This window comes from Pseudopodoces humilis, chromosome 8, assembly GCF_049639895.1.
Source record: "Pseudopodoces humilis isolate 2021_Gansu_Grassland_sample_001 chromosome 8, ASM4963989v1, whole genome shotgun sequence".
Lineage (NCBI taxonomy): Eukaryota > Metazoa > Chordata > Aves > Passeriformes > Paridae > Pseudopodoces > Pseudopodoces humilis.
Genome location: NC_142207.1, coordinates 37,844,154 through 37,980,758, shown reverse-complemented (window position 1 = coordinate 37,980,758; position 136,605 = coordinate 37,844,154). Strand labels below are relative to the sequence as shown.

Below are 136,605 nucleotides of genomic sequence, written 5' to 3'. Positions count from 1 at the left end.
TGATCCTTGAGCTATAATTTTGTTTTGAAAAGCGAAAGAAGGATTTTGTGAGGCTATTGCTTTCCAGGAACTCTCCTGCAGCTCTGAATGGGTTGGGATACTCTGGAGTATCTTTAGTGGAGAGGAGGGGTCCAGATTTTGCTGACAGTGATTTACCAGACAGCATCTGAGATGCAAACCATCCACCTGCTAGTAATCCAATGAACATGTCACAATCCCAGCCATTTGTTTTGCCTGCTTTGCTGCTGTGTCCAAGCTCTGTAATGTCCATGGGTACCCATCCATGATACTTCTAATCCATTCAATGCAGCTGTTTCTAGGTGAACCTGCCCCTGCAGAAACTGTTTCTCCAGCAAGAAACCTTACCATATACAACTGGACAACACATCTGTCCCTTGCAGTGCTGGTGAGTGGAAAGGAGCAGAGCACAAACTTACACCTTCACATCTCCCTCTCCCTCTTCCCAGACTGTCTTGTCTTTTCTCTGCAGTTTCTTGAGCAAAGGACCTACATTAAACTTTCTGTGTGTGCTTCTTGAACTTTCTCATGTTAAATCAAAACTTTTCCTTGCAGCTTGACATGACAAAATGTCTTGTTCCTGAAAGGATTCTTATATATTTTACAGCACAGCTCCTTGTTGTACACTTTCCCTTCATAAAAAAGGCAATCTTGGTGTTTCTCCCTGCCTAGATATGTATTTGCATGACATTTGTAGGAATATTGTCATCTTTGCACCACTGTCACAGATGGGTACACCTGGCAAGTTCCTGTCATGTGTTGGGGAAGTCTGACACACACGCACACTGAAGTGGTAGAAAATGGAACAAAATAACCTCAAAACAGCCTGCTGCCTTTTTTTTTTTTTTGGTGGGTTTTTGTTTGTTTGGTTGGTTTTTTGTTTTGTTGTTTTGTTTTTTGGGGGGGTTTTTACATCTTCTTTTAGAACTGATGTTAAAGGCCTGAGCTAGTTTACTGTCACTGAGGGTTTTTTTCTTAAGAATGGGCTGAGGACATAGGAAGCTCTGAAGGCAAATGTACTCTCTTTAGCTCCTTTTCCTAATCCTAAAATAAATTTCATTTCTTTCTTTCTCCTTTCAGAGGAACTGGAGATTTCATGGAAAGATATTTTGCAGAGAATGTACATGGATATGGATTAGTTACTCACTGTCTATGTTTGACTTGGTGATCTCGGGGTTCTTTTCCAGTCTTAATGATTCTGTGATTCTATCTGACCTGCAAATTATTACTACAGCTCACAGAACACATTGTACTGAACAGATACTGAGTATTCCATTACATTTAAAATGGAGGGAGAGGAAATGTAGGAAGATGAAGGGTAGAAAGAAAGACAAGACTTGTTTATCTGCTCTCCTCTACAACTCTATAGAATTGGAAGTAAGGCACAGATGGCTACTATTTCATTTACATCCCCTTGTAAACTGGAATGTGTTTTATGGTTTGTTTAGTTGTTCCATTATAAACTGTGTATCTGCTCTTTTTTTTTTTTTTTTTTTTTTTTTTTACATCTGACTTGTAACCCTCAATAAAATGTGAACTCTTGGTTTTAAACCATGTGTGTACATGTGAAACAGCTTATAGCTTCTCTGGAAAGCAGCTACTGTAGTGCCTTTGTGTTTGTCTGTGATAGCAACCACCCTTCATGCCATTCTGATGTTATGCAGCAGACTCCAAGGGTCTTGTTTTCTAACTGTAAGCAGAGAACCAAAAAATGAGGCCAAGATTGTTAAATGCTTACTGACAACAATGGATGCTGATTTTCAATTCTTTGTAAGCATGCAGTTGATATTCTCAGCATTTTCACTGATGACAAACAGAAGGATGGATTTTACACTCTTTTATAGTTGTCATTTTTGGAAATTCTTGATTCCTGTTCACAGAACCAATCAATGCTTTGGGTTGGAAGAGACTTTAAAGCCCACCCAGTTCCACCCTGGCCTTGGCCAGGGACACTTTCCATTAGATCAGGTCACTCCAAGCCTTGTCCAGCCTGGCCTTGGACAATTCCAAGGTTGTGACTTCCAAGCTCAATTCGTACAGTGTGTTTGAATTCCTGCACCCCAACAGGCAATTCCCTGCTCCTCTGAGGCTCAGGGCTGCAATTCTGCTCTTCCTTGCTGACTTCTCTCACCCCCTGAAGTGCCCCAGTCCCTGCAGACAGGGCTGCCTCCAACCCTTTCATTTTCAGCCAGTTCTTCCCTGTGTTTGTGTAGTGGGTCCAAAAGATCATCTCTCCTGGTTGATTCATTCAGCAGCTCCATCAGGAACCTGCCTTCAAACAATTTCACAAACCTCTTGTGGTGCTTATTCCCACCCTGTGGCTCTAAGGACTTCTCCAAGAGCCTGAAGTACACTTCATCCATGTCTTCTTCATCAGGTCATCTTCAGCAGAATCCTACTATAACATCCCCTGTGCTGGACCATCCTGCCAAAACAGACTTGGCTGACTCCAAGGCATCTCTGGAAGATCTTGTTCAGGAGAAGAGATCTATTAGAGGAACATATATATATATATATATATATATATATATATATATGTGTGTGTGTGTGTGTGTGTGTGTGTGCGCATATATATATATATACATATACACACATATATATATACACAAATATATACGCACACACATACACATACACATGTGCATATATATATATAAGAAAAGAACATAAACTTATTTTTCTGGATTAACCCGGTTTATGCATGGGAACAACAGCTCCCACTGAGCCTGACATTCTCAAGTTGTGGCAAGATGAGGCACAAAGGGGAATCTTTCTGAAGAAAAAAGCAAATATTCATTTGATGCCATATTTTAGCAGCATTTCCTGGAATTTAGGCCAGTAAAGCCAGCTGCTCCAGGATGTTTAGGGAGTACTCATGAAGACACAAGTACTACCTGAGGCTTTTCATACTTTTTCCTATTTTAATATCCCAGTGTTAACTTTTCAGTCTCCTGTGCTCTTGCAGCTCTTATTTACTTAGCACCCAGTTTTTATACACAGCTTTTGTGTGCTTGCAAATTGTTGCTTGCTAATACATAAGGAAGGACTGTTTGGAGTTTCTAGAATTTAATTTTCAACAGCCCCAAGGTTTTGCCAACCTACAGCACTTTTGAAGCTCTGCCAGGCACAGGGCTATATCTGTAGCCTTGTGTTTTTTTACTAGAGCTCAAGATCCTTAGGGGATGAAGATGTCCCAGGTGCAGATACTGTGTGAGAAAGCCTGATTCTTCATGAGTTCTAACAATCTTCCTGAAATGGTTGGTTAGACCCCACTAGTGTGTAGACTTTTGCTCCAATATTTATCTCCTGTCTGCTGATGATTTCCCTTCTCAGAATGGGTTTAAGGACACCAGCTTGAAGAAACAGCAGGGACGCTCCTGTGCACTAGGTGCACTATTTCTTTGGATCTTTGGAGTAATTATGGCCATAAAGATGAACTTGCAAAATACTGTACCTTTAGTTCCTCAGCCCTAGCTTATTGTCTAGAGTCAGCTTTTCCATGGTGGCTCAGCATCTTCTGGAGCAGATCCCTTCTGGAAGGTCAAAGTCCCAGAGTGTTTCTGGATCTGCTCACTATCATGGAGGGGGTGGCAGAGCCATCTCAGGCATTTCAATGCCAGGGAAAGGGAGGGTGCTCAGAGTTCTCCCAGAAGTGCTAGGGCAACACCAACACAAGATCATTACATGAACACAACCAGCAAATTATTTAAGTTTAGGCTGGATATCAGGAAAAGGTTCTTCCCCCAGAGGGTGCTGGGGCACCAGGCTCCCCAGGGAAGCGACCAAAAGGCTGCCAGAGCTTCAGAAGCATTTGGACAACGCTCTCAGGGATGCACAGGGTGGGATTGTTGGGGTGTCCTGTGTGGGGCCAGGAGCTGAACTGGATAATCCCTGTGGGTCCCTTCCTGCTCAGGGGATTCTTTCTATATGAAAAATTGGAGGACAGGGAACAGAGACAGACTGGGGAAAGGACAACCTGAATCCCTTTCTCCCAGAATACTTGCCCTTTTACCAGTTTCCCAATCTGCGCTTTTTGATGCTTTTCTCTCTTGCAGCACATTTTTTTCCAGGCAGCCACATAGGATGGTTGAATCCCAAAACTTGTTGACTCATGGAGAAGAACCTTTGTGAAGCAACTGCATTCCAGCTCCCTGGCAGGGCAGAACCTCAGAGAGATGGCTGATGCCTCTGTGGTCTGGAGCACATGCTGGATAATTCCAAGATATGTCTGTGGAGATTTCAGGCCATCTGCAGTTTTGCAGCACTGGGTAGGGAGGGAAAAGAGTTAAAACACACAGTGTGTGTCAACACAGCCAGAGCAGAACAACCCAGCTGCATTTGTTTTGTTTTCTTGTCACCAGAGAAACAAGAAGGAAAAATTTGCAGTGGTGTTTCTGTGAAATTAAGGGAAAAAAACCCCACATAGTTTATAGAGGAAACCTCATCCTCCTCCCTAGGCTTTTACTGGTGATGGTTCAAAAAAAAAATACATTTTTTAAACTTAGTCACATCCCATCCCACCCCACCCACAGTCCTTAACACCGTGTGCAGACCTATGAAAGAAATTTCATTTTTCTTCCTATCTAAACATTTGCTGGAGCCTGGAGGTGCAGTCTACAGCGCCCCACCCAACCCCCCCCCTCCCCCCCCACCCCCCATCCCATGAAATGACTACTCTGGCTAAAGTTACAAACAAAATAGACTTTCTCTTTTAGATTTCAACTAACTGCATGAATAATATTCCCTCAATACATCCTCATTATACTGAACCATAAATCTATGGGGGACACTTTTGCAATGACTAATGGGTATAAATAGAAAGGAAAGGAATTAATTATTGCCTTATCCTGGGAAAAGAGGGGGCTGAAATGAAGCAGATAGGGAAAAAAAGGTGCTTTTTTCTGAATCTGGGGGTATATTGGTGTGGGCTGCTGCACTGGGAGGGGGCTGGCCCTGGTTTCAGGGACTTCCCTTAGGAGGCGCCTGGTAAGGCCTTCTTGGGAGTCAGTAACTGAGCTGGTTTATTCAAAATGCTTAATAGTGTCTTTAATCCCAGCACTGTCTCTGCAATCATGATATTCTGCCCTCGGGTCTTAAATGAATGTTTCCAGCATTAGCCCTTGTATGGAGCTGAATCCTTGAGGCAGATTATGTCTAATTCCCATTTCAATGTGACTTGTAAAGAGGAATTAGAAAGGAAATGTGAAAAAAAAAACCGAACACTGAAATCAATGAGAGAAGTTTTGCTGGCTTTAGGGGCCTGTTATTCAGATCCTAAAAGAAAATCTGTGACTTCAAGGTTGCAACTTGCTACTAAAGATGTTCATCAAGAGACAGCATTAAACTGAGATTCTTGAAAACCCCTAATCCTCACCTCCCCTCAGGAGGTGGGGGGAGGCTCAGGAATGAGCTCCTGCAGTGGTAGGGAGCTGTGTTTGGTATTCACTTCCGTTCCCCCAAACTCTCTGGAAGACCAGTGCAGTCCTGGAGCAATGGATTCCATTGTTACAACTTTCATGACCTCAGTATGGGGCCAAAGTTTTCAAGGTTAAATTTGCAGTCATAATAATTTGCAAAATATTTGAAACCCCAAAATTTTGCAGCTGATTTGCATCTTGCTAACAGTATATGCCACAGGCACATGCACAGAGGTGCCTCAGAACTAGAGTGACACACCCTGAAATCTGTGTCCACCTCAGCCATCCACTCAGGAAGCAAAATCCTAACTTGTCTCCTTCCTTGGCCTGGCTTTATGTGCTTGAGCCCTTCAGGACTTGCTTCCATCCACTCAGGTGGAGGCTGCAGGAAGCTGCCCACTCTCCAGACATCCCTGTTTGGGGAGGGTGGTGGGCAGCCTCCCAGCTGCTGTTCCTGGGGTTGCTGAGCTTTTCCACTGCTCCATGGCTGCTGCTCCTCACGTATTTGATATGGATCCAGGGAATCCTGTGCAGCCCTCTGGCTCAGCTCCCGGGTCACGTACAGCAGGGTGTTGCTTGTGCTTTTGGCACAACACTTAACATCTCCTTTTCCCTTACACACATGCTGGAATTCTCACTCTAACAAAAAACAAGGCCCTCGTCCCATTTGTGGCTCTCTTTATGTTAAAGAAATTTAGAATTCCATAATGAATTGTCCTCCTGGCCAAACATAACACAGCAATAAAAAAATTCCCTCTCCCATCACGTGAGCTGGGAAGGAAAACAGTATTTGCACCAAATGTCATAAAAGTTTGAACAGGAGTTTCAGGCATGTTAGAAATGTAATATAATTTGATTTGTAACCAGTGTTAAGACAAAGATTCTTATCTGAGCTGTTTTCAAAGGTGTTACTACAAAGTAGCAACAAAAGAAACACAACAAAGAAAACCCCCAACAAAAACCCCAAAACAAGGTTCATTATTAAATTGGTATTCCCCTGAGACAAAACAAGTACTCTTCAGAGTGAGTTAGGAGAGCTATAGTCCATCCTTCCTTGGATTCCTTTCTGATGGTACCTTAAATCAAGCCAAGAGATCAGGGAGACAAGGAAGTTAAATTATTTTTGTCAGAGACGCAACATCCCCTTTTACCAGAGTAACTGAAAGTCTGTGCACTTAATTGGAGCATTAATGCGAGCTTAATCTCCAATGTCAAATGAAATAATTTTGATCACTCACACAATAAATAATATCTAAATAATATCTTATGTTTATACTCACTTTCCTTACGGCTGCCAGTGGAATGCTTATCTACAATCCAAAGAGGCCTGAGATTTTCTAGCTTCAGTGTGTGATAAACAAAATGAAGAGTGAGGAGGGGGAAGTGCAGGCATGTACTCACTGGCTTCTACATACACTTCCTTTACATACAATTTTTTTACAAACATTCCTTCTTTTACCTGGATTTCTTCTTTTTACCTGCAGTTCTTCTGTGGACGTTTCTTCACCCTCCCTTCTGTCCCTTCTCCATCCAGGCTCTGGCAGCCTCTATCTACAAAGATAAAAATGCAAAGAAAGACACAGAAATGAGCAGGAAATAATGCATTACTCATTTTTTAAATAATTGTCTTCCTGGGCATAGAAGTCAGAGTTTCATTTTACATTATTTCCCCTGCATCACTCTAAGGATGATGGACATTACCCACCTTGAGTGCCTCTTCAGACAGCAGCAAAACCACAGTCAATGAATTAAAAATGTGCTATGCCATGAAGTACATAATTTGTGCCTCTCCTAAAACTGTGGTAGTGGTTGTGACAGGTTCACCTGCTCACAGGAGATGCTTCAAGGTTTAACAACTGAATTTGTATGAGCTCAGGCCAATGTGAGTATCCCCAAGAGCAGCCCAGGTTTGCCTCTGCACACCTCACTGCCTCCAGAGCCCATGGCCTGTCTGCTCAGCACCTCTCTGTCAGACACTAAGAGAGAAAAGGTGAGTCTGTGACTGAGATACAATCCAGCAGACCCCACCCTCAGGAAGCATGAGGGCAAGCACAGTGGGAAAGGATGCTGGAGCAGGGAATGGGGAAGGAAGGACTTGCAGGAGCCACTGGAGGCCCTGTGGGGAAATCAGCTTCCCACATCCTGTCTGGGGAATCCAGATAATTGAAGGCTGTAGGAGTATTTAATAGAAAACCCCAGACCAGGGATGATTAAGCTCTCCAGGCTTCTCATCAAGAACACATGGATCCCATTGAGAGACCACAGAGGACAGACACCTCCTTGGAAGAGGATCGAGGACTGGCAGCAGGACACAGCAGCTGGGTTTGGCAAAGCCTCTGTCCCATTTTGCCTCTGGGAACAAACAGCAAGCTTGCCTTCAGCCCAGGGTTTTGCTCTTGAAATCTTTTGGAAGAGGTGTGGGAGCACAGAAGGTGCTAGGTCTTTGCCCCTCAGCAGTTTTGGGGATATATGCTGCAGCCACCAAGAAAATCCATGGCTGTAGCACACCAGAAAAAGATTATAGCCTGGGTTTGCTTCCTCAGAGCTGCCATGAGCAGCTACATGAACCATGAGCAGCCACAGCCCCAAATTCAACAGCATTATGTGACTTAAGGGTCCTTTGCCAGAACTGGGAGTTGCTTTCATGCAGCCTAAAATCCACATTTCAGGAGAAAATGTGTTTAAGAGCTGCCATTCGGATATGTTTGTATCATTCCTTCATGACAAAGTCATTTATCATCATCACACCCTTAAGAGACACGATCCACAGGTGCTACCTTTCCTCATGGACAGTTTGAGTTGGAATCAGTCTCCCTTGCCCTACATAACTCCCTCACCCTACGAAACACCAAAAATTAAGAAGGCATTAGAAGTTTAAGCACACATAGGAGACAATCTCCACTTTGTGTCCCTGTGGAGGTCCTGTAATAACCTCCATGCTCTCCCTGTCCAGAGCAGACATCCCAAAACACATCCACCACTTGAATATTCACCTATTGCAGTCTCCATGGCCTGTCACTCCATGGGGCTGGTCCTTAGAACAGCAGGATTGACCTACAGCTCCACATATCCCTCCACTTGTCCCTCCAAAAGATTTTCTGCCCTGCACAAGACACTCTGTGTCCCAGCAGCCTGTTCTCACGAGCCATCGGCTGCATCCTGCCCAATCCAATGTCCCATCTCCATCATAGCTTCCCAGTTCCCTGTACTAAGTGTTGGGGTTCCCCTCTAGGTGGTGGTGGGGTCACTCTTCTCTCAGGGGCAGTTTCAGTGCTGCCTCTCAACCAGGATTCCCCATTACTGCCCCATAAGCAGCTCCTTGGACCCCCTAAATCTCCAGTTGGACTTTCCATCCCTGACAGGTGAAGGTCCCAGATCCAGGCCAGGAAAGCACTCAGCAGAGGACCCACCCCAGTGATGCTTCTGATCTGGGGAGAGTGCTTTGGAGTCTCAGTCCTTTCTGAACTTCTCTCCTGTTCTTCTCTCTGTTTGGGTGGAGAAAGGACTGGGTAGGACTCAAGATTCTGGGAAAGGGATAACTTGGTTATTAGGGATAAGGGTGAGGGATTCTACACTGTGATGGGATGGTTTTAAGTGGCTTTGATCTTCTTTTCTTGTATTCCTTGCCTTAACAAGAGCTGTAGACAGGATTTCCCACAGCAGGTCCCAGCAATAACACCACATTTGTTCTTCCCACAGTGACTCCCTGTTCAGAAGAGCTGAATGCTTTGATTGTGGAGGAATCAGCTCTGGCAGAGATTAGGCCCTTTTGGCTGGAAAAATTGATGCTCTGTTTGCAGGTTTCTCCAGAATTCCTGTATTTCTACAGAATATCCAGAACCCAGCCAAAGGTTTGAAAGGAAACAATTTAGACACAGTGAGGTTACCTGAAGGAGCATGTCAGGTCAGTGCTCCCATCTTAGCACCCTTTTTGTAAAAAAAGAAGGGCTGGGAGGGGGGTCCCACCCCACCTGCATCCACCTCTTTCATACACTAAATTTCCACAAAAATACATGGAGCAGGAGCAACAAGTACAGGATTTTCAGTGTCTTCCTGGAATCTGGCCTTAAATGAATGATAAATTATTTTTCCAATCTGGTGCCCTGGGTGAGGAAAATTATTTGGGGCTTTTTTTCTCAGCTGTTATCAGGCCACTGATACATGTTCTCCATGTGGGCAGGACATGGGGAATTGGCACAAGACAAGTCACAAGATGGGGTGCAGCATCCCAGTGCCGTTCCCCCATAGGCTGCAACTCTAGGCAAAGCAGTAAGCTCACAGCAGGCACATCCCTTTTCCAGCTTGGGTCATGAATCTGCTTTATCTGCCCTAAAGCTCTTCATAAGCCAGGAATGCTTTTTTCCATTGCATTGATGGAGCAGACTGTAACGTAAACTTGCACATCTGTAATGCCTGGGGGGTACCTGGATCCCACATGTTGAGTCCCTGTGACCAGATCCTCTCTTCCCAGAGTCCAGCAAGGAGCACTCAGGAGCTATTCAGGATGGGCACAGGCCCTCAGGTCTTCAGCATCTGCTCTCATGGCCACCTCTTCTCTTGGGTCCCTGGCAGGACCAGGCACAACACCCAGCTGTGCGCAGGGACAACCAGGTCACATGGCTGCAGCTTTCTCCTTCCAGCTTATCTGAGCCCTGGGCAAGGAAAATATTGACAACCACAATGACATTTGTGCTCCTGTCACCAGACGGGCACAACACCCACTTCTGGCCAAAGCGATCTCTTAAGGAATCCCTGGAGCATCCTGGGTGGCGTGTTCCTGTGAGAGAGGCTTCAAATGTAAGGTATGAGTATACACAGCTGGCTTCTCCTGATGTAAACCCATGGCTTCTCCCTTTTGGAGGCTTTCCAGCTGTGTGGCCATTGGAGGCAAAGGGAAATGAAAAATCCCAGCCATAAATGGAAACGTTTTTAAGGGACGGGGTCAGACCAGCTGCCAAGTCACAGTTATTGCAGGATGACTAAGCAGCAAAGTCGGCACAAGATCCTGCACTTTCAGTAACTGCTGCTCTTTCACACAGACAAAAACTATGCAGATGCATCCTGCCACTCCCCCACTATCCCAGATACAGCTTGGTGACCAGAGACACAAAGACACCAGGAGATCATAAACAAGGGGGTGCCTAGCTCCTGAAGCCTAGTTGTGGGTGCTCTGAAGCAGGGGTGGTCCCAAATCCAGCAGGATTACCTTGAGATAAGAAGTTGGGAACCATTTATAAACTTATAAAGATTAATCCACGCTTTCCAAGTCCTTTCTGAGTCAAAGTGATGCACTCAAGAGGGGAGAAGATCCTTCTATAATATTCCTTTGCCTTGTGTAGTGCCTTGGGACTGCAGAGTGAGAAACCCTCTGAAACCCTGACAAAGCCAGGACTCTGCAGGGATTCTGTTACATCTGGTGACATGGGGTCCACCAGGGTCACAGCTAAATGGTCAAGGCTGGCAGTCACCATCCAGTCCAAAGCCCTGGCTCGAGCAGGGTCAGCCAGAGCAGGATGTCCAGAACAGTGTCCAGGGTTTTGAGCATCTCCACAGATGAGCACATAACATCTCTGAGCAACCAGGTCTAGTGTCTGACCACCCTTACTCGAAAAAAAAAACAGTGTTTCCTAGTGTTCAGGTGGAATTTCCTTGTTTCAGTTAACACCTGTTACCTCTGGTCCTGTTAAAATCACTTGATTATTAAATTTCTCTTAAGGTATCAGTAAAAGCTATCAGGCTCTGATTCATTGAATGATTAACATTTAAGACTACATTTCAAACATTTTAATAGAACTCAAGGGTCTTTTTGGAGGATTTTGATGCAAAATTCCTGGAAAAAATGTGCACTGCAATCTATTATAGATAAAATATTATTAAATATTATATATATTATAATATTATAATTATAATATATAATAATATATATTATTAAATATAAAAATCTATTTTTACTGATGCAGCACATGTGTCCTACCTAGCGTTGAACAAGCAGACATTAACTTTAATGCAACAAAAATAGTGTTTGGGGGGGTCAACTGAGCACTTCAGTTTCAATTTCACAACTGCACAGTGAACATGTGCTTCTAATCTGGCTGTCAAAGTCATAGGACTGAAAACAAGCGGGACAAAATGGTCACATTTTGATTCAACTATGCAAGCTTATGAAAAATAGCATAAAAATCATAGAATCAGAGAATCTCAGAATGGTTTGGGTTGGGAGGGACTTTAAAGTCCATCCCATTCCCACTCCCTTCCATGGGCAGGGACACCTTATCTACTAACCGAGATTGCTCCAAGCTCCATCTAGCCCTGAACACCTCCAGGGATCCAGGGGCAGCCACAGCTTCTCCAGGTACCCTGTGCCACGGCCTCCCCATCCTCTGAGTAAAGAACTTTTTCCTAATATTTCTTCCTAATACATAACACTCTGCAGGAGCGGAAGGGTGGTGTGAACTCTTGGATCCTAAGCTACTATTCACTTCTGAAACAGCCACCAGGGCCCCCTTTACAACTAGTGACTTGTATGGACCAGTTTGTCACCCTCTGACCTGTCTGATAGAGTTGGACAATTTCACTCCAGACACGTTTACTTCTTGGCTCTGCTATTACAGAATCTGTTGCATAAAGGAATCAAAGGAGATAGGTTCTCTTCCCATGTTCCCTGCAGTCTTGGTCTTGGGCAAACTGCTAATTTCTTTGTTTTGCAGCACCCCACCAACAAAATATCTCCCAAAAATATTTTTCCAGCTCTTGTCTTTACCTAACAACCTACCAGACATCACAAGCAAAAAGTATTACTCTTTGTAATTATTATTTAAATATCTTTGTCAACTACCTCATTTAAATATGTGAGACAGGTCCTGGGATGTGTCAATGCCTGGATTATGCCATGGCTGACACACCATTCAGTCATGGAGCATTTACCATCAGTGGTTATTGGTCATGTCTTGCCACATTAATAAGGGGCTTCCCAGGCCCTTCAAAAAAACCATACAATGTGAAATGAGGAACCCTGAATTCACAGGGAATCCCGAATCCCCTTGTGACAATCAGGAGAGGAATCGCTCAGTTTGTGTTTGATAGAATCACAGAGTCACAGAACCACAGAATATCCTGAACTGGAAGAGACCCACAAGGTTCATTGGGTTCGCTGCCTGGCCCTGCACAGACACCCCAACAATCCCATCATGTACCTGAGAGTGTTGTCCAAACACTCCCTGGGGTCTGTCAGCCTTGGGGCTATGACCATTCCCTGGGGAGCCTGGGCAGTGCCCCAGCACCCTCTGAGGGAAGAACCTTTTTCTGATATCCAACTTAAACCTCTGCAACTTAAACCTCAGCTCTAACGGTCCTCTCAGTCCTGTTACTGATCACAGAGATGGGTGTTGCCCCTCCACTGCCCCTCATGAGGAAGCTGCAGATCCCAGCAAGGTGTCCCCTCAGTCTCCTCTTCAGCTGAACAAACCAAGTAACCTCAGGTGCTCCTCAGTCAGCTTCCCCTTCCCCATGTTAGAGTCTCTTCTTTGAACATACCCCAGCAGCTGTGAGGCCCAGGGCTGCTGCAGAGGGTAACCTGTGCAGGGCCAGCCTGTTTCTGCCTAGGAGTAAATGGCACTTCAGCAGGACCCTGTTGTGCCTTGAGGCACATCCCGGGCTGCTGTGGGGATGGCTGGTTTCAAGCACAGAAATCTGCCACATGTTCTCATTTCCCCTGCATGCCAGACCCCTTTTGACACACTTTTCAAAGGAGCTGTGGAGCTCCAGATGTGGCTCATCCAGCCGCCCTCGGCCATGTCCTGTTCAGTACGTGCCCAGTTCTTCTGGCTCTTGGAGCCAGGAAAAACTGCAATGTGCAGCTCATGGCCCAGGATTTATCTGGGACAGGCTTGCTTCAGAAAAACTGGGTTTATAAGCTGCCTTGAAAAATCTCAAGGACTTCAAGCCCCATGGAAAATACTGTGTGTAACTGTGTTCAGCTCTCACATTAACCAAAACATAATGTTGTGTGCAGGGATAATTTTGCCACCAGTGGTGCTATTAGAAATCCAAAGAAATAATCCAGGCCAGATTTCCCACTTATGCTGAAGTAAGCACAACTCAGATGAAAGAGCAAACATGTGGCTCCTGAGGGTTTGGACTCTTTAGGAGTAAGAGAGGGATTTGCAGGGATTTCAGAAGTTATAGACAAGCACTTCCATGTTTATGAAGGTTTGAACTGCTTTCTAAAGCCAAGGCAGGAATTAAACAGCAACCAGGCTCTGGCACATACACCTTCCCCCCTGCTTTTGGAGCACTGCAAACTGGGGACCTAGGTTATTCTTGCTGATTCCTGCCCTGCTTGCTTTCTCTTAAGCCACGTAAAATGCTAATTGAGGGGAATGGTATTTGATTGTGAGGACAGAAGGAAAGAAAGAGAAAAACTGAAGGGGGCAACCTTAGAATCACATTTAAGGATCTTCAGGGTCTCATTACACCAGGTCTGTGCCATGAGGGGAAGCCTGCTTCCAAAATGGTGTGCTCAGGTCCACACTGTCTGCGGCCTGTCCTGCCACTGCCTCAGGCCAGGCCCGGGGCAGTGGCAGCAGAGGACAAGGGAGCTCCTATAGAATGTAAATGTATTTTTACATGCCAGACATGTCTTGAAATCTTGGCTGCCCGCCCTGGCAAAGGCTCTGGCTGCCAGGGCTGGCCTTGAGATGCCTGGATTGCGGCATGAGTCATGCAGGTGGGCTGGTCTGGTTCGGCCTGACTGCAGGAGAGACATTTCTGACATGGCAGAATTCCCCTTCTGGTGTGCACCAGCACCTGAGAGTAATGTGCCAGGAATTAATCCTCGCACTCCTAACACTAGAAAAGCTTGTTTCTGGAAAGCAGAAAGGACATCAAAGAGCATCATCCCTCATGCAAAGGGCGAGGAGAGATTAGCAATGAAACTACCAACTTCTAGTGATTTTTGGCCTGGCAGACAGCAGTGAGCATCCTCAATGAAAGGAAAAAATGAAGCAGATTCAGGGATGGTCCTGAGAAAGGACTAGCTCCAAGGTTTGGATTGGAAGGGACCTTAAAGCTCATCTTGTTCCAACCCCTCGTGACATAAGCAGGGACACCTTCCACTAGACCAGGTTGCTCCAAGCCCTATCCAACCTGTTCCAGGAAGGGCAAATCTGAAGGATGTGGGCACCACGAGGTCTGGCAGGCTGTCTCTTCTCCTCAGCTTGATTCTGCAGAAGGATGCTATTTATTTCCCCTCGTCAAGCCTCTCCCAGGCTTGCCTCTGTGACTGAGAGCTCTCTAATGCTCATATTTTCCAGGATAACGGGTCAGATTTCAGCTTCAAAAATTACTTGCTGCTGGCTGGTGGAAGCTTGAAGATAATTCCAGCTGCATTCTACTGATCCAGATGTAAAACAGAGGTTGCCTTCCTCAAAGGTTGTTTCAAAGCTGCCTGTGCACAGAGAATTTGTGACTTAATCCCTTCCCGGTCTCCAGGACAACTGTGCAAAACAATTTGTCTTGAGGGTTTTCTTGTCAGAAGTCTAGTTTGAGTTTTTTTATCTGCTCCATGGAATGGCTTTGCCATGTCCCAATGCCACCTTTATGACAGGTAGAGGTCTCAATACTAAGGAACAAGCCTTTGAACTTTCTGCCATAGCCTGACCTTGTTGTGCTCCTGCAGGCCTCTGACACCTAAAACAAGAATTGAGTGTCAGGTCATAAGAGAAAAAAGAAAACACAAGTAGGAGACATCAGCTGATAAATAACTCCACAAGGAAAGGAGAAACATGACCTCTGTGTGGGGTAAATCATACCATAAAAGTAGAAAATGGGCTTAATGACCTCCTCATGCCTTATTCTTGGTGACAAAAGAAACCTGAGTTTGATGAGGCAGCATCTTTTATGTGGCCACTAGATTATGGAGAAAAAAAAAAATGTTCTTAGGCAGAGGCTGAAGTCTGTGACTTTACCAAGACTGCTACAGCTTTGTGCAGTCAAATCAGATGACAATGAAATGGTAGATGGCCCTCAAAGTTTCTTGCATGGTTTTTCCCCTCTACGAAACTCATCTCAAGGAACAGTTTATCTCCCAAGACCTTTAGAGGCATCCAGAAAAAAGAAGAAGAGTTATTTACACCCCATCCCTTGAAGTGTTAAAAGACTGGACAGGGCTTGGAGCAACCTGGTTGAGTAGGAGGTGTCCTTGCTCACAGCAGGGGTTTGGAACAAAATAATTTCTAGGATCCTTTCCAACCCAAACTATCCTATGATTCTGTGATTCTATAAAGTGCCTTAACCAAAAGTGAAGGGAAAAATAAAACAACTCTCCAGATGTACGTGGTAAAGGGTAGGAAGGGTCTGCTTTACCTCCAGCTTCTGCTATTTCTTTCCATTTTCCCTTTTTAATATATTGCCATCAAGAAGAGACACCCCAGCTGCATTCTTGTCTGGTTCAGCAGCTTGGATGTTAAACGCCAACATTTTCACAGGAATGACAAAGCTGAGAAATGTTTCCTGCTGGTGTCTGCAGAGATGGATGGGACCAGGAGTGCTGCTGTGCTGAGGCTTTGAGCAGGTAGAAGGGCTGCAGCAATACTTTGGGGGGAATAAGTTATTCCATGCATTCCCAGTCCTCAGTGGAAGGGCTGTGCCACTGCCACAGCATGCTCCTGGGAGCATCTCTGCAGTTTCCATGTGCGACAGGGATGCCCACACATGTAAGAAACTAAAAGAAACAAAAAACAAAAGGAAATCGAAATTAAGCAGTGTCCCTTACTGTACTCAGAAGTACATCTCACCTTCCTGGTGAGGCCCGCCTGCCTGCAGTCCCCCTCCTGCCATACATCCTTCAGCATCTCTGCTCAACAAATATACATTTTCCACGGAAAATCATAGAAAACAGACTCTGTGGATCCAACCTGAACTCTGTATAAACAATGAGGAGAAATTTATGAGGGGCAAGACCCTGGTAGAGCATCTATGTTTGCCTGTAGGCTTAGCTATGGACAACCAGGAAAGGCACTGTCAAGTGCAGATATAAAAAAACTGTCAAATTAAAGCCTTCTCAGCCTCACCAGACCATAACAACCTATTTAGTCCCATTATTACATAGATCCCTAAAATCTAAGTGACCTAATAATGGATGGGAATTTGCAAAAACTAAAATTTTTCCCCCACCAATCTCCCAGAGGTGCACCATGCTTTGGTGATACTCCTTCATCCCATGCAACATTATGGGAGGCCATCAGCTCCCTAAATCCTTTACCTATAGAGAGAGGATGATGATGATGCGTGTGCTGGGGGCAGAGAGGGAATGGTCTTCCTCTGTGGCCTTGAGTTTGCTGAGAATTCTGTGTGTCAACCCCATATTTCTGCATTTCTTAATAGGTTACAGCCTTTCCTCTACTGTTTGTTCATGATTCTTTCTCGGGAAAAGCCATGAAGTTGAACTAAATAATGCATACCTTAAACTAAAGCATGCTTGGGAATATGAGCTAAAGCAAGCCCCAAAGCACAGAGGAGCAGAAGGCATTTGAACGCTCAGTGATTTGGCTGTCACAGCTAGGAGAGGCAAGGCAATGGACCTCTGCTCCTTGGGAAAGCCGTAGGCACAGGAAAGGCCCATAAATACGCAGTTCAAAATCATCCCAGAGCAGCTGGGTATGTCTTTTAGGAGTCCAACCAACCAGTAAAACGGTCTCAGCAATCCTTCCCCAGCCATCACCTTCCCATGAAGGGCTGTGAATCAGTGCTGCCTCAAATGAGGAGCATTCAGTCAGAAGAAAACAGAGAAATGTGGCCCAAATTCTGTTGCTGTTACACAAACCCCCTCACCAAACATCTGGAGAACATCTGAAGTTTAACAAAGCAGGCCCGCAGGCAGAGGCATTTTTGACCTTCCCTGTAATGGAAGCACAAAAATTGTGCCTAAAAAGAGAGGAGTGAATATCACCAGAAATGGAACACAAAGTAAGCCCAGCATATTGGGGCCAGCTTTGTCCCAGACACCTGACAGGGCTTCCACAGTCTTACCTCAGCAGTGCACAAGAATGGCGAAAGACAAGGAAACGGCGCTAAACACAAGGTGCTGGGCACTTCTGAAAAATTCCTGCTTTTCCTGGGAAAGCCGATTGCCACCCAGTTCTGGTTAAAATTGTGTTTCTTCTGGACAAATTGGAATTTAAAGGGAGAATTTAAATTTCTTTCTCTAAATGACATGAGAAATGATGGGGAGATCTGACAAAAACTCCAAAACTGAGGCTCAGAATCTGACATTTTTTGCTGGATTGTGATTTTTTGCTTTCTGCCGAGGGAAAATGCTAAGGGCATGGTTAGGAGTGGAGGGGGGAAATGAACAGAAGCAGGAAAGATCCCTCTTTCCACCTACCCTTTTTAGTAAAAAGCTCTAAACCAGACCCAGGACAGGGAGGTCTTTCCCCGGGTGTTTTTTGCATCCCTGCATTGGATATGGCCCAGGTGGGATGTGAGGGGGAACATACAGCAAGGGGTGGGCAGAAGCCCCTTTTTCCCACCCGTTTCTGCTGGCAGAAGCCCATCCTATGGGGTGGGCATCCCTAGCCACAAATGTGTAGCCCAAGGGCTTGTCCCTATCACGTTCCTCCATGACTGACATGCCAAGGCAAGCCATTAATAGGTACTTCTTCTGCTGTAACAAAAAGCGCCTTTCTTAGGGCAAATGTGAAGGCATTTTTTCCTGACTTTCCATGGAGAGGAGAGCAGAAGATCTGACACAAACAGCTGCCACCCACAGAGAGCTGCACCAGAGCTGCTCCTCAGACTTTCCAGCTGTGAATGAGGTGCCCCCAGTGCCGCAGGGACCCCAACAAGTATCTCCACAGAGATGGAGGCAGCATGACTAAGAGGAGGACAAGAAACAATGTCCTGTTGAATGCCCCCACTGTCTGGGGAACAAGTGACTTTGCATGAATCCACAGTGAAAAGCTGTGACAAGCTCCAGGATTGTCACAGAGGTGTGGGGCCTAGGAGGTTCCCTGAGAACCTTTTAGAGTTCTCTTAGGATGTAAAACTAAGATCTGGGAAGGAGGAAGTCAAGTTGGACAAACACCCAAGGAGAATGTGGAAAACAATTTATTTGACAAAATTCCAAAGTGGACAATTTTAGTAAAACACAGGCATAAAATAAAACTAACTGGTACAATGGGGTTTTGGATACAAAATAAAGAGTTTGGGGTGCCGATACCTGGCAGTCGCTGTTGGTTTCTCTGAAGTGCATGAATTCATAGCAAGAGCACCAATGGAAGCACTGAAACAAAATCTCACCACATTTTCTGTGTGGTCCTGGAAACAACTGTGTAAACACCAAGGGCCCACATCACCCACATAAGTGATAGCACCTTTGTCAATGTATCTGTAGACTGTGAGTCACAGACCCTGGGAGATGATGGAAGCCTTTCCCTTGACTTCACTGGGCTGAGGATGAGGCCTTAATTCAATATATAGTGCAGTTAGTGGGTTTCCCTAGAGCCCAGGTGCCTAACTCCTAGGTGGTCCTGTAGAAACAATACTCCAAGAGAGCTTGTTGGGAATAAGTCAGCTCGGCTTTTTTAAAATTAAAAAAAAATAAAAAATAAAAAAATCCCACTAACTGGGCTCAGAGAGATTTTCCAGAATGGAGCTTGAACCATAAAACAAGTTATCAGGTTATTAATGAGGTTCCTGGTTTCACTGTAGGACCATGAGATCAGTAAGTGAAGGAGTGCAGTTATGTAGCTTCTTTTAGGGTTTTCCCCCTACCCAAAGGCTGCTGCCCATCTTTCCTTTGGTCGGTGTCCAGCCTCCCTGCCCTGAATGGGAGTGTCAGTGCCGAGGGATGCTCCACCACCCATCTCTACCCCAGCCCTGGGAAACAAGTGTCCCATCCCCTGGCCCTGGAGGCCAGAGATGCTTGCACACAAGCTTGGGTAGTGCAGTCTAGCCCTCCCTCCTCCCCAGGCATGGGACATATGAACCAAACTTGACCACTGTGACAACGATCCCCTCTTAAAGCTTGCTGAAGTGTGAATATTTCACTTGAAGCACAGCATTAAGTTAGGATCATTGTAAGCTGGGCAAGTGCACAACTCTGTGTGAAAGAGAGAAGGAAATGAACAACATCAAAAAAAAGTAGCTAAAAAGAGCATAATCAGCCTTAAGAGACCAGGCTAGATCTTAGTGGTACAAAAGTCCTCATCCTGATTCCTTCCTGGCAATAACACAGTAGGATGAGTAGGATGAGGCTGGTATTTGTATTCTGATGGCTTATTGATGGGTGTGCTTGTGTTTTCCTGCTGTGGGGAGGGAGGGCAGTCGTGGGCAGTGAGGGAACTTGAGACTAACAACAGAGACACAGATGACAAAGCAGAAGGAGAAGGGAGGGGACTATGTACAGCCAGGCTGTGGCACTTGGTTATCTGCATAGATGTAAATTCCTCAGGTTGATCAAGAATACCATTAATTTTTTTTTTTTTTTTTTTTTTTGATTTGTTGGTTTTCCTTTTTAGGTGAGACAGAAGCAGCTATGGCTTTGGCAGAAACCCGCCCAGATGCTCAGTCAACAGCTATCTTCCTGGAGACAGTTTGGTAGAAGACACCACGCAGCAGAGAGGTGTAGTCGGGCACACGGAAAAGGTGCCGCTCCCCATAAGCCACGTCGTAATCTGTGCTTTTCCCTGTGACCAGGACACGGATGTTTGGCTCGTTGGCTTGGCTGCCCACTGCTAGAACATATATCTCAATATCAGCCTTCTGTGCATCCTGCACAGCCCTCTCAATGGCCCTGGCAGTGATCCCTTGGGAGTGTCCATCAGAAAACACCAGTACCCTCTTCTTGGCTGCAGCGCGGGCAGAGCGCCGGTACAGCTCTGTGATGAACTGCAGAGCAGAGTTCACGTCTGTGGCATCGTTCATGAATTCCATGTTATCGATGGCCTTGGCAATGACTGTGTAGTTGTACTGGAACTGAGCTTCCACTTTCTGCTGATTCCGGCCGCTGTACTGCACCACCGAGACGCGCACAGAGTCGTCGGTGGGCTTGCTGGCCTCCAGGAACCGCTCCGCCAGCTGCTTCACAAACTTCTTGGTGGTCTCAAAGTTTTTGCTCCCCACGCTGGTGGAGCTGTCCACCAGCAGTGTGATGTCTGCTGGCCCAGTGAAGGTGACTGCAAGGTGAAAGGTCCAGGGCTTGTTACACTTTGGCTCTTCCATGGAAAGCCGATGAAGTCACTGGCTGTCTCACAGGCTTCCTGCCTTGTCAGACTCGGGAAATCTCCACTCATACTAGCTTTCTTTTCCCTGTCCCAGGGCTGTCTTACACTTGTCCTCTCACCCATTCATTCCTTCTTTTATTTAGTTTAGGATAGGCTGTAGGTGTTTATTTGGATGAGATAATCTAGTGACTCTTGTTTAAATACAGTGGCTCTCCTTGCATGTCTGGGGAATCACTTCATCCTCCTCACCTCCCATCTTTTCACGGAAATTCTGAGGACTGAATTTGCCTCTGACTTGGAGGTGTACTCCATTAAAACTCTCCCTGTACTCACTTCTCAAGCACCTTTCTCCAATATCCCTGCCATGGAGCTGATTTTGCTTGTGCTTCTGCTGCTAGATAGTGGAAGTATGTAATGAGGTCAGTTGCTAAAACCTGGGAGGGTCACATTCTTTCACAGTGTCCTCTCTAGGTTTGAGATGCCAGAGAAAAAAACCACCTGAGCTTTTCCCCAGCTGCTTTGGGCTGGTGTATGTGAGAGACCCTGAGAGTGTCTGACACATTTTGCTTACCTCTCCAGCCCAGGAACCTCCCTGTTGCAAGAGGTGCCCAAGCTGTGCATCCCCACAAACACAAACGCCCACTTCCCCCATCACTGCACCCACAGCCCCTCAGCGTGGCATGAGGAGTCAATACTCACTTGGGCAGGTGTAGTCAGGACATTTTTTCTCTGTTAAGAAAACAAGAGAGATTAATGTCACCAGCTCATCCAGGAAAAACAATTGTCCCACAGAACCACAAGAAGGGACAGAAGTTCACCTGCAGAAGATGAACACTCACCTTTGCCACCTGTGCAAAGGCTATAAATGTGCATGAAAAATGGTGTGGACAGACATATCCTGCAACAGGTGAGGATGGGGACCTGACCACAAACTATTCTGAGATATGAGATGCCCTTGTCCCTTATTTAACTAAATTTCATCTCTATTCTTTTCCCTCACACCTGCTTAAGAGTGTGACTGGGGGGACACAAGGGAGGGTATTCTGCATTCCTTGCCACCTTTTCTATTGCCTCCAGCCACCGCCTTTCACCCACCTTGGCAGACGTACGAGGTGATGTTCTGCAAGAAGGTGTCATCCAGGAGCTCAGCATAGTTGTCCCTTTGAATGGACAGTCCCGGCCTGGTTGGTCTGCTTAAACATGCGATGTCATTCAAGTGATCTGGATTTGGAGGGTTCCGGAAAATGTCACCGATCCCAAGGGAAACCACCTGTGGGGAAGTTCAAGTCCATCACTGGATGCATTCATTATCTAATGCATTTATAACTGCGTATGCCTGCCACTTTGTGAAGGTGCTTCTAGCGACACCTGTGTCCTCTGCCCTAGCCTTGCATAGCAAGGACATGGAGATACCCTGAGAGCCTGCACTGATGCACAGCTGCCGCATGGCAGGTCCCCTGTGCCCTTACCGGGGTGACATCGCACAGGGAGTTGAGCGGCGTGGGGTCCCGCAGGGTGTCAGAGCGCCCGTCTGTGATGACGATGGCTACGCGCTTGTCGGATGTGAACCTCTGCAGCAGGTTGTCCTTGGTGAACTGCAGAGCCTCCCCAGTGTAGGTGCCCCCAGCAATCCACTGCAGGTTCTTGACTGCCCTGCAAGGACAGACACCAGTGAGCCTGCCACCCCTGCCCATGGCTACTGGAGGAGCCAGAACATGGCTTGTGACCAGGGAGACACCCCTGCATGGGGATTTGGGTGGAAAACTGGTGAGCTCCTTAGTTTAGCTTCAGCACCACTTATGATGTCACCAGCCACTACCTTCCACTAAAGGACATTTAGATCATTACAGCTGCAGGAGCTGCTGGCCTGGAGATAGAGGATGGGGAGTGAGTAGGTGTCCCTGTGTCAGACCCCACAGACTCACTGCTTGAGCGCCCCGATGTTGTCGATGTTGGCATCCCCCATGGCCACCAGTTCTTGTGTGTTGTCATGGCTGTACTGCACAACGCCCACACGGGACTCCCCAGCTTCAAACTGTGGGACAGAACAGAAACCAATTAGGGGCAGATACTTCAGGGGAGCCCAGAGGCTCAGAATCCTGTTAACGGTTTTTCCTGAATGCCTTCTGATGTTTCTCTTCTGCCTTATTCTAGGCAGGCAGAGCCTTGCCAGGAGTGGAAGCACATTGGGACCAATTTGGCAAGACAGTAAGTGAAAGGAGACCCAAACCTAGATCTCACAGCTCACTGGTCTCAACAGCAGCCACTGGACTCTCAGGTACATGGTGAAATTCTTGGGATTGTCCTGTGGGCAGAGTCAGGAGCTGGACTTGATCCTTGCATTCCTTCCAACTCAGGGGATTCTATGGTTCCATGAGAAGATCTGTTTTCAAGACTTCTGGTTTTCTTCCAACACAGTGATTTTGCTACCCAGCTCTACCCCTTCTGCTTATTACTGGTTCTTTGCCATCCAAAAAGCCCTATGTATGCCCCCCACACAAGTATTCAACAACAGATTATGTGCTTTAGATGTAGTTGGTTATACCTTCAGGAAAGTCTGGATTCCCAACAGCCCTTCAAATCACAGAGGTAAATAAGACATACAGCAGGCTACCATAGAGGAGTGAGGCAGGAGAGCAAGCATTTGTGTCCCTCTTCAGACTGAAAGACTCACAGGGGACAGGATTGCTGGGTTTGGGTTGCAAGGGTCATTTTTAGTAGAGTGCTTAACTGGTGACCTAAATCCAAGTTCTGATGTCCAAGGCTGGACATCAGAAACCTCCAAGGCACTCCAGACACCTGAAATGCTCATCAGGACAAGGGAGAGACTGAGACACTGGTTGAATGCTCAATGAGCCATCTGCTCTGGGATGTGAAGGAAACAGTCTCTTTGCCCCAGAAGAGTGAAACGTCTATTTCTTGACAACAAACTGCTGTCTAACCTCCGTCACTTTATGAATTTGGGAAGACCCACCCCCAGCTTGAAGCCAAGCCTGGTGGAGGCTTTTTGGAGTGGCAGGTCCTCTCCATTTTCCTGCTTGCAGTGAAAAATTAGTGAGTGCACACAAGGATATCACAGGACTCAGTGGAAATCTCACCTTGACTCGCTCATCCTTGCTCAGGCGGTCGATGACTTTGATGATAAAGTCCTTGGCAATCTGGAAGTTCTGCAGGCCAATGCTCTCTGAGCTGTCCAAAACAAACAGGAGGTCGACGGGGCCACAGGTGCACTCTGGAGCAAGGCACAGGAAAGGAGGGACATGTTTTGCAGGGAGGCATTTCCAAGGGAAGCAGCTGATGCCTGCTGCAGACCTGCCCAGCTGGATGCCTATGCTCCATCCACCCCCAAAGCACAGTGTAAGTCAATGCAAAAAAATAGCTGCATAGGAGACTTGAGAGCCAGTTTACAAATTCTTCCAGGTGCATTTGCTCCCCAATAAGACATGGGGCATTTTCAGGCTGTGAGTATCCTTAAACCATGCAGTAATTATTCCATAACCCATTTCCTCATAAGCCTTCTCACTTCTTCCATTCACCCAGCCCAGCAGGACAGAGGTGACATTGGTGGGCTGGAAGAGGCTGACTCAGCTTGCTCTCTTCTTTCTCATAGCTGGAGAACATCATGTGCCCTTGGCTCTCCCTTCAACTTTGCAGTTCCCTTTTTGGACTGCAAACCCAACCTATCACAGCAGCATCAGGGAATAAAGCCCAGCACATTCCTCTGCTGACCAGCACAGGATTTGGAAGGAAGAGGAGAGCTAGATCCATAGTGTGCCCAGAACAGACATCCCAACTGCAACATCCAACTGCAAAAAGGGTGGAAAAAATTCACCCTGCTAGCACAGGGCACCCTGACAACCATTTTCAAATTGCAGGATTCAGCCACATCAGCTTCTAATCTGTGTGGCACCCTCAGGGATTGCTTCCTGCCCTCCTCTGCCTGGCTCATGCCTGGTTGTCCCTTACAGGCATCTAACTACATCTTACTACATCTCCATAGCAGAAGGCAAGGAGCAGGGAAAGGGAGAGGTGCAAGGAAGGAGAAGGACTAGCAAATGTTCACAGAGCAACTTTGCCAAATAATACTCACCACAGCAAGCTAGAGGAAAAAGGAGAGAAAGAGAGAATATTAAAATGCTTGACAAAAGGGCTTTTTACACCCTAAAGTAGACTGCAGGTTTGTGTCTCTACAAACCCACAGACACCTGGTCTGGACAATCCAAGCTCATGGAGGCTTCTCTCCCACTTGAAATATCCAGATTTTCTCCCATTTCAGGTTGTGATGCCCTGAACTGGAGCACCACACAAAGCAGAGATCTGTTTCTGCACATGCTGATGCGTTCTTAAAATCAAAGTTAAGTAAATCACCAGAGTATAGAGCTCAAAGTCAGTTCCCCTGTGTCCTTCCATCACTTCATTACTGGCCGTGGGCCAGAAATCCTCTGTAAAACATACGTGCTGCTTCTCTCCATGGCAGGACACCCTAAACCAGGCCCCCCTTTCCCAGGGGGTAATATTAGACCATGATATTTAGGAAAAAAAAAATATTGCAAAATGGCCACTCAAGGATTTTACACAACTTTGCTCATATTTTTCCTGTACAGAACCACAGACAAACCAGTCTGCATCATGTACAAGTGAGATGCAGTTGTATGAGCTACTCTAGAGATGGAGCTGGAGGTCCCTGGATCAAGGGGACTTAATTGTGGCTCATGAAAGGGGAGAGATGCCCATGGATGGCATTCCCCTGCCTGGGGAGAGGGAAAAGTCAGCTGTCTCTTGTTTAGCAAGGCACTGAGCAGGGTGGGAGGAGAGCTACAGGAATACTCACAGCACATCTTCATGATGATATCCAAGATTTCACATTCCTGAAAACAGAGGAAAATAAATGTCTAATTAACAGCAAAAGCAATGCACAGAGCAGGCCATCAAGCAGCAACCCAATCCTGTCCCACTCACATCTGGTCCTGGAGGCCCCGTGGGTCCTGGTGGTCCCTGTCAGAGAGAAGCACAGAGGAATTACAGGAACAGTCAGTCCTATCTGTGGCATACTCTAATGATACCTTGCCAAGCAATGCAGAGTTGTGAAAAGCCTCTTGGCTTTCACAGTTGCTGGCCCCTACACTGGGCTTGGAGCAGGGACATCTGCTTGTTTACATGATGGCCTGGTGCTGCACGGAGGTGGAAGGAGGTGATCCACTTCCACATGTGCTGTGTACACCCAGGTGGGAAGGCGGCAAGCACACACAATGTGTGTGCATGGCTGGGTGCTGCTCCCAGAGCACCCAGAGCATGAAGGGATGGAGGGACAGATGAAGGGATGCATGCCACTGGGGCCAACCCAGGTCCTTACTTACCGGGGGACCTTCACGTCCCCTGTGGCCCTTTGCTCCTTTGATGCCACTGGGCCCAGGGGTCAGGTTCTGGAATGAAAATGAAACCAAAACTCATAAATCTGTGTGTGTCAGGGGGCGGCACCTTTCCCTCCAGATGTTTGATGAGCCCTGCTTCACCACTAAAGTGTAATCTGAGGTTGCTGTATGAGGACTTGGAAGGGACACTGGGGAAATCTCCTTCCATGGGGCAGTGATAAAGCTCAGATCACAAGTGCCATCATCATCAGTGCCACCTGGAAGCACACACAGCCTTGCGGAGGTGATGCCTACCTCATCTTAACAAATGTGGAGGTTTGCCAGCTGTCAGACACAAAATGAATACCTGGAGGGAGCTCCCCTTGCTATTCATCAGTCACTGCTCAGAGGCAAAAGGCAAAAGATAGTCTGATAGGCTCTGGCCCATCATTGCCCAAGGCTCCTGCACTGTGCTCAGAGGAAAAGAGGATCCAGCATTGCATGGGTTACTCACATCGTTGCCAGGGTCGCCAGCTTCCCCTTCATCACCTTTAGGTCCAACATAGCCTTTTGTTCCCTGAAAAACAGTATGGATGAGACTGCTGTGTGACTGGCTGTTGTTAGTGCGGTGAAGTTGGTGCTGGTGTGTGGTGACCCTGGGAAAGCTGGCTTGGGACAGGGGTGGAGAATAGCACACAGGCTCCCCAGTAGCAGATTTCAGTGCTCTTGGTGAAGAGAACTTCTTATGTGGCTTTCACTGCTACAGAATCACAGAATTGTTTAGGTTGGAAAAAACATCTAAGATTGAATCCAACCATTAACCCAGCACTAAATCAAGCCCCTAGCACAGAGTCATCCAGCTCCCCTTGGTGACACTCCCAACCCCAAACTCTGGCTCTGGGACTGCTTCAGAGAGCACCCAGCCCAAGCTGCTGCCCTTAGGTGCTACAGCCACAGCACTAGAAGCATCCACTGCAGGGAGAGGTGGGAAGAGAGAAAAGAGGATTTTGGAGGACCAGGCTGCTTCAGGGAGCCCATTCCACCATGCAGCTGGCGGAGAAGCTCCAAGTGCCAAACCACCACCAAGGGCAAATCCTGTGTGGAAGAGGAAGCAGCACACTTACGTTAATTATTTAATTCACTTATTATTACATTAATAATTAACTCACATTAATGCCAGGGTTGCCTCTGTCTCCTGGCTGCCCCTGGGGATGGAGAAAAGGAAGTGTGTTAGGTTGGACAAGTAGACGTAATGGTATTATAGTTTGAAGGCAGCACAAAAAACTTACTGGGGCACCTGTGAATCCAATTGTGCCATTCCCAGGAGGACCATCCTCCCCCTGGAAAAGAAGGCAGACATAGATGAGATAAAGAAATGCAGACCCCTCAGATAGCATGGCAGCAGGATGCTGGTCTTCTCAGTGTATCGCCTCAGCAGCACCACTCACCCTTTCTCCCATCAGCCCAGGGTCCCCAGGCAGCCCTGGTGCTCCAGGCAATCCCTTTGGGCCCTGGAAGGGGTAGAAGAAGGAGTCAAGCATTGCACAACATCATCTGAGCTGGGAAAACAATTACTTCTGAGCAACATGAGCCCACCATGGAGGTGTTCTGCTTATACAAGAGCAATGTGAGGATTTAGATTAAATGGCAGAAATAATTTCTTTACTCAGAGGCTGGAGAGGGCGTGGCACAGGTTGCCCAGACAGGCTATGGCTGCCCCATCTCTAGAAGTGCTCCAGGCCAGGTTGGACGGGGCTTGGAGCAACCTGGGACAGTGGCAGGTATTCCTGCCCATGGCAGGGGGTGGAACAGGATGAGCTTTAATGTCTGTCCCAACCCAAACTGTTCTAGGATTTCTATGAAAGCCAACAGCTGGGCTTGACTTCCATTTGCTCCCTTCCCTAGGGATCAAACCTGCTGGCAGATTCAGGTGGCTGCCCTCAGAGAGCATCTTCCCCGTGACAGGAAGTTGTGTGGTTTGTGGTGTGGCTATAACCTGAGAAATGACCTGTGGGGGGTGGGGGAAAAGGCAGCTGTGGCCTTAAGAACCCATGGAAACACCTGGATGTGCCTGCCAGGAAGCCAGTACTGGAGTCTGTAGCGATAGGTTCAATAGGGTTCCAGTATCCACAGGATTTGGGGAATGCCCTAAGGGGCAGCACCTGCTGCTTGTCCCTGCATCCCCTCCCTGCAGAAGGCGATGATGAAGCAGCACTGACCTCACTGCCGGGGGGGCCGTCATCTCCCCTGTAGCCTTTGGGTCCTGGGGGTCCGGGCTCACCCTAGAGAAACACAGAGAGCTCTCTCAAAGGGGTTTTCTCTTGCTGCCGCTGCTGCTCTGAGGGACTGGTCCCTTTGTTTCGTGATTTGATGGGTAGAGCCACCCATCGGTGAGTCAGCTCCACCTTGAACAGCCCCAGAAAGGACCTATAGATGAGGGTTCTTATCTATAGATGACTAGGGGAGGTGCTTCAGAAGCTGTGCCTGCCTCCCCCTTTTCCTCCTTCCACCCTGGTGCCATTTTCTCTGCAGAGCCCACTGAGAGGTAGATCCCGTCTGAACATAACCAAACCCAAAAGTTTTCTGGGCCAAGGTGTGACACCGCAGGTATGGACTGAGCATCATGTGCTTTCAGTAGCAGCCAAGACCCCCAAAGCCATCCCTCTCATTCAGAGCTCCCCTCAGTAACAGAGGACCTAGTGGGAAGAGGACCAGGGAGGATGGTATGATGCTTTCCAGCATCAAAGCACAGCTGTGTGGCACAGTGGCACCTCATCGGCTGTGACAGAGGACAGTCCTTGGTGCAAGCACATCACCCTGAAGGTGACACAAACCTCCCGTGCCTCACAGCTTGGACACATCTTGGTCACAGCCAGGGTGGCTCTGGGGAGTTTCTGTCCTCAAGAGGCTGCAGAGCCCTGTCAGCGTGTGCTGGAACAGACCAAAGCTGTCACGCTTCCACATCTCATCTGGGCAACAGCTGCTCACTCCGCCAGCTGTGGGGCTGGCCAGAGACAGCATGAAACAGGAGAGGGGACAGGAGAAGGGTTCTTTTCTCTGAGAGCTCCACCGACACCCAAGGGAGCCCCTCCACCTTCTGCTCAGTGCCCACAGCCCTTGCAGGGTTTGCTTTCCGGGAGGTGGGATATGGTATTGGACAATGACTGGGTAGACATCAAATGTTCAGGCAGCATTTCGCGTGGAACTAGGTGTGCAGCCAGTCCCCAGGTAATGGAGAGGTCACAGAGGGACGCAGAGAACTGGTGCTGAACACCCGTACATGCTGTATGCACCCTTCTTCCAAGAAAAGGTGTCCTTGTGGGTCCAGAAATCTTAAAATCACACAGTGCAGAGCTCCAAACTGCTCTGAGGCATGTGACCTTATTTCTGCACAAAAGCCCAGAAGAGAGAAATCTTGGAAGGAAGGACAGGAACTTGTGATCCTTCACGCCAGCCAAGGCTGGAGCCACGGCACCCTTGGCTCACACTTGGCTCACTCTCATCTTCACTGCAGCAGCACAGTGGAAATCCCTCATGGCCTCAGAGTAGTTCATGATGGATGACAGAGGATTTTAGGTGAGGAAATCTTGTCCAGTACTTCCCTGGGTGCAACAAGGACCCAACAGAAGGGACAGGCACTATGGCCAGGAATAGAGAAGGGTTACCAGACCTGTCCACGAAACTCAGGGAAAGAGTGTGCTGGCCTTTAGCTTCTCTCAGATAGAAGCAGGATGAAAGGGAGTCATAGATTAGTGGGGGCACGTTCCCCTTGCCAAGAGGAAGCACACTCCAAGGTCCAGAGCTTGCAGATAATATGGCTTGAAAAATACTTGTGTTTGCCAAGGTCCCACTCTTACTCAAACCTAATTATGCATTTATTTTTAATTTGGCCTAACACAAGCATTCTTCTTCAGCTCATAGAAAAATCATACTCACTTTGCAACTGCTTTTCAAATCTCCCTGGAATGGTGGAAGTGCTGGGACAGCCTCTGGCCTAGGGAGGCACCGGAGCTGCTTTTGTAATGCTTCCCTCTCTGACAGGGGTTTGACTCAAGTTCAGTGGTGGGGAAGGAAAACTCATGGCCCACAGGCTCAGTGACAGCAGGGAGAGACCATTCTTTTTCTTTCTCCCCAACAGGAATAGCTGGCTGGAAGCAGGGTCTATCCCAGGCTGGCTCCCTACCATGCTTGCATCAAATTTCTGTCTTCTGCATGGTCTTTTTCCTCCTTTGAACCTGGAATGTGCTTCTATCACACAGAGAGCAGCTCCATCCCCAACCTCTTTGCTGGCACCAGCCTGCAGCACTGATCAGTGGATCATTACACGCACACATCCAAAGAGCTGCCTTCCCACCAGGGCCACCTCCTAAAAAGATACCTGAGCAAGCTGGATGCTGCCAGACTCTCTTTGGTTGCAGCAGGATCTCAGCTCCACTTCAGGATCTGGGCAATATCAGAGCAGTAGGAGCTAGACAATCCTCCTGTGGGGATTTGGTGCTCTTCACTAGCCTAAGGCAGGTTCAAGGGAAGCCCAGCTCCAGGCAAGCACAAGCATGGCCTCTCTCCAGGCTGTGGCACAGTGCAGGTCTCATGTGGGAGTCACCCATGCTGGGGACAATATGAATGCAACAGCCACCACTTCATGGCTGTTCTGCACTCCAGATCTTCTCCAAGGGCTCTTCAACACCTGGCCAAGCAGAAAGGAGTTTAAAAACTGTCTTGTATTTGTCTGCACGCTGGCCTCCATGCTTCACCTCTTATGGGAGTCCTGCTCTGCCAGTGTGGGAGTGTTTATCTTGATATGTTCCTTTATCTTGGGATCCACCAAAACTCCGATGGTGTAAGTAGAGGGGGAGTTGTTCTACAGAGCCCAATCCAAGGGTGATGTCAAAGTGTGATTGCTCAGGTGCAAAGATCCTGTTGGCCATTACAATTAGTGCCATGGCCATGAAGGATTGACCCAGCAACACCTCCAGACCACAAGTTATCAGCTGGGAAGAAGGAGCCTTCAGCTGTGCAGGCAACAGAAGCCTTCTTCAGGCTGGAGGTTGTCACCCTGAAAATTAAACCTTCTGATAATGTTTTCATAGTTTTAGTTACTTTCCCATGAAAGTCCTATAAACATAAGTTGTTTTTCATATTCCTTCTAAGAAACGCACTTTGATGGATGTTTCTCATGACCAGTGTGCTTGGGAAGGTGGCAACTTAATTATCCAATCCCTGGTTATTGTCGAGAATCTATAAATACTGGAATCAGAGAATGAAGGCACAGGTTTTTGTTCTGACACTGGGAGTGTTCGTGTGAATCATTTTGTGTCCTTTAGTGACAGGAGGTGGCCAACCCTGCTCCCCAGCAAGCCTGTGCGGTCCGAGATCTGTTCCTTGAGGCACACAAGGCACAGGCAGACCCCAGAGCAGGAGGGCCATGCCTCACAGTCAGCAGACTTGAGGAACACTGGCTCTGGGAGAGGCTGTCTCTGCAGGATGCCAAAGGTGTTAGGGACACCGCTGGAGGCCATGTCAGGATATCCTCACCAACACAAGATGTCTCACTGACACCCCTGACTGAGGTGAGCAGCTTCTGGACCCAGGCCTGAACATTTTGTGTGTGGTTGCAGCTTGCACTTGCCAGTTTCCAGTTTTGTCAGATGTGTTGACATGTTTCCATGGGACTGGGAAATGGTGTGCAGGTTGTTCTGCCACAGCCCAGCAGCCAAGTCTCCATTATTTTGGCCCTGTTCATACCCTGGGTTCTCATAGAAATCCCCGCCCTTCTTCACCAGCTTTGCTTCCTGGTCTGGAAGATGCTGGGAAGTCAGCCCAAGATGCTGTGGCATCAGTTAAACCCCCTATCCCACTCTCCGTGGTGTGCCAACCACTTCCATCTGGGATCCAGAAAGTTAAACCAAGCTCTTACCTGGTCGCCAGGTGGTCCAAGGGGTCCTTCCCGCCCTTGGTCACCAGGTGGTCCGGGCTCTCCCTGAAATGACACACAGAGGGCATGAGAAGCACAAAGAGGAGCAGGTGTAAGTGCAAAGGAACCTGTGTGCAGTGGGGAGCAGTGATGCAGCACCCACAGTGGGATGGAAATGTAGTCATCCAAACAGGCAGGGGTTTGAGGCAGATTCAGGAATTGAGTAGGGAACTGTCAGAGGTGGAGTGAGATAAAGACAGGCTAGTGTGGCCACCTTTAATCCAAGACAGCCCTTTTCCTTTTAGGAAGGCTTTGTGAAGCTTGCATCCAGGTGACATTTTCCAGCCCGTTTTGTGCCAGAAAAGCAAAAGTGTGGAGAGATTCATCTGCAGATACGCAGACCTGGCCCAGGAGCCAAACCAGTCACACTGCACCTATGGCTGCTCTTCTAGAGCAGCTCCTGCCCTGGGAAGTCTGCATGGAGAGGAGCACAACTTCCTGGATAGCTGCATCCTTCCTCCAGCCTGCCATCCTTATGGAGCTAAGGGGATTTCCATGGGAATGAGCCACAAATGAAGAGAGAGACACCCTCACCTCTCACTGGCAATGTTCTCCCCTCTCCTTTGCTAAAACTTTGCTAACCCTGAACCAGGGCTGTTTGCAGAGAACTGACAGCCCGGAAGGCTACAGAAAACAAACCTAAGTCTCAGTAGTTTTGCACCCCAAGAGTTCCAGTAGAAGGAAATATCCCACAGACATGGCTCAATTCCCTTTCCCTGAACAACCTTCCACCAATCCAGCATTTGCATCCCAATAGGGCAGTGTGCCTACCAAACTCAGGCTTGCTCTGCAGCACCCTCCCCATCCAGACCCATAGCCAGGAATGAGCAAGTCAGGGAGGCAGAGAAGAGGGGAATTTGAGGGAAGTGGATGAGAGGTTGGTGACCTAATGCTGTTGTTTGCAACCTAGAAGTGTCCAGATGCATAAGCCAAAAAGCAGATATAAAGCACAACTTCCAAATGGCCCCGAGACGTTCCTGGCGAGATTACACAGCCTCATTCTTGGACTCTTTGGAAGGAAGCAGCCCATTGTCTGCTGAACAATTTAACTTCAGGATACTGGCATGCTTCCATCTCCCGCACATCTGCCCCGCACACCCCATGTGGCAGCTCTGACACTCCCTGAGCAGTAAACAGGAAATGGGAGGTTGCCATAAGCCCCCTGCCAGAGCTGCCCCCTCCCCAGTGCAGACCTCTGCCCCCCTCCAAGCTGGTGCTGGGCTCTGGCTGTTCTCACTGCAGGGACAGGGGATGAGTGGTGCAACGGTGGATGGGGATATGGGATGCTGCTCTGGAATGGCCTGGCTCTCACCACCCCCACCCCGCACAGAGCACCCACTGCCCCTCCCTGTGATGTGTGACATGGCTGTCACTTGCCACATGTTTGTCCTGATCTGCTGAGAGTTCCTGCCTGTCCCTCCCATGCTCATGCTTGATGACTCACCCCAGCAGGCTGGAAACATACTTTCCTAGTGACTCCCACTCAAAAGGGGAGGGAAGAGTGTTCCCACTTCCATCCACACCCACTCATGCTGCCCTGTTGTTGATTGTACCTGTGCCCTCCTGCCTGAGCCACTGGTAGCCCACGCAGCCCCTGAGCACCCAGAGGAGGACACCTTGATTCTTTCTTCTCCATTAACTAGTTTTCCAGCTGTGAGGAAGGAATTGACAGCTGTTCACCTGCTCTTGGCTTGCTGGGCATGCTCTCCTCTGGATTTTGGCTGTTTGGTGATTACCTGCCAGCATAAAGGGGCAATTTCTGGGGAACAGCAGCAGGTCCCTCTCAAACTGGCAGGTCAAGGCACTGAGCTTGCCTGCTGGCTCACAGGCTGGTGGAGTTAGCCACCAGACACCTATTCCCAGCCCCTGGCTTCCAAGCATCACCCCACTTGCAAGCAGATGCTGAAGGCTGCCCTGTGGGTGCAGTTACCAGCTCTCCTCTTGGCCCGCGATCACCCGGTGAGCCTGGGGGTCCTCTCTCTCCATTGCTGCCCTGCAAAGAGAGGGTAGCATCACAAAGTCAGGGCCTGCTCCCTGCAGGGCAAACCCCTCCCTCACTGCCCACCTCTGAGTAGGCTCAGCCCCAGGCCCCATCCTCCTCTGCCAGAGGGTACTAGCCCCTGCCCTGGGCAGAGGCATTCTCACTTACCCGTTCTCCAGGAGGACCATCCTCACCTAGAGCACCCTGTGGAGAAATGAGAGGGGTGGTCAGGGGCTGGGGATGGCCAGTAAGCGCACACAGGGGCACTACAGATGGACAACTCACCTCATCACCAGTCTCTCCTGCTGGTCCAGGCTCACCCCGGTTCCCAGGAGCGCCCTGCAAGGCACCAGGGATGCAAATGAGAAGTCAGACAGTTCAGGAGCAAAGCCCTGCACACTTGAAGAGCTTTGGGCAAGCTCTGCTTCAAAGCCCAGGCTGGAGCAGGAGTCCTCTCACAGAGAGCAGAGGATGTTCACACAAGGGTGCTTCTTCACCCACCTTCTCTCCAGGGTTGCCAGGAATCCCCTGTCGGCCAGGCTTTCCGTCATTCCCGGGCTCCCCCTGCACAAGAACACAAGGCATCATCAAGACTGCATCCAGCAGTGGATTTCAGCTCCCACAGCACAGAGGCTGTTAGGAGCCACAGTCCACCCCAAGCTTCTTTCTGGATTGTGGTGTCTCCCCATCCTAGCAGTTCCCTCCCTTCTCCACTCCCAGTGAAAGCCACCTTTTCACAGCACTCCCCTGATATCTCAGGGAGCCTTTGTACCAGGCTTGTGGGCACACTGTGGGTGATGGGAGCCATCCTCTAGTGAAGAAGCCAGGTTGGACAGGGCTTGGAGCAACATGGTCTAGTGGAAGGTGTCCCTGCCCATGGCAGGGAGTGGTATGAGGTAGACTTTAAGGTCCCTGCTCATCCAAACCATTCTGATTCTGTGATATGCTTTCCCCAAACAGTGCAAGGAATTTCCACCTCTTCCTCCTGCAGAAGAGGGGTCCCAGCATCCCTCCTCTGTGTGAGGATGGGCACAGCAGCTCACCTTTGCTCCCTTGGGTCCAAAAGCACCAGGATCTCCCTTCGGTCCAGGTGGGCCTTGAGCTCCCTGTTGAAATTAAAGGCAGCATCAGTGAAACCTGAACTGGTGACACCATCTGCAGGAAACTGGGCATGGACTGAGCATCCCAGCAGCCTGGCAGGTGGCCGTTGGGATGGACAAGAGGGACATGGCCAGAAGGGACTCCTACACCACGGAGCCATGCAAGAAATGCTGCACCCACATTGCTGAAACACTTCTGAAGCTCAGAGGAAAATGGCAGAACAGGTGCTTCTGGGCTGCTGTAGCTGTGCTGTAGCTGCAGCGACACCCATGCCACCATAAGTGTGGCATCCCGGGAGCATGGAAAAAAACAGGGAAACTGGGGAAATGCAGTGTCAGGATAACGTTTTCCAGAGCTGCATCCCAGGCAGCCCCAGGGCAACTGGGGACAGCTTCCACGCAAGGACTAGGTGGACTGCCTCAGGGTCAGCCCCAAGGTGCCATGCTTGGGATAAACATTATAGATTTCCAAGCAATTCCCTATCTCCCCACATCATCATGGCAGAGCTGTTCACTTGCATGCAAGGGGCACCCACAGGGTACCTACATCGAATCCAGGTGAGCCCTTGCAGCCAGGTAATCCGGGGTATCCAGCTTCACCCTGTCAGGCAGCCAAAGCAGGGGTCCCCAGTAAGTGACACTCATGGGAAAACCCCATCCATCATCCCAGAGCCCTGGAAGAGACATTCCAGCCCCATCCCTGGCTGGCAGATGGATAGCCCTGCAGGGAGGGAATTCCACTGCCCCACAGGTATCATCCCCAGACCCCACAATGGTTTTGGAGGGGCAAAAGCCTAGCAAAGTGCCCTGGAGCAGGGATTTACCTTCATGCCATCAATGCCATCGATTCCACGTCTGCCTTTCTCACCCTGAAACAGAGTACAAGGACCATGAAGTGATTCCCAAATTCCCAATACCTCCCAAACATCAGAGAAAAATGGTACAAAAGCAGAGTCTGACCTTGGCTCCTTTGGCTCCTCTTGAGCCCTGCAGAGGGAAGGAGAGAGGTTTCAGATGTCCACTGAGACCAGATCCATCCCCCCACCTCAGTGCAGTCCCCGCACCAGCTCAGTCTGAGGGTGCAGGCATTCACCACTCCTCTGCACACCGCTGGATCCCCAATCCTGGATCAGGCAGTGCCAGCAGGAGGGGTGGATGTGGGAGCACAGAGCAGACCCCAAGACCACGGAGCTGCAGCGCCAGTCCATGCATGGGAACAGAGGGATCTCCCCCAAACATCCTTGCTGTCCTCACCTTTTCTCCTCGGCTTCCTTTGTCACCCTAGAGAGGAAAGGAGCAAGGGAAATGGCAGAATGAGAACACTTGCAGCACAAAGCCTGTGGCCTACCTCTGAACCACATCTTTAAGCCTGTAGCCCCACATACCTTCATTCCTTGGTAGCCAACAGGTCCCATGTCTCCTGGCCTGCCCTAGGGGACAGAAGCACAGTCTTACAGCAGCAGATACAGTCGCCACCATGGGGACAGCATCCCCCCAGACTCTTGATACAGGGCTCAGCTGCCATTCTCTCAAACAGGAGTCTCTCCCACAACTCTGCTCCTTGTTTTCCTGGTCTGGGAGTGCGAGGTTGTTGTGGAGGGCCAAGAGGATCTGCCTTCACCTCCACCATCTCCAGCTCTTCAGGGAAGTGAGGGAAACTGGGTGCTTGGGGACATGTCATTGGGGATGTAAGGCAAGGGCAGAAAACCCTTGGGAAGGAAAAATACATGGCACAGGGTTTCCAATTTGGGAATACACAAGATGGGTAACTGCACACTCGTGTGTGGGAGAAATGTGCCTCCCAAAAATAAGTGTGTCTAGTAAAATAAAAGAGAGAGGAGGAGGAGAAGGAGGAGGGAAATAGTTTCCTCATACTCTCAGGTTATTTACCAAAGGTTTCCATGTAACACTGCTGTGCTTGTTGTGTCAAAGGATGCGGGAGGGAGCCCAGAGTCCACCCCTGGGCTGGCACACATGAGTCAGAGATGTGTCCTGCAGGAGGGACAGCTATTTTGGGTGAGGAACAAGGAAGCCTTGTAGCAAGAGGAGGAGCCACCCCACTGCACAGCATGACTGCACAGCCCATGGAAACAGGGTGATGCTGGTGAAGATGTGCCTGAGAGGTCTGGCCAGAAGCAGCCAAAAAACAGCCCCAGTACAGTCATGAGGGCTGGTCCTTCACTTACTGGGTCTCCAGCCTCTCCTTTCTGGCCGGGAAGACCTGGCTTGCCTCGTTCTCCCTGCAATACAGGACAGAAACACAGTTAGTTCATCATCCCCAGGAACAGCAAGATGACCTGTTGAAAGAAGAGCAGGGAGGATGGGAGCAGAAATGCTCCATGGTTACAGGGAGCAGATGGTGCTGGCCACATGGGAGCATGGTGTGGGTCCACACCCCACAGGTGACCTTGGAGGCCTTTTGCAACCTTCATGGTGCTATGATAATGATTCCAGGTCTCTGAGCATCCCCAGCGAGCCCATCCCACTGCCCCAGTCCCACAGCATAGCCACAACCACTTCCTCACCTCATGGCCACGGTCACCAGGAGGTCCGAGGGGCCCTCGGGGAGGCTATAGGAGAGAGATTTGGGTTAGACCAGCCTGAGACACAGCCTGGGACCACAGAGATAAGATGAAAGGGGACAGGGCTCTCAAAAGCCTGACTCACCTGGCACTCAAAGGAGCAGCACTGCACAGAGGGAAGGAGAAAACAGCATTAGAGGAGGGGGCAGCAGCAGGGGCAGGCTGCATCCTGCTTGGGGAGGGCTTCCCAGGCTGACAGGGGTTGCTGCAGGGCAAGGCTGTGCCACCAAGCCCCACTTAGCCGTGGGACACCCACAGGTGACAGGCTTGGTCTCAGGGGGACACTCACCGATTGCTCCGTGTTGAGTTTCTGCAAGACAAGAAAGCAAAGGGAAGGGGTTTGAGAGGGGCAGGGGGGCCTGGGGAGGGGGCAGCCTGGGGAGGGGATGAGCAGTGCTCACAATCATGTCTATGATGGTGTTGATGGTCTCCTCCACATCTATTTCCCGGGTGGGCTTCAGGCTGGTGGCAGTGAAGTTGCGGCGGTAGGCGTGGTCTGTGGCGATGATGTTCAGCCGCTGGTCCTGGGGGTGGGGAGGGCAGAATGAGACCTGCGGGCACCTGTGCAGGCTCTGAGTGCCCCTCCTTTATCACACTGAGGCTCTCATGGTCCCACTGAGGACCCCTGCTAGGAGCATCCCTGCTGTGTGGTTCCTACCAAGTGGTTGGGGGAGATGGCAACAGAGAACACTTTGATCCCCAGGAGTTTGGCTTCATTGGCAGCATCATCCAAGCCTCCACAGGGCTCCTTGTAACCTTCCAAGGGATGTCCATCAGTCACCACGATCAGGTACTTATTCTCCTTGTGATGGGACCCACTGGAAGGGTTTAAACACAGGATTTAATGTTGAAAGGCATTAGCCAGAGAGGAGTGGTTTGGACACCTGGGGACACTTGCCCCAGACAGTGCCCCAGCCTGTGGTCAGGGTGTGCCTCATCTCAGCAAAGCTGGAGCAACTTTGCCACCCGTCTTCACACCGTGACCTCTCTTTCCAGTCTGGGGACAGCTCTGCACAATGCACAGGGACTTCCCAACCCAGAAGCTTCCACCCTACACCCACCAGAGCCACACCACCCCCACCCCACCACGGCCTCGCTGCCTGACCCAATGAGCAGCTCCTCGATGCCGCGCTTTATGGCACAGTCGGTGTAGGTGCCCTTCCCGATGTAGTTGATGGCCGACACGCGGTTCTTCAGCTCGCTCTGCCCGCTGGGCATTGGTGTGAGGCTCTTGATGAGCACCACCTCATCACTGTAGTGCAGCGCTCCTGCGTTCCACACCAGGTTGCGGTCACAGCGGTAGTACCTGCATGGACACGCCAGGACATGGGGTTCGCTTTGCTCACACCAGCACAGGAAATGCAAATCCTCTGCAGAACAGGGATTTGCCAGGGCTCCCTGCTCTCCTGCAAAGCTGGGACATGCTTCCCATGCAAAGCACAGCATGGAACCCCAGGGCAGCTTGTCCCATGGGTGGAAGAGCAAAGTGATGCAGTGGGTGGGCATCTGTAGGGATCAAATAGCTTGGCAAAGAGGCTTCTGGAAGAGGTGCCAGGGACTGGAGCGGGGCAGGAGGGGCTGAGCCAGACAGCCAGGTGTGTGTGTGTGTGTGTGCGTGTGCAAGGCAGGTAACCACTGAAATGCCCTGCAAAGAGGTTTTCCATTGCCAGTGTTAAAATCAGAGAGGGATGCCTCTCTTGGAAGGATGCTCTGGCCTGGGGAAGGATGAGTGTGTGTGTTGCAGCCCTGTCCTGTGCACTCATACATCCAGCACCTGTGACTCCCTGGGACAGAGGCATCACCTATGCTTTGGCCACTGCCCCAAAAAAAGTATTTTCAGGATATGGGGACCAATCCCAAAGGAATATGATTTGTTTTCTCAGTAAGTGGGGGCCAGTCCCAAAGGAGTGGTGTTGCACATCTTCTCCCTGCCCAGCAGGAGCTGTCCCAAAGCCACCTGAGCCTTGTCCACTGCTGTTCCCTCCATCCCACTGCAGGACTGAGCCCAGGGCCTTGCAAAGGGGAGAGAGATGCTGCACTGATGGAGGCCTGGCAAGTTGTTCCCAAGCACAAGGCTCCTGGTCACTCAAGGCCCTGTGAGACAACTCTCCTTCCTGGGCAATGGACAGGTGAGCTGTTAACCCCCTCCTGCCCATCCTGAGATAGGACATTGCCCTTCCAGCTGGTGCAGCACTGGGACATCCCCACAGTGCCCTTCTGGGCACCAATCACATTTCCCACTGCCCTGAGGATCTCAGCGAGACCCACGTGCCTCCAGGACTTGTGGTGCTCCTGTGCATCCCTGGATCTCCTGCCTGCAATCAAGCCCAGCACCACCCCCTCTGGGATCCGGGAGCTTTGGTCCTCCTGAGCATCCCTGGGTGGCCTCCCATTGGGAAAGCCAGGGTCAGACTGGGGGTGGTGGCTGCGGAGGTGGGTGAGGAGGAGGCAGATAAAGACCTGGGGAATGGAGTGGGTAAGTGGCACGCAAAGCTGGGGTGCACCAGTGGCAACAGAGGGTTTGCTCTGCAGGGTGCCTGTGAGTGCTGGGTTTAATCCCAGAGGTGTCCTGCTGCCAGCCACGCAGCTGGCTGGTTCTGGGCCTGAGTACAGAGTACCAAGTACTGCCTTGGCACTGCACAGTAACCACACAGCCACCCGGAGGTGGTGGGATTGGGCTACCATGTCAGCTGCTCCAGCAATTCCTGTCTTTCCCGAGGGTGGGTGCAAGCAGCCCTGGTAGAGCAACTGCTGTCAGCACAGACAGAGCCAAAACAGAGCAGCCGAGAACCTGGAGAGGGAGGAGAGGCTCCCCTCCCCAGCATCCCTGCTTTCCTTCTTTCTTTCTGTGGACAGACACACCAGGGGGATCTCAGTATCCTGCCCAGCAGCAGGCTTCATCCCCAAAGCAGTCCAGATAAACCCTCAGGGGATATACCTCTGGGTCAGCTTATCAATGAACCGGTTGGTGAAATCTTTCACTTGGGTAACCAGGTCCCCAAAAGGCTTCACCCTCAGGGCAACACTCTCTGAGGTGTCCAGGACGAAGAACAGGTCCACAGGGCAGTCTGGGAAGAAGCGGAGAGGCAGGAATTGACATGCGGTCCTGCTGCGTCGCCTCCCCCTCCCAGGCTTCCCGCACTGCCCACCCCATTTTCCTCCTAGCAGGCTCCTGGGTTAGGGGCTAAGGGGAATGCTTTCACATCCTAACCCCCTGGACATCAAGAGTAAGCAAGATCACTTTTCCTCAAAGCATAATTTTGTGGCATCTAACACTTTCCTATACTTTCTTCCCTGTTTCCATTCAAAGGATATCTTTGGAAGATCTATACTACTTACTATACCAAATAACATGCAGCTGCAGGAACCACTCAAAAAAAAAAAAAAAAAAAGAAGAAACCATTTTAGCAATTGATGCAAAAAGAAAGTAAAAATTTTCTGACACTTCCTGCCAAAAATATAATTTTAAGAAAGAGCACTAACATAAACTTCCCTTACGAGCCAGCATCCCACTCAAAATAGTTCAGAAAGCTGGACTGGTATCTGCTGTTATCCCCTTCTCCTGCATCCCACTGCTACTGCTAACTCTTGACCTGACAGAGCCAAGGAGAAAGAGCCAAAAACCACAAAAGTGGGTACTTCTTGCAGATCCTCTCTAATCCTTCACTGCACTCCTCAGCAAGCCCAAACGTCCTGACAAATCTGCGGTGTGTCAGCAGCAGAGGCATGCGTCCCAGAGGGAAACAGCAGTCGGGCTTCTCTGCTGATCCTGGGAAGGAAAAGCACCCTGGAAAGCATTCCAGTCTTACCTTCTGCACTTGAGACTTGGGTGATGATTTCTGGGCGCTGAGCACATGAGCCCCCCCACAGGAATCCGGCTGGGAGCAGCAGAGTGAGCAGAAAGTCTTGCAGCCTCATATTTCTTGGTTCAGATTACCATCGAGCTGGATCCAAGGAAAAAAGCAGAGAAGGAGAACCCAGCAGCTGAGCGAGGCTGCGGTCCGGAGGCAGGAGTCGCTGAAGATTTTTTTTACCGCTTTCCCCTTGGTTTCTGTGGGAGGAAGACTTAAGGGTGAGGAGGAGACTTCTCCAGCCTGAGGACGGAGGGAGGGATCAGGGGGTGTCAGCTGTGAGTCAAACTTAGGCAGCATTTCTCCTTACCCTTTATATGTATGTCACTGTACCTACAATGGCAGCCTGGCCACCGGTGGCTGGGACCTCCACAAGCCTCTCAGAGAGCCCTGGATCAGGCGGCGTCCAGCCTTGGGGCTCAGCCCGCTCAACAGCGAGGCTTGGGGCTCCTGCCAGCACTTTCCTCTCAGCTCCTGGGCAAAGAGAGCTGCAACAGGGGGACAGGCATTTCCATCACGTCCCAACCTGTACGAGAGCTGGCCTGGGTTCTGCCAGGGGAGTCCCCACTGTGCGGCACAGCTGAACCTGGCCCAGGCATGGGGACACCATGGAGGCACAGCATTTTTGGAGAAACGCTTTCTTCCCTGACTTTCAGGGCTTTCTGCTCAAGCCAGTCAGGAGCAGGAGAGGCTTATTCCTGAGGAGGAACCCCCAGGGGCACCCCAGAGTAGGAACAACCCCTCTCCCCAGGGCCACGCTCAGAGCAGGGAGTTGGGAACGGGTCAAAGCTGTCAAGGCCAGGAGGTAGACGCAGGAGCACAACTCCTTAGGGATATCTGGAGATGAGCATCTTCCCACTCTGTAAGATGGCAGGAGAGCCTGGGGACCTCTACAGCAAGGTGGTATCTACTATCTACTCTTTATGGCCAGAGCTGGAGACAGTGCTGGAGAAGTCCCAGGTCCTGTCAAACCCCCCATCCCAGTGGGAACATTATTTGCTATGGAGGGTTGGGGGAAGAGGTGAAATACCTTAGGGCTGACCCCAGTACAGCTGCAGCTGTAACTTGCTCCTAAAAGCACAGGAGGGCACCAAAAGCTGTCATTAAATAAAACATTGATGGCTCCAAAGAGCAGAGTCAACAACACAAGCCCAGCAGGCACAAACTGTTTGCTCCCAGGCTGTTGGCAGGAAGGCAGCAGGAGACCTGTCCCACTGGGGGACTGTGCAGGGCTACTGCCACCTCTGTCACCCTGCCTGTCATCTGACAGCATCTTTGTGGGGATGGTCAGGAGGAAATGTTGCAGGTTTGCCTGTCAGCACTCCAAGTTGAGACAACTCAGAAGAACCCAGAAGCTCCACTGATTACAAGTTAAAACAGTGAAGGAGCTTGTCCACTCTACACAGGCAGATACATCAAATAACGACTCTTTGGATAAACAGCATCCAAAACCAGCAGAAAATAATCTGCAGACTGTGCTGAACTGAAGCCTCATGAACCCAAAAAACTTCAAGCACCTTTTTTTTAGCTCCAACACTAATTTACAGAATAATCTGAGTTGGAAGGGACCATCAAGGATCATCAAGTCCAACCAGCCACCCAGGCACTGAGGTGTGTGGGCTTTGCCAGGATGCACAGGTGGCACCAGGATATGAGGGCACCGCAAGGCAAATTTTCACAACATCTCAAACCTACTGAAGATGCTGTCCCGGAGCACAAGTGTGCCCAGGGACAAGTCCTGCTGCCTGACACTTCATGGCTTTACCAACACACCTCCTCGGGCTACCATAAGGGAACTCTCCCGGGATTTTGAAAAGCAGCCAGAAAAGGGTTGCTGGGAAGGGACCTGTCTTCATGCATCAGCTCAGCAGAGTCATTTCCTCTAGCTTTCTCCCTTCCTCACTCCCCTTCTTTCATAGGGGAATATCCCAAGCAGAAGAAGAGCCTACCTCCCCTTGCCTGTGGGCAGGGAAAAGCAAACCCCTTTTGGGAGCAGCTCTGCAGAGCTGGAGCAAGCTGGAGGCCAGCTGGCCGTGTCAGCAAAGACTTAATGATCGTGGTATGGCCTGTGCAAGGCGCCTGCTGACCATACAAGGCGCTGAGCAGCTGCAGCCTGTCAGACCCCGTGTGCCCCAGGAAGCTCCCCCTACCCCGCTGGGGACCCCAGTCCCTGCCTGGAGCCCAGCCTGGGCCCCCAGGGCTGTCATCAAGCACAATGTCCCAGGAGCATCTGACCGGATTGCTGGACTGGGGTGTTGTCTCCCTTCCAAAGCTTTAAGTCATTGTCTTTCCCAGGTCTGTGGTGCTAAACCACAGCCAACAGCTAGCAGTGTCCCCAGGACATTGAATTGCCATTTCCTTGGAGGAGTGTGGGCTAGTTTTGCAAGAAAAAATCTGCTCCCAAGTCACTGGCACTAGCAGCATGTCATTGTGTCCCAAAATCCAACAACACGTGCCTGTGGAGGATGTCCCCATTCCCTTCCTCTTCAGATAAGGCCAGGGACATTGAGCCCTATAGCTCTGTCTCCCCTGACGGGAGCAGGGGACCTCCTCTATCTATCAGCTTCCCTCTGGAGTGCTATGAAGATGAGCAAGGCACCTCCAGAGTGCCTATATTCCCCAGGGGATGGGTGTTCCCCTTCCCCACAGCACTGCACTAAACTTCCAGTCCCATTCCAGACCAAACTGGGCGCTGAAAAAATTAAAAAAGTGCACTCAGGACAGAATTTTTGCTTCTTCTCCCAGAGACTGAGAACAGAATGAGTTTGGTCTGTTTTTCTGATATTAACTCTTCCATGTAACCTTTTCTTCTTTTTAATCAAATCCACTTGGAAATGGAAAATTGTGCTAACATAATAAACATGGAAAGGAGCTGAAATTAATTCCCATTGGAAAAGCCAGGATTGAACCCATCAGTTCAACATACAGAACCAAAGGGTTCTTTGGAAAGCAGGGAAGGACCAAGCACCAGGTTGCAGCTGGGGCTACTTTGTCCCCTCAGATAGTGCTGGGAGATGCCCCAGTTAGGGAACACTGAAATTTCCCTGGTTGTAACCACACAAAGCACACCAGTGCCCTGCCAGCTGCCTGAGTCATCTTTGTCACCTTCTCCCCACTGCTGGGGATGTGATGGAGCTAGTGATGGAAATGTTTGGGATGATGGATGTTCCCATGTGTCTGGTTGCCAGGGGCTGCAGCAGCTCCCCAGACTGGCTGTAGGACCTCAAGGTGTCTGTCTCAGCCTCCATCCCAGTGTCCTCCCCATCTCCATGCTCAGTTGTGCACCACTGGAGCAGCCATGCTGTGAGCCCACTGGAAAGAAAGTGGCTTGTGGTGCTTCTGCATGTAATTCAGCTTCCCACAGTGGATCTCTGCAGGAGGAGGCAGCAGAGAAATCCCTCTGAGCAGGATAACATCACCTCTCCCAGAGGTGCCTTGGGAGAATCTCACCATGGCAGAGTGGGCCTAGGCAGCACCTGAGGAGGGTCTGGCATCCTCCCACCTGCAAAAACCCAGTGGAAGATACAACCGATCTTCCAAATGCCTTGACAGTCCTACGAAGCATCCCCCTGGCACCCTTTCCTTGCCAAGGGCTCAAAGCCACCCCGGAAGACACGGCCCAGCTGGGCCATGGTGCTTCTCCGAGCCGCTGACCTGGTGTGAACTTCCCTGCTGTGCTGTGTGCCAGCTGCGGCTGAGCTGGCCGGGGGGAGCCTTCCCTCCCCTCCAGCACCGTTTGGGGCTACACTCTTCCCTTCCCAAGCCACCTCAGGGGGTCACGTCCACTCCAGCAGGGATTTCCAGCTCCCATCCATCCAGCACATCCAGGGTGTGAGTGTCCCCCTCCAGCCCACACTGCAGATCTCTTCTGTGCTGGCACAGCCAGGACACAGCATGGCTCCAGCAGCAAATCCACATCCCCACACCCAGGATGGTGCGTGCTGGGTTAATGTTTTCCCCATTACTTCACTCTGGCCTCGGTTCTTATGGAAAAAAACAAACCATCTGGTAATAATATTTCCCTAATGGCTGTCTGGGTCTGTGGGAAAGCTTGGCTCAGCTTCTTAGGGAAGATGAGAGGGTCAAATGAGAGGGGAGGTTGCAGATATGGTGTGGGAGCTGGAGAAGAGGAGATAACACTTTCAGGATCCTTTTCCTGGGCCACCCCAGCTCTTGCAGGGATCCTCAACTCACGGGGGAGCCACAGGATGCCAGGACATCACACATTTGGAATACCCCACAGTGAAAGAGTCCCACTCTTTTCTTCTGTTGCACAGTGGAGGCTTGAAGGAAAATTCACTTCTAGGGCTTCCCCCCCACCTCCACCTCCTCAGAAAATAGAAACAGCCCAAAGTGTGGAGTCTGGGGAGTTGGGAACAAAACTGGCTCAAACTGGAAAGATCAGCAACACCTGCACTGTCTTCCTGTTCTTGGAGAAAAGGCAGCACCCTGGGACATGCCACCTTCAGCCCTGGGGTCATCACTGGAGGGACAGGGGACAGAGGAGCCCCCTCTTGTGGAGCATATCCAGGGAAAACGGGTGGAAAAATGCACTAACCCCACCAGCAGCTGAGCAGGGAATATTTTCCATCCTTCTGCAATTAAAAGGCGGGGTGTGGGCGACTCCCAGGGAGTGGAGAGTGCCTGCCAGGCTGGGCACATGTTCCCTGGAGAAGGGAGGCCCCAGATGCTCGAGGAACAGCCAAGCAGCCGCCAGACATGGTGCTGCCTCCAGCTGGGGGGACTGCAAGCGCTGGTCTCTAGCCCCACGCTCCCAGAGCCCAGCCTGCAGCACCAAACTGCCAAGGGATGAGCAGCATGGGTTGGAAACCTGCTCTTCCTCGGCTGTGGATTGCAGCCCCACCCTGCATCCGTGTGGATGCAGGCATTAGACCCCAAAGCCTTGGGAAGGATGGAGAAAGCATCTTCCTTGTTGGCTGCCCTTTGCATATCTCAACTGGCTTCCTGGCACAGCGCAGCACAGAGGCAGCTGGATCCTTTCCATAGTTTTCCATGGGGATGATCCACCCCAGCTCAGGAGCTTGCAGTGTCTAGCAAACTCCCAGAAGTCTCCAGTAGTCCCTTCTCAGGCTGTTTCTGCTCCCATTTTTATTAAGCATGCACGTTCATACTCATTAAGTTTGCCACCCCAGCAGCCATCCAGGCTTGGCGTGTGTCTGTGCCCTTCCAGAGAGCTCCCAGGATAGAGCAAGGCATGCAGCCCAGTTCTCTCCATACCACAGCCAGATCCAGCTGCAGCCTTTTCCTAGAAGGATGAAACAAGGCAGCCACACTTCCTGGCAAGAATGCCTGCCCAGCCCACTCCAAGCAGTGCAAAGCATCTTCCTTGGATCTTCCACAGAATGAGAAGCAAAGGCAAACCATCTCACCATGGAGAAGGGGGAATAACTTTACACAGAAAGTAGTTTTTTGTTGGATATATAGAAGGAATCCTTCCCTGTGGGGGTGGTGAGGCCCTGGCACAGGATGCCCAGAGAAGCTGTGGCTGCCTCTGGATCCCCGGAAGTGTCCAAGGCCAGGCTGGGCAGGGCTTGGAGACTGGGATAGTGGAAGGTGTCCCTGCCCATGGCAGGGGGGTGGAATAAGATGGTCTTTAAGGTCCCTTCTAACCCAAACCACCCCATGGTTCTAGGATTGCTCTCCTCAAGCCTATTTCCTCTGCTCCATGCAGCAGATCCCAGCACAAGCTGGAATCACCAGGGGAATCACAGCAGGGTGTAAAGATAACCATCTCCTTCCCCACCCCCTGCAAGTTTATTATTTTTTAGAGGCACAGCCAAAGGTAAACAGCCTGTTTTAATCTCCAAACACTCACCCTCTCAGCAGGAAGCCACAGAGCTGCAGCCAGCACAAAGGGCTGGATACAATGGATGGGACTGTGGGGACTCTGCACCCTTAAATGCCTTCAGTGGGGCACAGAAGCTTCCTCTTGCAGCTGATAAGTCCTGCAGAGGGTAAGCCACTGCATGCAGGTGGTTCACATCCCTCTGCATCCCACCTCTGCAGCCTTGGCAGCGATTCAAGCCCTGTGCTGGGATGGGTGGCAAAACAACCTTTGGGGGTGTTTGCACACACAGCCCCACTGACTCCTTCCCTGGGGCTGCTCCCACCCTGGGCTGGCTCTGGCTCAGGGAAAGTCTTCCAGTTCAGCAAAGGCCACAGAAGGTGCTTTGTGGATGGCCCAGGGCTTGCAGGAAGGTGGGAAAGGACCCCTGAGCTACGTTTCCCAGAGCATTACTCCTGATTGGTGACACTCTGCTTTGGGGTGGTCTGGCGCTGCTGCTCTGGGAACAGCAACAGGGACTTTTCTCCAAGTGAAAGCACACAACCAATTCCTGGGCAGGCGAAACCCAGAAAACCTGGTTTTTAGTCAAAAGTGACTGCCACAGGCCTGGAGCTTGTCAGGGAGCAGGGCTGGGCACCCCAGCCAAGGGCATGTCAGAGGTGGCACAAACAGGGGGAGGATGACTTCCAGGCTCCACAGAGATTTAGGGCTGCTGCTCCCTAGGGTTGAGCAAAGGTGTAAAGAAAGGTGAACTGCCCTGCCTGCCTGCCTACAGCCCCTTTGCAGGGCCAAATGTGAGCAGGGGTGATGTTCACTCAGAAAATATAATTCCAGATGGAGAAAAAAGTTTAATATAGCTTTTTTGCCTTTGTTTCCACATAGGGCAGAGGTCTGGGCAGGCAGTGCTGGCCTCTCCTGGATGTGTGTCAAGCCCAGGGCTGGATGGGCTGAAGACGGAGACCCTCACTTCACCAGGGCAACATGCAGAGCTGGGGAAGCACTCTGGCTTCTCTTCTCGGGTAGAAAGGAGGCATCCCAGACAAAAAACATGCCCCAGTGTGTCCAAAAATAGCACCAGGGCTGCTCCAAGGTCCAGCAGGGCTGGCATGTGGCAGGCTGGCGGGACATGTTTGAGAGCTGCCATTGTGTGGGGCTGGATGGGGAGCCTGTATCCCATCCGGATTGCTGGCAGGGCCCGGATTGCTGGGCTGCTCCCAGGGCCCGGCAGTGACTCACTTGTTATAAACACGTCTCCCGATGGATAATGAATCCCGGTCGTCACTGCCTTTCGGGAACACTCTGGATTCTCTTTGCAGTGCTCCCCCTGTCCCGTTCCCCCTCCGACCTGGCAGCCCTGCTCCCATGTGGGATCATTTCCTGATGCTGAGTGGAGCCAGGGCTCTGAGGCCCATTTTCCAAACCACGGTCTGCTTCACGGGTTGAGTTTCCCCATTAACCATTGCGGGGGCACTGAGGCCTTTGTGCTACGGGGGTACCCCCAGCACCCCACCCCTCTCCCTGTGGGTGCCAGCCTCATCCCAGTCACCACGGAGGGCACCTCAAGCAACAAAAGCTTTATTGCAATGACACGGATAAGCCACGAAATACATCGCAAAGCGGCAGGGGCGTGAGGGGCGATGAGGGAGCGCAGAAGGGGCGGTGGGAAGCGCTGGCTCGCAGTGGGTACCGCCGCACGCTGGCTGCAAGCTGCTGTCCTCCTGAGAGCTGCTGCCCCAGCCCCCCCAGCCCGCTGCTGCCCTGTGCCCTGGCCGAGGGAGCGGGCTCTGGGCAGCTGTGGGCCGGGGGCTCGGACAGTGGTCCCAAGGATGACATGAAGGAGTGGGAGAAGCTGGTGGGAAGCCGGCAACGTCTTCGGAGAGGGCTCAAGCATCAGCCACTGGCACTGGGTCGGCTGCAGCGCTCCGGTCAGGCGGGGAAGGTGTTCCTCCCATGGGGGTCAGGGTCTGCAGAGCTGGGGGCAAGTGAGGGAGATGGTCAGTGCTCAGCCGAGGCTCCAGTACTGGTGCCTCCTGGCCTCCTGGGCTGCACAAACATGAGGCTGCTTCAACACCCCAAGCAGCTCTCCAGAGTGATGCTGAAATCACCCACACCCCAAAAAGCCAAGCTGGAGGAGCCATGCCCACACAGAGCTCTGCTACACGTCAACAAACCTCCCTTTTTTCCATGAGAGCTCACACCAAACACATGCAGTGTGAGCTGGGCTCCCAGGTGAGTCTGGCTGGTTGCCCGGAGTGCTGAATTTGCCTCATGGACTCTCACTGAGGGCTGAGAGCGGATTTTTGGGAGCTTCAGAGAAGCCATCTGAACACACTGAGGTTGTTGCCAGGCTGAGGATCTGCCCTTTGCCCTACAGACCCATGGCTGCAGGGATGGTGACTGTGGAGAGCTGGTTCTGCTGGACCCCTTCAGCAAGATTTGGGGGAGATGGGCAAGGGCACTGCTGAGTTGGGGGGTAATGGGCAGATGAGAGAAGAGCACTGGGGAAGGGCACACATCCCTTACAGCCTCTGCCTGGCACTGCACTGCACCCTCCTCTGCCTCTGGAAATCACATTTCAGCACAAAATATGCGGAGGGGAGGTCTACTTGCAGCAAGAATAAATTTTAGTCTGCAAGTAAAAATTTGTTTTAAGCATAGAGATGGCAGCTTCTCTGGGTTTGCATTTTTAACTGGCTTTTTTTTACTGCAGCACTCCTGGAAGAGATTTGGGAGCATGGCTGCGTGTTTGGTAGCACAGAGCAGCATCCCTTGGGAAAACCACAGCACCAGCTGCAGCAGCAGCCTCAGGTTAAATCACTGCAATGTCCTCCCAGCAAAAAACCCTCCACACTGCTAACTGACTGCTTTTGGGTGAGCACATCATGGCCTGCTCCTCTTTGCTCTGAGAAATCCTGTTTGGGATCTGTTGTGGTTTGTTCCCAAGCTGTGCACACAGTCCTGAGCTCCAGAGCAATGCTGCCCCATCTCTCGGTGCTCCGTGTGCCTGGCCATGCTGCCAGCTGGCTGCTGGCCCATCACCACTGTGCCCACACTTCCACAGAGCATCCCCACCATGCCCACGCTCCCGTGGGGCATCCTGTGCCACCCAGTCCCATCAGACACAACAAAACCTGGAGAAGCTCCTGAGCCAAGGGCTTCTCATCCCGTTTGATCCAGACACAAATGCTCTCAGACACAGGCTTTCTCCAGGGACAAATAGTGACACTGCCTGCAGGGAACCAGGACACAGCACTCCAAGTGTTTTTCAAATATTCAAGTCTTCATGCACATCCTGGCCTATCCTTTTGGGATCAAAGCAGTTCATTCTGGAAACAGCATGTGTGCCCTAAATCAGCCACAGGCCACAGTTCAGCGTGGGGCTCACACCCAAAGACTCCTCACGTTGCTCCATCCTCATCCCCATCTCCTGGCTGGTTTTGTTCCCCATGTACAGAGTGGACTTGATCATAATTTCTGGGAAGAGACATCGCTGTGGTGAACTGCTTAAACACAAGTGTGGGAATCCAGAGCCAGTCTGGCTTTGCACTTGGCTGTATTTAGTCTGCAGGATGCTTTTGGAGTGATCTGAAATCTCATCTTCCCCTTTGCAGGACAATGATTGCTAGGGCAGAGTGGGAGGGGGGCTGCACATCTGGAGTGGAGGAAGTTGCACATCTGGTACATTCAGTACTTCCTAAAAGTCACTGCCACGTTACCCTTTGGACAGGGGCCTGTGGCTTGCTGCACACCACAGCAGATCAGGATCTGCAGCTGCATTCCTTTTGAAGGGAAAGCAAAAATATCCCTCTCAGCATAGTCCCAGCTCCCTGTAACATCCAGCATGGGAGCAGGGGGATTGCACAGAGACCTTGACATTTCTGCAAGTCGTTCCGGCAGTCGCAGAGGCTCCTGCTGCCAGCCAGGGCACAGAGCAGCCAGCTTGGGAATGCCTCCCTCGGGACCACACGGATGGAGACCCCTGAGACCTCTCCATCAAAACCTTATCCTTCCGCCAGCCCAAGTGGGCTCGGGCCAGCATAAGGGGGTGGCTTTGTGCCACCCATGGCCAAGGAGATGCTCACCACACATCCTTGCCCATGTGGGCTGGCTCCGTGAAGGTCCCAGCACTGATGGGACCATTCCTGCAGAGGGACACGGTGCCACTCACCCGCTGGCGGGATGTCACTGACCATCACCAGTGTCAAGGACACACACACACACACACACACACACACACACACACACACACACACACACAAGACCACTCCCTTTCCAACAGCGCGGGATGTCCTCTGCGTGCATCGGAGCAGCGGCCAGAAGCAGCGGACATCCCAGGGCCGCCCACATCTTGGCGTGGCTGTGGATGCATCCATGAAAAGCTGGGCGATGGGGACATCTAGTGACCAGCCCAGGGCTGGGGACAGGCTGCCCCCCCGGGGCGGGGGACTGCAGCCAGACAGGGTTAGGGGAGATGCCTTCCATCCCTGTGGCCAAGGAGAAAATGGGATTAAGCATTCATCCCTGCCACACCACGCAGAGATCCCCCAGCAACTCTACTTCTGCCCGCACCGGAGGCAGGACATTTCCCTTGCTAATGGAGCATAAACTGGGAATTAGCATAATTAAAAGTGACTAGCATGGATACAATAACAAACACCGGAATAACAGCTCAAAGAGAGTATGAAATTTAAAGAGTCTCTCCAGTGAAAGTCACTTTCCCTTAGGGGAAACGGTCTATTTTTTTCAGCCTTATTTTGTACTAGATTTGCAAATACAGTCTAGGAAAAAAAAAAAAAAAATAAATGCACAAAACAATACTCCAGACAATTTTGGGAGCACAACAAGGATATGCAGGGGGAATGGGGACCTTTGGCTGAGGCCAAGGGGCTGAACACAGACCTCAACTGGCCCCTCTCTGATCAAGACCCCCACACTCCAGGGGCAGGGGGAGGCATTGGACCAATACTTTCCAGTCAAAGTAAAAATATCCCCCTAAACAACTCATTCCTAAAGAGCTTGGCTGAGTTGGTCACTTCCAGAAATGTTGAATCATTCTGGCTGGATAACATTGCATTGTTTTGGGAGAGAAAAGCAATGTATTAAAGCTATTCTGTTGATTAATTGGGATGTACACCTTGTACTGAATATTCACTCCAATATTAGAGATTCTTCCCAGTGGCATGGCTGTGGATGTATCATCACAGTATTTTAAGTTCATCCAAAATGGAAACCCAAGACCTATCACAAATCAAAGCAAAACACTGAGGATCCTTCCAAAGAAAGTAGCAAATCTTTTGAGTCATCCCAAAGAAATCAAAGCTGAGTTTGACAAAATCCTTGTGATTTTGCCGTTATCCTTGTTGTCATCAACATGCTCCCAGGAGATGCTGCAATGGTTTCAACACCTCTTTCTCCAAACCTCGCTCAAGCCCTTATGATGATGAATAAGCTGATTCCCACATCACACTGCAATTTAATTTTTTTTCTTTTTAAATTTGCAAAATAGCCTTGGCAATGTGACCTCCAAAGAAAAGTTGTGAAGTCAAAGGGAATGCCAGAAGGAGGGATGCTTCAGGTTGTCTTCTTGCAGGATCAGGAGCTGGATTCAATGATCCTTGTGGATCCCTTCCAGCTGAGGATATTCTGATTCTGTGACTGTGCAGTGCTCCTGTGAGGTGACCCAGGTGATTGCTGCTGCTTGGATTTCCCTTGTCCCCCTGTGGCTGCATCCAGCATTCCCTGGAGCACTCCTGCTACCGCAGATCCTTGTGGCAGCTCAAGCCTTGATACATCTCAGACACCTGCCTGATGCCAGAGCAATGCTCATATCCAGCCTCTTCTCCCTCACCACCTATTCCTGGGGTGGCTTTCCATAGCCTGGCTGGGTGATGGATGCCTGGCAGGGGGCTGGGGTGGGAATGGTACCGAGAGGGGGATGTTATCCATGGGTTTGCTGGCATGGGGATGGGTGCCTCAGGTATTGAGGCAGTCTGCTCCCTCTCTGCAGCAGCCCCTGAGCTTGGCTGCATCTGGCAGACCCAATCTGGCATCTGCTATTTTGAGCAGGGCTGTCTCAGTGGAGGTGGGAAACAGCACAGGGAGCGCACGCAGAGAGCAGAGGAATTCAGGGCAGCCGTGATCTGCAGGCACTGTGAAAAGCCATTTCTGTGTCCAGGACACTGTCACGCTCCTCGGCCTTCCCCAGGTGTCCGAATCCCACAGCCTTGCTGGCCTTGGGTGGATTTCTCAGTCTTGGTCAATGTGATTCTGCTGCTGCTATGCCTCCATCACCTGGTGAAGAAGCTCTCCTCGTGCTCCAGCTTGTCCTACACCCCACAGAAGAGCTGAGAACGGCAGGATGGGCTGGCTTCCTCTGTGCACCATCCCTCTCTGAGTGGGCAGTACCCCAGGCTGCCATGGAGTGTGGTGGCAGTGGGATGTGGAGCTTTTGCCGTGACTCACACCCCAGGGCACCGGGGTGGTTATTTTCACTGGATCTCACACACAGATATCTCATTCTTCCAGCAGAAAAAGCATTTGGTCTAAAGCAGAGTGAGGAACAGGAGAAGATGAGGAGTGCCCCTTGCCCACAGCTGACTCACCATTTTGGCAGGTGGTTCTGTGCTCTCCTGGCCAGTTGGCGACTTGGAGTAGGCCCCGTTTGGTGCCTGCCTCCCTCCAACCTGAGCATCAGCATAAATACACGGGGGAGGTGCCAGCAAAGGCTGCTGGCTCCACCTGAGCCCCTGAGCACTCCCCACAGCACCTGTGCTCCCCTGGATGGGGAACCAGGGGATGGTCTTGAATGTGTGTGGCTGCTGGGCCACCAAAAAGGCACAGCTGAACCCAAAGTGCCAGGGAGAGCAGGGCAAGGGGTTGGAGACAGGCAGCAAAGCACCTTCTGGGCGATCTGGGAGCACCTTTAACCAAAGAAGCTTGGAATGCTCTGGAGAGCTGAGAACAGCAGGGACACCTGGGCAGAACAAACTCCGATGCTCAGTGGCACTGCCTTCACCTTTCTGGGCTCCTGAGCCATGCTCTCATTCCTACCAGCTCCCTGCTGGAGCCCACAGCCCCCTGCCCATCTTTGGCGCCACTGATGCAGTGGCATCAGCGGGGATTCCTGACACAGCCTGTCTGAGTGTTGAGCAGGCAGTGCTGGAGACAGGAGAAGTGGCCCAGCATCCTGGCAGGAGAAGGGTGGGAAGCTGCCAGTGGTGCCTCCTGGTAGTGAGGGTTGAAGGGAGGGAAAGGCCAGGAAGTCTTGGGGCTCACCTGGAAAAGCAATGTGTTTCCCATGTGGTACAGTGCAAAAATGTACTGTGTGGCTGCTTCAGCTGTCTGGGGACATGGTGCGTCATGGTCCCCTCATTTGCAATCCAAGAAAAGAGACAGTCAGGAAGTAACAGATGGAAAAACGTACATTTCCCTGTTAGAGAGGCAGGAGAGAGAAGTCTGGAAGCAGAAGGCAGGGCTGGGCAGAGAGGGCCTCAGAGAAGGGTGTGGGGCACAGACATGGCAGATCCATCCAGACAAGGGGGCAGTGAGAGATGACGGTTGTCACATCACAACTTATAAATTAATCTCAGGGAAAACCAAAGAATTATGCAAGCCAAATACTCTCCCTTTGGAAAAAAAAAACAACCCAATAAGCATGGAATCACTCAGGAAGTGCATTGGTCATGGGGACCTTCTCTAAAAAAAGGAAACAAAAAAAATTATGACGCTGATGATAAATAACGATAATAATAATAATAATAATAATAATAATAATAATAATAATAATAATAGAGAACTCGTGCATACAACCCCCACCTTCCCTCCAAGCAGCTAAAAAGGTGTGGAAGGATGCAGAGGGAAGGATGGGGCTGGTATTGTCAGGGCAGCCCAGGAGAAGAACAGTCAGAGCCCATTGGTACCAGAGCTGCACAGACATTTATTGAACACAAACAGTGACAAACATAGCCAGCTCACAGAGCTTCCTGAGCTATCGTCCAATGGTTTTGCTCATGGGGGATTGCCAAAAGAGTGCTTTCAAAGGCCCCTGGGGGGTGTGAATCCTGTACAGCTGAGTTCTTACCACTTCCAGGTGCTCATTAGTTTAAAAAAAAATGAGCATTTGTGTGTATATGTGTATGTGTGTGTGTGATTCCCTTAGCTTAGCAGGAGAAAGGATTTGTCTGGACCATGCCATGTTCCAAGAAAGAAGCCTGCGGGTTGAACCGCGCTTGGCTTCTGCTTCCCAAATAACACGGGTGAAAAGTATGCCCTTGCCCTGAGGGCAGGGGCATGAGGTGGTGAAGGTGAGCCAGGACAAGCAAAGGGGAGCACCAAAGGAAGGAGGGTGGGAAAAGTTAAGTCATCTGAAGTAGGCACAGCTCTGGGTGGCATCATGTATGTCCTTAGGCTACAGGAAGTACCGCCAATGTCAACTCAAACGTGTAAGTAGCTACGCTAGACTAGAGACCACACCAGCTCCTGCGGTCTCGCCAGTGAGAGGAAAAAAACAGCGCCCCCCTCCCCCCTCCCTCATCCCCAAAAAGCAGATGAAGAATTAACACCGTAATGCTGAAAACAAGGACCATAACCAAAGAGCTTGGGAGCAGCCTCGGGAGCACAGAGCAAAGAGCTCGTAAAGAAACCTTCCAGTGTGTGCTTATGCGTGCGTGTGTTTATATCTATATATATGTATTTGTCAGTAAAGAAAAGAGTATCTGTGGAGGCAAAGGAAAGACGGTAAATGTACAGGCAGTACAGGCTGGGTGGAGTGCCGGTGGCTGGAGAGGGTCGGGTGGTGCGGAGTGGAGGATGGTGGGTGGAAATTAGAGTGCGCCCATTCCAGTGACCTCAGACGTCAGCCTAGAATAGACAGGGGCAGAGAGAGGGGTAGGGGGGAGACAAAAAACAAGTGCTTAATCACCGGAGCAGAAAAGAAAACGAAGACCCTGCAGGGCAGTGCTCCTCCTCTTGCCCAGACCCCACACAGACAGAGTGGGCAGAGCATCGTTGGGTGGCCTGAGGGTCCCCCATGGAGGGCACAGAGGGCTGGAGCACAGAGCCAGTGTAATGGCTGGCTGCCTCCCCCTCTCCTCGCTGCAGCCAGGTGGTGCCCTTTACTGTCACCGTGTCACAGCAGGGGTGTCACCCACCAGAAGTGCTGGCAGGAGTCATCCCAGAGCACAGCTTCTCTTCCAGCAGCGTCCCTCCCACGGGGGACAGGCAGCTGTGTCAGCTCCTCTGGCTGCTTTGTTTTGCTCTGGTTTGGAAACTGCGGGAGAGGCTGAGCCCCACCAGGTCACCTCTGCACAGGGGGCAACTCAGCTAGCCCTTCCCATTAGCTAAGAGGCGCTTCTTTTTCTTTTCTTTCTCTCTCCCGTCTCGGGGAGCGGAGAGACGAGGGGGGGATTGGCAAGGGTCTGCGGGGAAGCCACAGCCATGCCCGTGGGCGGGGCGCTGCCCCCGTCCCTCGCCCAAGCAGGGGGAGAGGTGCCACGGGCATGGGCAGCGGGGTAGCGGGGCGGGATGGGATGGCGGGGGTCTACTGCGGGTTGGGGCTCGGGTGGGTTGGGTGCAAGGAGGAGAAAGCACATACAGACCTCACCGGTGCTCCCAGCCCACACCCCAACAAGTGTCAGAGTCGCCGCCAGCAGCCCCCCGTCCTCAGGGCGCTGCCAGCAGCCTCCCTCCTGCGCGCATCCGGGGCTGGCGGCGGGTTGGCACGGCATCGGTCCTGCCCAGGCGGATGGGCCCGTTTGAGTGGCTCTGCCAGGCGGGCGCAAAGCTACCAGGAAGGTCCTGTATCCCTTTAAACTCGCTCTCCATGCGTCCGCAGGCACGGGCAAACAGGTCTGAGCAAGCAGCCTGGACACAGCTTGCTGCCTGCACGAAGCAGATTCCCAGCTCTTCTCTGCAGCTACGCCTCCCCTGCACGCTCCCCTCGCAGGCCCTTGCCGGCCCTCGGCCCCCATGGCATGTGCTGCGTCTCCCCCCAGCCAGCGGCAGTGCTGCGAACCCTTGGCGCCCGTGAAGTCCTGCAGTGCCAAGCTTTTCATGATGGAAAGGAAGCAGTCGGGCCGTTCCCATGTCCTGCGTTTATTGGACTGAGTTTTCACTGAATGGAGAAAAGCCTTTGGGAGGCCTGGAAGCACGTGGAAAGCAGTAAGCGATGCCGGGACGCCAGCAAGCAGCTCCCAAGTGACGCCTCCCTGCCACCGGCTCAGCTCTGCTCCTGTCCCCATCCCCGGCCTCGTCCAGAGGCAAAGACGGCGGCAACTTTGCCCACCCGCGAGCAAAATCCTTCAGCGAAGGCGGCGGGAAGGGCAGGAGCCCGGCGGAACCCGCGGCCACTCCGCCAGCAGCGTGGCGGCTCCCGGTCTCCAGCCAAAGTGCCGGCTGGGGGGAGATGTCCTGCTGGCGATATCTGGTCCCTGCTCAGAGATCTCAGCAAGACATCGTCCATCCCAGCCGGCCTTGGGAAGCCCCTGCTGACCCATGGCACCGGAAGCACGGATTGCTCCCAGCTCACCGGCGGGCCGGGATGGGCCGGGATGGGCCGAGGTGGGCCGGGATGGGCCGAGGTGGGCCGGGATGGGCCGAGGTGGGCCGGGATGGGCCGAGGTGGGCCGGGATGGGCCGAGGTGGGAGGCGGGCTCACCTGGCGTTGATGAGGTACTGCGCGAGGCTGATGTTTGCAGGGGTTCCTGTGATGGTAATTTGGCGCTCCGATGATCCTTCTGTGGCGTTGGCGATTTTGATCTGCGCTCCCGACATCTGCCGAATTTCATTGATTTTGGTCCCTTGGCGTCCGATTATGCAGCCTATTAGCTAGGAAAGAAAGCACGGAGGGAATGTCTGAGAGGCGGCAGCTCTGGCAGTCACCGGCAGGACGCAAGTACACCTGGGACAAGGGTGACCTTAATGCTCATGAAAATAGGAGAGGGACAGCCCGGGGTGAATCCTACCAGCGCGTGAGCACCGTCCTCCAAGGACTCATCCAGAGGCCTGCTCCTTGTGGGCAAGAATCTCCATTATCTGCACATGGTGCCCAGCACCTCAGGGGGCTTCAAGGAGGGCTCGCTTCAGTAATAATAATTTTCATGATTTAATGGATGGTCAGTGTTTTGCAGGTACTTATCCCCTTGCCAGTCACAACAAATCCAAGGAAACAAGCCTGCTGCCTTCCCTGGCAACAGGCCAACCCCAGGAGCCCACTCATCAGCTGGTGTAGTGACCCCATCCCACATTTCTTCTATCCCAGTAGGACACCCTCAGTACCTCTGCTACCCCCTCTAGCTCTTTTGGTGCAATTCAGTGGCGTGCCAGCAAGCACAGGAGAGCACCACACAGCTGTGGCACCCACAGGAAAGGTGGACCTTAAAAAAACCACATCCTTCCTACTCTTGAGAAAAAATCAGAGCCAGCTGGAGGCTTGAATTTCCTCAACTGTTCATCCCTTGAATTTCCTCAATGGTCCTCAGTGGCCTAAATTTCTTCAGTGGTCTTTCCTCATTTGTGCATCTCCCTCAAAGCATTTCCAAAGCTTGGTAACTCATACAGGAATATCCAGCTTGACCAACACAGGCATGAAGTGCTCTGCATGCCCTTTTTGGCCATTTGAGCTCTTTCCCAAGGGCATTTTATACATTGGATGTTCATCTTGGCAGCTGCTGGATTTCTGCATGGTATAAGTAGAGATGATTACTCCTCCAAATATTCCCTGATCCTTTGGTCAGACTATGGGGCTTCCATGGTGGTTTTTATCCCATATGGATTTGAATATACACTGGAAGGGCAGCCACTGTCCCAGGGTCTGTGGGGGTATGTTCAGCCCATCCTGGTCTTCACAGCACAGAAATAACTCCGAGATGCTTCAGCAAATGGAAATCTGCTGGAGAGGCCTGAGGAGCCAAACTATTTAGGCAGATGCTCAGCTACACCCAAGTTGAATGGCCTTCAAGTTTCTCCTGACAGTCAGAGGAGCAGCAAGATGGGTATCATCAGATTTCCCTCCACTGTAGCACAACTCCAAGCTACACCATTAAAACACACCTGGTGACTCTTAAAGGAACCCAAACCTGTCCTCTCCTTCATGAGAGGGTGGCGGTGGGTGTTTGAAAGCCTTTGAAACAACAATGGGGAGAGCTAAGGAGGAGTTTTCAAGATGCAGGTGATAACATCTAATGCCTCCCAGGTCTGATGAGAGCTGGGTCTCTGGCAAATGAATGCTCCGAGTGCTTCTGAGTTCTCAGAGGTCTCCTGCCATCCTTTACTCCTACGCGAGTCCTTTTGCAAGGGGTCTCTTTATATTCCTGAAGATGCCTTCATTGCTGTGGTCCTCCATGCTGAGCAGACGTGGATGATGGAACCTCAGGAGTGCCTGCAGATCTCCCTGCAGCCTCCTGGAGAGGAGTCCCTGCTGGGTGGACAGAAGCAGATCTGGGATCAGGCCCCACGGGCTCCTCTGCAGATCCCTCCTGTGGTGATTTGGCAAAGCATCTCCAAGGGTTTCAGTCAGCAGGTGCTCACAGACTCTTGCACTGCCATGTCTCTCGGGTGGACAAAGGTCTTGGCAGAGGTGGCCGGCAGTTGCTGCTGGGATCGCTGCCTTTCCCTGGCATTGCTGGCTGCTGGTGAACAGCAGGGAGAAGGAGAAACAGCTGACAGACCCCATCCAGAGGTTCCTGATGAGGGTGAGCTGAAGGTGCTTGTCAGTGATGGAGATGGGAATAGAGACTGGATGTCATCCCTCCACTTGCTCTTATCCTGACTGAAGCAGATTGGGTCTTAATCCATAGAAACCAGTCCAAAAGCAAGTGAGGCTCATGTGGATCCAGGTGCTGGCTGTGTCGTGCTCTCTATCCCACCTCCTCCCCACCCAGCATGGCTCCCACCTCGTCCCGGCCAGTGTCCCAGTCCACCACCCATGTTACCACAAAGCTTCCACCTATCAGACCCCACAGCTGCTTGCCAGCAGTACTGAGACGCACTGTCCTTCAGACACTCGTGTGGCACTTTGTGGCAGCAGAAATGTCACTTACTTACCTCCTCTTCCCCACCACTCCACCCAGTCACTACCCTTGAGCTGGAACATCATCTCAGACCCGCCACAGCCTGATTAAGCAATTAAGAATTTACTCAAGGCTGTCATGGGAGCTTTCTCCCAGTGCTGTCAACTGGGTATGTTTCATGAGCACCGAGTTCACTTGGAAAGGGAAATGGAGCATTAAGGATTGTACCTAGGGAAGCTACCGACAGGGTGAAGTCCAGCAGGCGCTTTGTGCTGCCGGTTGATCCCCCACGGACATGGATGAGGGATCATGGGGAAGTGGAATCTCTAACAAAGTCAAATGGCTGCAGCTTATACATAGGTCTATGTATGCATATACAAACATATGTGTATACACACACGCACACACAGACATGCCAAGGAAGCACTTGGATTTACTTACATCATTGGGAATGGTGAGTTCATGAGTACTGGCCGGGGGACTGGCATCCAAACCTGGGCAGATTCAAGGGAACATGGTTAGAGCTGGCAGTGGCAACACTACAGAGCTCTGCTGTTTTCCCACAACACTGCCAAGGCTGCATCCTGCTCCGAGCTGGGAAGGGGAAGGGGATCACACACTCTGGGACAAGGAGGAGGAAGACAGTTGCTACCTGACTCTGCTGGAGCTGGGTGTCACCTTCCCTGCATCCCACCAGTGCCTCACTTCCCACCCTTCATCCTCCCACTGGGAATGGCTTCAGAGGAGGGTGCAAGATTCCATCATCAGCAAAGAGAGTTGGTTGAAACACCTTCCCACACAGCAGCAGAGAGCATGCTGGCTGGGACACCCACCAGCCCTCTCTGGATGCAGCAGCACTGAGCTGCTGGAGTGTGACAGCAGCTTGGTGCCTCAAAACCAGAGTCCCTGCAGGATCCGGCGGCACAAGTCCTCTGCAAGTCCCACAGACTCAACATGCTGAATCTGAGCCAGACTGCTAAGACATGCAACCTAGCTGGACCCAGGAGCAGCTGTCCCTCTTATTCTCAAGGGAAAGCAAGATGAACAGTATGGAGATCTAGATCCTGCTTCCCTCCAAAACTAGCACAGCACACAGCAAGGAGCAAAGGCAGCAGCTTCCTCCCATCCTCTCCTGGATCAGGGAGAACTCTCTCCTCCATGGTAGGAATGGCTGGAGCCAGCAGGATACCCTGTGGGTGCAGCTCCAGAGGTAAGAGGACACCATGCTGTAGTGATCCTAGGTCAAAGCCTGCCTCTCCCATGGTTTCCCATATTAAATCACCTCAGTGCCAAAGCAGGGACGTCCTATGTCAAATCTGCAAGAAAGAAGCTGTCTGTTGCCTGACAGGAATTTGCAGTAACTGAAAAAAAAAAAACCCTTATCCTTATGGTTTCAACCACTGATGAAAGCTTATAAGAACAGAAGAGACTGCCAGATCTGTATCCATGGAAAGAGGGTGGTTAAGGAGGTGCAGAATGAAGAAGTGCAAGGAGACTGGAAGTACAGGGCTCCTGCAAAACAAGCAGCAGCACCCAATTCCTCACATATTTCCATGGAGGGCCTCAGCACAGAGGAAGAGGAGCTCTGGGTATCTCTGATGTGCTCACGCACGATCTTAGGATGTTAGGAAATGAGGGTAGGAGGCCCTGGCACCGGTTGTCCAGAGAAGCTGTGGCTGTCCCATCCCTGGAAGTGTTCAGGGCAGATGAGATTTAGAGCAACCTAGGATAGTAGAAGGTGTCCCTGCCCATGGCAGCAGGGTAAAAATACACAGTTTGAGGCAAGGTGGACTGCACCTATCACAGACATGTCCCTCTGGTGAGGGTGTCCCTCTCCCTTGACCATGTGTTAAAAGGCTCAGCTCAGCAGCAGCCTAGGTGTGGCAGAAAATGTCTCCTGAAGGGAGCATAGCACCAGTGAGGGCTCTGAGCAGCAGAGGTACCCAGGAATCTTAGGGAATATAAGCTAAGCTTCTCAGACTCATAGGCAACATCCTCCGTCCCACACTCAGATGACATGGATGATGCTGAAGGCCCTTGGGACACTTGGTGCCATGGTACTGCACCATCCCTGCATCACAGAGCCTTTGAGGAATGGCCACGTCCTTCCCCATGACCTGGAGACTGGTTATTTTATCACTTCAGATCCTCCCTCTCTGATATGTACAAGCAGTCCTTGAGGCTGTAACAAGGGTGTCAGGGCAGGATTAATGCCTTGGGTGACTGCAAAGGGCAAAGGGGGTATGCAGAAAACATGGCTGCATAGGTCAGTGTCATGAAATCTGTATTTCTGCAGTCTTGTGGGATCTATTTGCTTGGGCTACGCTCGCTTTAATAGTTAGGTGCTGTCCCCAAGCCTTTGAGGCATGCATGGGATGGCTGTGTGCCCCAGGTCTGGTTCATCCTGCCTGTGAGCCTCCAGGTCTTGGGACAGCTCCTCTATGCAATGGCAGGGAACAAAAGACACATCTCTTCCTCATATATGGATGAATGTGGGCCATCTGACAGATGACAAAATTTCTCCAAGGCTGCAGCCACACTTTGGCTCCTCAGGGTCCTGTCCCACTAAAATTGCAACTCACCCTGAATGGCTTGGAGATGGCTAGAGCTGCATATCATAGCTGTTTCCACCGGCACTGTTCTGTTGTTTCTGAGCAAAGTTTATGCAAAATTAAATACAGGAATAAGGGTGATGACTCTGGTATCTTCCCTTTCTGCAGACAGAATTGAGGGAGACCTCACCACACCTGAGGGGCAGCACCGATCTCTGCTCCCTGTGCCCAGGGATAGCACTCCAGGGAACAGCATGCAGCTATGCCAAGGCAGAGTCCAGGCTAGAGATTAGGAAAAGGTTCTCCCCAGAGGGTGCTGGCACTGCCCCGGCTCCCCAAGGAATGGGCACGGCCTCGAGGCTGCCAGAGCTCCAGGAGCCTTTGGACACCGCTCCCAGGGATGCACAGGCTGGGATTGTTGGAGCATCTGTGCAGGTCCAGGAGTTGGACTGGATGATCCTTTGTGGGTCCCTTCGACTCAGGATATTCTGTGGTTCTGTGGGAGTTACACATAAATGTCACAGGCAATAAAGCCTATGCACTTTTCCTTTGACATGCTGCACCAAGGAGGAGGGTGCTGCCCGATCTCTCTGTGTCCACCAAGACAACCTGCTGTCTTCTCCATGAATACCACGATTCCTCTCAGAGCACAACAACGGCACAGTCCTATTTACGGAATATATTTCAATCAAAGCCTGCTTACGTCCCTCCAGCTTTGTGTTTTACCTGATGACTGGCCCATCAGATTTTGAGCTTCTTCGGAGGAATGTAAGGGCAGCTTTTCTCCTGAAGAGCAAAGAAGAAACAGGTTTAATGCTTTTCCCTTCGAGGAGATAAGCAATGTCACTTCATCTAGGAAGCTCAAAATATGATGAACATACTGCCAGAAAAGTCATTTCCAAGCGGTACTTTAAGTACCTCCATCCCCTGTGCTCAATCTGCTTCCCAGGTCACTGGGAACACGCCGGCCTTGAGGACAAGGCTCGGGCCACGCCGGGGCCGGCTGTCCTCCCGTCGGCGCAGCCCCCTTCAGCCACGACTCCTTCCCACCGCGAGGGTGCTGTCCTGCCTGGCTCAGCACCTCTCCCCGAGGCAGCACCCCCGGCCAGCCCGAGCCACTCCCCCCGGGAGAGCGCGGATGTCCCGCCAGGATCTGGAGTGGCACGGGGCAGGGGATGCTGCCTCCTCCGTGGAGGGAGGGAGGGATGGTGCTCACGGCTTCTGCTGGGAAAGCCGAGGCTGAGAGCTCGCCCTTGAGCACCATAACCCCCACAACATCCGTCAAGCCTCTCCTCAACCTCTCCCCATGGATACTGCCACTTTTTACTTGCCCTGCTCATTTCCATTAAACAGCAAGAGTTTAGAAAGAGAGAGAAACTCTACAGGTAAGAGAAGGATATCTTGAAAGGGCGTGTGGGTACGTACCAGGGAAAGCGGGGGTGGTCTGTCCAAGGGGAGTAAAGGGGGTTTGCTGCATAGCCAACTGGTGGAGCTTGGTCAACTGCTGAGGGGTAGGAGGGACATTAGAGCTAAGAAGGTTATTGTCATAGAGTACAACAAGTCACACTGAAAAGCAAGAACAAAATTACAGCGGAAGGCGGGGGGGGAAATGGAAAACAAACTGAAAAATAGAAAAAAAAACCTAAAGAAAAAACCAAACCAGGAAGCCATGGTGAGACATGGCAAAAACATTAGCAGAAAGGACTTGGCCTGGGTATAGTGCAATAAAGCCCCAATCTTTGGCAGAAGTGCTTGGTCAGGGTCTGAAGTACGATACCAGCAAGAAGCCCATTCTTAGTGTCTGTTCTACTCCTCTGCCTTGGTGCAGGGCCAGCTGGTGGGCGTCACAGCCAGCACTCAGGGACCCTCTTTGTGCCACCAGAGCCACATTGTCACTGCTTGTCCCCGCAGCACACATTCTTGTGCTGTGCCTCTGATGGGAAGTGCCTCAGGGAGATGGATATACTGTGTTTCTAAATGCCATCTCATTGGGAATATAGGGAATTATGGGCTTCAGCCATGACCAGTAGGTATTTCAGATCCTTGTATCCCTTGTTGTGCCAGGGAGGTTTTGCTGTCCAGTCAGGAAGCAGTTTTATAGAGAGGTGTTTGTTTGGAATACATTTTGTGCTTGGTTTTACTGCTCCAAATTAAAAAAGAAAAAACAAACAAACCAAAAAACCAAAAAGACAGGAAAATAAAGAAAACAAACCAAACTGGGCTGAAGTCTGGTAATGAGCAGGAGGGAGGCTCTTCATCACCTCCCACTTTCACAGGTGCTCAGGGAGTTGTCAGCACAGCATCACCCCCCCAAACTCAAACTGCTTGTTTTGCCCATCATCCCTGGTAATGGGGAGGCTGGAGTTTCAGTGTTTTGGAGAACAACAAGATTCAAACACCTCTTTGCTGCTCCAGCGGGGCTGGGGAGGGAGAGTGGGGAGGTCTGGCTGGAAGCACTGGGATGCTGGGAAGAGCTGACCTGAGGGCTGTGCTGGCTGGGGGAAGACTGGAGGGAGGCAGCAGGAAGGGGTGAAATACCTGCAAATCCCTGGACAGGTGCTTCTGGGATCCCTATCCTGTCTGGAGGACACCCAGCCTTGCACTGCCTCAGGGGACAGGTCTCACCACTCCACAGAAAGAGTTGTCTGCACATCTCTGTGCTTATTTTGGCTATCTTTGGCTTATTTTATCCAAAGGTGTGATAGGCCAGGCTCCTGCCACAACATGGCTGTCTCCAGACAACACTGGGCATGTCACTGCTCCTTCAGGGAGCAGGGACATCAGCATCCACTGCTTCTTAACTTCAGAAATGCCCTGTTTCTGGAGCTGCACCCTGTTTCTGGAATTCCTTGTGACACCTGGTCCCACTGGCAGGACTCCAGATGAAACCTCTTTGCCCAGTGGGCTCCAGCCGTGCTCTGGGACAGGAGTCCTGCTTTGCCAAGAGGGGGAGACCAAAATCCTTTCTAATACTGACCTACTAGACCTTCCAGATAGTGGTATTTATGCAGCCCCTGCAATCAGAGCAATAAACAAGCCTAGGACAGGAGAAGATGGCTAAACCCAGGTGTTGCAGAAAAAGCTGCTACATCCATCTCTTCCAGCTCATCTTCCATGGTCGAGGGAGGGGAGAGCCCCCTCTGCTCTGGTGAGACTGTACCTGAGGTACTGCATCCAGCTCTGGGGTCTCCAGCACAGCAAGGATATGGATCTGTTAGAGTGAGTCCAGAGGAGGCCACGGAGATGCTCCAGGGGGCTGAAGGGGCTCCAATAGAGCTGGAGAGGGACTTTGGACAAGGGCTCAAAGGAGTGACAGGACAGGGGAGAATGGCTTCACACTGACAGAGGGCAGGGGTAGATGGGATTCTGGAGAAAAATCCTTCCCTGTGAGAGTGGGCAGGCCCTGGCACAGGGTGCCCAGAGAAGTTGTGGCTGCCCCTGGATCCCAGGCAGTGTCCAAGGCCAGGTTGGACACTGGGGCTTGGAGCAGCCTTGGACAGGAGAAGGTGCCCCTGTCCATGGCAGGGCTTTGGAGTGAGATGTGTTTTAAGGGACCTTCCAACCCAACCTATTCTGTGACTCTATGATCCCATAGCTTTTGGGAAGGCAGACACCTATGCATCACATCCCAAACAGCCAAAAACACCCAGGCAATGCTGAAACCCCTCATGAGCCAAAGCTTTCCTTGTCCTGGGATGTTTCTCCAGGGGACAAAACCAAGGCAGGAGCACACACTGGGCATTCAAAATTCTGCCTGCTTTGCAAAAGGCAGCCACTAAACACAGATACCTAAAACATGTTTAAAATGCCCTAAAAGCACATTCTAGACTGGGTTCTGTATTGAACCTTGTTTAAAATGACCAATCATTGAAAGAACACCCTGAGAGTAAGGGTGGAGTGAGTAGCCCCTGTACCAACAGCTTTATTCAGGAAATTTGCCGGAAGTGGGGCAGAGTGCAGCCATCAAATGTATTTTAATCCTGACAATCAGAGGAATATAGGAACAAGGAAAACACTAAGCTGTTGGCACCACTCGCAGGGAAAAACTGGGATAAAGACTGCATTGATCTACCCTAAATACACAGTTTTTTTAGTTATATTCTGCTTATGGAGTAAAAGCAAAGAGTACATAATTAGGAATATTTCTTATCAACCATCACAGCAGGCTGTTCAGAGTACACACATAGAAAGCCAAAGCCTGGATTCCTCTAATTCCAGTGAAACCACTTCTCCTAGGATGAAAATCCAGCCTACAACTCCCAAATGTTCCCATATGAGGCAGGCATTCGTAGTATCAAACAGCCTTGCCACCTTCTCAACCACAGAAGAAGAAATTTTATGATTTAGTACCCAATGCACTCACTGGAAAGGGGAACACTGAGCTGCATCAACCCCTTCCCATGGGTGAGATGGCTGGAGAATGTTTTCCACCCACTGCGACATCCTCAGCCCCACTGCAGATCCCTGCCTCACAGCAGGAGGGACCCTCTGCAGTGAGACTCAATGGGTATTTTGTCCCCTTGGAAACACATTTAGCAAGTTCCTGCTTTTTCCAAGAGCCATGACCACCTCAGATGCTGAACTTCACTGCTTTCCTCAGAGAAATCATTCAAACAGACTGATTTTCTATTTCCCTTGGTAATTTCAGGTGCGCACATTCCAGCTGTTGATCCCTATGTGGTCCTCCCACAAAAGTGCTCCCTGACAGGAGCAGGCACAGGAGCCCAAGAGATCCCAGCATCAGCAAACCTCAGTCAGAGCAGCTCAGAGAAGCTCCTACCTCTGCACCAAGGAGCCCGAGGTGAAGTGGGGGCTGTCCTCAGGCTGCCCTGCTGTGGGTAACAGCCACCCACAGCAGTGAGACAGCCACCAAACCCAGGGTGACCACGTTGCTCTGGGGGCCCTCTGGGGGCCCTCTGGGAGACATGGTGGGGGCTTAGTTCAATTTCCACATCATCTGAAGGAACACCCCCTCGGAAAGGCACATCCCTGCCCAGTCTTCAAGCACAAAACCCTTGGAGCTCTGGCTTCTTCCCACCCCACCAAGGCACTCAGAAGCTAAATATACCCTTGGCTCACCAACATTTTAAAGACAAGGGGTAAATAGAAGGGAAGGTTTTTTTGTTTTTTTTTTTTCTTGTTTTGATCATTTTGAGGCACAAAATGCATAGAGTATGGTTTCTATCAGAACAAAGGGATAGCACTGAATAATGCAAACAATTTAGCATCAGGCCAAGTCCTCAGAAGTAATAAAGTTTAGTGCTAACAGGTTAAAAGGCTACTCGAGGTATTACAGATGCTACACATGGCCAGTCACTTTGAAAATATGCTATTAATATTATTGGCTAATATTAATATTATATGAATTAACAGTAGCATGCAGGTGACAGAAAAGGGTATAAGAAAAATTAGGGTAAAACTCACATCCGGGTGTGGAATAGCGTATTGTCCCTGAATTGTATAGGCCTGTAAAGGAAAAACAAAGATGTTACCAGGGCTGGCAGAATGTGGGGAGAGAACTCCATCCCTCTGCTGGGACCCCCTGTGCCACATTAAATTCCTTGGGGCACCAAATCCTTGGGGCAGGAGGGAGATGTTTCATCTCCCATCCAACCTAGACCATGCTGAGCAACCTGACTTCAAGGGCTCAGGCTCTGTTTGGCTTTTTTCAGAAGGAAAGAAACAGCTCTTTATAGGTGCCAGCATTGCATGGAGCAGGAATATTAGGCTGTGGCTGGTCTTTGCTGTACAAAAAATAAGGATCAGTGGTGGGGGGGGGGGGTGAGTTGGAAGTGAATGATCTTTAGTGTCCTTTCCAACCCAAGCCCTCCTGTGATTCTCTGATAACCAGAACTACCTGTGTAGCAGGTGCACAGTGACATCACTGCCCAAGTGCAATCCCAAAAAGCAAGCCAGCTCCATGAGGCTCTCCGTTATTTCCAGGTGCACAAGCCCCAGTGGATGCTTTACATCCACCCAGTATATTCCAGTGCTCTGCTGGGGAGTTGGAAAGGCATCGAGGTGAGGGCTGCCTGCACTGTGATGCCTTTCACCAGCTGCAATTGGTCCATGCAAGCATCTTCCAGGTAAATGGGTTTATGTGTTTTTCCCATCCTTTGTAGCAATCCTTTCTCTTTTTGTTGATAAATAACCCCAAAATAAGCACCAGTGTGGGTGAAGAGCCAGACACTAGAGAGCCCAATATTTAGGACTTAACCAGCTAGCAAAATGTATTTCACTGGTTGACACATTATTCAGATGATTCTCAAAGAAATGGCAAAAGAGATGGAGAACACTTTGAAAAGGGAGAGTAAAGATTGCCAAGAAAAATGAAAGGAGAAAACCTGGGAGCCTCCTGCAAATTTGCCACATAATTCACAAAGAACAAGGTGCTTTGTGTGAAGGCAAGCCCCAAAATCACGGAGAAGGAAAAGGGAAGATGGCTGTCCCAGTGCCCACCAGCATCCCAGCACAATGGGGTCATGACAGAGGCTGAAGAGTTGCCTGTCCTGGTGGTTTAATTTGGCCATTGGCTTTTGATTAGAAAAACTGAGCCAAAAAAGGTAATCAAGGGCAGGAAGGTGTTTCGGACAGAGGCAACTCAGCCCTGACCTTTGAGGGCTGGTCCCTTTGGCAGTTGCCATTGCCCACTACATCTCTCAGCCTGCTGAGCTCCTGGAGACTCATCCCACCCCAAATTCCTGCCACCCTGTCACCAGTTGTCCTCTGTCCCCTTGCCCCATGCTACCCCTCAGGCAGAGCCATAGGGCTCCCAGCCTTGGGAAGAGCTCTCACTTCTGAAACAGTTGCTTTCTTCCAGTGATGTTACTTCTGTCCAAGACACCAACCATTCACGGCAGAATTGCTGCCTCCATCTCACTCTCCCTTTTGAAAAGATCAGTTCACCAGGCAGCTGGACTCAAAGCTCTTTTCCAGGATGGCTGCTCAGATGGAGTCACACACTCCCTATCTTGGCAATGACTAATTCAGCCTGAAATAGCCTGTGCTCTGGGCTTTGCTCCTGGTCTTAGTTTGTCCTTATTTATTATGGTTGGAGAGAAATGAAATAATTCTGTGGAGCTGCTCTGGGTGGCCTAAGCTGTGGTTTTGTGGTGCTGGCCCTACCTAGCTGCAGGATCTCTTGGGAAGGTACATCCCCTGCTGGATGTGATGGACCACAGGATGGTGGCATCTACAGGCAGGTCCTGGGTCACCAGGTGAGGCGAGGAGATGAGGTGAAGAAAGCAGAGGTGCAAATTCCCTCTTTAGAACAAGCCATGTCTCAGTTGCCTTTGTTCCTGCTGATTTTCACTTGCAGAATAACCTCCAGCTCACCTGTGCTATGGTTATCCCACAAAGGAAAAACCACCCCAAGGCCTGCTACTGGAAATAGCACGTGGTGTCTGCAAGGCTGCAATGTTACAGTGACACAGTGCAGGCTCTGCCCCAGAGGGAAGCAGCAACCCAAACCAGGGAGGGGGACATGGCCCTTCTGTGGGGGCTGCCCTGAGCAGAGAAGTAGCTGAGACAAACCCTTCCTACCTTTGATCAATTACAGCCACACAAAGGTATTTTTAACTGGGCTGGAGGTGCCAGAGAGCAGGGACAGCCTCTTGCTCAACAATGTTTTTCTAATCCTCTCCTTCTCAACCACTGACAAACACTGAACCTGGGTCTAGTGAAGCAAATCCCAGCCTTTCCTCTGTGTGACACCCTGACATGGAGATGATGCCCAGGCTGGCCCTTCCCTTCTCCTCACTGTCTGGCATCCATGACAGGAGCTAAGCCCAGAGCTTTCAGTCCAGCTGCCGTGGCACACAACGGATGGGATGACACCATGCAAGTCAGAAGGCAAGAAACCTGAGTGCACTAACGGGCAGCGGCTGGTGCTGCAGTAAAAGGCTGAGGTTGGCAGTGGAGGCTGCAAGCGGGTCGGCTCTTACCTGACCACCTGCAAAAATGACAGGGGTGGAGGCGGGCTTTGGGCGGTAGGGAATGGTGGCACCTTTTGGTGGGGACTAGGAAAAGGGATAAGGAGAGGGAGAGAGAACATTAGAACAGCTTTCCTGAAACAGCGGCAAAAAGAGCGTTAGAAAGCACCTAATGGAGCACGGCCCCCGGGGCCGCCACAGCAACACCCGCACCAGGCAACACCGCGTTTCTGGACAGGAGCACACGGGGAAAGAGGGGATTTGTGGGCAACAAGGACAACCTGGGGCACAGGAGATCCCCTGCCAAGGCACAGGCCCCTGAACGGCCTCCTGGACCTCTGCTGCCTCCCTCAGCTTCACTCTGCTCTGCGCAAACCACGTTGCCTGCTCTAGGCTCTGAGAACCCTCCTTAGAACGCCCTGAGGAGAGCCTGAAGCAGCAAGATGGGGAGGTACAGCCCATCTGAGTGACCTGGCACCATAGTCAAGCTCTTTGGCTTCCCTCATCTTCTTCGCTGCCAGAAGAGGGTCACCTTCAGGCCCTGGTGCGGTCCCTCACTGTCTGAGTTGGGATGTAGGTGCTGCAAGATCAGCTGAGAAGTGTCCCTGCACATGGCAGGGGGCTGGAACTAGATAGCCTTTAAGGTCCCTTCCAACCCACCCCATTCTGTGATTGGTGATTCTGTGTTTCTGTGGTCTTGCTGCTCTCTGTCAGGTCCTTGGGTAGGTCTGAGCAGAGCTGCGGTGACAGAGCTGCTGGTGTGATTCACAGGAGCTGCTTGCCCAGGTTCTCCCTCCTGTTTTTTTCCTGAACAACCTACAGGCCATAGGAAACCTGGAGGTTTCTAGGGATCAGGAGATATTTCAGCTCTCCTCCTGCTTCTACCCAAAATTAAACAACTCAGTGACTGCTACATAAGGACAGGCAATAGAAATTACACTATCTCATGGAAAATTCTTTTTTTTTTCCTGTATGTTCTTTGGATGTCTACTTGTAGGCAAGCAGCATTATCTAAATCCTCCTGCTCCTGTCCTGCTCCTGGGAAAGCTGATCAGAGCACATCTCCAGCACATCCACATCTCCTACTTGTTCTTTTATTGCATTGCCAATCTTGGAGGGGACAAGCCAAGATTACCTGTTTAAGACTGAAAGGTGATGTGGAACATCTCTGTAAGCCACTAAAGTCAGGGCACTTTCCAGATTTCAGACTACAAGAAGACTCATGGGTTTTTCCCACGGCTGAGCTGGACAGAGGAGCAGCACATCTTGTTTTGTAAGAAAGACTTTTTAACACACTTGACAAGCATCACCTCAGGCTCATCTCTGCTGCAATCTGTGACCTGGAGTCATCGGGTGCCTAAAATTCCTCTGGCAGCAGTGCAGCTGCCTGAGCATCACAGCCAGCAGGGATGGGGAACATGGCTCCTCTTTATCCTTCCTGAGATGTGCTGCTGCCAAGCTGAAGATGCTTCTATTTGGCTTTGCTCTACCTTCACCAAGCCTTGTCATCCCCATCTGAAGCTTTTCCAGTGGGAAACGTGCTCCTTCCTGCTGTGAAAGGGCTGTGCAGCTAGGCAGAGGGGCCTTACATAAGTCTTTACATGAGACATGAGCTTTGTCTGGCTCTGGGATGCACCAGGAGTGGAATGTGTCATTGTCCCATGTCCCAGAGGCTCTCCTTCTGGAGCTTCTCCCATCTGAAGTGGCAAGTGTGGATGTGGGGCATGTGGCTGAGGTCATCTCCAGCAACTAGTACTGCAGCATCTCTCCACAGCAGAGATCTTCCAGCTCTGCTTGTCAGCATTTATCCCAGAAAATGGCACCTTGATCATATATCCATGTGCCCTACAGTCCCTGCTCTCCACCAGCCTTCCTCACCCCCATTCCCACTGTGCCCCACTGAAACACAGCCTTCTGCTCCCAGTTCCATCTCCCCCAGTGCAAGGGAAGCTCTGGCCTCCTCTTCCTTCTCCTGGCTGTGGTCCTTGTGAGGCAGAGACCAGGTTCTTGGAGCAGTGTCTGTGGCCCCCATCTCCTTCCCACAGCACCCTGGGTGCTGCTGGGACACCAGGACAGGCTGTCCCAGCTTGCTGGCACCTCTCTTCCCTGAAGCCACCCTCTGCTCTGACACAAAACACCTCCTTTGGGGCACCCGACCAGACAAGCTTCCAGTGTGGGACTCTAGAAACTACGGACAATGGTGGGGAAAAGACACAGGGTGTGTTTCCAGTGGAGGTACCAAGAAATGAGAGTGGTCCAACAACGTGTGGTGAAGGGGACGAGAGAGACACGCTCCACAGCTCCCAGCGCTCTGGTGGAGCCAGCTGGGATTTTTTCCGTATGTACTTTACCCCCTTTGTTACAGACTGTACCTCCAGCATCACCACACAGATCTGTTTGACACACTGGATAATTGCGTCGGGTGTCCCCGAGATTGTCACTGCCCGCTCCGTGGAGTTGGGCAGCATGTCCCCCGCCACTTGGACCTGAGCACCTGTGGACTGGAGACAGAAAGAGAGAGAAAGGAGAAATTCCACAGCTGAACACCTTCATCAGCAGCCAGCTCCAGTTCTGACGCCACGTGCCTCCCAAGGCCTGGCCCATGGCATCCTGTGGGACGCTGCTCCCACATCGGCCAGACCACCCTGGGAAACAACATGATGCATGAGGCAGCAGAGGAATCCCCTTCCCAGGGCAGCTCCCCTCGGCTATGGCTCAGCTCCAAGGAGCTGTGCTGAAGTGCAGTAAGAGAATGGAATCTGCTTTACCTCTCGGATTTCCTTGATCTTGGAGCCCCCCTTGCCAATGAGGGAGCCACACTGACTTGCTGGCACCACCAGCCGCAGTGTCACCGGAGGTTTGCTGGTAGCAGTGCTGTTGCTCATGGAGTTGGTTATGTCCTTGGGAAAGGAAAAGTGCAGCATGTCAGCCCTTGATACCCAACCAGAGCCACCCGCAGTGCCCAGGTGCCACATCCACATGCATTATGGTCAGGTGACTAAAGTGTTTCCTTCTGAGCACTTCCAGGGATAGTGACCACCAGGTGCCTTGGGCAGCCTGTTCCAAGGCCTGACCAACCTTCCAGTGAAGAAATTTTCCCTAATATCCAACCCAAACCTGAGGTCATTTCCTCTGGTCCTGTCACTTGTTACTTGGGAGAAGAGACCAACCCCTAAATGGCTACACTCCCCTTCCAAGCAGTTGTAGAGAGTGAGAAGGTCCCCCCTGGGCCTCCCTTTTTTCCAGGCTGAGTCTCCCAGCTCCCTGAGCCACTCCCCATTAGACTTGTGCTCCAGACCCACCCTAGTTAGAGATGTCTGAAAGGTTCTTTGCTGAGGCCATGTCCCAGTTAGGCAAATCCAACCAGGCACTGGTTGGCTGGCTGGACAGCCATTTCTCATGGGATGGCTCACGTTTCTCACCTCCTCAAATTTGTAGGCAATCATGGCAAAAGCCTTGAAGATGGCATCAGTGGGGCCAGTTATGGTCACAATCCGCTCAGGACAGTTCCCCTCCGAGATGTTGATCCTTGCCCCGCTCTGGAAAGAGAAGAGGAGTTCTGGAATAGCCACAGCCAAGTAATCAGGTCGGGTCCTCTCTCAGCCTGATACCTGTGCCAGCCTCACAGCATTCTGTCTAACCTTCCAAACTCCCACCCCTCGTCTGCAGTGATTTCAGCCCTGACTTATCCCAACCCTCAGAAAGGGTTTCCAGTGTTTCCCTGAAAAGGGAATCCATGGGATCAAGGCAAGACCAGCTCATCAGGCCTTCACAGGCAATGGCCTGTGAAGAGTTTTGCTCACTGCCCTGACAACTCCCTGGGAGCTGCAGGCACAAAGACCCTGAACAAACTCAAAGCATATTACAAGTGACTTAATTTCAATGTTTCATTAAATACTTGACTCTGGAAAATGTGATAGGAGTGAAGGGAGAAAACTGGTCCAAAGAGCTCTGAGGACAGCTGGCTTGCTTCTCCTGACCCTGGGAATTCCTGTACATATCACACATGTGCAGCTCTGGCCACTCTGCATTCCCTTCCTCCTACAAATCATCCACAGAGCAGGCTGCTCACCTCTTCACGCATCTTCTTCACAGTCTCTCCTTTCTGAAACAGGAGGGAAAACCAAGCCATTACTGAGTATTCAAGACTTCTACCATTAAAACAATCCTACCGAAAATGCATCTCCCTAATAGACGGCAGTTTGTAGCCAAAAGCATGGGAGCTGTGATGCCTGGCCCTGCATCCCCAGGTGATGGTCAGCTGAAGAGCTGAGCATGCAAATCATCAAATATACATATACATACAAATTCACAACTGTGAATCTTCCCAGAGTTGGACGTGCTGATGGAAAAATAAGACACAAGCCTACAGGGAAAACGTGTTCGTGCTGCAAATCTTTGCCGCCATAAACCCTTCTTTGAAAACCACCTCAAAAAAAAAACCCTAAGTCCTGTACAGCCAGGACTTCCCAAACCACTGTGGAAACACCAGAGCAACTCAGGAGACTTTTTTGCACAAGGTAAATTAAGTCCTCTGGCCTCAGAGACAGGGACTATAGAATTACTTTAGATATAATTTAAATGTGTCTGTGTGATATTTTTAGTATCTCTTAATGAAGTTACTTGATGAAAACACCAGAGCAACATGACCATAAACTCCCAGCCATCACCCAGTGAAGCAGCTGGGAACAGTTTGGTGGTTGGTGGGGTTTTTAGGGGAATGGTCTTTGAGCCCTCTGTAGGTCTCTCACAATTTCTGGCTCACAAATGCAGCAACCAGCTCAGGCACCCCACACTTTTCAGGACATCACAGGGAAGAGGTGACTACAGCATCTACCACACCACAGGTGCAGGAACAGCATCAAAGGTACACTAAATGCATCCTTACCTTCCCAATGATGCTTCCAACTTCCTATGTGGAGAAAAAAGCCAAAACCAGAGGGACTGACATTAGAAAACATGATGAGAATCCAGCCCAACCTCATAATGAAGTAAAGACCTGGTGGACACTGTCCCCAGCGGAGAGACAGGGTTGAGGGGCAGGAATGAGGGGGAGCAGGAGCACCATGCTACCCTCCCCACCCGCAGGACAGCTGTTGGCAGGGCTGGCACAGCTGGACAGAGCTGTGTGTGGGTCTGGGCAGGTGGGAGAGGGGGCTGTGAGGACACCCCCGCTGTGGGATCCCCTTACCTTGCCGTGCATCAGCAGCCGGATGGTGAGGGTAACATTGAGGCCACCTTCGGAGACCTTGGACTCCATTTCCTACCAGGGGACGGGAGACGTGCGTTAGCCGGGAGAGCAGCCTAGACACGGGCAGCACCTTGGCTGTATCACCTGGGGACACAGCAGGGAAGGTTTGCTCTCAGAACAGGTTCCTTGGAGGGGGATGGACCCCACAGAGCAGCCAAAAAACAACTCTGGACCAAGGCAGCAGACAAGCAGCCTGGCCAAGGGCCAGTGGTGACAGTGGTGCTTTAAAAGACCCGCAGCAACTCCCTAGCAAATGAAAGCTCACCATCTCCAGCATAAAGAAAACCACAATGCACTTTTTCCGTGGGCAGGAATTGTCTATCTGACCCCAGGAGCACTGAATGGGAAGGACAGGACTGGCATCCTGGTTGCCACACACCCTGACCTGAGAGCTCCCCAGCTGGGCAGACTGTGCACCACACCACTTCCAGCCATTCATGTCACACATATCTAACAAAACCATGCTGTTTTCCTTCTCCGTTCTCTCTCTTTCCTCCTCTGCCCTCTAGAGATGCCACTGATGTTTTGAAGGCAAGGGGGGGGAAAGAAATAAAAAACACAGAATAGCAACAAATCCTTAATTTTTCATTCCTGATAACCTGAGGAGCATCTCTGCATGAGGACGTGGCATATGAAATATCCCTGCAGCCCATTGCATGGGGAGAGCAGTCCCATCCCAGAAGGAGGTGCCAGTGTCCTTCTATGTGCAGTGCTGAGAGATACAGAGCAATTCTCCCTCATATTATTTAATCCCTCAGTCTGTATCAGATGAGAGATTTTCCATTCTGCTCACAAGCATCTGGCAATTCCCTTTGCTCAGACAGGGACTTACGTGAGCAAAAAAAAGCAGGAGATAATCAAATTCTCAAGTACTGCTTTAATGTAAGCTGGGATGAATAAACAGCAGCAATGCACAGACCATGGATGGGGATGGGTTTGATCCAAAACCTCTTCCCAGAGGTTATTATGAAACCCAAAATGGATAAACCCACGTGGTTTGCAGGGAGATAGAATTCCCTAAAGCTAAAGGACACTGGCTCACTGAGAATGAGGCTGCTTATGACCTATGTGCAAACACTGGGCTCGAGGCTGCTGCATGTCACAAATGAAAAAAAAAGGACAGAATCCTCACAAGGATAAGAAATGAAATGTGCTGAACACCAAAACAGGTTCACTGGCACAGGTTGCCCAGAGAGGTTGTGGACTCCCCATCCCTGACAGTGTCCAAGGTCAGGCTGGACAGAGCTTGGAGCAACCTGGGATAGTGGAAGGTGTCCCTGCCCATGGCAGAAGTGGAATGGCATGAGCTTTAAGGTCCCTTCCAGTCCAAACCACGCTGTTATTCTCTGGTTCTATGTCAAGCCAAAAGGTGCTTTTAAGGGTGGGGAGAAGGATAATATTTCCAAGGAAAAAGGTGACAACATTGGAGATGAAAGTAATGGGAATGGGCTGAGAGACTGTAACAGAACAGGCAAGATGAGGAATTTTCAAGGCTGAGCCCACTGTAAAGTGAACAATGAAGGAAAAGAATAAATGGGTGTGTTGTTTAACCCCAGGTTGACTCCTGTGCATGGGAGGCAGTGCAGAAAGGGTCAATAAGCTGATAGGTGGAGGTCAGCATTTCCAGTGCTCATGATGTGCCAGGAGACAAACTCCTACACCAGAGGCATCACAGAATCGCAAAATGTTTTGGGTTGGCAGGGAACTTAAGATATCCCATTCTACTCCCCTGCCATGGGCAGGGACACGTTCCACTATCTATCCCAGGCTGCTTCAAGCCCCAGTGTCCAGCCTGGCTTTGGACACTTCTAGGGATTCAGGGGCAGCCCCAGCTTCTCTGGGCACCCTGTGGCAGGGCCTGCCCACCCTCATAGGGAAGAATTTCTTCCTAAAATCTCATCTAATCCTCCCCTTCTTTCAGTCTAAAGCCATTCCCCATGTCTTGTGGTAGGGAGGGTGTTTGCCATCTCCAGCCCCACATCCTTAGCAGGAGGAACCCTGCATCAGGCCGTTATGTAAATGCTTCCAATTGATTGAAAAAGTGGGTCATGTGTTAGCCAAATGCTCCTGGCTTTAAGATTTATCAGCATTATTAAATTAAACACGCTTCATGCTCCAGTGAGTGGGAAAGCTACATTGGCCTTTTCTTAACCATACTAGTGAAAGGTAAGTGTTTTATAGGGGTCTCATGAGCTCAATGGAAGGCATGGCAACAATAGAGCTGAAGCATTTACTGTGGGCACAGGCCTCCCCCAGCAGCCCTCATTCCTCATGGACAAAAGGCTGGGAAAAATTATCCCCTAAAATGCGATTTTGAGTATTTCAGAGCATTCCCTGCCTGAAGAGAGAATCATGTCAGCCCCTTCCTCTTTACCATCGTGTTCTGCCTTGTTCACCACAGCTTTGAAATGGGTCCTTTGTCCACTTGAGAGCCCTGAGGCCACCATCACATCCAGCCCAATGGACAGAGTAGAGGCAGAGCCCAGCTCAGTGCGAATCAGGGGCAGCCCCACAGAGGTCAAAGACATGGAATTAGGAGACAGAAGTGTCAAGCTTGGCCCCAAAAGGGAAGTAGCATGCCAAACCAGTCTCTGCCAAACATCACACCTGGGCAACCACAGGTGAAGGACTGGAGCATCCTCTTTTGCACCACATCAAGGGGAGATCTGCCACAAAGCTGGACAGTGCCCTTCCAAAGGATGATCCCATTCCACAATAAATAGGCCTGTTAATTGCAGCTGCCTTTGCAAGAGTGCCTGGAGGAGACATTGTCAGTTCTCAGGGCAATCTGGTTCTTCCAGAATCAGTTCAAATATATTAAATTCTGGGAAATTTCCTTAATCTATCAGGAATCCCCTATGTATGAAAAAGCAACTCAGGAATCAGTGATTAAGGAATAGGAAGGAAAATGAAAGCCCAGAACAGCAGGAATACTCCTCTTCCCCACATGCAAACATATGCACTCCAATTTTTCTCTTTTCCCATTTTTCAGAGGTTGGAGCAGTTGCCTCAGCGAGTGCTCTTGTGTTTAAGCTTGCTGATACCTCACAAAAACCAACACGTCCCTAAAATGTGAGCAATTCCCTTCCAATTAGGGGAAATCTGAACACTGTGGATTGAATTAATTTAATAACACAATCGTCTCCCATACAGGAACAGGCACATGAAGCAGAACAGGAGGAGGCAAATGGAGTTCTGGGCTCCCATACAGGAGCTGGAAAAGCGGATGCTGGGATCAAGGGAGTCATGCCTCTGATATCCTATCAGGGATGCCCTGCCCTGATGGCAGGGGGCTCAGCTGAGCTTGAGCAGAGCCCAAATTCCCCCAGCAGGGGCTGGAGGACATTGCTGGCTCTATGCTTGCTGAAGCCAGCCCTTGTCCTCCTCTTCCTCCTTCCATGCGTTCCTCGGGCTCACTGGGTGCATGAGCCCCATATGAGTAAGCCTTTGCTTCCTAGAGTTATTTTTGGGGGGTATAGCAATGTTTTGTTCAAGCTGTCCAAAACCAAACAGAGAGGACAACTCTGTGCAAAGATGCCCCAGTGGCATAACTCTCCCTCCCTGAAAGGTTTGGGTGGAAAGTTCACAGGCACCACCAAGCAAATGCAGAGGAGAAAGTCTCCGTCACCCCGCCACCATCCATCACATGGCCTCCAGAAAACCCCTCTTTCTTGCAGCCGTATCACAGAATCACAAAATGGTTTGGGTTGGAAGGGACCTTAATGCTCATCTCATTCCACCCCCCCTGCCATGTTCAGGGACACCTTCCACTCTTCCAGGTTGCTCCAAGCCCCAATGTCCAACCTGGCCTTGGACACTTCCAGGGATCCAGGGGCAGCCCCAGCTTCTCCTGGTCAGTGCAGGCTGATAAAATCCAACACCTCAGAGCCCTGCTGACCAAGGGCCCTTGATGACCTGTGCAGGTAAAGAGCAGGGTGGGCAGAGCCCTGGTCTATGCAATCTCTGCTGTACCACCTTCCCAAAGGACCACCCCCCAAGCCCCAGCCTGGAGCATCTCAGTTGCTCAGTGGTAATGCCACCCTGGAAAACATCCACCACACTTCCCAGGCTCTCTGGTGTTCCAGGAGCCCCACCAGAACAGATGTGAAAGACAGCCACAATCCCTTGGCATCCTCCAGCACACTGTGACATCCTGCAGCCAGGATTTCCAATGGGGGTGGCAGAATATAGTGTTGGGAATTAACATCTGGGACAGAACGTCCACCACTCAAGACAGCATTTTCCCCTGTGAGGGAGGAAATGTTTGAACACCTGTGACTTCTCCATATCGTCTTCACAAAACTCAGACCAGAGTTTTCTGACCCTTGAAAAACAATGGATGTGTCAAAAGCAGAGAAAAGCCAGAAAGGCCAGGAAAGAGGATGTTTTTCTGACATTTTAGGCTTTCTAGCCTGTTTTCTGGAGGAGGGCTGCCTGTCCACCTGTGTCAGCAGGAGCTTTCTCCCCACTCATCTCCCACTGACTTGATCCTGCCATTAAGACCTAATCTAGTGATTTCCAGCATGGTGATTTAGTGGCTGGAAAGCTCGGCAACGCAGCCAGCTCGGGATTATGACGATGGTGCAGTCTGGCCAGGTCAAGACGGGGGTGGAAGGATGAAAAAACAGTCTGAAACAGAAAGCCAAGCATTCCCTTAAACCACATGGAAATGCATCAGTCACTGGTGAGCTTTGGCTGTTGGGAGATGAAACTGTGGGAGGGCAGTAGCACCATCCACATGAGTGATGCCAAATGTCGCCTAGGAACAAAGCTGCAATTCCAGCTGCTGCCATTTTCCACAGCTGTAGTTGTTTTAGTTGACCTTTCCTCCTCTCTACTCTCCAGCTTCAGTGGAAATACTTTAGATGTCTCTATCCAAAAAAGATGCCCTGTGCTCTCCTAGTACATCCGCCAGCAGGATATTCCTCTCTCTCCTCTGCCCACAATTATTCCAAACAGCACAGGAGACTAATGTCTTGCTCTGGCCCTCACAGCAGGCATCTGTGGAGGATTCTTTCTCAGTCACCTGCTCCCATTTCCCCGCTCCCCTCCAGCTGAGATCACAGCCTCACAGAACCACTTAGGTTGGAAAAGACCTCTATGATCTATGATGAAGACCTCTATGATGAAGACCGAGTCCAACTGTTTCCCCAGCACTGTCAAAGTCCACCGATAAACCCTGTCCCCAGGTGCCATAGCCATATGCCTTTTTAGCAGCTCTGGGGATGGGGACTCCACCACTGCCCTGGACAGCGTATACCAGTGCCTGACCACCCTTTCCATGAAGAAGCTTTTCCTAATATCCAATCAAAACGTCCTGTGGCACATGCTGAGGCCATTTCCTCTTGTTCTGAACATCTGCGCTGATATGATGACGCAGAGCTCCATCACAGTCACACTGCAGTGGGCACACTGCACACATCCCAGCCACCTGCCCTCCCCGCCAGGAAATTCCCAGCTGATTTCCTGGTTTTCTCCTTTATCTGGTGAACCCCACTTACGGGCTCAGACATTAGTCTCCACCAAAGCAAGTACAGTTCAGGAAGAAGGACAGGTTTTGTTGTGATAGCAGGGCCATTATTGCAATCTTTTGCGTGACGATCAGTGGATGAAATTGCAGCTTTTCCCTGCCAACCTCCCCAGGATGATGGCCTGCAACGTAATTCTCCCTCCTGCAACTGGACAGCAGTACCCTACCTCTGTGCCCTGAGATACATTTGTGGGAGACAAAATCTTGAGGTTTGTGTTAATTCCACGTTTGAAGGAAATTCAGGTACCTGAGAGATGTATCTGCAGAGATCTACAGGATGCAGAATTCCCATTCACTCACACGAGCTGCTGCAGTGCTGCAAGCAGAGGTCAGACACAGATGAGTGAGGGAAATGCAATGTAGTAGCAGCAGAACATTGGATGTCCTTAGGAAAGCCAGAAAGCCTTGTTTGAGGGCTTTTTGATTGTGGGATCCTGAGCAAAACCAATGGCTTGAACGTGTTTAACCACCACCTCAACAAGGTCATTAGAATTATAAAGAGTTACTAGAAGAACAATAACTCCTCATTTAAATTGTTTAATTAAAGCTGATTTTGGAAGGTTGGGGTGAGCAGGGAGGGGATAGAAACATCGTGCTGTAATTCAGCCACTTCCAAATCACTCTGCTAGTTACTTCTGGAACAACTTGCCAATGAAAATGGTATTTTCAGTGAAAGTCACACTGTTTAAGTGCATGAGAAACTTCCCCCTCTGAGATGACAAGAGCTCTTTGCAGCTGGATCCATCACAACTCAGTGATCAGAAGCACCGTCAGATGTCTGTGCGCCTTTAGCAAGACCCTGAGTGCCAAGGAAATAACATTTCCTGGGATAAGGAACATCAACTCTTTCTTCTTTGGTCTGCCAGCAGATTGAAGGATATCAGATAAAAAGAATTCATTACAGTTTTTTCCTGAAATATCGGCTGTCCCTCCATGCCCAAGCCATTATTTTGGAGAGGCTGGGAGTATCCATTGGAGCTGCTGATGGTCCAGCAAGGAGCAAGCATTGGCTGGGTCGTGGCTGATGCTAGGTGCCCCCATGGGCTGAGGGAGGCAGAGCCAGCAGCACTACACTGCCCCCCCCCAGACTGGACCCTGCTGCCGGGCCCAGCACTGCGGAGTGGGGCGGGTTCTGCTGCAGAAGCCAAGCCAGGGGAAAGAATCCCAAACCTCCAACATCATCGCCTGGCACTGCAGAGACCAGGAAAACGACTGCTTTGGTGCCGTGTCCACATCCCTGAATGTGCCGCAGGGAAGCTTCCCAAGAAGCACCACAAGCAGTGCTGCAGAGGGTGGCCAGACCGAGCCCACCGGAGAGTGGAGTAACTGGTGTGTGATGGGAGCTGGGGTGGGTGAAACAACTGGAGAATGGCTGGGAAATGTTCTAAACTCCCCCAAAACACTGATCAGAGATGCTTCTGTTAAAATGCCAGGTGACAACATAGGTGGGGAAAGCTTTTGGTGAGCAGAGCAGGAAGTCAAAATGAGCTTGACAATGTGAAGAAAATAAGATGGAATTTTGCAAGGCAAAGTACTGAACTTAACTGGGTGCAATTAAGTGCACAGGAACAGAGGAAATGGTCCTCATCCATCTGAAAGTGGCTGGGAGTGACAAGCTGACTTGCAGGATCAGCAGAAGGAAACCAGGAATGGTGAAATGGCTCTTCAAAGAGATCCAGGCAGCAGAGAGCAACCCCACACTCCTGGGGCCAGCAAACACGGTCCCACGGGGAAGGGCTGGAGGAGGCAAGGATCTGCAGCACGGGGGGCAGAGGGACGCAGGGCCTTGAGCGAGGGGCTTGAGCTGCACTGAAGAAGATCCAGGAAAAGAACTTCTCCACAGCCACGCCATGCTGCAAGCTAACCTTCTTTAAACCTTCCAAACATTCACGTATTGGCAAATACAACTCATCTCTGTTAAACAACCACACTTAGAACCTTGACACTGAGCCAAATGCACCCAATTCAGGGTTTTTTCCTCCCAGCCAGAGGCCAAGGAATGGAAGCCAGATGATGCCACCTTGCAGCAGGAGATGCCTCCACAGATGCCCTAGGGATGTTCTGCTGGGGTTGTGCATCAGCCCCAAAGCACCCATCTCTTGCCACAAAGGAGCAAGTGCAGTTGGAAACACACCCCAAGGGATGAGACAGTCAAATATCAGCCCCCTAGGTGCAAGATTTTAGATGTCATTTTTCAGGGGAGCCCAAAGGACTCCCTAAAAAAGGATGCTCATGGCCATAGACCCATGCTGGATGCTTGCAAAGAAAGAGAGACCACAGGGAGGTGTGTGGACCTCCAGAGACAAGCAGCTTGCTCTCCAGCATTCTGGAAATTAGAGGCACAGCACTGCAAAAAGCTCCAGGCATATTCCCAACATCCTTGCAGCTGGGGGGACAGCTGAAAAGAGAAGCCCTCCACGGACCTGGGAAAGCAGAAAAATGTCCACCTTCCAGGGCATCTGCCAAAACAGATGAGGATGCAACCGAGAGCATCTCTCCACAGTGCCCAGCAGCAGCCCTCCAACAACCCCCCTCATTCCCCTCCTCCTCCAGAGCCTGCTGGCTGCCCTGGCTTTAATCCCACAGGGAGCATCATCCCAATAATTTCCTCCATTTTCAATCTGCTTCCCTCCATTTTCAATCCACTGATCTGGGGGCAGCCCACAAATCCCTTCATCCTGAGAGCAAAACAATCTACTGCTTCATCTCATCTCCATTTCTCTAATCCCTGGAAACAGGGACGAGGTTTGGAGCACATGGGCTGCCCTGGAGGGGTCTGTCCAGGCGATGCTGGACAGAAGCATGACGGGCTGGGGCTACTCTCATGAATGCCACCCAGCTTCTCAAAGCACCTGGGCCAGGTCCTAGCCCCTGCTAATCCAGGGATGCGGGAACAGGTCTTCCTCCTTTCCCCAGCTGCCATGCTGGGGACATTAGGGACAGATTAGGTGCAGAACAGAAAACACATGGGGATCAAGCAAGGGTGGCAGAGGGGGAGTCACAACCACCCTGGTCCCATCAATCCCGGTTGCATCCAGTGCTCTTTGTCCACAATCCCAAACCCATGACTTTCACCCTGGCCACAGATGCTCTTTGGGAACAGGAGACTGATCAGAGACATGGGGAGACTCCTGTCTCCGCCTGCCCTGGAGAAGTGACCCGGCGCCCCGAGGGGCTTGGCTGGGGTGCAGACTGACCCCATCCCTCCTCTGCCAGGCCCCCACTGGTGCGGATCCGGACACGGGAGGGGGGATCCCACACCGAAGGCCACCACAGGGTCGCGTCCCACCTGACACTGTCCCCAGCCCAAGGAAGGGGCTGCAGGGCAGTGTGTGCCAGGGCTGTGCGGTGGCACAAGGGACTGCCCTGTCCCTGTCCCTGTCCCGAGCGGTGCTGGCTCTCCCTGCTCCAGCTGGCGAGGAGGAAGACGGGGCCCCTCGGCATCCGGGGGTGGATCGCCAGTGCGCTGCGCTCAGACCCTGACAGCAGGCTCCAAAACTGTCACTCCCGATCTGTTTTCACTTCAGCTAAACCTCAACCCCTATTACAATCAAGGAGAGCCGCCTCTCCTCTCCCCTTCTCCCTGTGGTAGGTCCTGTGTAACCTCGGGTCTCAACGCTGAGCCAAACCCCAGCCAGGGAATGGGTGAACTGGGTCCACTGGGAACGATGGCTGCCAGAGACAGGGTCACGACTACCCCATCCCCAGACCTGGCCCTGGCAGCGAGGGCACAGCCACTGCAGTGGTTGCATCCCTGCAGGGCTGCGGGTCTGTCAAAATCCGTGGGGGATGCACCACCGATATCACGGATACCACAACCTGCCTCTGCCGTGGGTGGTATCCAGCGCCCAAACCGCATCCATGGAGTGGAGGGGGTTTGGTTACAGCAAGGTGCACCCACTGCCCGCCGCCAGCTCACTTAGCGACCCCCAAATTAAATAAATTAAACCAGATCCGTGTGTGTGTGTGTGTGATTACAGCACAGGATGGATGCGTTCAGTGGGAAGCTGTTCAGTGGGAGAAAGTGTGGTGGATGGAGACAACCCTCTCCAACCGGGGAAGCCTTCAAATTCCCTCCCCAGCTCAGCTGGCCAGAAAGCAGCTGCAGAGAACTGGCAGACTCCCATCATGGGGGCTGTCACCCATCCTCGTGCTGCAGGACTGGGGGGCTCAAGGGCAGAGGTACCACCCTATGGGTCTGGGGACCATCCCCTGCTCTCCAAAGGCACACACAGCCTGGAGCCAGGGCTCCCAGTGCTGCGCCACCACCGGGATCAAGCTCAGCCCAGTGTGCCAGGCATGTCCCGCCCCCCCCCCGCCACAGAGAGCCACGCCACCGGCAAGGTGCCCTCTCTGCCTGCTCCACAGCAAACACCCATTTTCCAAGAGGGAGCCTGGAAAAAACAATCGATCCCCTGGGAAAAGCTACCCTGGGGCCACTAAAGCAGCATGGCTGGCTGGTACCCAGGGGAGTATCCCTCAAGGTGGGGTGTGAGCAGCTCCCCGTGCCCCCTGGTCCACCTCAAAAGTGAGCTGGCCACCACCAAGGGATTTGCTCCATCCACCAGCAATCCTGGCAGCATTCCTCTTCCTTCATCCCACGCTACATTCCCGCAGCTTCTCTAATGCCATTCTGAAGGTATTCAAATAATGTTGGAGGCAATTAGAGATTATTCCCTCCGCCTTGACAGCTGCCTTTTGTCCCCACCTCAAAATGACCATTGTTCTTGGAGGAATAAACGTCCTCTTAATTCAGCAAGATTAAAAGAACATTTCCTGCCATTATTTCCCAAGAAGAAAAAATTTGCTTCTGTGTCTGAGAACACTGAAAATATTTATAAATATGAATCCCTAAAAGAAAGGGGAAGTCTGAGATTAAGAGCTTCGGAAACATTACTGAGTTATTCTGGAATTCTGTATTAAGAGCAAAACCCCAGCTATTAGTAAAGAATGACTGCAGGTTTTTTTTAATTCAGAGTTGGGTTTCTGTATCAAAATGCAGCCCAGCATCTGTCCTTGCATCTGTCAAAACAAAGGTCAATCATTTTATGGAAACTTAAACACAACGTCCTTGAGCCACTGTTTCTGGTTTATTTTTAAGCTGAACGTGACTTCCAGTTAATAAAATCGTACCTTTTAAGATAGTTCACATTCAAGTTACATTTTCCCAGAAAACTCGGATTATGAGAAAAACGTATCAGAGAGTATTTTTCCTTTATAGTATGGAGACGATAATTTGGGGTTGATTTCAACAGCTTTTAAGCCATCTACAACATTTGCCACTTACATTTCACTTTTCTACTTATAAAGTGATGATGAAACCAAAGAAAATGCAACAGAAACATGATGGTATCAGGAAGAATTTTGACACCCTGAGGAAAATGGGTATCTGAGGGCAAACAGAAAACAAAGCGAGAATCATAATAAAAGGGATTCCTCTCTCCAAATCAAATTTCCCCCCCAGAAGGAAGAAAAAAGAAGAAAAAGAATGGAAATAGGATGGAATTAAATAATACAAATATTTATAGCATTAAATATTAATGGATGTGGAATGGATTAGAAATATTCTTAAAATAATACTGGAACAAGAATGGAATTCAAAATAAAAATATTAAAAATTTGGAAATATACTGGAACCAAAAATAAACAGAAATACTTCAAACAAAACAAAATAATGCAACATAAAAATCAAATTAATCAGGGTTGGGGGTTTTATTATGTTGCCACACTAAGACATGATTAACATCCCTGTTATTTGTGTCCATTTCTTGAAGGCAATTCCATTTGTGCCATTCCCACCCAAGCGCACACACAAATGACACTGTCCAAAGCCTGAGCTGCAAATCATGGAATTTAGGAACAGCTGGATATTCTGGTTAAGGAAGAGATGGACACTTCCCTACCTAGGGAGACAATCTTTGGCACTGGCTGCCAGGCATGGGTAAAATGGATTTTAACTAAAATAAAGCACACGCTTCAAGAACGACAATTTTGCAAAAGAAATTTGCAGTGAGATTTGTCAAATTTAATTCACAAAAAATATTTGGCTTTTTTTTTTCCCTGAAAACAAAAGCAAACAAATATTTGGCAAAATAATTTCCCAACATTGTTTTGGGAATTTCTCCCAGGAGAGAGTTGGGGAGCAGCCACTAACTTAAGGGAATGCCGTACTTGTGTGCCGATGTCTCCCATAATCCCGCCTCACGCTGCCACAGGCTTAAATTTCCTCCACGAGAGATTCCCTTAAAACTGCTCCTAAGCATTCAAAGCTCTTCCAACCCACACTGGAGCCCGGGACCTGGCTCATTCCAGGATCCTTCCCTGACTTACACTGGTAGGAAAAGTTGCCCGTGGCAGGTGGTCTTCCACCAAGACAATCTTTTAAATCTCCTTACCTTTCCCAAAGAGCCGCTTTCGTGCCGCTTTGGCGGGAGGGGGATCCAGACAGATGGCCAGTCTTTTCACGTTTGGAAAGGATGAAAAATGCTACAGGGGGGAAAAAAATCCCAGTGATTTTTTTTTTTTTTCTTATTCCGCTGTTCGGCGCAGAAGGGCTCCCAACCTCATTGGCCATGGGAGACCCACCACGTGGCACGGGATGAACGGCACGTGACCCGTTTTCTCCCAAATCCCTGGGTTTGCTGGAAAGGGGGATGCACCCACTGCTGATGTTCTTGTCATTTCATGGGCTTTGATTTATTTATTTATTTTTATTATTTTTTTTTTAAAGGCCACTGAGCAAATCTGGATGCCTTGAGGCGATGAGGGCAAGCCAGCCAATGCTTCCAACGTGAAGGAGAAAGGATCTCAGCACGAGATGAGCTCCGGTGCGCTGCCCATGCACAGGGGGAAATTTGGGCACGTTTTATGGGGTGCCTGCCCACCCAGTGTGGGGCCAGAGCCTCTGGGAGGGACAGGAGACCTGTGCTAAACCCTCCACCTCAGAGGCAGCATCACAGTGGGAAGGACCCTGCTGAAGCCCTGCCTGCACGTCCCAGAGTTCATCTGGCTCCCTGCAGGAAGGGGATGTGTTACAACTGCTCCATCACCCAAACCAGATGATCTCGTGCCCCGATGTTGCTCCTGACCCCTCCTCAGCTGTTCCCATCCTCTGCTGCCCTCCTGGCTGACACACCAAACTGCTCCAAGAGATGACAATCTCCTCCTCTGGAGGCTGCTGGAACAGCTTTCTGGGAAGCTGGACCAAGAGCAGTGGCACACTCTGGGTGGGCACCACCTGCTCCCACCAGCCCATAGCTACACCAGACCCAAAGGGTGTTTCAGTGTCCCCACACAGACACTCACCCAGCTCAAAATGCAGCATAATTCTGGGGATCCCAAAAAGGTCCTTGAGACACTGTGGAGTAAGGAAAGCCAAGCCACTGCTCCCAGTATTTGATTTTGACTGGTGCTAGGGGTGTTCCCAGCTCTGAGCCACCACATCCCAGCTGGCCATGGTCCACAGGCAAAGCATCTCCTGTCCTTCCCTCGGCAGCCAGGGCAGATACCAGCCCTTCGATGGCCAGACATTCAGACTGGGGAAGGAAAAAGGAGTTTTTGGAGCCCCCAGACATCCTCATGCTCTGTCCATTGAAGCTCATGTCCATTGGTCGCACCAGTCAGAAGCTGCATTTTTCCATCAACCCAAGTCTCCACCTGGCTGTGCCAACCCTTGGCTGTGCTGTCTTTCCATGCCAGGGATACATCTGTTCACCTGCAAGCTGCAGCCAAATCTACCTTGGGCATCTGCCCTTGGATGTCACTTCTGCAGAGCCCCAGCCACCCCATCACTCAAGGGCTCAAGCCCTTCTCCTAAGCACCTAAGGCTCCTTGGAGGACCAGCTGAACTTGATGAAACAGCCACGGCCACCTCCAGCCCTTCTTGGCATCACCACCATGTCCCAAATGCTGGTTCTTCCTTGCAGATGTTCCCCCTCCATGGTTCTGAATGGGGACAGGAAGCATCAGGAGCACAGCCCCTAATTCCAGATTCTTCCCAAGGCCAGACTGTCTCAAATCACAGTGTTCCCAAAACCACAAGTACAGCCATAAAAAGCCCCAAACAGTGTAGAAAAAGTGCAGGGTTTCACCCAAATCTTCTCTGGCTCAGAGGGTCATGCTTCAGCCAAATCACTGGGAACTCACTTCCAACAAATGCACATTGAGGGAGAAACTTAAGCACTAAAATTTTCAAATTCAAACTATGGCCACAGCCCAAAGCACCCAGCTCACCGCTTGCCCCTCCTGTGTTTTCTGATGGCCACCGAGAAGAAACCTGAGCACCCTGGGACAGTGGAAGGTGTCCCTGCCCACAGCAGGGGGTCAGAACGAGATGAGCTTTAAGGTCCCTTCCAACTCAAAGCATTCCACGATTCTGTGGTTCCATGATCCCTCGCCCCACCTTTCGGCCCCTCCTCCTTCCCCAGAGAAGCTAAAGCTGGCTCCTCAGTAATCTTCCCAATAATTATATAATAGAGAGGCAGGCAGATAAATCATTTCAGGCCGCTGTGCCCATAGAAAGCAAGCTGGATTAAAAGATCAGAACAAGCAATACTTAGATTAAAATGGTTTGTTATTTTCAGCTGCGGGAAAATATCTGTGGCTAAAGCACAGAAGATACGAAGTGAAGGCCCATCACCTTCTTTCCTCCCAAAATCTGACCTTTTTACATATTAGCCAAGGCGAGTTCTAGGTTTCCAACCTCAAACCAGGTTTTGCTTTCCAATAGGTAAAAAAATACACTTTGCCAGTTCATGTGACATTCTAGATTAAAAGATGCTTCAAGCTGTAGTTTCCCCATGTGAAGCCATCAGAGCCCTTAAATCAGGAGAACTGGCGCACAGGTTGGCAGATAACGCCACTGCCTACAAAAAATGTGGCTCCTGGCATGATGGGCACCAACCCTTTTGCTTTGTCCCGAGCCTCCCCACAGTCCCAAGCTGATGGCAGGTGGATGTCAGGCTTACCAGCAGTGCAGAGGTGGCAGTGGCAGCTGGGAGAAGCCCATCAGACAGTGGGACAGCTCTCTACGGGGATCTATATGCTGTCCCCCTGGCCCCCAGCAAGGTCGGTGGCCCGGGGTGCTATGCTCTGACTGATGGCTTTGGAAAGGCGTGAAGGGGAGGCAGGAACAAAAGGGGGAGAGAGGGAACTGGTGCTGGGGGCCGAGCTCTCCGCAGGGCATGGGGCTCATCAGCCCAGTTTGGATCAATGGGTGAGCTCCGCTCATTCACTTTCAAGGTCAGATTGAGCAGAAGGATCAAACTGAGAAATGGATTGGCACTGGCGGGCACATCCCCGTCACCACCCTGCAGCCTCGTGTCACAGCTGTTTGCCTTGCTGGAATGGACAATTCCCACCAGACAGCATCTTCAGAATCAGCATTCCCACCTGAACACACTGCTAACCCTGTGGAATCTCCATCTTACGGCATCAGCAGTGACCACTCATCCCATCACCTGGATGGAAGACGGAGCAGCAGTTTTTCCAGTGTAAAGTCGCAGAATATCCTGAGTTGGAAGGGATCCACAAGGATCATCGAGTCTAACTCCTGGCCCTGCACAGGACAATGCCCAGAATCCCACCTTGTGCTGTTCCAGGTTGTCTCTCCCAGCTGTAGTTTTTCTATAAAAATGTCAAGGTACCACACACACAGGATCAGCCCTGAATTGAGGATAGCACCCCATGGGGCAAGAGGTCCAAGACACAGCCTCGGGGAGGGCTTGGACAGAGACAGGCACCAGGCTCCTCTCCCTTCTGTGGATGTGGGAGAGGGGCGGGACACAGACCTGAGAGAAGGGATGGGATGGTGGACAGGGAGCATGAGAAGGCAGAAAAATTATGTCAGTGACCTTACCAGAGGGAGATGGGAGCTATGAGATTTTGTGATATCCACCCAAATTCAGCCTTATATTGCCGGAAAGTGTACTCACTAGAGCCAGAGAATGAAAAACACTTGCTGGACAGGTGATGGCAGAGACCTCAGACCAGACATAACCAGTACCCACCACATCACCAGAGGTCACAGATAAACCTCCTCACAGTCTTTTTTGGCAAGTTTGATCCTTGCTGTGCCTTACTGGGTCACCTGCAGCTCCTCTGGGAAACCTCCAGCCCTCTATCCAAAACCGACCCTCATGTTGCAGCTGCAGGCTGTTTGCTCTGGCCGGACTCTCCCGACGTTTTCCGTGCAGGAAACAGGGATAAGCAACACTTGTAAAAGGAACGGGAGAAAAGAGAAATGGGTTTGTCTGTCGCTACAACATTTCTGCTTTTTGGAGCTGTCTTCTCCCTCGGAGACACACATCCTCCTCTCCACTAATGGAAAATGTTGCCCCGCCATCCATTCGTGCTAGTCAATGCCTGGGACAACATGATGGCCCGGGGCCACTCCAGATCTATTTTAGTCACAAAAGCAGAGTGGCTGATGAAAATCACTTCCCAGCTTAGCTCTTTTGCTGGTTTTAATGGAATGGCCAGTGTGGCGGAAAGCAGGCGGCGAGGGTGGAGATGGCACCATGGGAGACCTGCAGGGATACAGGAGAGAGGCCCCAGCATCCTCCCTGCAGATGTTTTACAGCCTAAGGGACCTGCAAAGACTCTTCCTTCCAGGATTTGCCCAGAGAAGGTATGGCTGCCCCTTCCTTGGGAGTGTTCTAGGCCAGGCTGGACGGGGCCTGTGGAAGATGTCCCCATGGAACAAGATGAGCTCTAAGGGGACCCTTCCAATCTGAACAATTCTGGGATTCTATGACTTGGGAAGGACCTTACCTTACCCTACAGGACGGCCTCAAGCTCCAGAGTGATTCCTGGGAGGGTCTGGCTGCACCAGAAAAGGGCATGCTGAGCGTGGTGGGGAGCCCAGCAGTCCACGGCACGAGCCTGCAGACCAGGATATGGCAGAGGTTAAGGCACAGCACAGAGGAAAGACCAAAACTGCTTAATGTGAACTTCATAGAGAAATAAAACACAGACTTGTCTAGGGGTTGGGGAAGAATGATCAAGAGCATCACCTCCAGGTTGTGTATGGGCTTAGGCAAGCAGAACTTAATTTTTTCTTTACATTGCAAACAGGTTTGGGCAGATCCTCAGCATTCACCAACCACGGGAAATCATCCCATGGAGGATGGGATCCCTGGGATGCCAGAGAGACTCCCCAGTGACCACAGCCCAGCAGTCCTCCTCTGTGGTCACCTGCCTATAGCCATGCCTAGCTGTGGAGCCAAGGGCCTGCTTCCTACAGAAATCCAACGGTGTTGGAAAGAACCCCGCACGTTTCAGCGCCATGGGTGCAGAGTGCCAGCTGGATTTTTGCTGCTGCTCCCAATAAGTTAACTGGGGCGTGCACTACCTGTCAATATAATCAATGGAGCAGCCTCAACTGCTAATAAACCAAGTGCCAGAGGGCAGGAAAACCTCTCCACTGCCCAAAATATTCCCTGGGCAGCAGGGTGGGTGAGCTGCAGACCCCTTGCTTGGGTGTGGTGCTGCTCTTAGTGTGCTGGGGTACCTTGTGTGTTAACAAGGAAAAGCTTCCTCTCCCTGGTGACTCAGCAACCACCGTGCTCATCCCCAGTGACCTGGGCACTTCCCTGCCATGGGAAGGAGCCTCTCAGTGAGAGAGGAGTCCATGGGACCTCCTGAGGTCAGTCTTCAGTCCTGCTGATGCTCACAGCAGCGCCAGAACAAAAGTCAGAGCAGGCCTTATTCCTTTGGGGGCTGAAAACCTCCAAGGATGGAGCACACACAGCCTCTCTCAGCAACCAGCTGTCCTCAGAATTTGTTTTTTTCTCTCAACAGTTCTCTCCATGTCCTCCAAGGTAGCAGCTCCACCCCCAGCTGGTGTCACCTGCAAGCATCACAGGTCCCAGGGTGGACTCTGAGGGACTCCCCTGCTCTCCACTGAGCCTACACGAGCCAGATAAATTCTAAATCCCAGTAACTGCTGCAATTGCAACATCCAGTCCAATGGGCTCTGGCCAAAGCTAAAAATCTGGAAAGGATGGAAACCCCAAACTGTGACTCACCGTTGGAAGACCCACAGGGACAGGTCAGGGACCCTGTGGAGCTGGTGGTCAGCAGTGCAGGAGGCAGGGAAGGATCTGGAAGACAGCACATCTCATCACCCTGAGGAGCCCAGGCAGCCCCCAACCCAGAATCCACAGAGCGTCTTCCCAGCCTGCTGCCCTGGCCAAGGGCAACACAGGAAACAGGGAAGCTCAGGGACAAATCAGAGGAGTCCTTGGTAATTGTTTTATTCCAATCAGTACCAATTGCTGGTTACTGATTCCAGGATTGATACTAAGAAGGGAAAATCCTCATCATGGCAGCAGCCTCATCAACATACCCATGAAAAGGGAGCTCAGGAAAGGATTTAGGGATGCTGGAAGCACAAGGGGTTGCAAGGAAACACAATCCTTCTTCCCAGAGTCAGTGTGGGCACAAATCATCAACCCACACCCCACAAATTCATGGGGGAAGAGACTTGCACTCATCTTCCAGGTCCTAGGTTTGCGTTTATCCCAAGGCAAGGCTTAACATCCAGGGAACACTGCATTAAGAAATATGTTAGCAGTTTTTGTAATCAAAAATGGGTCCATCTCTCAACAGCTCTGTTCCTTGTTATGTCCCACCCCTTCCACCACGAAGCGGCAGGTGAGATCCCAGCCAGGAGCTTGTGTTCCTGCAGCAGGCACCAGTGCACACCCATGAGGTGTTCTCTCCCATCAGGGTGCAGGTCACCACCAGGCACACAGGAGGTTTGGTGCCCTGCTGGGACAACCTCAGCTCCAGCACAGGTAAGAGGGAACCTCAAGCAACCCAAAAGCAGCCTCCAGGCAGAAACCTCAGCACTGCAAAGGACATCTTGGCTGCTTTAAGCACCCTCTGACAGCTCCAGGAGAGATTTCCAGAAGATTCTGCCACATCACACCACAGTGACTCCTTCCTCATCACTGACCAGTCCAAGGCACTCAGGAATTGTCTTAAGAGGCATCATGAGACGGACAAGCAACATTTGGGCTGCTGGGGGACTATTGCCCTGGCTGACATTTCCCAAATCCTCTATCAGCACAGCCAAAGCCCTTGCACCTCATGGCTGCCCTGACAGTACAAGCTAAGGAGCCAACTGAATTTCTTTTCCAGGTTGCTTTCTCCAGTGAAGCATGCACTGGTGCCAGGAGAGGCAACAGTAAGCTTTTCCCACCAAAAGTTTTCCTCCTCCTGATCCATGGCAGTGGAGAGCACGGCTCTATCCCTGCATGGCCAGTTCACCCGCTAGCTCTCATGGACTACATCCCATCAGGAAATATCGTCAGGAATGATCACAAGGATCACTCAGGATGTTGAAGGAGTAATTTCTGAACAGCAGAGCGCCCAGATCCCAGCAAAATCCCACCTATTGCATCCCACCTGAGGATGCAAGGAATTCCAATGCACTGATGTGGCCAATCCCAAAAAACAGCCTCTGGAGACTACAGCATTTCACTGCCCCTAATCCTAACCCCAGTGAGGCCCCAGGAACCGGGGGCTGAGCAGCACCTGCAGCTTGATGGCTCCACCTGCACTGGAGCCCTCGGCCACCTCATTCCAGGGGGCTCCAACTTTAGTCTGGGATGAGAATGGAGGAAACACAAAGACTTGGACAAACCTGGTCCAAAGAGTGGGCACCAGCAGGATGCCAAGGGGAAGGAGCTGAGGGTGGTTCCCTGTTCATGGCCAGCCCTCAAGGTGAGCTGGTGGTACTTCCATATGGGAGCAGCTCCTGTGCCTGGTCCCATGGGGCTGTGAAAACTCCCTGCTTTTCCTCAGGAAGTGCAGGATGCCCTACCTTACCATCCCAAATATCACATTCCCTACTCCATACCACTTCCCCTTCCCAAAACTACCAAAGCTTGCCCTGACACCCGTCCTGCCTCTCCTGCAAACTTCAGCTTCTCCTCACTGCTGACGGCTGTTTGTGACCATCAGGAACCTTCCTTAGGATGTTTCGGACTGTGGGGCACCTGTGTGAGGTTCAGGCTCTGCAGAGTGTGGAGAGCTGTGAGAGGTCCTCTGGCTTTGCTATGACCCTTCAGGGAAAATGCAAGGTCCTCTGGAAGACGTGCTATGCAGTGGTGAGGGCGGGATGGGATGGGATGGGATGGGATGGGATGGGATGGGATGGGATGGGATGGGATGGGATGGGATGGGATGGGATGGGATGGAATGGGGATGGGAATGGATGGGACAGGATGAGATGGAATGGTATGGATATGAGACAGGATATGATGGGATGAGATGGATGGCATGGGGTAGGATAGGATAGGATAGGATAGGATAGGATAGGATAGGATAGGATAGGATAGGATAGGATAGGATAGGATAGGATAGGATAGGATAGGATAGGATAGGATAGGATAGGATAGGATAGGATAGGATAGGATAGGATGAGACGAGATGGGAATTGGAATGAGAATGAGAATGAGAATGAGAATGAGAATGAGAATGAGAATGGGAATGGGAATGGGAATGGGAATGGGGATGGGATGGGGATGTTCTCCCACCATGCCACCAAACCCTGATCTATAGTACACCCCACAGACAGGAACAGCAGTGAGATGGCTCCACCTGCATTGCCCCCCAGGCTGTCAGCCCTCTTTGTGCTGGAGGGAACTCCCCCTCCCTCCAGTGGGGATGCAGCAGCCCCCGCAGCACCGGGATCCACTTTGTTCTGGGGTTCTGGGCGCTGTCAGTCCCCGTGCAGGCAGAGAGGGATCCTCCCCTGACCTGTGTTCCCATCATCCGCCTGCCCGGGTGTTTCACGCAGACAGAGGCAACGATTTTAATGTCCCAGTGAACAAGCTGTCGGGATGCATCAGCCTCAAAGGGCAGCCTTCAGAGCTGCCTTCTCCTCCCAGGCACTGCCTGGGCAAGGAAAACCAATTCCAGCTCCACACACTCACACACCGTGTCACCAGTGCCTGTGATTTTCCAGCCTTTTAACTAAAAATCCTTGCAAACACCACTGGTGAGGAGGGGGAGGCAGCGAGACCAGGGTAGGGTCAGAGGGGAGGTGCCGCTGGGCTGGCAGAGGGGCAGCCCCACAGGCAGAGCCCGGTGATGTGATGGGACCTGAGCGCTGCGGAGCCGTCAGGAGCCCGGGCAGGGATGAGCTGAGAAAAGCCATGAGCAGAGCTGACATCTGCCCCCTGGGCGGGTACCTAATGAGCGGAGACATTGCCCATTTGCGGAGACCAGGGAAAGTTGAAAGATTTCCGAGCTGACACCTGGCAGCCTCCATCGGCGTTCCTGACCAAACAGCAGGGCAAGGACGGCGGTGGGGCTGGAACTGGTCAGCCCCAGGCTTCACAGGGGTGGGTGAGCTGGATGGCTGCAGGGCTGATATCTCAGTAGCTCATCCATGCTGCCCAAATCTCCCGTTTGTGATTTTCTGCCACCTTAGAAGATAAACTGGTGCCTTCTGGGAGCTGGTGACAGGGGAGGGTGGGGGGCAGGTCTGGCAGGGTCCCATGCAGCCCCATACCCCAGGAAAAGGCAGCAGCATGGCAGGGAGCACATTCCTGGGTCCAGCAGCACACCAGGCCTGCCCTAGGCTGGGATCTGGGCACGGGCAAAGGCTCCTTGTGTCCCGTGGTCTCCACATCCCAGGAGGAGGATGGCACTCGGCAATGCTCCAGCCCCCAGCGTCACCCAGCAGCCCCCCCACGCTTCCACAAACCTAGTTCCGTCAGTCCCTATAAATCCAGCCTCCCTAAGCCCACTTGTCACAAGCTCTTCCCTAACTCACCTACCTCCAGACTCTTCCCTACCCACCACCTTCCACTGGTGACAAGACAGGAGCGATGGAGCAGGAGAAGGGAGAGCCTTGTATTGCCCCTACTGCCCCCCAGCTTCCCCCTCAAGAAAACTGGGCTCTAAAAGTACTTGTGAGCCAGCAAACACCCCCATTCCCCCCAGATCCCACAGGGAGATGCTCTTCTGCACCTGCCTGCCTGCTTTCTCAAAGGCCAAGAGGATTTACAGAGAAAACACCTCCCTGTAACTATCGTGGCTGAAAGGGGAGATCCTGGAGCATCCTCATGGCCTTCCACCAGCCTAAAGAGCAGCTTAAAAACACTGACATTACTCCACATGGCTTTCACCAGCTCCATCAACAAACAGTCTTGGGTCTAAACCCCATTAAAAGCATGACTTTCACCTGCCAGGCTCTAGGGATTTTTTGCTCCTTTCCAACAAATATAGCCAGAAGAAGGGTATAGCCCTTTCCCCTGGATGCCTGGAAGTACAAACAGCAGCTGGGCTCAGGCTGCTCCTCCCTGGCACCCGCTGACCTACTGGGCTTGAGCAGATGGAGCAGCCATAAATCCTCCTGTAAGCCAGGGAAGGGACTAATCTCCTAGAGGACAAATTGGTTGGCAAGGGGGGGAAGCTCAACATTCCACCTTTTCCTCCCTCCTCTGGCAAACCCAGCAGCACTCAGCATACCCAGAGGGATCACAGCACTCCGGGGGGCAGAGGAGGCACCAGGAGTTTGGGTACCAGGTGGAGACCCGGTTTGGGGACAAGCAGAGATTTAGGTCACAGCAAGCATGTCTCCCTGCACAGGGAGACATGGCAGCTGGCGTCTCTGGGGGAAAACCACATCTGGTGAGCTCTTAAAACTTCCAAAATTCTCCCCAGCCACGAATGGCTGAGGCCTCTTCAAGACAGAGAGGTCCTTGGTGGGCATGGGAAGCCAGAAGAGCAGCCACTGGGATGAGGTGGATTACCCACAGTGGAATCCCTGGTCCTTCCTCACGTTTGGAGGAGGATTAGGTCCACTGGAGTGGGTTGGTCCAGGTTCACAGGGATCTGGAGAGCCAAACACGCTCTCTCCAAAACACAGACATCCCCGGAAGGATTGGGAATGACAACGTGCCGATTTCAAAGCCCCACAGTAGATCCCACCATGGACATCCCCCCAGCCACGCTCACTCTGTGACCTTCAGAAAGGTGTTTCTGCCCCAAAGACCCCAAATCAGAGGTCAGCCCAAGGACACGCAGCCTGGTCCTGCTCCCGGGGCCATCCACAAGCACCAACCTTCTCCAACTCATTTTCCTTCTGCTCCAGAGGCCACGGAAAGTGAGAAGGTCAGCAAATTTTGAGCCACCCTTCATTCTTCTGGATTGTGTTTTTTTTATCCTCTCCTCCTTTCTTTCTTTCGTCCCCTCTTCCCCTGCCTAAGGGCAGGAAGACTCCTCCTGTGTGCTCACCAGGGACAAATGTCTTGCCAGATATTGTCAGCCCTATTCAGAAAACTCTGAGGCAGGACAGCTGATGATGCCAGGCATGAGAGGTCTCAGAGGCACCTGAGAGGTGGAGGCTGGAATGTGTGGCATCTGGGTTTGCACTGCACCCTGCACCTCGGATGGAGGAGCACAGATGGCCAGCAGAGCCTGGGAAAGCCCCTGATGAGGTGTGACATCCACTAGTGTGGCACAGCATCAGTGCCACCTCTCTGAGTGCCACTGCACATCCAAAGGAATGCCTGGGACAGTGGGTGAGCCATTGGTGTGTCCCTGGCGTCCACGGCCACCCAAGCTATGCAGTTGAAACAGGCAATTTCGAGTCCCTCACTAATCCTTACCCACGCCCTGGAGGGGAGATTTGGGGAAAATCCCAAAATTTGCCCGAGAGAATCCCCAAAAACCCTGTTTTCCAGGTGGGGAAACTGAGTCACAGAGAAAACCACCAAGGACAGGCTTGCCTGCCCCATGGAGCCACACTGTCCCAGGGAAAGGCTTCAGTTCCCAGAAACCCTGGGATCATGTCACCATGCCCTGCCTTCATGTTACCAGTCCAATAAAAGCCTTTAAATAGGGAATTGTTTCCATATTTTAAGGAAAGCTTGGAGGCACAGAGAGAGTGAGCATCTCTGAAGGTCTCTGGCCCAGCTCTTACCCTGAGCAGGGTCACTCCAGAGATGGATTAGGCTGCGTGGCATGAAACCTTAAAATCTTTTCCAAGCCCTCTATTTTCTGCCTGCACACAGAAGATGTTCCCCAGATGCCCTCACCCACTGCCATCACCAAAAGGCTTCATTTGTATCCTTTTCAGAGCACAATGAGCAGCAGGGACCTCATCACAGATCATCACCTGGATAAAAGGGGACCACTTCATGGTGGTGCCTACAGTGATGACGTCCCCATGTCACATGGTTGTGACCCCACTCCCACAGCAGTGTCCAGCCTGGAATGGCCACCAGCCTGCTTGACCTGTGCCAGGGGGAACATGCCACCATCACCCCAAGGTCCCCTGGACAGCCCCAGGCCTGTGGTGGGGCCATTCCTGCCTCCTCACCTCTGGAGTGGGTTGCAGGTGCAGCACAACAACAACAACGTGGGGGCTCATCTGGCAGCGCTGGGAGGGTGGAGCTGCAGCTGGATGGATGGCTCCTTCCCTGTAGAACAGAGGGATATGAGTCAGTTATGGGGCAAAAGCATCCTCAAAACAATGTGCCCCCCACAGCAGCTCCCTGTCCTGGGGACACCCACATGAGCATTTGAACCCACACCAGAGATGTCACCACCAGAATTCTCTCAGGACAAGCAAGTCCTAGTGCAGCTTTTCCCAGCTCAGCAGACCAGAGTTCTCTAAGGCATGATCAGAGGCCTCTGGGGCACTTGGATTTTCAGGAAATCATCACCCTGTGCTGGGAAAATAGGGACAAGAGGGTTTGCTCCTTGGTGGCAGGGATGCATGAGTCATCCTCCAGCCTGATGCCCTTGAAACAGAGCCAAAAAAGCTTTTACCCAAAGTAGCCAGCAATAGGATACCAGAGCTGGAGCTCCAGGATTAACCCTTTCCTGGCAGAAGCTGTCTGGCTGCCCTCCCATGCAGATCCTTTCTCCTCCTCTGCTCAGTGCTGGGTTTTCCCACTATGCACCCACCAGGCTGGTGGACAAGATGCCAACACTACCCTGGCAAGGGCAGGGAGGGGAACATGACATGAGACCCCTGTGATGGGCTGCTGCCAAACCAAATGGGGTTGGAAACACAGCCACCCCCAAATGGGGAATGACATTTCTCTTCCACAAAGCTTGCCCAGCAAACAAAAGTTTGGGGTCCACCAAAGGGAAAACACAACTCAAAAAAATAACGTGGAAAATTTAATGCTCTTTATTTAATTGTTTTGGGGGCACAGCTCTTGATCCCTACACTCCTGAGTCCTTGTTTCATTTAGGAACCCACCAACCATCTGTAGCTCAGATGGGATCCTGACTGTTTGTGTTTGACTTGATGGGCCTTCCCCAAAATAGGGGGAACTAGCCTGCCAGAGAATCCCATATTCCCTCCTTGACAGGAAACAGCCACTTGGGGACAGGTGGGAATTTCTGTGTTTAACGAGGTTTTCCTCCCTGCAGGCAGGAAAGCACCCAGCTTTCCTGCCAACCTGATGACAATGGACCTATTCCTGCAACATGGAAAGGTGGGAGCCTCAAACCATGGTCCTGGCAGTGGTCAAGAGCATCACTGAGCTAGGACAGGGCAAAAGGACGGAGGATGATGCTCCTTGCCCAGGGCTGGGAGTGAGAGGTCCACCCAGGAGTGGCTGCAGCTCTGCAGCCTTGCTGCAAAACAAGCCCAGCCTCTCCTGGGGCCATCAAAAGGAGGAGGAAAAAGGAGGTTATATCTGGAGGTTATATCGGTACCCACCAACCTGAGCTGGAGCCTCCTGCCACAGCCCCATGGACCCAAGCGTGGCTTGACCCACTCCAGCAGTCTGGCAGTGTTTTGGAATCTGCATGAACCTGCCCAGGGCATCTAAAGTGAGCTCAGACAGAGACTTCCCCCTTCCATCCTCCCACAGGCCTTGCTATGGAAATGCTCCTTGAAAGCATGGATTGGGTCACGGAGATTTTGAGTGGCTTCTTCACCTTCTGCAGGGCTCTCCATCCCCAGTTTGCTTCCTCACAGTCTGCAGTGGGGTCTGCTGAGCATCCACTCCACCCTGGGGGACCCCTGTGCCCCTGCCAGCCCACCCCAAACCCTGCATACGGTGGCCAGTACCTCCCACCAGGACCGTCCGCTCCCTTCTACTGCATCCCTCAGGATGCACCCGTGCCCTCTGCTCTCCTAAGGATGGGCAGCATGAACCGTCCAGGCCTAGGAAGCCTGGAACACCTGATCCAAGTAACAGCAGCAGCAGGCATTCCCCCACACCCCCAGCACCAGGGGCACCACGGCCCCATCTGCCCTGGCTGCCTACAGGACTGGGGAAATCCCTGCAGCGATGCAGTGATTCCTGGGGGGCCATGCAGCATTTGAATGGGATGGGAATGCTCTGCAGCGCAGCATGCCAGAGGATGCTGCACACACCCAGACCCCAGGAGGAGCTGCTGAAAGGAGGTGGGCAATAAACACCACCTGGGGAACCAGAGCTGAATAAACTGACCCCTCCTGAGAGGTAGTGGCTCCAGTGGACAGCAACCCCAGTGCAGGGCACCCACTGCTCCCTTGAGGCACATGCTGAAGAACCAGCTCAGTGACCGAGTGGGTGGCAGCCCCGCCTGTGGCAGGAGGTAAAATTAGATGGTCTCTAAGGTCCCTTCCAACCCAAAACATTCTGTGATTCTATGATGATTTTGTTTTTGGAGGAAGGACAGAAAAGTCCTGCCTGTGGAAATGGGTTCCCAGGGGATATCTACCCAGCTACAGGGGAAGTCTGGAGGCCTGGGACCCCTTCAGTCCCCCCCAATACTAATGCTGAGGCTGCATTTGCACCGCTTGACGACCACCACACCTGGAGCACAGGCTCATAAATGACCACCAGCCTGATACTCGTGAGACCCCATGGGTGCTGACACCCAAAAACCAGCAGCCAGGGCTCAGAAACACACTGTGGGACCCCTCAGGGTGTTCCCACCCAAAGCCTTGCAGCATCCCCGCCGTCACCCATCCCCACGCACATTTCTCCCTGCAGTGGCGAGTGACGGGGGGGAGGTGTTTAAAAGCCGCTCCCCTTGAAGACCCCCCACTTATGCCCAAGCGGAGACAGCACTTTGGGATTGTTTCAGCGAGTCCGGGAGCCTCCCAAGGCTGGAAGCCAGGGACCGACGACTCCCAGCAGCCTGGCAGAGCCGCCCAGGCGGGAAGGTGGCAGCACACGGGGGCATCTCCTGAGGACGGAGGGGGACGCGGGGACAGGGTCGCTGGGTGAACGCTCTCCGCTCCCCGGAGCGATGCCGCACCGGGAGCCGCCTCGCCCCGACGTTGCCGCCACCACACCCACCCTCCATCCCCGCTCCAGGTGCGGGGTGCCCCTGCGGGACCGGGAGCGCCGTCCCGGGACCCTGCGCCCAGAACACACTCCCCAGAGAAGGCAAAGCCCTACCTGTGTCCAGACGGCCGGCCGGCCGGAGGGACGGCTGGGGCAGGGCGGGGGAGCGGCAGGGCGGACTCAGGGGCGGTGGCGACCGGAGCCGAGCGTGAGAGCCCAGCCCTGCCCGCCACCCCCCTGCTGTGCCCGGCCCCCCGACTTCCTGCCCCTGCCCCGTCCCTTCCCGTCCCAGACCCACTCCCTGCCCCCGTTCCAGTCTCTAAACCTGCTCCTCCCCTGCCCCAACTCCTCTTCTAGCCGCTGCTCCTGCCCCAGCATCTCTGCTACCCTCTCCCTAACACAGCCCCTGCCGCAGCCCCTGTACCTGCTCCTCCCGTCCCAACTCCTGCTCTTCCCCCTACTCCGTCCCTGCTCCTGTCCCCGCCCCTCCAGTGTCTTCTCCCTACTCCAGCCCCTGCTCCTGCCCCTAAACCGGCTCTGCCTCTACCCAGCCCCTGCCGCTGCCCTGTGGTGGCTGGGGACAGTCCCAGGTGACACTGCCCAGGGTGACTCTGCCCCAGGCTGCTGGCATTGCCCGGCTGCCCGGCATCGCCCCGTAGCCACACCCTGCGGAGCGCCTGCACCCGGGCCCGGCTGCGTTTAAGGGAGGGAGCTAACCCTGCCACCATCCTGGCCATCGGGGATGGACAGACAGGTCCCACCTGCCCGCGGGAGGGACAGGGTGAGCACGGGAAGCTAGCGGACATGTCTGCTGCAGTCTGGCCACCCTCCCCGGGACCACCTCGGGGGCTCAGTAGGGCTGGAAGCCTCTGGGTGGGAATATCCAGGGCTGCCTGGACCTTACAGGCTGGCTTGGGTGGGGCGGGTTTGCGTGTGTGTGCGACAGTCCTCGGACGTCTGGGATCCTGCTGCCGCACTTCCAGGCGGGAACATATGAATATTTCAGCGGAATAGCCGAGCGCTGTCAGCTTGCATTTGCTTCTGGCACAGTGAGCGCTGGGAAAGGGGGAGAGAAGATACCCTCAGAAGATGCGTCATCTCCCGGGAGATGGGGCACCAGCTCCGGGGCCCGATTCTTCTCCACCTCCTCTAGGCATGCTCTTCCCTCCGGGAGAAGCTGCAGCCCCTCCTGGTCGTGATGGCCGGACTCACCCCGTAAGCAACTCTCGGGGGCCGCTGCCAGGCTGGGTGGGGGGGATGAGAAGTTTCGGGAGCTGTGCTCGGAACACAGCTCTTTCGGGAGCTGTGTTCGGGACCCTCTGGGATGCGGCACAGCGCAGACTGGAACAAATCCACCCCCCGGACACAAACGGGGTGCAGAAATAAATCCAAGCAAGCAGCTGTGGGTATAATAAGTTAGCGAAGAGAGCCAAAGCGGGGGCAGCGTCCGCCAGGGCCCGCAGCCCAGAGGCTACGGCAGATGGGCGAGAAGCTGAGCCCGGCTGAGGGCAGCGGAAAAGGGCGTCCTTCACGCCCTGCCAATGCTTTCGGAGAGGGATTTGTCCCTGTATGGGACACGCAGGTGCCGGCGCAGCTCTGTCCCGGGGGGGCCGGGCTCTTCCTGCTCCTCCTCCTCCCCCTCCCCTTCCTCCCCCCCGCTGCACTGTGGGGTTTGTGGTCCCCGCGCCGCCCCGCATGTGGGGCGCGACTACATTTCCCGTGGTACCCCCACATCCTCCTCCTCCTCACGCTGCTGCTGCCGCCGTCCTGGGCTCGCCGCGGATCGGGCTCAGTGGCAGCGGGGAGCCCTGGAGCTCGCCGTGCCCCGGCCCGCAGCGCCCATGCCCACCGCCCACCAGGTAGGGGGTGCGGGCTGTGGGTGTCGCCGGGGCGGTGGCGTTCCCGGCTGGGTGCCTGGGATGCCGGCAACCTGTTTCCCTGGGTGCTAGGGATGTGTGCCGGGTGCTGTGCTGTTTCCCCCCGCCCCCGGTTCAGGGCGGGCAGGTGCCGCGTACCCCCAGCACCCTCCTCTGCCGAGCGCACCCCACACCGCCCCGCAGCGCCCGTTCCTTGCTGCTGGGCGGTGGGAGGCAAAGTGGTGACTGCACGGTGGGCGAGGGTGTATTTTTCAGGAGCTCCCCAGCCCTTGTTTCAGGGAAGGTGCCCTAGGGACTCGCGCGCCCCTTTCGGCGTGGCAGGTCCCCACGAAATACATGGTGCCTTGGCGGTGTCACTTGTATGTCACCGACATGCGGCTCGGGGGAGAGCATCCCCCCGACCCCCTGGGTCTGTCCCCTCTGGAACACGGTGGCCGTGGCTCTGCGGGGAGCTGAGCCCGAGCTCGGCCACCCGTGTCACCCGTGACCCCGGGCTGACAGCGGTGCGTGGCGTGACAGTGATGAAGGGATGTGTCAAGGGCACACCCCGACAAGCCGGTGATAAACAGGTTCACACGATGATAACGGACCGGCTCTGCTCCCTCTCCCTCTCTCTCTCTCTCTTCCCTCCACACCCTGGCTTGCACTAGGGATGAAGGATGGAGCATTCCCTGGGGCTCGTGCCCACTCACCCCGAGCAGAGCAGCTCCACGAATGTTCTGGAGAAGGGGAATTGGGTGTGGCCAGATGGGTTCTGTTCTGGAGTCGCTTTTTGTGTGGGGACATACCTGCTGGGAGTTAGGAGCCAGTGCTTCTGGGAAATGGAGCAGCTTCGTAGAGCTGCACCCTGCATTAAGTGTGGATGGTTTCCTGCGGGCCAGGGATGCATGTGCGTACCCCTCCTGGATGGACGTGGCAGGAAATGGAGAGCAGAGGGTGGCAAACATCCTACAGGGATTGTGGTGCACAGGGCAGCAAGTGGCTGCTGCAGGTGACATCCACAGCCCAGCATGACGACGAGAAGGTGACAGGGCAGAGTCCAGGCACTTGCAGCTGGCAGCAGCCCCAGCACGGTGCTGGGGTGGGTTTGATGTGGGTTAGCCTTTGCTCCTTGCCCCTTACCCTTCCTGCCACAGCAGAGGGGCCAGTGCTCCAGCCAGTGCTGGACGGTGAGTGAGTGAGCATCTGCCTTGATCCCTAGGGATCTGTTCAGGAGGTGGGGGCTGTTTGCCCAGCCATGAGCTCTGGCACATGAGTGTTTTGGTGGTACTCAGGCACCAGTGCTGAAATCCTATGGGAATCCAGCAGAGCAGTGGATCCTCACTGGGGCAAATGGGCACTTGGCTTCCCTGTAGGATTAGGTCACCACCAGCTTTCCTCTGCCACCACTGGTGCTGGTTCGTGTCCCTGTTTGTCCTGTGTTATCCAGCAGCAGGGGGGGGATTATCCCCCAATTTCACCGTGCAGGATCCAGTGGGACACAGACTGGAACCGTGAACTTAGTTTCTAATGGCTGCTATTAGTTGTTCTATGGTTATCAGGGTAATCAGGTTTCTAGACCTTGCTCCCATGGCGTGTATTGGCATACATGGAATTTATGGCATGAAAAGTCACCTCGGTGACTTCTTGTGGGAGTGGGGTGCGTTGGGAGGACACGCAGTCCAGGCCTTCTCCTGTCGCTGCCCTTGTCCCGTGACTGCTAATCAGGTCTCCTGGTGCTGCCAGCTTTCCTGCAGCCAAACCTCAGGATCTGAGCTTTTAATCCCCCTGCAGACCATGAATCTCGTGGCATTTTGCATTCTCCACGGACTGGGCATTGTGTCCTACCAGGAAGAGCCAAGGGGCAGCCACTTGCCTGCGGCTCAGCTGAGGTCCTGCCAGCTGCCCAGCTACCGAGTAACACGGGCGGCCCCGTGCCCGGTGTGCACATTAACTCAGTTCCACAGCCGGCACATTCCTGTGCTATCCCCTCCGGAACATCCCTGGTGCAGGGTGTCTGCATCCCTCTGCCACTGCAGCCCAGAGGGAAGTGTTGCTCCAGGAAGCAGCAAAAGCCCACTGAGCCTTAAGGGGGAGGAAAAGGAGGTGACGGGAGCTGAGGATGCCCCACTGTGGATCCAGATGCTCTGCGCATCCAGGCTCCGGATGCACGTGATGTACGAATGCTGCCCGAAATGACCCCCCCGCCCTGCTTCTGCACAGCGAGACGCACGGCTGCTTTTCTTCTTCCCAGAACATCTCCTGGGGAGAAGGTAGTGGTATTTATTTGCCTTGCGATTCTGGAGGAATTTTGAGCCTGTGCCAAATGCTGCTTTTTCCACAGAAACTGCAGCGTCCTGGTTTTCCATGTGTCCGAGAGTGCCTGTGGACAGAGAGAGGCTGTGTGGTCCAGTAGAGCCTGTGTAGCTGATGGCTCCTGGGATAATGCCGCTGTCCTGCTGCAGAGCCATGCCCAAGAACGGTGGTGCCAAAAAGCCGGTGTCAGAGATGGTGCCAGACCAGCGCTGGAAGCTACAGGTCTTCTACCTCTGCTTCTATGGCTTCATGACGCAGATCCGGCCCGGGGAGAGCTTCATCACCCCCTATCTGCTGCAGGCTAACTTCACAAAGGCAGAGGTGAGCTGCGGGCACCCAGTCCCCCCTCCTGGTGTCCCCCTTTATGGCCATGATCACCAGCCTGGGGCTGGCCAGAGCATCCCTCTGTGCTTCTGGGGTGCACAGGGGTGTCACATCTGGGGCATGGTGGTGTGTGGTGACTCGTGGTGCTGCTTCTGGGCAGGGGAGGTGCTCTGGTGTGGGGCCCTGTCTCACTTGGCTGTGAGGTCACTCTGTCCCCTGAGTCCCAGGCTTTACCTGCTGTGGCATAAAACCTCGTGCCCAGGCTGGCAACTGACTTTGGGGGCAGTGTGGGACCCCTGCCCACCTGAGCAGCCTGTGGGAGGGTGCTGGGCTGGGAGAAGCCATTCCCCATCCCACGGGGGAGACTTTTCCATGATGGCACAGTGCACTGCCAGGCCACCGGCAGTGATAGGGTTAGACAAGGAGGGGCCACAGTGTCATCGTCTCCCAACCAAGGGATGCTGGCCCCGATCCCAGCTGGCTGCTGCGCCTGTGGGAACGCTGCATTCCTGGCATGGGAAGGGGCCGAAGCTCAGCCAGACCCCCAGCTGAGCATGCTGCTGGTCACGTTCCTCCCCAAAGAGGTGCTGCCGTGGGGGACAGCAGCCGGTGCCCACAACATCTGCGGGTTGGGGGGCATCCCCAGGGCTATGCCCAGCACTCAGCCCCTCCTCGCCCCCACGGCAGGTGACCAACATGATCACGCCGGTGCTGTCCTACTCCTACATGGCTGTTCTGGTGCCCATCTTCCTGCTGACGGACTACCTGCGCTACAAGCCCGTGCTGGTGCTGCAGAGCCTAAGCCACATCTCCATCTGGCTGCTGCTGGTGCTGGGCACCTCTGTCCTGGCCATGCAGCTGATGGAGTTCTTCTACGGCATCACCATGGCTGCCCGCATCGCCTACTCTTCCTACATCTTCTCCCTGGTCGCCCCGTCCCGCTACCAGCGGATGGCCAGTTATTCCCGCTCTGCTGTGCTCCTGGGGGTCTTCACCAGCTCTGTGTTGGGCCAGCTCTGCGTCACCTTGGGCGGCGTCTCCTTCCTCACCCTCAACTATGTGTCCTTGGGCTTTGTCAGCTTCGGCCTCATCCTCACCCTCTTCCTCGAGCGGCCCCGGCGCAGCCTCTTCTTCAACCGGCCTGGGGGGCCCGATGGAGCTGCTGTGCCCACTGAGCTGGACAGGATGGCAGGGGGGGACAGTGGAGGAAGGACACAGGGCTGGCGGGACATGGTGCTGTGCCGTATGCTGCGGGAGCTGGGAGTCCTGGCCAGGCAGCCGCAGCTCCGCCTCTGGTCTCTGTGGTGGGTCTTCAACTCAGCTGGCTACTACCTGATGCTGTACTATGCACACATCCTCTGGAATGAGATCTCTCCCACCACGGACAACCGCCATGTGTACAATGGAGGCGTGGATGCTGCCTCCACACTCCTGGGTAACTTGCCTGGGATGGGGACACTGGGGCTGTGGGGGGACACTCACATCCTGCTGCCTCTTGTGGGAATGGCTGGGGACACCACAGAGGCAGGGGGTCACTGCTGTCCTGCTGCACCCCCTGGGAATGGTGGTCCTTACGGAATTTTTGGTGGTTTGGCATTGGAGATGATGTGATGATCATTGGGCTGGTCCCAGCCTAGGTAGGGCGGGGGATCCTTGAGGTGCTCACAGCATCCTTCATCCCTCCCCAGGAGCCGTTGCCTCCTTTGCTGCTGGCTACGTTAAGATCCGCTGGATGCTGTGGTCAGAGCTGGTGATCGGACTGGTGACGGCATTCCAGGCAGGATTGCTCCTGCTCATGAACTCCACCACCAACATCTGGCTGTGCTATGCTGCCTACATCCTCTTCCGTGGCTCCCACCAGTTCCTGGTGCCCATTGCCATGTGTGTGGTACTCCCAGGGACACACTCTCACCCTGGCAGACAGATTGATGCCAGGGGTTCACCAGTGTTCCCATTTTTCCCAGTTTCCAGATTGCTACCTCCCTCTCCAAAGAGCTCTGCGCTCTGGTCTTCGGGGTCAACACGTTCTTTGCCACCGTGCTGAAGACCATCATCACCGTCATCGTGGCTGACAAGAGGGGCTTGGGCTTATCTGTGCATCCCCAGGTAGGGTTGGGGGAGCACCTAGGATGGAGTTGGTCCCTGAATGGTGCGGGATTAAGGGAGGGCTCCAAATGCCATTCTCCCCTCTCTCTTTTGCAGTTTTATGTATATTTCAGCTACTTCACACTGTTGGCCGTAGTCTACCTGCTGGCGGCCATCAGAGTGGGTGTCCAGCACAGCCACTGCAGGCAGCCGGTGGAGCTGGCCCTGGCCAAGGAGGAGATTGCAGTGCAGGAGAAAAGCCCGGAGGTGGGCACCACACAAGCCTGAGCACTGGTACCGTGACGCTGGGGCCGGCTCTTGGCTCCCGAAGTGAGCACTGTCATCGTCGTCGTGTGCTTGGTGTCCTGTGCCACTGCTGGTCCTGGGTGCTGTTCTCTCAAGGCTGTAACCCTTGGGACACATTTTCTGCTCCATGAGGACAGGGCTGCACCCCTTCCCTGTCCCCAAACACAGAGCCGGGGCAGGATTCCCATGGTGCCACCGCCGTGTGCCACACAGGGGTCTGGATGGGGGGCCCCATCCCGCTGCTTCCCCATCATGGCACAGAGCCAAGCTACAAGAGGATGTTTCTTTATTCAGTGCCTTTAGAAAATGGTTTATAGGACACAAATGACAACAAAAAAAATAATATAAAGATCCACAGGCTTTAAATTGCATTAATTACACAAAATACAGTAGACTGTAAGAAATAGAGACCGTGTGACTCACACAGCTTTTATGGTAATAATTTCCATACAATAACAAAAAAAAGCTAGTTACAGATTTCTCCTTTTTCCTTTTTTTTTTTTGGTTTTTTTTTATTTAGCACCTTGGATTTGCCCACACCAGTTCCAACCAGCTTTGCCGTGCCTTCGCCATTTGAGCCCAGCAAAGGTGGCACGGGGAGGGGGGGATGGCAGTACCTGCCCTTGGTACCACATGTGCCCAACACCCAGACACAGAGAAACATGTGCCACGCCTCGGGGTCACCCTGTCACTCCAGTACCTGTGCTGGGCTGGCTGTGGCTGTACCTGGGCTGTGGGGGCACAGCTGGGAATCCCCAGGGTGCATGGATGGGATAGGGGAGACCAGAACCCCACCAGAGCTCTTCTGGCTGGGAGGTAGAGGTGAGGATGATGAGGGGATGGTCCTTACCTGGGGAGGACAGAGACCATCTGGGAGAGCCCCAGCATTGCCATGGGACAGTCCCTTGGGTAGGATGCTGGGGTCTTGGCTGGAGAAGACCCCATGGCCTCATCATCAGGGATTTGGGCCCAACCCCAACCTCCTGGTGAGGACAGCACGGGGCCAGGGGGCTGGTGAGAGAGCCTGCACAGGCTTTTGTGGGGGACAGCCCACATGGCAGCACTGAAATCTCCCTGCCAAGCTTCCTCCCACCCAGCCACCCCAAAAGGAGTATCCGAGCAGGGAGAGGAACCAGCTGAAGTGGTTAAAAATATTAGGAGTTAGAAGAGGAGGAGGAAGGCTGCCGGCCCATGGCTGCTCTGCCCTAAGTGGGACCTGAGCCCCTGCCGACCCTGGGCAGGGGCCATGGCAATACTTCTTTGGCTTCAGGTCTGTGGGACAAGGAAACCCTGCAGGGCGGGAGTGGATGTGTGAAGGGGGCTTATGGGCCCAGGGGTGCTGGGGTGCAGGCTGGCCCTACCCTTCCCGGGGACATGGGGGTACCAGGGGGCACCAGGGCGGGTATCACTTTTTGGCGGAGGTCATGAAGCTGTTCTCGATGCAGAGGACGATGAAGGCGTGCTGGCAGCTGCTGGCCACCTGCTCCAGCAGTTTTCCAGAGGCCAGGGACGAAGCCTGGCCGGTGACTGTGCGCTCCTCTGTCCGCCACGTCTCACAGTAGCTCTCGGGCAAGCGCCGGCCCTTGGCATCCGAGCCATGCCAGACACTCTTCTGCGGCCTGGAAGGGTGAAAGGTGGGGGACTGCTGCTGCCCCACCCATGCTCCAAGCCCCATTTCCCCATTGCTCAATCCTGCACTCACCATCCCGCATCCCGCAGGACATCCCGGCCGTCAAAGGAAAGGATGCGGGCACCAGCTTGCAGTGGGGCCCCACTGCCCATGAAAAGGGCTTCCCAGTTATTGAAGAGCACTTCATCCTGGTGGGAAGAGTGGGAAAATGGAGGAGGAAGGGGTTTAGCCCTGCCTGCACTCCAAAAGCAGCCTGGAAGGTCCAAGCCCCAGCAGCCTCCGGGAAGGGGATGCTTCGTGATGGATGGGGGCTTTGCTATGTTCTGCATTCCAGACCTCATTGGTGCTGGGTTCACAGTTGGACTTGATGATCTTAAAGAGATCTTTTCCAACCATAATGACTCTGTGATCCTACTCTATGATCCCCCAGAGCTCAAGAGAGTGGTGGGAAGGGGATGGGGACGTGTGTACCCGGAGGTTGACGATGGGGACGGTGGCACGGTCAGCCCTGCGCACGATGCTGTAGAGATCCTGCAGGCGTGAGGACAGGAAGGCACGGAAGGTGCCAGCCAGCCCGACCTGCCGGGCTTGCTGGAAGCACTGGAAATCGGCACCCCGGATGCCGCGCATGCCGCCATTCAGCGGGGTGTTCAAGGCCACCAGGTGAAGCTGCCAAGAGGGGACAACGGGGCTTGAGGGACGCAGCTTTGGCCACCACCATCAGCTCCCCTTGGCCAGCATGTGGCACTCACTGCAGGCTGGAAGTCCTGGTGCACATGGGCGGCCACGGGCACAGGATCTGGCCGGCGATGGATGTAGTAGCCATTGATGAGTTCATGCTGGTGGTGCAGCAAGGGCTGCTCGGGCAGGCGGTGCTGGTTGGCCACCACCTCGTCCCCACGCCAGGGACGGGCGGTGGCTGGGGGGACATGGTTGCGGAGCGGGTGCAGGGGCCCGCGGGGCTGGGGGCCAGCGTAGTGGAGGGTGGGCGGCTTGTCGTACACCTCATTGTCCTGGGGAGGTGGACATGGCATGAGTGGGGGGTGCGGTGTCCCAGGTGGGGGTGGGGATGATGGGGATGGAGAATGTTGGGGATGGATAGAGATGGTTGTGGTTGGATGAAGGTGGGCATGGAAATGGTTGAGGTTGGATGGGGATGGGAATGGAGATGGCTGGCGGTGGAGATTGATATGGCTGGGGATAAATGGAGAAGGGGATGAAGTTGATTGTTTACGGATAGGGATGGTTGGGCATGGAGATGGTTACGGATGGGATGAGGATGGATGAGGATGGAGGATAGGGACTGGGAAGGAGGATAGGGATGAGGATGTGCACAGGGACCAGAGGACTCACCAGAGCCGAACTGGGGATCAGGTTGTGTTCCTCCAGCTGCAAGGGCACGGCACATCAGATCCCAGCTTGCCCCACTCTCCTTTTCCTCGCCCGTGGGTGGGGGGACCCCGAGCATCACCAAGAGTCACCACTGCACCCCCAGGGCAGTGCTGTCCATGCTCCCCTCAAGCTGGGCAGTGCAGCCCTGGCTGGAAGCCCCCCCAGCTCCCCACTCACCAGCACCCTGCGGAAGCCCCCGCGCAGGCGGACATAGAGCTCCTGCCGGTCGGTCAGGAAGACCAGGCTGCCCTCAGGCAGCTCGTGCGCGCTGCTCAGCATCGCCTGGTACGTGGGCACGGCCCGGATCTGCAGGCACAGCCCGGGGCAGGGCTCAGGGATTGGCTGCTTGTGCCACGGGCAAGCCCTGCCCAGAAGCCCCCACTCACCCCCAAGGACATCCCACTAGTGCCTGGTGGTCCAGGGGGTCCTGGTGGTCCCGGGGGTCCAGGGATGCTGACAGCTATGGGAGAAGGAGGGTGAGATGGAGAGAGATGCAGCACGGGGAGGAATGCAGAGGTGCAAGGAGGGATGCATGGGATACAAACAGGGATGCTGGGGGTACAGGAAGGGATGCCATAGAGCTGGTACCTTGTCTGTGGGGACCTGGGAAGGAGGGTGGCCCGGGAGGACCAGGAGGGCCAGGGGGGCCCTGCCGCCCCTCGTATCCGATACCAGGGGGACCCTGAGGTCCTGGAGGCCCCGGTGGCCCAACAATACTGTCCCCCTTGGGACCCTAGGCAGTGTGAGAGAACATGTGTTGGACAAAAGCCCCCAGGGGCACCCCCCTTCACTCCCCACCCCATGAGGTACTCACCGGCAGCCCGGGGTATCCCTGGGGCCCTGGAGGCCCTGGAAGTCCAGAGACTCCAGGACCATAGAGTGGGGTGCTGCCTGGCTCGCCCTTCTCACCCTTGGGACCTGCATCCCCCTTGTCACCCTGTGGGATGGCACAGCCTTAGGGTGGGTGGATACCCCAAACCACACTGGGTTCCAGCTGCAGTGTGCAAAGGGCTTACCCGCAGGCTGGTACCGAAGTGACTCACGTCATAAGGGAACTGGCCTGTGGAGAGAGGGACAGGAGGGGAGAGGAGCTGGGATAGGCCTAAGCCACCCCCTGCCTGCTTCTGCCAGCAGGGACCAGTCACCTACCTGGGGGTCCTGGGGGTCCAGTGTCACCTTTCTCTCCCTTTTGTCCTGGGAACTGGTGGAAACCTGTGGGGAGCAGCAGAGATGCTATCTCACAGCTGCAGCTCTAAGGGAGGGAGGGGCTTTCCCTCCAGCCCTGCTTTGCCGCGGTTCCCCGAAGTGCCCAGAGGTGGCTGGGAGAGGGACATCCCCTTACCAGGGAACACCGGATGGCCAGAGTCGCTGAAGGTCTGTGGAGATGCAAAGGAAGTGGCTGCAGAGACAGCAGCGTCCTCGGGGATCCCCCCAGTGCTGGTGACAGTCCCACATGCCAGTCGCAGCCAGGGTGTCACCAGAGCATCCTCAGTGCCCTCCAGGCAGGCAGGGGACTGGGGGCCCAGTCATCAGCATGTTCAGCATGGTGACTGGTGATACTCACATTGCCATTGTTGTAGACTATGCTGCCAGGTGGCCCAGGGGGCCCAGGGGGTCCTGGGAGGCCTGGGGGGCCCTATGGAGGGTGAGAAGATTTGTCAAGGTCCTGCAAAGCGGACAGTCCCCACTATGGGGCAGGGGAGGGGACAGTCAGCCCCTGAGAGGAGATGTGCCCTTTGGGGTCCTCAGAGAGACACTCAGGGCGCGTATTCCACCCTGCAGGGCCAGCAGCTGGGGGGTCACAGCAGCGCTCACCCGCAAGCCCAGCACATCCGCGGGGTCACCCTTCTCGCCCTTCAGCCCGTTCATGCCGGGACGTCCCTGCAGATGAGCAGCACAATGAGCCTCGTCCTCATCCCCCTGGTGTCATGCCTGGTGCCCCAGAGTCACCTCTGACAGCCTGGCAGCGCCCCATCCCTCAGGGACACAGCAGGCCGTGGGGCTCAGCGGCTGCAGGACGTGCACACAGGGAGGGGGACGCGGTGGAGGTGATGGACACAAACAAACCAGGAGCAGGTCTTACGGGTCTGCCTGGAAAGCCAATCTCTCCCTTCATCCCTGCTCGTCCCGGGGGACCCTGGAAGGGAGGGAAGACGAGGCTGAGGGTGCTCAGTATGGGGGCAACCCCTCTGCCTTGGACCATTCCCAGCCCTTCCCGTGGGACACAAGGAGGAGGACAGTGACGTTGACTTACCGATGGTCCCATTGGGCCCCGCAGCCCCGGCTCCCCCTGTAAACAGTGGAGAGGGAAAGGACATCACCCCTGGGACCACCTGGCACCTGTCCCTTGGGGATGTGCCCCCCATTCCTGCCAGGAACCCACCTTTTCTCCCTTCACCTTGGCAGTGACCACAGTCCCATCGGGGCTGATGATGACACCGGGCTCCCCCTTCTCCCCCTGCAAGAGAAGAGGAGGTGGGAGGGGACACGGAAGGACCAGGCTCCCTCCCGTGATAGGGCTGGTGTCATCTGGAGGACAGGTAGAATGGGGGACCCCACAGGGTGCAGGTGGCCTGGAGCAGTTACCTTCAACCCTGGGGCACCCTGGGGACCAGTTGACCCCTGGTCTCCTTTCGGTCCCACTGGACCCTGCAGGAAGGACACAGAGCCCTCGTCATTCCCAATCCACCAAAGGCAGGCCCCAAACTCCCCCTCCATCACCACCACTCTGCAGCAAAGCACAGCAGGACTGGCAACCACAGCTGTCACCAGAACCACCCTGTGGTCCCCACATGTGTCACCGACTCACCGGGAAGCCAGCGTGGCCTGGTCTTCCCTGCAGAGAGAAGCAGAGATGCTCCTAAGAGCAAGCCCCCTCTTTCCAAAAAGAGGGTGCCCTCCTAGCACTGCTGAGGGATGGCCACAGGTAGCAGGAGGGCACCTACCTCTAGACCAGGAAAAGCCACCAAGGACTTCTGCAAAGAGAGACAAATTGAGGTTTTTTCCCCGATCTTGGCTCTGAGGGTCAGAGCTGCTGGTGAGGTCTCCCTCCTGGTGGCTGCTGGAATAGCCCTTCCCCTGCCCTGTGCTGAAGCCAGGTGCCACCACTTACATCTTCACTGGAGACAGTGATGACCTGTCCAGGGGAACCAGGTGGTCCAGGGGGGCCAGGCAGCCCCACTCCATCTTGGCCTCGCTCTCCCTGGAAGACACAAGCCCTCAGCCCAGAGCCACCAGTGGCTGGACCTCATCCCCAGCCTGGTGGCACCTACCTTCTCACCAGCGCTGCCTTTGTCACCTTTGGGTCCCTGGAAAGAGGAGCAGGATGGACTGAGCATCACATGGAGATGGACTCTGTCACACAAGTACCAAACCCTCCCACGTCTGGCTCAAAAAAATCCTTCAGGCAACCCCACCTCTGCCTCCCGCTCCAGGCAACGAGCCAGGCTGTGGTGATTTTGAGTGGAGGTGCAGTGGGCTGCAAGGTGGGGGGAGAGGATCCTATGGAGTGTGGGCACCCTGGAATGCCATGAGCTGGGTCCCACAGCAGGGAGGAGGAATTTTAGCTACTGGGGATGGAGCTGCTGCAATCAAGGGTGCCCTGCCTGGAGAAGGTGGGGAGAGGGGGTTTCTTCTTGAGCTGGGGGGCTGAGGCTCCTACCTGTGGTCCAGGAAAGCCCTCCAGGCCAGGACGGCCATCCACACCAGGCATGCCAGCATCTCCCTGTAGTGGGAGTGGGAAAGGGCAGGATGCAGCCCCAGGTCAGGGAGCACAAGGGTCCTGGCCACTGCTCTGCACACCCAGGTATTGCCACGGAGCCATCCCAATCTCCCAGGGCTCTTACCTTTGGTCCTGGCAAGCCAGGCTGTCCGGGGCTGCCAACCTCTCCCTGCAAGGAAAGAGGTGTGAGAGGCATCCCTACAAGCTGCCTGCAGGCATCCTACATGAATGGAGCCAGGAGCCTGTTGGAAGGGTTCCTCACCTTCACCCCTGGCAGTCCCGGCACACCCTGCAAGCAACAAGGGGACCATGAGCACTGGGTGATGGCAGGGAACACCCCAGGGAGCCCAGGATGGACAGGAGGGAAAGGGCAGGAATGGCCCTACCTGTGGTCCTTCAGGTCCAGGTGGTCCAGGGCTGAATGACAGCCCCGAGCCCTCCATGTCACCCTAAATGCAGGAAGAAGGGACTGAGCTGTGTCTGTCCCCTGCTCCACCTCATCCCACCCCATCCCTGCAGTGACCACTCACAAATCCAGCCTCGTAGCCTGGCCCCGGTGGTCCCGGGGGGCCGGGGGGCCCTGGCTGCCCTCGGGGTCCGATGGGCCCGGGAAGGCCAGCTAAGCCCATTTCTCCTGGGGGTCCCACCGGTCCTGCTTCTCCTTTGTTGCCCTGCAAAGGGGACAAGAAGAGGATAGGTGGAATGTGGCAGTGGTCGCTGCCTGGAGCCTACAAGCAAGAGGCAGAGCACCCCCTTCCAAATCCCCTCTGGGACAGGATATGGATGCTTGTCCTCATGCTCCCGTATAGGGGTTTTTCGGAAGGGGGCACTGCTCAGCTCAGGCACCCTTCATCCACTAGCTCCCCATGTAATGTCCACAGTGTAATGTCCACAGTGTAATGTCCACAGTGGCCACCAGAGCCTCGTCTAAAATCATAAAACGGGAACGTTTTTGCACGTGGGGCTGGCTTCAGCTCTGCAGCAGAGCTCAGTGCCATCAAGGAATGCTCGCAGGCATTCCTGGGATTGCAATGGGTCTGGAAGCAACAGGATTGGACGTTACCCCCGTTGCCACCCCATCTGCCCTCTGGGTGCTGCAGAAGTGCAGAAAGTTAGAACTGAGGTTAAGAAACCTTAATTTTTGAGGTTTTTGCCCCCAGCTCAGGCTGCCGTGGATGGTAGGGGCACCATCCCAGCTCTAAGGGATGCCAGCAAGCCTTTACTTCACCCTTGGGAATGCAGGCTGGAAAGAAGCTGGAGAAAGCAGGCAGGAGGGAGTGGTGCACAGAAGATGGGGTGTTTTCCACAGAAGTGGGGTGTGGGCACTCCCCAGGCAAAGTCTCCTTTGGTCTGGAAACACTCCCCTTGGTTTTCCTGCTCACTTCCTGATGTGGCAGTGCCTGGAGCAAAGCCAAGGCAGGGTGGCAGGAGGCCAGTGAGCATCCTTTTTGGGGTCAGCAGCTCCATGCACCTTTGAGCTGTGGCACTGATCTGGGAGGAGCACAAACAGCAGCACCCCCCTTCCCATCCCTGCACAAGAGGGCTCCCTCCCCCAGGCAACATCCCTGCCTCCAGCCTGCAATGGAGAAACCAAAAAAGCCCACCCCAGGCACAGTACCTTGGGTCCCGGTAGGCCAGGGAGGCCGAGGTCACCCACATCGCCCTGGGAAGGAGGAGGGAAAAGAGGCTGTGAAGAAGCTGCCCAGCTCCAGACAGGAGCAGAATGGTGCTCCCCAGCCCAGGAACTGGGGCCTCCCAGAGACGTGTCAGGGGTGCCAGATGCCTCAGGAGACAGCTGTGACATACTCCTGGGGCACATGGGACAGGGGACACTCACCCGCTCTCCTTTGGGCCCTGGCTGCCCGGCCTCCCCGTCTCTTCCTGGAGGACCCTGAGGACCCTGTAAGATCCCAGGAGTTGGTTCCACCACAGGGAAACCCCACAGAGCTGGTAGGCACCCAGTCCCCCACCACCACAGGGTGGGGTTCACCCTGGGATGGGTCCCTTGGCCCCCCCATAGACCTACCGCTGGCCCCGGGGGCCCAGGGATCCCATCCCTGCCCGGCAGCCCTGGTGGTCCTGGCAGGTCAGTGTGGTTCATCCCAAACCGTCCTGGCTCTCCTGGCAAACCAGGCACACCAGGTGGCCCTGGGGGACCAGGTGGCCCTTGTGGACCCTAGAAGAGACGTGGGGAGCCATGGCTGAAGATGTCCCCCCACTCCCAGCTGGCAGGACAGGCACCCACCCCCACTCACCCGCAGGCTCTCCAGGTCACCGCCGAAGCCTGAGCCCTCCATGTCGATGAAGGTCTGGGGGAGAAGCACAAGGTGGGTATCAGGGTACCCAGTGGCACTGGAGCATGCCCAGGGGCTGGTGGCAGCACTCCGGACCTCCATGGCTCAATGGACCCCCCATCCCTCAAATCCCTGTGTCCCATGGGGCACCCACCAGCTTGTCATTCTTGGAGGAAGGTCCCGGCGGTCCTGGAGGGCCAGGTGGTCCAGGAGGTCCCCTCGGCCCCATGCCTGGGTCACCCTGGCACAGAGGAGAGAGCATGGTTTGGGGCTGCAGCCGAGCTGGGGGTGAGAGGAAGAGGGAACATGTTCTGCCCCCCAACACCAGCACTCACCTTCTCCCCCTTCAGGCCTGGCTCCCCTGGCAGCCCAGGGAACCCCGGGGGCCCCATTTCACCCTGCAAAGGGGAGCAGTGGGGGCTCAGCAGGTGGCAAGGCAAGGGGGTGTCCATCCCCTGTGACCCTGCCACCCCCTCCACCCCACTTACAGGTTTGCCGTCCTCGCCGGGATCGCCCTAGGGATGGCAGAGAGGGGACAGGTCAGTGTGCAGGGTGGGGGGATGGGGGACACCCTGTGGGGGGTGAATTGACTCACAGGCTCGCCATCCCTGCCAGGGGCTCCATCCTTCCCTGGTGGCCCTGGGGGGCCGGTGACCTGCTCCACCACCGAGCCATCAGTGTGCCGAGACGGGGCCCCAGGGGGTCCAGGGTCACCTGGTTCTCCTTTCTGGCCCTTAGAGCCAGGGTAGCCAAATCCAGCACTGCCCTGGGGAGGGGAGGAGACAGGGGTGGGTGGCAGGTCCCTGGGCTGGCAGCCTGGGTAGGGCGAGGCCCCGTGACAGCTCCCCCAGCGATGCTGACCTTGACACCCAGGTCTCCTTTCTCACCCTGAGGATCAGAAACAGAGAGAAGCGTGTGTCAAGCACAGACCTGCAGCTGGCACCCTCGAGCCCCCAGGGACCAGCTCTTGCCCACCTTTTGACCCTTGACACTGCCTGGCCCTATGGTGCCATCGGTCCCTGAGTCCCCTTTCAAGCCATGTTGCCCCTTCTCCCCCTTTTCGCCTTTCCGGCCGGTGCCTGTGGAAAAGGAAAAGGACCCACTCGTGGCTGGGGACGGCCGCACCACCATGTCCCCGCTTGCATGCCCTGGGGAAAGGGAAAGCTGCTGGAATTACCTCCCGTGGAGACCTGCAGCGTCTCCTCCACCCTGGTCCTCTCGGCCTGCTGCAGGGACCCCCCGCCACTCCTCGGGCCACTGCCCCCCGCCACGGGGGGGGAGGTCACGGGGACAGCCTCCACCAGCCCTGGGACACCCTGCGCCAACAGCGAGGGGACACCATGGCACCATTCACCTCCCAGCGCCTTCCCGCAAGGGACAGGCGCTGGGACACCATCCAGCGTCCCATGACCTCGGGGGAGGGCACTCAGGGCACTCAGCCCTTCTCAGCACTAGAATTTTGGGGTCTCGCCCTGAGCGCAACACCTGCGGGCAGCAACTCACCTCTACCTTGCCTGAGAACTTCTGTCCACCTTCCATCCCGCTGCCAAAATCCCCAGAGACCTGCATTTGCCCGTGGAGAAGGAGTGAGGGCTGAGCTGGCAGCACGGTGGGGACAGTCCCGAGCCCAGCACAGCTGTGCTGCCAGCGCTCACCTCTGTGTCATCCTCCTCTTCCTCGCACTGGCGCTCGGCCGCTCGCGGGTCACCTCGGAGCTTCAAATCTGCAATCACACCCTGGAAAGAGACCATGGGCAGGTGGGGGACACGGACAAGCCACCCTACTGTGACGTGACCTGCTGTGCCACTCAGCCACCACGTCCTCAAGTGGGAGAAAAAGGATGGGTGAGATCTGCTGTCAGCACAGCGAACAGCTGAAAGAGGTCACCACGCAACTGGGGGCATTTGCTTGTGAGAGGAATTGACATAACTGTTTCATTATATATAAACTATATATTTATATTTATTATATTGTATATTATATTAAATTTATTCTATAACTTATAATTCATTCATATTATGTCACAGTCAGCTTGGCTGAACTGTGACTGCCCCTGCTCCTTATTTTCTTAAGTCCATCACGTTTCCTAGCCCGGACATGGTGAGCTGTGCCTTCAGGCCAGCCCAAATATTATTTTAGGTGTCTCGCCCAAAGAAGAGACACCAAGGGGGAGGTATCTCCTCTCTCTGAGCTTGCTTCCCAGCATGGTCCCCTGCTCCTCCCCACTGGGATCAGACGGATGGGCAGCATCCCAGCTCAGCAGACTACCATCCCAACAACATCCCTGTATCCCATCCTGCAGTGAGGACTCAGGCTGGACTCTGGGATGTGCTGGGTGACCCAGCTTGCATTGGGAGCTCTGGGGTTCACGCTGGTACCCACACCCCCTCTCCTGCTGAGGCTGGGATGCTACAGGGCTTTGCAAGAAAGGCAGCACCCTTGGGAAGGGATTTGTGGTGATTTCTTGTATAAACAAGTGGCCTGGATGCACACGGTGCTTGCAAAACACAAATAAATAGTAAGGAAGTGCAGATTATCCCAGGAAATACAACACGTGGGCTGCAGGACCTGCCAGCTGTCCTTGCGTGGGGCAGGGCAGTCGGCTGTGGCCAGGAAGCCCTTGGGAGAGGAAAAACAAGGAGCACAGCCAAAAGATCCCTGTAAAAGCTCTGCTGAGTGTCTGGCTGGGTCCTAGCCGCTACCTCTGCTCAGCCCATGTGGTGCCAGCTCTGGCACATGGCTTGTCAAGCCGTGCTGGTGGTGCTGGGCAGGAGCTGCAAACCTGGGGCTTTCCAGAGGCATGGGAAACAAGCCAGTTCCAAGCCCTGAAGCACGATGAGGGATGGTGATAGCGGCCCTTTGCAGCCTCTTTGCTCTGCTAAAGAGAGCAGCAGCACCACTGATCTTACAGTGAACCCATAGAATCATAGAATTGTTAAGGCTGGAAAAGCCCTCTAGGACCGTTGAGTCCAACCATTAACCTGGCTCCCCTGGGTCCCCCACTAAACCAGGTGCCCAAGTGCCACATCCAGCTGCAAACAAGCCCTCCTGCCAGACCCAGCTGAGACCCCGTTTGCCCCCTTGAGAGCTGCTGTCCCAGGGCTTCTGCATCGCCCACAGGCTTTGCCCCTCCAGGCTTCCTGCCAGGGCCACAAAGGCGACTCAGGAAAGAGCAGAGGTGCCAAGACACCCCCGCAGCTGCCTCCCAGCAAGTTCACGCTGAGGCTTGACCCAGGGCCAGATTTTAATCTGCTTGATGCCCTGTTAGTTCCAGATAACACGAGGCAGGGCTGGACAGTGATGGAAACACCACGAGGCAGTCAGATGCCGCTCCCCTCTCACCCAGCCAAGGCCTCCTTCCCTCCATGGCCAGCTATTCCCCACGGGAAAACCGGGGGTGGGCAGTGGGATTGGGGGGTGGCAATCTGGGAACATCACTTGCTAAAAGGGTCTGCTCTGCTCCAGGCTCTTGCTGTGCCTTCCATATGGTGCCAAACCCCTCCAGCTGGGGAGAGGAGCTCTTCCACAGCCATGACCTGGCCCTCCCAGCATGTTCAAGAGCAAAGGAATTACTCTTCAAGAGCAGGGAGTTGCTCTTCAAGGGACCAACCTGAATCCCAGTGCAAACCAGTTTGTAGCTCATCAATGATTAACCCCTTCCTGGGGGAGCTTTCCCTGCCCAAAGCCATTCCAGGGGGGACATGGCACTACAGTCAGGATGATGTTTCAGCTCAGAAACATGCTTTGCAGAACTCCACAGGGAAAACATTGCTCCCCTCAGCAGAGCCTTTGCTGCTGGGCAAATCCTGCTCAGCCTAGGATAAACCTGAACATTCCTCTCCTCAAGTCCTGCAGGGGATTTCCATGTCAGCTGGGCATTTTCCCCACACTTTCATAACCCTTATCTGGAACACGAGTCCTGCTCGAAGCACAGGCTGAGCTATCACATCCTTCCTCACCCTCCAAAGTCTTCCTGGAGATACCGCCCAGCATCAGCCAGCAAAGATATGCTCCAGCCCAAGCATTTTTTCCATGTAAGAGAGACATTTTCCCAGCCAAACCAGCTTCTCCACCAAAGGAGTTTGGTATTCTTAGGAATGGGGAGATCTGAAGAGGCTCCAAGTGTTTGCTGGGAAAAGGCAATGGTGAGAACCTGCATGGCAACCCTGTGTCCTCCTGCCAGCCCAGCTTGAGAGCTTTGCCTTGGGGAGCCCCAAGACAATAAATCAGTGGCACCTCAAGCCACCTTCCCCTACATCTCAGGTGTCCCCTTTCCCAGGGACACACATGGACCTGGTTGTCTTCAGGGCATGGGCAGTGTCACATCTCTCCAAGCTTCTGGGAGACACTCCTTGGGGTGACCCGAGCTCTTACCTGGTATTTATCTGGGTCAGCCCCTCCAGCCTGAGCAACAAAGAGCCCAGAGCCCTCTTCCAGCTCCATCTCATCCGGGGAGCGCTCGAAGTGGACGCGCTCATGCTCCTCACAGTCCAGGTAGAGGACAACTCTCTCCTCCTCTACGCTGATGGCAAAGCGTGTCCACTGGTTGAGCAGGGTGGGCACAGTGAAGGTGGCGGCTGGGTAGGAGCTGGGTGAGCCCGGCTCTGTGTAGTAGAAGATGATCTGCTGCTGGCCCGCCCGCAGCTCTGAGAGCTTGACACCCACGTAGATGATGCTCTGCGAGGAGTCCGTGACAGCAAAGAGCACGCCGGCCCGGGGCGTGGTGGGCTGGATGTGGAACAGCAGCGAGAAGTCCCGGTAGAAAGGGCTTGGCAGGTGGTACCGGGCCACCTGGCCCGTGTTGGCGTTGGGCCCAAAGACGTAGCCAGGGTTGTTGTCGGGGCCATAAATTCTGTGGATCTCCTCCGTTGGCGGGTCCCCAATCAGCTCCAGCAGGCTGACCTCTGCACTCAGGCTCTCTGCAAGGAGGAGGGACAGGGGATGGTCTCAACCAGCCAGGAAAAGGTGGTCACTCAGCAAGGACATCCCTGCCCGTGCCTCGCAAATACAGCGTCCTTCAGTGGCTTCCTTCGCTCACCCGCCCAAAGACTTGTGCATTGGCCAAGGTGGTGATCTTGAACTGCTCCCACCACATCATTTGGATGTGTCTCCCAGAACACCCCCCATTCCCAGCTGCTGGCCCTCCAACCACAGCTGGGACATCACAGAATTATAGCATGGCTTGAGCGGGAAGGGACCTTAAAGACCATCTCATTCCAACCCCCTGCCATGAGCAAGGACACACTCCACTAGACCAGGTTGCCCAGATTCCCCAAGATGGGATAAAACCAAAGGGGTCTTAGGGAGATGCTGCTAAAGCACCAGGATGCTGAACCACCATGGAGCCCCGGGGAAGCGTGTTGCATCCATACTCATTTCGGGATCACAGTGACCCCTTGCGTCATCCCAGGACAAGATCCTATGGTCACCCCAGCTGGGAATAAATCAGAGCCTTCCCCTCGCAACACCCTGGGAACGCAGCTCAAGGCAGCTCAGCTTCCCAGATGCTCTTAATTTGGAGGTCGCCTCCTTTCCCAACTCCTGTTGAGAATTAGGGAATTGGGGAAGTTCTGCTGGAGACAGTCGCTCCTACCCGGCACAGCTGAACATCTGGTCAGGGCGAGCCAGCGCTGTGTCTGCCAACTCCCGTTGTTCTGGCAGCCAGCACATCCTAATCGCCCACACACCGGGCGCTGGATTCCTCCTCTCCTGTGTCAACTGCTCGGGCTTTTTAACCTCTCCTTTCCTGGGAGGGAGGAAACCCAACCACCCTGGCTCCAAAACTGCTGAGGGATCTGCACTGGGAATGGATGCTCAGTGCTGAAATTTGGCCCCATCCTGAGCCAGGAGTGGGAGCTGACACAATTCAGTGCTCCCAGTTCCATCCCTGATTTTCATGTGAGCAATGGGGAGTGGGGGGAATCAGAGGTATATCCTGAGGTATCCTGGGCTGAACCCAGGAGGATCAGCCAGGAACCTCCACCCAGCTCTGGAGCCAGGCATTGTCCCCCACAGCTTTTTTAAAAAAGAATAGTAATTAAAAAAAAATATTAAAAAAAAAAATAAAAAGAGGGAATAAGCCCAGCCTTGCCCAGCCCAGAAGGAAAACATCTCTTGGATGGTAATAAAAACCTGTGTGCCTCTTCCAAAGCCCGGGGGGCATGAAGCATTCCCAGGTTCCCCTGCTGCCAAGCCCCAATACCAGTGCCAGCCCCATGACAGGGACCCAGCAGTGGAGACATAAAAAGTGCCATCAGCTAAAGGTGGGGACAAATTTTTGCTCTGCCAGAGCTAGACACACTAATTCTCTAAAACTGTGCCTCTGAAACTGCTCTGAGTCCATCCTGCTCCCCAAGCCCCCAGCCCCTCCCAACCTTGGCACCCCAAAACTGAGCACCTGTCTGGGAGAAAATCTCCTTCCCAATCTTCCACCAGTTCTAGCCCCTTCATCTGCCCTGCACTGCGATCAGGCTTCCCCCAGAACCTGCTTAAAGAACCTCTGGATTCTTGAGTCCAGCACCCTTTCGCTCCCAGATGTGCACAGCCCTACACCAAAACTGATGGGGTGAGTGAGTGGGGCTCCCCCAGACTCTCAGCCTGTCACCCACCTTTGAGTCACCCCACGCTCAGAACGTCACAAGCTCGTTCCAACTGCAAATGCCAGGATGCAGGGATTGCTTTTATCTGGGGTTGGAGGAAACCAAATTCACAGCAGCATTAAGGAAGAAGGAAACCAGAGCTTCCTCCTGGGGGTCCACACGGGTGTAAGAGCCAGTGCTGCAATTCCTGCAGCCAGACAAGTCATTGTGTCCCCCCCAGGGCTCAGGATGACGCTGAAAGAGGCTTTTGTTAGTAGGGCAATTCGCAGCCATTCTCCCCTTGGAGTTGCAGCCAGCTCTGGAGTCTCCCTCCTCCTCAAACATGCCACTCGCCCCCGAGTCCGCGCTGGGAGATGGGTGCTAGCACTTCCCAAAGCAAATGGACTTTTTTCCTGCTTGACAGAGGCTGGATGGGGACTAAGGAGCAGAGGGATAAGGGGAGACCTCTTCAAATGTCTGCTCCTCTGCAAAAGCCAAGTGCCCCTTCTCACCCCGAGCTTTCAGGCCACGCCTGCTTTTTCCAAAGGACATCCAGAGCCCAAGTATCACAGCCCATCATCCCTGTGGCAAAGTGGCAGCACCCACCACGGAACAAGGAGAGATGGTGGGGGCCACAGTGGGTTTGGTGCTGGCACGGGATGGCTGTGGGGATGTCTCTCAGTGCAGTGATTCTGCCATTGGAAACGTCCCCAGGATGCTCTGAGCCACCTTCCCACTCTGCCATGACCTTCCTGGCTGGCCTGAGCCCAGGCTGCCAGCGTGGGATCCAGGGGACCCCCAGCACACAGCAGCACACAGAGTCACTCCATGGGGTGCACCACAGCCCCCACATTCCCCACCCATTCCCGACACTGCCCATCCAAGCAAGCATGGTGCAGTCCCAGATGGGAAAGCACCTCCTCTGCGGGCATCCCCGATTCCAGTGCATCCCCCCACGAACAGAGCCTCTTTGACACGGAGGGGACCCTGTGTGTGACCCTGCTTTGCCAGCCCCCAGTCTCGGCATTCCTCCTTGGCATCTCCCGGCCATCCCCCAAGGTCGCAGGGGTCGGCATGGGAACACAGCCTCATTCAGAGGCGCTGGCAGGCAGGGGGGAGCTCCAGCTTTCATCGCAACTGCATGTCTCCAAGCACCAGTCACCCCCCCGCTCCTGTCTCTCACCCCCCTGCCCTGTCTGGGTGCCTAGAAGGTCACCAGGGAATGATGAAGCTGGGGGTGAAGTAACCTCTCCCACTTTTCCAAGCAGTGGGATCAAACATTAGCTGCCATCGGGTGAATCATTAACCCCAAAGGGCTGCTCTGGGAGAGGGAGCATGCAGGCATGGCTGAGGGTCACCTTGAAACCTCCTCGCCACCACAGTGCTGTGGCTGGGTGGTCACAGGCTCCAGGTCCTCACCCTGTTGCTGCAGGGAGCTGCCAGCTCTCCAAGTGCTCTGATCCCAGGCAGGACAGACACCCCAAAGCCCCGTGGCACCTGGAAACTGGTCCTGAATGTCAGCACAATGCACATGGGGAGCATCCCCTGCGCCGGCCACTGTGATTCACTAGGAGCAATGCTCAGCCTTGTGGAGGGAGCCAAAACCCGCCTGTTCTGTTTGGAAAAGCCAAACAGAAAGCTGGATGGAAAGCAATTTTGGATTTGGCAGCGTCCCACGGGCACAAGGCAGAAGCATCCCCCAGCACCTGGGGGAGTCTGGGCAGAGGAGACACAACACAGGGACGTCACCCAGCCACGTTACCTGCAGAAGAATTAATAAAGACACAAGAAACCCCTTCATCCTCCTCAGGGAGAGCATCGCAAGGCAGAGGCAGGCGCCCGCTGGCCAAGTGAGTCCAACACAGGTCTCTGACGGCCTCGCAGAAGCCCTGGCATGGCGGGGGGGTTACGGGGACCGAGGGGCTACAGCCGGGGAGCAGCAGCAAGCAGAGGAACCATTCCAGGTAGCGATGGCACCGTGACTCAAGCAGCCCCTCCCACTCATGCAAAGCCACCCGAATTTCCTCCTCGCTGCCGTGCCGGAGGTAATTTGGCAATCGGACATGGCTGGTGCCCAGCAGGCTGCAGAAGGGCAGGTGGGTTGGGATGGGCTGGCAACGGCCGGCCATTGTCATCAGTCCTGGAAAGAAGGATGCGAGCCCCGCGCCGCCACTCCCGTAGAGCCGCACGGTAGCGGTTAGTAAATCAAACTCCAGAGAGACGGAGGTACGGGCAGCAGGAGGATCCACACCCTTATCCACCTTCTGGTCAGGCCAAGGGGGGCTCTGGCTCCCATTCCTGCTGACCAGAGCCAGCCCCGGGTGGCTGGTGCCATGCCACAGGCTTGGTGATGCTCCATGCAGGTGATGGGGAAGTTGTGCTGAGGGGTCCCAGAAGGGCAGTGCCCGCTCACGGGTACTGTCACCTGGTGAGAAAGGAAAAGGGGCACTACCTGGCTGGGGACCCGCTGGTCTCTGCAAGGACACCTGTGTCTCCATTGCTGTAGGAGTTCCCATCCCCAGGAGCTCTGGATTCTCGGTGGTCACTGTCCTCAGGAGCTCTGGGTCCACAGGGGTCACTGTCCTCAGGAGCTGGGTGTCCTTGGTGTTCCTCATCGCCAGGAGCTGCAGATTCTCAGTGGTCAACATGCCTGGGAGCTGTAGGTCCTCAGGGGTCCCTTTCCCCAGGAGCTGTGGGTCTTCTGTGGTACTAATCAACCCTAAGAGCTGAGGGTCCTCAGTGGTGCCCAACCCCAGCAGCTGCAAATCCTCAGTAGTCCCTGACCCCAGGAGCTCGGGGTCCTTAGAGGTCTTTGACCCCAGAAGCTGGGGGTCCTCAGTGGTCCCCATCCTCAGGAGCTGTGGGTTCTCAGTAGTCCCTGACTCCAGTAGCTGCAGGTCCTCAGTAGTCCTTGTCCCCAGGAGCTGTGCATCCTTGGAGGTCACTGACCCCAGGAACTGGGCTTCTTTGGTTGTCCTCATACTCAGGAGCTGCAGATGTTCAGTGGTCCCTGTCCCCAGGAGCTGGGGATCCTCAGTGTTTCCTGACCCCAGGATCTGGAGGTGCTCAATGGTCCCTGTCCCCAGGAGCCGAGGGTCGTCGGTGGGGCTGCTGGCCGCCTGCTGTCCTGGGGCAGGTGACATGCTGTGGGGAGGAGCGATGCTTGGCCACACAGTGCTCTCCATCATGGCATTCCTGTCCCACTGCTCCGTGGTTTTGGCTGCGGTTCCCTCGTCCCCAGGAGCTGCTGTAGCAGGATCTGGCTCCTGCCGCCGTGGGGTGGTGACATTCCCCGCCACCTCACCGCCCCACGTCCCTGGAGACGGGCTGGGAGCCGGAGCTGCTGCTGAGGTTGGCGGCTCCAACGCCGGGATTCCCTCGCCGGGTGCTGCTGGGCTTCCTGTGGTCTTCCTGCTGTCCCAAACCCAGTTCAGGAGCTGTGTTTCAGAGCAGGAGAAGCAGCAAGCCAGGAGGAGCAGAAATCCCAAGCGAGGTGGGGCCATTGGGAAGGGAAGACGAGCTCCGTGTCTCCCGAGAGCGGAGCGGAGAGGCTGGAGGAAGGAGAGGAGGGAAGAGGCAGGAGTTCTGCCCCGGCCAGACTCTGGGAGCACTCACATCGCTCTCTCCTCCCAAGCTCCGGCGCTCGACCCTTCAAACCGGAGCGGAGCAGGGGGAGGAGCGGCCGCGCCACCGGCCCTGCCAAGCCCTCCCCTCCCGCAGCCTCCCGCTGCCGGCGCGGCCCCTCGGGGACCCCGCGAGCCTGGGGACACACCTGAGCCCCCCAAAACCTCCGGGAGCCAAGCCAGCCTTCAGACGCACCCTATTGCCTGTCCCAGCAGCTGCTGCCAGATGTTTAACTCCTTCCTGCCCAGAAAAATCCTAAATCCTCTCTCCCGGTTCGGCGGCTGCGGTTAAATCACCAACACTCGGAGCTGTACGTGGTGGGGTTGTGCGTGGACATGGTCCTGATGGATGCCCAGCTTTGGCAGGACACCCCACTTCAGGCTTCGGGAGAAGGTTGTAATCTCAGAGCAAAAGTGAAGAAGGAGGGAAAAAAAACCCAGAAAACATTTCCAGTATTTCCACCGGCTGGAAACACAACAAGGCCCCAAAGCCAAGTGTTTAAAGTTGCTTTCCCGGCTCAGTTACAGGGCCAGGACCCACCAGGTGCTGTCGCAGGATGGCCAGGGGGTCACCGCAGCTTTCCTGGCTCCCCAAGCATCATGAGCCAGCAACGCCTCAAAGCCAGGTCTGAGCAATCTCAAGTTGCCCAATCACAAGCTTTCCTGGAGCCCAGGATGAAAATCTCCCCTGGGCAGTGCTGACACTCTCCCACACCCCAAAAATTGCAGTTGTTCTTTGCCTCGGCTTAAAAAATTTACCCCCACATCCACTTATCTGGTGATGGTGCCCCTCATTCCTAGGGATGGCCAAGCAGAGATGGAGCATTCCCAGGGCCTACACTGCCATGGTGACACCAGGCAAGTCACCACCATGGCTCAAGAAGTCCCTGAGAGAGGGTTTTGATGGGGAAGTGACAATTTTGGCTCCCCTTGGCTATGTGACCAGGAAAGTCACAGTGTGCTGTAATGTGGTCTTACAGACTGGAGATCTCCACATGCTGATGCTCTAATCTAAAAATATTTAGGAAAATCACCGAGACAAATGCTATGTCCATTTTGCTTTATGCAACATTTCCCACACTACTTTTGAAGCAAAGCAGGCAAGTGTTACCCTGCAGATGGGAGCTGGCTGCTGCTGCCAGCTGCTCTCCCCATGACCAATGCTGTTAGGGGCGCCTGCTGTCGAACAGCCCCCACCCATCAGCACAGGACATGGGTTTGTCTGGATGGCAGAGCTTCCATAGGGCCCCTCCTGGAGCTTACATGCTTCCATCAGCCTGGGGAAGGAGCCAGGTGTCTGCCAACCTTCTCTGGCATGTCCTGACAGGCTCGGCTGCCCTGGAGGCAGGGTGCGGTGGCACCGCGCAGTGCAGGACTCCTTGGCACGTTGGAGAGGGATAGGAGTGCCTGCTGCTTCCATTCCTGCTGGCAGGATGGAAAACCTTGGTGTTCCTGCAGCCTCTCCCGCTCAGAGCTGCGCAGCTCCCAGGGTGGGGAGCATCACATGCCCCCATGAGCTGCCTGGTCTCTGCCAGGAGGATCTCAGCAGCAGCACCCTGCTGGGGTACCCCAAGCATATGCAGACAGAATGCCCAGCCAGAGAAATTCCCGTTTCTCCTGCTGCTGGGATTAGGCAGCTCATGACAGTGAAGTGGAGCAGCGGTCCCGTGGGACACCCTCGTTAAGTCAATGATCTTCGTTCCACTGCACACCTCCTTGCTGGCAGCTCCCTGGGAAGGAGCCAGGACTGGGGCATCCCCAAAAAAAAGGATTTCCAAATTAGGTGCCCTGATGGTGGGCTGGTGGCACAGGTGGCATTAGAGCATCTTGGCCCAGTGCAACCAGCTCTGCCACTGACCAAGCAGCCAGGCAGGGACTGGGAAGGCACCAGCTGGTGAAATATTTTGAAGTATTCCCCCAGGGAGAAGCCATGGCAGTTGGTTTGCTGGCAGAGCAAGGAAAATCCCTTGTTTTAGCCTCCTCCAGGTTAAAGGCTCCCAAAAAGTGCTTTGCACACTCCATGAGATGCTGCCGCCAGCTTCCCATAACCTTGGACTTCTTGAAAGGCGAATTTGGACCCTCACCCTGGTTCCAGTTCCCTCCCAAAGAGGCTGGCTGCACCTTCCCAAAGGTGTCTGCATCTGGTGCTGCAGCATGGTTCCTCAGGAAAAGGGGGATTGGGCTGCCATAAGAAGGCACTGAGGGCTCAGCCCTGGGCCAGAAGAATAGAGAGGGCAGGAAAGAGGAGGGGGGGAAGGGAAAAGAGAGGAAAAGCTGGAGTGGGGGAAAAGAGTGGAGATGGGAAGAAATTCCAGACTCTAACAAAGAGAACAGAGAAAATGCAAAAAAGAGAAGAGGGGGAAGAGAAGGAGGAAGAGCGAGGGGGACAAGGCAAGCGGGGGGGAAGGGGAGGGGAAGAGAAAAGGAAAAAGAGACGGAAGAAAAAAGACAAAAAGAGAGGAAAAAGGGAGGAGAAGAAGGGACACTGAAAAGAGAAAATGGGGGTAAAAAGAGGGAAAAAGAAAAGGGGAAAAAAGAGGGAAAAATAGACAAAAAGTAGGAAAAAAGAGCCAGTCATTCAGACCTGCAGCCTTTCATCTATGGTCAAAGCACACTGATGTTTCTCTCCGGGGTTGTTCTCCCTGTAGGATTTCGGTAGAGGACAGGGAGCCTGCCCCAGCCCAGCTCAGCAACTCCTCCTGCACAGCCCGAGGATTCCCAGCAAGAACCGAGCAGATGAACAGACAGGCAGAGGGATGGACGGACGGACAGCAGAGGGAGCCTCAGGCTGAGCAGAGCACAGGTGTTTCCTCAGGAGACCCCACTTTGCTGGATTCAGCCCTGAGATCTCAGAGCTCCGGGCAGGGACTGGGAGGGAGCACGGGTGGGCAGAGCCCTCCTGGAACGGGGAAGGGGAAGGGGAAGGGGAAGGGGAAGGGGAAGGGGAAGGGGAAGGGGAAGGGGAAGGGGAAGGGGAAGGGGAAGGGGAAGGGGAAGGGGAAGGGGAAGGGGAAGGGGAAGGGGAAGGGGAAGGGGAAGGGGAAGGGGAAGGGAAGGGAAGGGAAGGGAAGGGAAGGGAAGGGAAGGGAAGGGGAAAGGGAAGGGGAAGGGGAACAGGAAAGAAAGGAAACCCTGACAGCAGCATGGCCACAAAGCCAGAGGTGGGAGCACTCTTGGACTGAGCAGAAAAATTCAGGAACTGTCAGCCGCAGATGGTATCTATAAATGCTATTGACATTTGGGACTGTAATCTGTTCCCCATCTAAAAACCCCAAAAAGCAGAGGAAAGGCCCTCCTGGAGATGCATGCCGAGGATGCCACATCCTGCCGGACAGTCCCCGGAGAAAGGCAGCGGCAGCCAGCCACTGGTGGCACTCAGCCAGGGAGAAGGGGAGTGGGAGACAAGGATGCACAGGAGCCAAGCTGGCAGGACTGACAGCAGCCAACACAGCCCCTAAAATGACACAGGTGCCACTCTGCCAGGCTCTGCCTCTGGGACAGTTTCCCCCTGCCTCTGGTTGTTCAACACCACGGAACCCCCGGCACATTCTCATGGAGAGCCAGAAACATCCTCCTGGCAAATTCCTCAATAGATAAATCCTGAAAATGTCACGACTGCCTGGGGGACCCATGACATAGCCATGGAGAAGGAAGAAGGGCAGCTGTGCCAGACCCCTGTCATTACCTGCATCCTCCTCCTGCTCCTGAACTGAAGAGGACTGGACAAGGCAGAGCCGAGAGGTGCTGGTGTCCCACTCTGCCCCACCCACATTGACAAGGGGACAAGGCAGCAGAGAACTGAGGCAGGATTGACTTTAGCCACCCCGGGAGGTTTCCTGGGGAGAATGGATGGTGGAGAGGGACCATCAATGTGCGGCCACAGCCGAACCCAGGGGAGGTGTATAAAACACCATGTGACTTTGGGGTGAGCTGTAGCCCCCAGTCCCACCTCATCCTGTCTCCACTGGGGCAATGTCTCTGCTTCCAATCACTCTCCTCCCCCCGGGGCACACCAACAGCCCGGAGATAAGGCAGGGAAGGCGAGGGAAGGAATTCGACCCCCTGGATCATCCTCCTCCACATTAATAAATCACCTTGCGGACTAATTGCTCCCTGGACAGGGGAAGACTCCGCTCCTCACCCCCCACCAAGGTTCTGGCTCAGCCGGGAAGCCCCAGATTTCTATCGAGTTCCTGGCATTCCTGCCTCGGCATGAAGCCGAGGGGCTCCAGCAGCACCGCGACCACCCTCGGGACAGGCAGTCGGTGGAGGGGGGTTGGTTGCTGTCTCCCTGGGGGACAGGGAAGAAGGGCATTCCCATTCCCAGGCACTTCTTTCCCAGGGGATAAGGGAGATCAATGCACCTGGCACCCCAGTTAGCATTGTGGACAGATGTGTAGCAGGATGAGGGGAGATGAGGGAAGGCATGGAGGGCTTATGATCCGACTCAATGCCATCCCAACTGGAAAATCAGAGGCGGACAAGGCACCCAGGTGGGGTACACGTCCCCAGAGCTCAAACAAAACTTTCCAAACCAACGGATGTTCCTCAACTATGCCAGGGTTTTAACCTTCCAATGTGACGGAGCAACAAAGCACTGTCAGCAGGTAACCCAGCAACAGCTTTGAAGCCTACACAACAAAAAACCAGGAGGTGCCCATTCCCAGCTGTTTTCCAGGACTTCAGACACGAAGAAAATACCAACACAGCTTAAGAACCCAAATTCACCAAAGAAAATGCAGAAGAGCTACCAAGAGATGCTGTACCTAAAGCTACAGCGGAGCGTCACAGCCTCCATCCCGCGGAACAGCATCCGTCCTGCGCCTGCCCAGCCCGTGATGCTGGGTGCCAGCTGGTCCATGCTGCTGCAGGAGGCAACTGCCACAGATCATGGATGCTTTAAAGAGCCTCACCATGGGCTTTCAGGGAGGAAAACCACCCATCAGGTCATTAACCTCATCCTCAGCACAGCATGCGGCAAACAGAATCCAAGCTCACACACTTGCTGTGGGGCCAGGTGGTGAGGAAAGCTATTTTCTTAGGGAATGGACAGGAAAAGGGGGATCTGTGAAGGGGGTTTGTTTTGTGATTTCAGCTACAATCTCCAGCTCATCCAACCAGCCTGGCTCTTGTCAGTGCTGCCCTCCTGCAGCGCAGGGGACTTTGTTTGGCTTGGAAGCCCCCAGCTGTGCCCGTAATAAGACTCCGTGTCTGCTCCGTGGTCCTTCCACCTCTTTGCACTCCTCAGACAATAGTTTGCCTGTGCCACTGACTTTGGCAGCATTTCCAAAGTTTTGGCTCCTTCCAAAGTTTCCTCTGCACCAGGCAGTCAACCTTGGCCACGGTGCTTTGTTGTCACATCCCACTGCATCCCACCCCAGGCTGTCTGTGGGGCACCGTGCTCTGCACTGGACCTTCTGGACCCCTGAAGTGGGGATACAACAGGGACAGGTGCCTGGCAGGCCCTTTGGGGGTGGATGTTGGGGTCATGAACAGCCTGGATGAGGGGCCACTGGAACAGGGAAAGCGTCACCCAGGCCTTGAACCCAGCCAGCTGCACACGCCCCAGTGCCACAGTGAGACATCAATCAATGGAATCAAGTTGAGCGATGACAACCTGATGTCAGCCAAGGCTGAAATCCCCCTACCCCTGCCATGTCTCCACAAGTATTTAAGCAGGAAAGCTTAGATCTTTCAAGGAAGTCCAAACAGCCTTGGAGATGGATAATAAAGGGGTCAAACAGGTGGGTGACCCCTTGCTGCTCCATGCAAGTGCTGGGGAAAGCCAGCAGGAGCTAGATGAGGCCAGAACACACACCATCCCTTTCCAACCAACAAGCAGAGTTAGTATTTAACCAACTATTCCCTTTTTCTACAAGTCACTTGGTTTTAAAGCAAAATACAATCTCAGTGAGCAGCTTTAAGGCATTGAAGTTCACTACCTGTAACATGACAAGTCCCAAGAACAAGGAGAGTAAATACAAGTAAATTGTATTGCTGCTTGCATGAAGGTGGAGATTCCAGATCAGGTTTGCCCCTACCTGAGTGCAGGGATAATGCCACAGCCGGGCACTATCCCAGGCCTCAGCGTCCCAAAGCAAAGCTGCCCAGCCCACGGGCACAATGCCATGAGCCAAGGCCATCCCTGCAGCACAGCACCACTTTGATACCAGGTACCCACAGGCTGTTTCCTGGGATGATAAGGGGTTAAAAAAAAAAAAAAAACAAACCCAAACCGCACAAAAAAGCCCAGCAGGCATGCCTGAAGGGGAGGATTAGAGAGAATAGGGCCATTTCTCAGCAAAGACTGTGGCAACGTAAATAGAAAAGTAACATTACGCTCAAGACAGGGGCCCTTTCCCTTTGCTCCTGCCCCACAATGCCACTATTGTTTTGCTGACAACTGGTAATTATCCCAAGCTGCACACACTGGTATTCCCACCCTTTAACCGGGAGGGATTTTGCAGCCGCCGACCCTCTGACACCAGCAAAAATTCACATACCAGAGGGTTGAAAGGGGGGGCGGGCTGGGAAGGCTGGGCAGTCTCTATGAACGTCATTCACTGCTCCTGGGAAGGGACCTCTGGAGATCGGCAATCCCAAACCCTGCTGCAGCCGGCTCACCTCCATGGCAGGACCATGCCAGGTGGGGTTTGAGCATTGTCACAGAAGGAGAGCTCAGAGCCTCTTCCAGGGCCTAAAGGGGCTCCAGGAGAGCTGGAGAGGGACTGGGAACAAGGGATGGAGGGACAGGACACAGGGAATGGCTCCCAGTGCCAGAGGGCAGGGCTGGATGGGATATTGGGAAGGAATTCCTCCCTGAGAGAGTGAGCAGGCCCTGGCACAGGGTGCCCAGAGAAGCTGGGGCTGCCCCTGGATCCCTGGAAGTGCCCAAGGCCAGGTTGGACACTGGGGCTTGGAGCAGCCTGGGACAGTGGAAGGTATCCCTGCCGTGGCAGGGGGTGGAACTGGATAAGATTTAAGCCAAAACTGGAATTCTGGGATTTGGGATGGTTTTATTCCTGATGGCCATGCTTTGGGTTCAAGGTGCCCCAAAAATCAGGGGGTCTTTTCCCCCATTGTCATCCCAGATGAAAAAATGTTCACCTCCCAAACATCCAGGTCTAAGCAGTGAATCCTTTCTGGAAACAAAAACCAAACAAATAAAAAAAACAAAAACAAAAACCAAAACAAAAAACCAAACCAAACCAAACAAAAAAAACCCAAACCCAAAACCAAACCAAACCAAAACCACAAAACCAAATAAGACACAGAAAGCAATGAAAAAACAACCCCCCACAAAAACACAACCCCCAAAAAATAATCCTATGAAAGGAGAGTTTCTGTTCCCTGCTTAAAAGTTCTGGGGAGCCAGGACCCCCAGGATAAGACCCTGCAGACTGCTGCTGTCCTACTGCAAGAGGATAGGGATGAGTCAAATCCAGAATTTTTCATTTATGGGATGGAGGAGTCACAGTCCCAACATTCCCTGCTTAACAAGAGTTCATCCTCGTGCCAGCCCCAGCTCAGATAAGGTGATAAAAAAACCTCTGGAGACTGCCTCAAGATGGATTAAAACATTCCCATGGTCAAAATGCAGATTTATTTTTTTTTCTGCTTTTGCAGGCTGGTGCAGGAGCCACAAAGC

At 53.1% G+C, this 136,605-nt stretch overlaps 4 protein-coding genes across 34 annotated transcripts; 1 reads left to right on the top strand and 3 right to left on the bottom strand.

Annotated features, from left to right (window-relative positions):
• Positions 1 to 18,521: 18,521 nt before the first annotated feature.
• COL6A1 (collagen type VI alpha 1 chain) lies at positions 18,522 to 41,709 on the bottom strand. The gene is made up of 35 exons (XM_005532690.3): positions 41,454 to 41,709; positions 40,583 to 40,712; positions 38,750 to 38,950; positions 38,303 to 38,462; positions 38,046 to 38,168; positions 37,934 to 37,954; positions 37,730 to 37,750; positions 37,588 to 37,632; positions 37,249 to 37,302; positions 36,448 to 36,492; positions 36,317 to 36,343; positions 36,023 to 36,049; positions 35,887 to 35,931; positions 35,610 to 35,663; positions 35,006 to 35,068; positions 34,464 to 34,526; positions 34,248 to 34,301; positions 34,131 to 34,166; positions 33,912 to 33,974; positions 31,925 to 31,987; positions 28,227 to 28,289; positions 27,456 to 27,518; positions 27,297 to 27,347; positions 27,177 to 27,212; positions 26,522 to 26,584; positions 26,014 to 26,079; positions 25,616 to 25,651; positions 25,488 to 25,524; positions 24,747 to 24,755; positions 23,755 to 23,888; positions 22,582 to 22,691; positions 22,126 to 22,309; positions 21,752 to 21,926; positions 21,356 to 21,385; positions 18,522 to 20,608 (listed from the first exon to the last, which is right to left on the bottom strand). The coding sequence occupies exons 1-35, from the start codon at positions 41,560 to 41,562 to the stop codon at positions 19,998 to 20,000; spliced, it is 3,072 nt and encodes a 1,023-aa protein (XP_005532747.1). The 5' UTR covers positions 41,563 to 41,709; the 3' UTR covers positions 18,522 to 19,997.
• Positions 41,710 to 48,860: 7,151 nt separating this feature from the next.
• PCBP3 (poly(rC) binding protein 3) lies at positions 48,861 to 103,055 on the bottom strand. 28 transcript variants are annotated; one of them, XR_015773059.1, is made up of 18 exons: positions 102,947 to 102,999; positions 99,913 to 100,012; positions 93,599 to 93,673; positions 92,348 to 92,453; positions 75,983 to 76,054; positions 75,680 to 75,703; positions 74,864 to 74,896; positions 74,214 to 74,330; positions 73,560 to 73,691; positions 73,164 to 73,292; positions 70,804 to 70,878; positions 68,285 to 68,326; positions 64,286 to 64,364; positions 63,587 to 63,646; positions 60,750 to 60,802; positions 57,956 to 58,125; positions 53,904 to 56,160; positions 48,861 to 49,273 (listed from the first exon to the last, which is right to left on the bottom strand). XR_015773059.1 is itself a non-coding variant. In XM_088058607.1 (18 exons), the coding sequence occupies exons 6-18, from the start codon at positions 76,049 to 76,051 to the stop codon at positions 49,228 to 49,230; spliced, it is 1,098 nt and encodes a 365-aa protein (XP_087914733.1). In that variant the 5' UTR covers positions 76,052 to 76,054; positions 87,968 to 88,058; positions 92,343 to 92,453; positions 93,599 to 93,673; positions 99,913 to 100,012; positions 102,947 to 102,997; the 3' UTR covers positions 48,861 to 49,227. The 28 variants fall into 28 exon arrangements, 20 of the variants coding, with proteins under 20 accessions (XP_087914733.1, XP_087914729.1, XP_087914722.1 ...); XR_015773060.1 differs by having other exon boundaries at positions 64,286 to 64,361; XR_015773056.1 differs by having other exon boundaries at positions 70,735 to 70,878; positions 102,947 to 102,998.
• Positions 103,056 to 103,535: 480 nt separating this feature from the next.
• On the top strand, positions 103,536 to 110,194 carry SLC19A1 (solute carrier family 19 member 1). 3 transcript variants are annotated; one of them, XM_088058739.1, is made up of 6 exons: positions 103,536 to 103,613; positions 107,033 to 107,325; positions 108,016 to 108,763; positions 109,017 to 109,209; positions 109,293 to 109,434; positions 109,531 to 110,194. In XM_088058739.1, exons 2-6 carry the CDS (start codon positions 107,119 to 107,121, stop codon positions 109,699 to 109,701), a joined length of 1,461 nt encoding a protein of 486 aa, XP_087914865.1. In that variant the 5' UTR covers positions 103,536 to 103,613; positions 107,033 to 107,118; the 3' UTR covers positions 109,702 to 110,194. The 3 variants fall into 3 exon arrangements, with proteins under 3 accessions (XP_087914865.1, XP_005532754.1, XP_087914864.1); XM_005532697.3 differs by lacking the exon at positions 103,536 to 103,613 and adding an exon at positions 104,546 to 104,691; XM_088058738.1 differs by lacking the exon at positions 103,536 to 103,613 and adding an exon at positions 106,833 to 106,961.
• COL18A1 (collagen type XVIII alpha 1 chain) lies at positions 109,989 to 128,962 on the bottom strand. Of its 2 annotated transcripts, none has more exons than XM_088058737.1 (42): positions 127,097 to 128,962; positions 123,131 to 123,675; positions 120,412 to 120,492; positions 120,260 to 120,319; positions 119,934 to 120,072; positions 119,732 to 119,835; positions 119,618 to 119,644; positions 119,352 to 119,522; positions 119,245 to 119,271; positions 119,092 to 119,154; positions 118,911 to 118,997; positions 118,718 to 118,771; positions 118,489 to 118,638; positions 118,300 to 118,362; positions 118,081 to 118,125; positions 116,993 to 117,133; positions 116,849 to 116,911; positions 116,725 to 116,751; positions 116,587 to 116,631; positions 116,403 to 116,465; positions 116,014 to 116,049; positions 115,854 to 115,943; positions 115,687 to 115,716; positions 115,551 to 115,577; positions 115,328 to 115,390; positions 115,125 to 115,199; positions 114,996 to 115,031; positions 114,825 to 114,878; positions 114,557 to 114,622; positions 114,306 to 114,377; positions 114,084 to 114,117; positions 113,891 to 113,953; positions 113,758 to 113,801; positions 113,556 to 113,678; positions 113,330 to 113,474; positions 113,128 to 113,201; positions 112,919 to 113,047; positions 112,703 to 112,738; positions 112,102 to 112,362; positions 111,821 to 112,018; positions 111,422 to 111,537; positions 109,989 to 111,338 (listed from the first exon to the last, which is right to left on the bottom strand). In XM_088058737.1, exons 1-42 carry the CDS (start codon positions 128,835 to 128,837, stop codon positions 111,125 to 111,127), a joined length of 5,682 nt encoding a protein of 1,893 aa, XP_087914863.1. In that variant the 5' UTR covers positions 128,838 to 128,962; the 3' UTR covers positions 109,989 to 111,124. The 2 variants fall into 2 exon arrangements, with proteins under 2 accessions (XP_087914863.1, XP_014116714.2); XM_014261239.2 differs by having other exon boundaries at positions 127,787 to 128,962.
• Between the last annotated feature and the right edge of the window lie 7,643 nt (positions 128,963 to 136,605).

Bases quoted from the DNA above. Each gene is read 5' to 3' on its own strand.
- COL6A1 (XM_005532690.3), bottom strand. From the start codon at position 41,562: ATGAGGCTGCAAGACTTTCTGCTCACTCTGCTGCTCCCAGCCGGATTC. The intron at 27,519-28,226 runs GTCAGTGCTGCT...TACCCCTTCCAG, and splicing joins ACGGCCCCCCCGGCAGTGAG to GGCCCAAAGGGATTGCCTGG. The intron at 25,652-26,013 runs GTAAGTAAGGAC...TCTCTCTGACAG, and splicing joins GGGGACGTGAAGGTCCCCCG to GGACCACCAGGACCCACGGG.
- PCBP3 (XM_088058596.1), bottom strand. From the start codon at position 92,413: ATGCCCTTTTCTGGTGCAGCCAGACCCTCCCAGGAATCACTCTGGAGC. The intron at 73,293-73,559 runs GTAAAGCAGATT...TTCTGTCTCCAG, and splicing joins AGATCAAGGAAATCCGAGAG to TCCACAGGTGCTCAGGTCCA. The intron at 49,274-57,955 runs GTGAGCCCGCCT...ACTTGCCCCCAG, and splicing joins CAGTACCTCATCAACGCCAG to CTCTGCAGACCCTGACCCCC.
- SLC19A1 (XM_088058739.1), top strand. From the start codon at position 107,119: ATGGCTCCTGGGATAATGCCGCTGTCCTGCTGCAGAGCCATGCCCAAG. The intron at 107,326-108,015 runs GTGAGCTGCGGG...CCCCCACGGCAG, and splicing joins CTAACTTCACAAAGGCAGAG to GTGACCAACATGATCACGCC. The intron at 108,764-109,016 runs GTAACTTGCCTG...ATCCCTCCCCAG, and splicing joins TGCTGCCTCCACACTCCTGG to GAGCCGTTGCCTCCTTTGCT.
- COL18A1 (XM_088058737.1), bottom strand. From the start codon at position 128,837: ATGGCCCCACCTCGCTTGGGATTTCTGCTCCTCCTGGCTTGCTGCTTC. The intron at 114,879-114,995 runs GTAAGTCAACGT...CCTCCCTTCCAG, and splicing joins GGGGCCCAATGGGACCATCG to GGTCCCCCGGGACGAGCAGG. The intron at 113,954-114,083 runs GTAAGGGGATGT...TGCTCCCCACAG, and splicing joins TGGCCATCCGGTGTTCCCTG to GTTTCCACCAGTTCCCAGGA.